Genomic DNA, 144,179 nt, shown 5'->3' on the forward strand with positions numbered 1-144,179 from the left:
GCATCATCAAACAGCGTTGCGTTGGTTATAAAGTAAATGTTTGGAGTAGACTGGGGGCTATATTTCATTAACACACAAAGCTGTTTATGTTGCTGTTCATGTTAGTAAAGGCTGAACATGTTAACGTTTCTGATTACCACAAAATACAATCACATTATAAATACAATTTATGTCATGATGGATATTATTATGGTACTTCACATTAGTTGAGCGGTGTAATCTTGACCCTCCCCCTGAGCTGCGGGTCTGCCCTATATTGAATTCAATAAACGAAAAATAAGCAAGAACAAATGTTATTTCGTGTTCACCACATCACTGCTACTGAAATATTTATTGTAGCAAATAAGTTTTAAAATGGTAGATCAGGAGGAAAGGTTGTCATGCAAACAGATTCCACAACCAGCCTTTCCATGGCCCTGAAAAAACCTTTGCAGATACCAGTAAAATGGCAAACAAAGGATCCTCTTATTCTGTTGTTGCACCATAATGTGTATGGCCAAATTCAACATTTCAACATGCTCTGTTACAAAGTTAGGAAACAGCTCTACCACAAGATCATAATCATCAAGAATATTTCACTTTTGTTTTCAACCACTAGAACACTATAAAACATTGTGGGGGAGACATGCATTTAAGAGATGTAGCTTTTGATGCTCAACGTTTCAAACTGCTCTCCAGAGTAAACAATGTCCCAATCCCTGTCTCATTTTTCTCCCTGTCTCCTCTCTGAGTTTCAGGAATAATAACCAATTAGGCCTACTGCTAGATATTTTTGGAATGACGAACATTATGCTTTGTTTTGAGTTCACCATGGTATTTGAGCTTTGATTGTACATGGTGTAGGAGAATACATTGTAATGACCTCTAAAGAAATTGGTCAAGGTCATATACAGTGCCTTCGGAAAGTATTCAGACCCCTTCACTTTTTCCACATTTTGTTGTGTTATAGACTCAATTTAAAATGGATTAAATTAAAATAATTTGCAATCAATCCACACACAATACCCCAGAATGAAAACAGGTTTTTAGAAATTACAGTAAATGTATTAAAAAAGAAATACAGAAATACCTCATGTACATAAGTATTCAGACCCTTTGCTATGACACTCATGCATTAGTGCTTTTACACTAAAATGCAAAAATGTCATCAACAAATCACTCAATAAGTTGAATTGAGTCCATCTTAATGCAAGGATGTTCATGTAATTTTGGAATTAATATCTTTGTTTTTATAGGGTCTCTGATTTGCATAGGAATCAATTACACACTGTGTGGATCAGGTTGTCATTACAAACTGAGCAAATGGAGAGGAACAAAACTGCTCAGGAATGAGACCCTGAGACCTGGGGAGATTTACAAAAAATTACAAAGTTGAATGGTGGAGAGGAAAAAGCACAGTCGATGGGACAACATCATCTCAGTCACTCTACAAAATTGGGCTACTACCACCAAGTGGCCAAAAAGAATCCCTTAATGGAAAATAATCTATCTCATATCCATAATTGTATTTGCAACAATGAATTCAAGTGATACAGCAAAGAAAGTGGCTGGAAATGTGTTTATTTGGTTTTAGTTTGGTGCAAATCCAGCACATGCAATGCAGTTTTCACACCATCTCTCGTGTGAAGAATAGTGGTAGCTCCATCAAGTTATGGGTATGTTTGTCACTGGCAGGGACTGGGAAGTTTGTCAGGATCAAGAAAATTATGAAATTTGCACAGAGTGTAATTGATTCCTATGCAAATCAGAGATCCTATAAAAACAAAGATATTCATTCCAAAATCACATGAATTATTATCCTTGCATTAAGATGGACTCAATTCAACTTATTGAGTGATTTGTTGATGACATTTTTGCATTTTAGCAAATTTTAAGAGTGTCATAGCAAAGGGTCTAAATACTTATGTACATGAGGTATTTCTGTATTTCTTTTTAAATAAATTTACTGAAATTTCAAAAAATGTGTTTTCGCTTTGTCATTCTAGGGTATTGTGTGTTGATTGATGGCAAATTACTTCAAGTTAATCCATAGTAAATTGAGTCTGTAACACAACAAAATGTGGAAAAAGTGAAGGGTCTGTATACATTTCCAAAGGCACTGTATACCTTCACAGTCCGAATTTGCAATTAGTGGGTTGTTTTTCAGTCCTGTTTTTGTGAGAAATTTCAGTGTTTATAACACAATTATAAATGGGAAATTAATGTCGAAGGCTTGTCATCTTTAATGTAAATAAACTCCAACAAAATAAAAGACGACACGAAACACAGGTTGGGTTTTTGTGTAATTTTACTTTATATTTAGATAATTTGATAAAAATTTACAGTAACAGCAATGACAGTGCTCCTCAGGTCCAATGCAATTTGACTCTACAGTCCATGGCATCATGAATGACAATTACACAAAAGATCTTTAAAACTAAATAAAATAAAATAATAATCAATAAATATAAAAGCTATAGTATCAGCATGAAGGCACGTGTCAGACCAGACCAGACCAGACCAGACCATTGCCGTTTTCAATTCCCCATTCGAGTTCTGTTTCACTCGACCCTGGAATGTATCTGAATCTGAACATCCCGATTCACATCAGTATAAAACCATATCTAAAACCATGTAGTGCGGTACCCCAGAGAGAGAAATGTGAACCAGGTTTATCATCAACACACATTCAGCTGATCCCCCTTCTCATAACAAACCTCGAGGACACCAATGATGCTAACATTGATGCTAAAGCTAACAATGCGTCATCATAAGCCCTGACCTTAGCATGAACCTTAGCCTACAGACAGGGCGTAGGTATGGCTAACTGGTATCCAACCTGGTGTGCATTTGGATGTCTGCTTTCCATACCGCTGTGCCTAAAAGCTAAGCTTCCCATCAAGGTCATAAGGGTTGCGACTCGGCAAACAACCTATTTTACACTCGTTTTGCCAAGCTATGCTCTTAGGTGTCAATCATTCACACTTATCTTAGGAGTCTTTTTTTTACACTGCTATGAATAAGTTCTTCAAATGTGAAAGAACAGTGACTTACTTTGAGTGTTGTACAGCCACAGCTGTACAGGGCCACAGCACTGCAATGGGCTAGAAGCAGAGTGTGCTGGTGAATTCTGGGTCGGTCACACCAGAAAACAAAGCATATAAATACTCACATTGTCGAAATGGTTTTGGCTTCCTTTCAAAACTAACCTAAAAAGCTTTTCTACGATGCCTTTTATAAGCTTAAAATCGGGTTTCGCCCAATTTGTTTGGCTTAATGCTACAATGAGCTTATAAAATAACAACTATACAATTTTAAGAAATATCTTTAAGGTGGAACCAACTTACACTTTCCAATACAAGCTAATGGGAAGAAAATACACAAGAATCATTGAACACAAACTATAGGCATTTCTGTCCAGTTCTTGTCGAGATGTGCAGGTATGCAGGTATGTGTGCTAGTGATGATTTATAATAGCAAAGCCCTTTTTTTCAACTTATGACAGTGAATTCAAGTTCAAATTAATATTGCGCATGGATTGTTCTGCGAACATAAAAATCACAGTAGGTCTTTTGTAATCAAATGTTGCCCATTATAAAGTATACACAGTGTTGTGCTTGAAATCTGCACATATTTGGTCTCAATTTGGGTGCGTGTACAGCCAGACACACTTTTTTTCCAGCAAGTACACAGTATATTAGACGTTAAGCATATAAAAGTGTGAGAATATTCCGGACAATGCTTATCGAGTCTTGTAAGTGTTATCACAGATGGAGATAGAGAAATAGAGGGAGAGAGAGAGTTGAGGAGATCAGGAGAGAGAAAGAAGAAAGAGAGGGGGACGCGATTTGAGAGAGAGAGAGAGGGGGGGAAAAAGAGAGTGTGTAAGTCTACAGTAGAGAGTCCAGGTCTAGTGGTGGTAGGGGTTCTCTCCAATAGGTGAAGTGGCTGTACTCCGGACAGTCGAAGGAAGACGATGTCTGGCCCTTGGAGATGAACGGGAAGAAGTGTTCCACCAGCTCGCTGAGGTGAGCGTACCTGTGACACACAGACGTGAGTTAACACACACTCAGATGTAAAATGAAAAATGCACACACGGACGCAGGCACGCACACACACACACACACGCACACACGCAAGCACCCACACGGGCGAGAGAGAGAGAAAGTATTCTACATTATTGTAATGGTAGTATACAATATAACTCTACCGACACACATACATACATGTGACGAACACGCTCTACTTACGAGGACTTGTTCCCCTTGGTCTTCTCCTGGATGAGCTCTCCTTTGGGGTTGACGGTGAATATCCTGGTTTCAGGGACACCCACCTCCTTATAGGCATAGGCATCCTGCAAGAGACAATAACACTCACATCAACCTGAAGTAACTCAGAATGTAAACTGTATCAGGGATTAAACCTGAACAATAATATACTTGCAGTAACAAATGAACAAGTAACGTCTGCTAAATGCCATAAATGTAAATGTAATTGTTTCAAAAGAAATAGAGAGCAGTCGATTTCTCCTTCTTTTCTTCAAACAGCCGGTTCTAAATAAACTGTAAATAGCAAAAATGCTTTGATAATAATTTGGACTCATACAGTTAGCTTATGGCAGCGCTAATGTCTTGTATATCCTCATACATTGAAAGTGAGTGGTCTTTTAGCTATAGGTACCACTCCGCTAGTCTTTTAGCCTCATGCAGTGATTCATACGCTAATCTCTAAGCCTCACACACTGAAAGTGAGTTAGCAATGTAGCATAGCTTACGTTGGGCCTGTTGCCGAAGGCTGCGTAGAAGGGCTGTATCTGGGGGCTGAAGAGGTCTCTGATGTCAGAGAGACAGGCGATCTTGAACACCTCAGGCTTCTTCTCTACCACCTCTCTGTGGAGAGAGAGAGAGGGAGAGACAGAGAAAAGAGAGAGAGAAGAGAGAGAGACACACACACACATACGGCAAACATTAATAATAAAAAGGGATAGTTCAAGTTTGTCAGGTGCTTTCACACCTCCAAAAGTGGTCTGATTGGATGAATGGATGCCATTAATTTTCCCATTAATTTGGGGGAAATTTAGGGGCAAAACTGATGCAGCTCTAACCATTACAGTACCTACCTGTGCAGGGCAGAGAAGAAACTGCTAGGAGCCAGCAGCACTGGGCCTTTGGGCAGGACAGTGCCCTTGTCATTCACCCACTGTAGGTAGCCCTTGGTGATGTCAGCCATGCCAATGGCCCGCGCTGAACAGTACAGGAACTTATAGCCGTTTCTAGAGGGGAGAGAAAGGCAATTGATATTCAGAATGATGTTTTCTGGTTTCATTTGGTCTAACCCTTCCGATGAATCCAGGTTCAGGTTTTTCATTGACTTGTCTGTTGGTAGGTACTTACTGGTGTATTTTGTGGTAGAGTCGGGCGATGCCGTGGTGTGTCCAGTCTTTCCCCAGCTGAGGTAGGATGTGTCCCAGAGCATCTGACCTGGTAGGGACAAAGGGCAAGGGTTGGTAAAGCACTGAGGGAATCAACACACACACGATTAGGGATGCCCTACCTGGACACTGATCAAGAGTCCATTTTTCATTAAGTTCAACATTTGGGGAACCTGGGACCCTAGACCAAAGTGCACACACACACACACTCACTTTGTGATAGTGCCATCGATGTCTGAGATGATGACACGGTCATCCCAGTTCCACAGGTAGATGGCAGCCTCACAGCGGCAGGTGCCCTGGTACTGAGTGGTCACGCTGAACACAACTTTATTGGCCCCCTCGCGCAGGTTCAACCGCTCCTGACCACAAGACAACCACATGGTTAGGGTGAGATCCAGTGTTCACCACACTGGAGCAGTAGAACCTCCTGAACGTGTGAATAGTTCATGTGTTATTGATATCATGATATCAGTTGAAATAGGACCAGGATATTGGTCACACTAACCAACAGTGAGAATGCTCACCATGAACATAGAAATAGAACACAGAACAGACTTTCCCAACTTTCGAAATGCATGACAGGTGTAGCCTGTGTGTGTGTGTGTGTGTGTGTGTGTGTGTGTGTGTGTGGGGGGGGGGGGGTCAGACGTACAATCTGTTCTGGGGTGAGGCGCAGAGACTTGCGGTACATCTGGCTGAAACATTGGGCAGTGGTCATGTTCTCTGTTGATAGGCTGACCTCTCTCCCTAGACCCGCCTCCTCATCGCTAGTCATGTCATCAAGTGTGGCCCTGCAAATGTCAACACATAGTCAATACATAGACACACACACTCTTTTTTTTGCGTCAAGTCCCATTTTCCACCACAGGAAGATAAGATAAACAATGATGTTTGTATTACTGTGTGAACGGTATGTTATGTGTGTGTCTGTGTGTGTGTGTGTGTGTGTGTGTGTGTGTGTGTGTATAACTAATGTATGGGTATGTGTATGTGTGCTTGGTGACTTACTTCAGTGATGAAGGACCAGCAACAGAGACATCAACTGAAGTTGATGTTTCGGCCTGGGCCTCCTCTGGGTCCTGCTTTCCTGCTTGATCTGCCTGCTAGAGGGACAGTCCAATAATATTAGGATACTCTAGTCTATACACTGGCCTTCTTGCCTTGAAATGATCCTCCAATGTTTGCTTGGTGAGGTTATCATTTGTCCACATGGAAAAAGTTGAATATTCTGTCAAAACAGAAGCTCCTAGGTTAGGTTACTCTACTCTAAGTTACCTGGTTGGTGTCCATTTCTTTGCGTCTCCAGGAGAACCACCAGCGCCCAGACTTCTTTGGCATCTTGACTTTCACCAGCTGCTCTATGGCACTCTGTGGAAGAGATGGTTCACAGCAAGGGTCAAAGGTTAATCATCATTTCCTCATTTCAGGTGAAAGGAGTGCTGCATCCCATTTCTCCACATGGTTTTAGATGGGAATAGATTGGTGTAAGAGCCTGTGTTTAAACCAATCCTATGCATTGTAATCAATGTTGGGGAAGTGCACAAGTGCATACTTCAGGAGAAGCATAGAATACCATTCTAATTCTTCAGGGGAGATGAGATGTTATGGGATGCGTCTCGGAAAGGCTTGCTTTCCTTCATTTGCACTCGTGCAAATACTAGACAGGTGGAAGCAGATTCATAATGATAGGTACTAGGGATCCACCATATTGCTTTCACCTATCCAGTGTTTTCAGATCAGTGCAGATGAAAGAGAAGAGGTGAAAGGAAGCCACGTGACACGATTGAGATGCACGTTAAGATAGGATAGGGAAATGACCTTTGGTAGATTCTTCTGGAAGGCTTGCATTGACAGGACCATAGGGGCAGCCACTGCCCAGTTGTAATACCTGAAAAAAGATCAAACATCTTAATCCATGAATTGAAACACTGTACTTAAAAAACATGTAAGAGAACCAACCACCCAATGAGAGAATTTACTTGATAACATACTGCTTTTTAAACATACCAGTAAGTCAAAATATATACACATACTGTACATATACCCTGTCACTGTCAACCGAGCATAATCACATTATAACAAATGTAATTATTTCTTTTTCAACCAACTGAAATTATATCAGGGATCAAATTAATCCTTATGCAACCAGGATACTGACTTTGAGTTGATGCAGATGACCAAATTTGGATCCTCGATGATTCCAGGGTTATTGACCAAGTCCTGGTAGGTCACAACATGCTCCATGAATTTATCTGGATTAGATTAGATTAGATTAGATTCAACTTTATTGTCATTGCGCAGAGTACAAGTACAGAGACAACAAAATGCAGTTAGCGTCTAACCAGAAGTGCAGAAAAGTGCAGTGTGAACAATATATACAGGTAGTGCAGTATAAGTAGTGCAGTATACGTATAAGTAGTGCAGTGTAGCAGTATATGTATTAGCAGTAACATCAGAGATAAGAGACAATAAGAGTGAGGCCAATGTGGTACATCTATCTCTTTCTCACTTCCATATAAGAGAGCATATTACACCTATAACACCCCTCTCTCACACCATCTCTCTGTCACACACACACACCACACACCCACCTTTGCTGATCTGGCTGGTGTCTCCCACACGCCCGCAGAGGGACATGCTGACGTCCATGTGGTCGGAGGTGGAGTCAGACAGATACTCTGTGCCACTGTCCATGGCCCCGTTGCCCGCCAACTGAGGAGACTGGTTACCAGACTGGGGACCCGGCTCAGCCTCTGCGCCCGGCCGCGACACACCTTCCATCTCACTGTGGCAGGAGAGGAAACCACACCACAAATGGTTAACCAAAAAGATACCAATCTATTATAATTTTTTCCCTAAAACAAATAACATGGATAAGTGGTCAAACAAACATAAGACACCTCTACCGAGGACTATTGACATTGTATTCATGGAGCAGCTCCTCCTAATCTAAAGTAAACATTTTTAGTGACAATCGCAGTGCTAGAATGAAAGAGAATGATGGTTCATATCCACCATCTTGGGCTATGTCCAAATACCCGCAGAAACATTCCTTCCCTCAACTCCTTCCTTCAATATGACCAGTCACAGCTGAAAGGACTGGATCACTGCATAGGTTTCCAGCTTGTTGCTTATTACTGGTCTAATCGAGGTACTGTAGATCAGCGATTCAAATGGAACACAGATAAGTAAAGGATGGAGAAAAAAAAAGGGAAACCGAGGTGGGAAATGCATACTGTAGGTGGGAAACCACTTAGACCTCTCCAAATGTTGACTAATTAGTCGTTACTTATTATGAATGACATCAATCAAACATACACAATGGCGACTGAAATGGGTGACTCCAATCAGGGAAGGAAAGAATAGAGAAAAAATCATAGGATAAATCAAATAAACTAGAGACAGACTCTGATGTCTTATCTCTAGTTGTATGTGACGTGACGGTAGGTGACGTGAGTTCCCCGTCACAGTGACCTGCCTTGTAAGGACAATAATAAAAAAGAAGATAAGCTAACATTCCTCAAGCGCACGCATATCCTGTCATATATCCTGTCATATATCCTGTCATATATCCTGTCTTCACATAGCTAAGCAAGACAGAGTTCATCAATACAGCGTCATCCTGGGCAGATTTAAGAAAGTGCTTTGTTTGCACCAAAACTGCGCTCTTCACTGAACATTTGTTATGGTGTGATCCATTTCCTGGATCGCTACCGATTTATAATGGCCGTTTAAGACTATTTTAAAGCTCAAATCTACATATTGAACCTTTAATCAGTAGAATGTGGTTGAATTCTATTCCCTTTACCTCTTGGGGAAGTAGAGTGCTGCCACCTCTGGGTTCAGGTTAGACAGGTCATCCAGGTAGATGTCTGAGGGTCCCAGATGCTGACTGCGTTTACCTGCTTTCACACAACACATCAGCTTAGAGACTGTGCACAGAGGGTCACAACACAGGTTAAACCAATGGGTTTGAGGAAGCTAGACACAAGTGCTAGTTAAAGGTGTGGTTCAACCAAAAAATCTAATCAAATCTACTTAAGACCACTTTAGAGATTATTGTAAGGGTATCACAAACCATTTGTAAACGTAGGCCTGTTGTATCTCAGTAAAAGAGCAATAGATGAGTATTTGGCCCCCATGTCCTTACCTTTCTTCTTGTCCGAACGCTCAGCTTTGGCCGTCGTGTCTGCAGAGCCAGACTGCTCCTCCCCTCCGGCCTCAGTGGCCCCAACGTCTGTCACTCCAACACTCTCTGCAGTATGATTGGTCAGGGAGCTTTCAACGGCCTGGTCCATCGTGGCGGGTCCATTCTCCTCCTCCACCCCCTCTGTGCAGGGTTCGATCCCACTGTCCCCCTCACTCAAGACAACACCTTCCGCGGGGCCCAGTTCACTGGACTCCGGTGAGGCACTTGACTGTTGGTCAGAGTTGTCTATGCTACCCAGAGACTCAGTGCTAACTGAGCCTGCGTTGTTAGCCAAGCAAGCAGTGTTAGATAAGCTTGCGGTGTTGGCTAAACTAGCTGTGTCAACTACGCTGTTTGCCAAGTGGGCAACGTTGGCTAAGCTAGCTGTGCTGTCGCTAGCTAGCTTGTCTGTTTTGATAGTGCTGGCTTTGCTACCATTTCTGGATGGGGTGTGTGCATTGTCTGCATTGATCATGTCAGCTGTGCTGGCTTTGCTCACTGAGCTCAATGTATTAGCTAGGCTATTTACATGGTCAACATTGACTGTGCTTTCTTCGCTAACTAGACCGTCAACATAGCCTACATTAGCCATGCTAGCTGTGCAAGCTAACGAGTCTACGGGCTCTTCCAGGTTGCATTGGGGCTTCTCAGACAATTCCTCCCCTGCCAGCAGGGTGTCGACCTGGGTCTGTGTTTGTACTGGGGTCTGTGGCAAGTCCACGCTATGGAATGATGCCAGCATTAGAGACTCAGAGTCTTCATTGGGAGTGGAGAAGGCCACATTAGGTGCTTTTCCCAGGGATAAGGGGGTACTCTCCGTGGATTGGTTGTCTGAGTCTAGGGACGGGGTGCTGGGCTGGGGTCTGACCACGGTCACGCTGCCCACTCGGCCGCAGCTGACCACAGGCTCCGGCTCCATGTCGAAGGAGTCCTGCCTGTGGATGGTACGGAAGTGACAGCTCTCTGAGAGGTGGATGGGGGAGACGCGCTGTACCTCGACTGGCGATCTGTCCGTCTGATACATCTGGGAGGTGGGAGAACAGCAGAATGACTTGACATTCTCATAAATGTCATCGCACAAAAGAGCGTAGGATTAAAATCGCAATTGTGGATAGATAAGTGTCCACATGTGCTACTGTATATTCGGCGCCCAGTAGGCTGCGTGAAGACCTCCTGCCTTTACCTTTGGGAAGGCGCCCCAGTTCCACTGAATCTGAGGCCCTGAGGACTCCTGAGGCTTCACCAGCAGCTCAGAGTCACTCTTGGGGGAGGACGGGCGACTATGGAACACACTGAGGAAAAAACATCCATGAAAGAGAGGAAAAGGAGAAAAATCGTCAGGAAAAGGAGAGAAAGAATCCATATTGAGAGAGAGGAGATAAGATAAGAGACAGAGACAGTGTGTGAGACAGACAGAGGCTTATCAAATCAAATCTCAACTCAATCAACTTCAATGAGAGAGCGTTTAGTTCCCTCACCTCTCTGAGGGAGACCACTCCCCGTCTGAGTGAGGGTGGATGACTTCCCTGCTCTGTGTTGCCCCGAGCTCTTCATACGGCTCCTCAGACAGCGAGAAGTACACCGACTTACTGTTCCACACAGACACAAGCACAAGGCCATCACAATTCCATTCAAGTCTGTGCATACAGCATGCTGTGTATACCCATATATTCAACAAATCTCAAAACAGTGATTCCATTTAGGCCGGAAATAATTGACCACAGCATAAGAATTTGAGAGAATTTGAGAGAAATGTCACTTTTCAAGAGGAATGGTCATTGACCTGGCGAGCATGGGAGTGGTAAGCTCTTCTTTGGAGGGGCTCTCCTGTTCCACTTGCTCCCGCTCCCTCTCTCTCTCCCGCTCCCTCTCTCTCTCTCTCTCGTCGGACGAGGAGCTGCCCTCCTCTCTCAGGTGGGTGTCGGAACGCATGCGTTTACGGCGGCGCTTTTTCCTGCGCGTGCCTCCCCCGGCACTGGTCTCCTCGGCCCCCTCCGGGAGCTCCATGGGGATGGGGGAGGTGCAGAGGTGGGGGGGTACTCTGGACTGGTAGGGAGAGGACAGGGGCGGTAGAGGAGATGGGAGAAACATCAGGGTCAAAACACTCAGATCAGACAGGACTGAGGGACACAATAGCTTATTCATAGGGAGAAATTAGCATATTAGCCATTGATGATGACATTTGATGCCAGTCACAGAGAATCCAAGCCTACATTCCTGTTATGCCCATACCTCCAGATCCTCATGTTCCTCCACAAAGAAAGCCTCTCCATTATCCCCCAGCTTCATCTGCAGGTGAACTGGCTCTCCATTGATCTCAATGTCCACCTGAAATACAGTAGCAGTCATCAGTGTGTATGGGAGAATGTGTGTGTGTGTGTGTGTGTATGTAGCTACACATGTGTGTGTGGGCGCTGTTGTGTGGGTGCCTACACCGACTGCACACCCCATCTTGAGAGTGTGCAACTGTCTGAGAGAGTGTGTATGTGTGTGTGTGTGTGTGTGTGTGTGTGTGTGTGTGGTGTGTGTGTGCACTCGCTCAGCCGCTCGCACACTCACCACTTTCTCCTTGGAGCGCAGCACGCCCAGCTTGCCGAAGCGCACGTGGAAGGGGGAGCACTGGAGCGAGCCATCTGGCTGCCGAACCACGATGACGTCGATGCCCCCGGTGAGCGTGGCAGGGTTGAGGCCCCGGTACAGCTCCTTCACCGTCACAAACACCGTCTCCGCCAGCTGGCCCACGTAGTTCATGGTCTGGGACTGGAGAGGACAGAGGGAAAACAGAGGAGAGTTAATGAGTGAACAGAAGAACAACAATGACAAAGACCGCATACTAGCAATGTGAATTCCATCGTCTTCCAACAGGTGGCGTTGCACCTACGTTTCACTCGTCCCTTGACCGACAAAAATGATTTACACTATCTGATGTAAAACAACGGGTATAGGCTAGATATCCTAATAGTTTTAGTTTTTTCAATAGTTTTTAGGGAGCTTCCTCATGTCAACCACCTCTCCTTTATCTGCACCACTGGTATGAACTAGCCCGGGTGGGTGAGAAAAAGCTAGGCCTAGCGGCTAGGCCCCTGAAATTCATCAACTCCTGAAAATGTCATCCTCCATATTTCCTTTACTGGGCATGTTTTCATATCAGATAAAGGATAGGAAAAGAAGCTTCTTGGCTTTAGGTTGAGATACACCCAAGCAGTGAAAAACAAAGGACAAAGCAGCGATGCCTAGCGACCAAGGTTTATTCTAGACACAGGCACAGAACTTCTTAAGTATGGTAAGATCATAAGAACAAATTAAAATTAAGACCTATTATTAATACATACAGTAGGCTAGTAGATTTCCATCCATACAATCAACTTTCCTCAGTTGGATACGATAGCAACATTCAAGCATATTGACAAAGAAGGATGAAGCAGGCCTGGCCTACAGTATTTGCCTTACCTAGTCGTGTCCCTCGAATCTCTATCACACAAATCTGAGAGCTTTGAGCGTTTTTAACAAGCTTTATTGACCTTTGGAGTGACTCATGGTGAATAATAGGATATAAATTAGGCCTAGACCCACAACACGTGTGGTCAAGGTCTAAAAAGCTTATCTCAAGTTACAACAACAATACCAATCTGATGATGTCATTTCCTTAGTCACTGATAATGACGGCTCACAACTGCCTATTTGTGGGATCAATATCAAAATATCACAGGGCCAGTTTTCGAAGTAGCCTTGGTTCATCTGTTTATCAAGGTGTCGGCCTATTCAGGACAGTCATGATAGCCAAATTAGCCATTGGAACCACAAGTAACCACTTTATGAGACCCCTTTCAAGAGGGTCCTGCATATTTGACCCACAACAAACATTCATATGCTAGGCTACAGGCTACAGTAGACTGAGGTCAGTAACACAGTAGGCTGTAGGGAGCAGGGAGAGGCAAATCGACAAAGCATTTTCAGCAGAGATGCTTAAACAAGCCCGAACATGAGCATTAATTGAGGCGATGCCAGAAAATGTAGCCAGCATATGAGGGCCAAACGACAGAAACTTTTGGCGTTCTGTTTGTGTGTGCACAAACTTGGTAGTCTGGTTCCTATGATGACTTGGCTAATTTACAAATGAAACCCAACTGGTCTCGAAATGCTTAGGTCAGCTATAAAATCGCCTTGCCCCCCCCCCCCCCCTTACCACAACAAACAAAAAAGAAAAAAAACAGGAACCCTAGAGCTGAACTCAAGATTCACACACGACAACAGAGAAACGGACAGGATGGAATACATCTAGAACATACAAAGACGTTTAAATCAAGAAAGATTCATCGAATTGTGAATGGAGAGGAAAGATGTAGGCGAGATAAAAAAAAAAAAAAGATGAGCGGGTGAAAGCGAAAGTGGTACGCTGAAGTTTCACATCTCAGGATACCACCACCACCACCGCCGCCGCCGCCGCTGTGTCGGCTCTTACCCACAGAGAGGGGTGCAGGTGTCCCTTCCCCACCAGGCCTTGTTCCCTTGACCCCCCTGCCGCCATCAGTCGCCCAAACTTCCTTCATCCCCCAGAATCCTCAGGTCTCCCCAGGGGTTACTCCATTAGCCCTCCGATTCGCCCGCTGTCCGAGACGCTAGGGCTACATTTTGTAGGCTAGAGAACACTGACGCCACCTTAACGGGCCACTGGACGAGATCAAAATAAAACGCCTTGGCCTCTAATAACTGCCCCCAGTGTTTGTTCTATGGTGCTACTGGCCTAGAGCCTATCTTGATCTGTTCTGAGTTTGGTAGCAGTACAGGAAGATGAGAGACTCCCAGTACATTCACTTTCACTACCGCTCCCCTCTGTCATTCAAACACACTCACATTAAAGCACGTACAGAGTCACTCTCTCACACACACGCACCAAATTCACACTTCCCCTTGCGCTGCACATGACAGCCAGGCCAGCAGATTCTGAAAGGCTCAACAGCTCTATTCACGAACGCTGTGCTCACACTCTCTCTCTCTCTCTCTCTCTCTCACACACACACACACACACACACACACACACACACACACACACACACACACACACACACACACACACACACGTGCATCCTGCGATCAGTCACCAGACACATTCTGGGCTTGACCACAACTCTCTGGACAGGCAAAAATGGAGGACTCTCTGGCAACCATGAGAATCATTAGCAATACTACAAGTTACTCTTAGGGACCTCGAGCCAATTACTTTTGGGAACTTAAAGGGATGTTCTCACAATGGATGAACATCACATAACAAGGTAAGTTGGGGCACTGGCATGGATGAGGGACTAGGGGAGTGTACAGTATGGGTAAAAGGCCTCAGGCTAACTGACAGAATAACCTGGTTCTAGAAGAGAGACAAGTTCGTATCAGGAGTGTGTGATCTAGTGTAAAGGCCACTGGAAAGGTCCTGGGTTACAGCGACTGGTGTGATTGTTTTCTTTCTTTGCTTGGTCAGGCTTTTCTAGTTTCAGTTGATTTTTTTTTTTTTTGGGGGGGGGGGGGGGGGGGAGCAGAGCATAACATTACTTTGTAATAGAATCTGCAAGGGCAGCAGTATTTGTAGGCTGGAAAGAAACAAAGCCTCCGGTTAGTTAGACAATGCCAGCCAATATGCTGAGACAAAATGGAGGGGGTACAGAGAGCGAGAGAGAGAGAGAGAGGGAGAGGCATGTTGATAAGTTACAAGATAGAATCTGCTGGATAGTTTTCTTATCAGTAGAATGGTCCGCTGGCCAGGTCCCAGATGTGTGTCACAGACACTGTCATTGTCATGCCAAACATGACGTTATGCAGATTGATACCGGATTTGATTTCAATTAATTCCACAGTTATTTCTTAAAATATGTGGTGTTATCTGGCCCATAGTGTGTTGGGATTGAATTTGTGAAATTGGAACAGGAAAAAAAAGCCTAGAGGTAGACCACACGGAGTAGAAATTGTGTAGGCCTACACACTAAAATAGATTAGGCTATGTGAAATGTGTCTCAACCGAACCTTGCCGTCATTTAATTGGGAAATAGCCAACCGAAAACTACTAATACTGCCAACTGTGCCATGGGCACTACTTCCTAATGCCTACAATGAAGAATGGACCCAAGAGTCCCTGGTTTTTAAAGCATAGCCTACGATAGCTGCTCCTCCTCGGTTTCTTTTTGATTGTCATGCCATTAAAGAGCCTGTTGTTACCCACTTACTGTACATGACATCACAACAGGGAAAGTAGTTTCCATAAGGAGAGCCATTAAGTCAGATTGTGGGAGTAGGGAGTGGGAGTGAACATTCAAAGGCAGCCACTCCTAGAGGCTAGAACAACACTCATCACATCTGTTTGTTAAAAGCCACGCACTCAGGGCACCTCTGACGCATTCCCAACGTGGACGGTGAAAAGGAAATGGGCATAGTGAAATATATTGGTATGCTAACCCATCTAGAGGCCTAATATCTTTCAGGTAACAAATTATATTTTATTTAAATTAGATTGGCCAGATCTCACGCGTATTGATTGGATACGCATTGAATGAGCGATTCATGAATATTCACAAGCGCAGGCACGTCTATTTGAGCGAAACGTCAACATTACAAATGTTTTGATGAAGAGGCGACAATAACCCTGACAGCTACATATTTCAGTTTATTTAAATAAACCAATGAGCATTGAGCAATAAGCTCCCTGCTGATTGGAAACTGAAATGTCCCAAAAGCTGCTTGTTTAACCATTAGCCAAATACCAGAAACGGCCACACACCCCTTCTGCTTCTACTGCTGACGCAATTCATGTTGGTTTGCGACAACCGATGGACATTTTGTGACATTACCTTGTTTTGAAGCAATTGCAACTTGTTTTGAAGCAAGCAATTACCACTAACAGTAATTTACTCGCTACTAAATCTTACTGACTGACCAGACAGCCTGTTTGTTCAAAACAGCTTATTTCCACCAGCTGGCGTGGCTAATAAGTTGGTGGCTAGCTGGACAGCCATCAGTTGTCAGGGATTCATTTTTGGACATAAATAATGTCTGATGAACATCAACTTATTTCTGTCTCGTTTGCGACGTGGACTCAAGAATTTGGGTACGCATCTCCAAAAAAAATAGTAAACTGGTTAACAATCTCCAAACACGGTTATCTCGCACATCAGTCAGCTATATATATCGTTTTTCAACTTTGAAATAACACTACAGTAACACAATTCTTTATTTCATCTTACCTTCCCGACGGAGTTTCCAAATAATGATTCAATGACGCTTCCTACTTCATGCGCTTGCGCAAACGACCCACTGTATTGAAGAAGAAACAAGTCAATCAGCCGAGTAACCAATGAACACATTGAATAATATAAAGAGCCCGCCTCTTTGATTTGTTTTGTACACAATGCGTGCAGCGAGGCGTAAGAGAATTATTACTTATTTCAACTGATGCAATGAACATGTCGTAGTTTGAAATGCTTCAATTTAAAGAAAGTCAAGAATCAATTCATCAGAGGCATTTCAAAGCCAACGAGTGTGGCGGTGAATTTGAATACAAGAAAATATATTACACATAATACCATTGATAGGTCAGTTTCGCCGTACATCGGATGGATTGTGGAAAACCATGGAAATCAAATAGGATATGATTCAGAAATGTATTAATAGCCCTCTGCAAAAACGTTGCCTGGAAAAGTACATTGACCACCAGAGGGCGGCCTTCGCCTGTTGACAGAGCATGCAAGTCTGAATGAGGTTTCCACTGCAGAACTGTACAGTCATAGAGCATATCAAATGTATTCTAATATCTCTGGTACAGTGTTCCATCATTCTATCCTTGCTATGGAAAAAAAAGTGAGTGTAATGTACGTTACTTGAATAGCTTTCTCTTATTTTTGACGACTAACAAGAAGTGAGAGATAAATAAATTGGGGGCAAAATTACCATCCACTGTTATACCAAGATCTCAAGAATGATTTCCTGATTTCTCAATATCAATACAAATTGATTGATCAGGATAAATGTCCTGGTTTGGGACACAGTAAAAGGTGCAACCTACTTTCTACAAAGAAAAAGATTTAGAAAGATTTAGAAATGCATTCAATGGAAGACTAGAATTGTCCAGCATATTTCCAATCTCTCTCCTTCCACTTGTGTCTTTGAATGTGAATGTACAAAGGGCCCTCTTGATTTTAGGACTGATAGTGATAACACATTTTGCTTTACAAATACAAAATAATTTTCAAATACAAATTATTTTCAATACATTTTATTTACTTTGGTAACCAGAATGTAATTACTCAACTGTGCATGGTAACTGCACATAAGCTAGGCCTAAGAGTACATTACTATTAACATCAGATATTTATTATTAACATGAACAATTACTGAATAATGGGAATTGGCTAACTACTGCGTCAGTTACTGTGTTACAACACCAAGCCAATAAAATGAAAATGGAAACTACATGATAACCCATCAACTTCATATAAAGAGTGACCAAATCTATGTTCTTGGTAGGTCTATGTACAAAATCAATAAGTCACAGATAAAGGGTAAAATTAGATTTCCTCAAAGTAGTTTTGCCTCTGAATATAACATGGCATACAAGACAGTTTAACAAGCACAGAGCTGATTCTACAGCTGTGACGTGACAATAGGTGTTCCCTGGAGAACCAGATGCTGGTGAGGGCCCAGCAAACTGCCTTTTTAAGGAGTCCCACAAGGTTTCACAAACAACTGGGAGCCTTGCTTTTAAAAACATCAGCCACAGCCCCTATCTCCTCCATCCACTCCATCCCCGAATGAAACCACAGCAAAGTTCCTCCGCGCGCTGAGGCCCATTCGTGCTTTCTCTAAATAAGGCAGCCTTATCGGAGTTCCTGTCATTTCAGCCCCGTTCCCAAACATCCCAGGCTGTGCTGTGGCAGTGGCGAGCCACAGCCTGCACATTCTTTTCCCTTGTATGGGTAAATGCCTGAACTGGGCTGGCTCTGTTTGGGACAGACGGTTGAGCCGATTGGCCGCTGGAGAAAGGGGAGGGGAGAGTTCCAGGGTTGATGCTTTAAACAAACTTTTCGGTGGGACTGCCTGCTTCCCTTCCAACTGCAGTGAGAGACCAGACAAAAAGGGGCTTAAAAGGACTCCCAAAAAACAACCCATCACCTGAAGCCAAGGTGAGGTGGATTCACGTTTACCATGTTCTAATATTGAATTGTCCAATGGGAGATTAGGTTAGGCTTAGATACAGGGAACTCAGTCTCAGTCAGGATTATGTGGGGGGAAAATGTCAATAGTGAGTTGGCTGAGGGGTTAGGATAGAGTTTCTGAATACTCCCTCCTTGCATGCTTTGATATGGTCACCAGTCTGCTGGCGTGCCTCCTCATCAGCCACTCAGGTGGACGGGGCTCTGCGTCCCTCTCAACCTGTGTGTGAAATGACAGCTTTACGCCCATCATCACGGCGGATTAGACAGAGGAATTCAGTCTGTGACCCATTTTGTGATCTCTCTCTCTCTCTCTCTGGAGCCTCTCTACTAATCTACAGTCTGTCATGCTTGTCTTTTCTTCAGATGATGAGAGGTTAGGTTCCGTTTCTGTGTTGGGTTTGAAATGCCCTTCTGTTGCCACCTCTTTGCATCACTAGTGAGTAGGATTGGTGAGGTGTGGACAGAGGTTAGGGTTAAGAGTGAGTGATGCACTGTCTGTTGACATAATAGTGTGTGTGTGTGTGTGTGTGTGTGTGTGTGTGTGTGTGTGTGTGTGTGTGTGTGTGTGTGTGTGTGCGTGCGTGCGTATGTGTGTGTGTCTGGATAGTGGGGCCCCCCAAAAGGGAGGGGCATTGGGGATATGCAATAGTTTGTCAATTGAGAGAGTTACAGCAGACAACAGGTCTGTAAAACAAGACAATCAAACAAGCCGAATGATAACGTTGATTTTGAAACATATTTAGACGTTTACTCACTAATGATTCATTCTGCCAGGAATACAGAGGAATTGAGGGGTTTCAATAGCATGAGGTCACTAGCACTTGCATTAGATATCCACTACAGAATGTTTATGCATTGTAGAGTTAAGCTGGGAAATGCTGATTATCATGGTGGTCTTACATGGCAGACCATGAAATCTTGTTTGTAGAAATGAGAAGAGACCTGTTTGTACAGTTGTAGTTTAGTAGCACTACAAGAAGATAGGATCTAGTCCCCCCCCACCCCCCCTCTCGACAGTTAAACAAGAATGTGAGAGATAACAGGAGCTTTCCTGAATTCCAGCACCCCAACTATGACTGTTTACAGTGACTGAGAAAATAACTTCTAATTCACATGTTTTAATAGTAACTTCTAATAGAGTGACACAGTCATTAAAACTTTGTAAAAGAGGGGAGTGTGAGAAACATTTGCCCGTCTGGGTGGGGAGGCTAGAAATCCTAATCAGCTTTGAATTCCTTTATGCTCTGAAATGGAGCTGGACAGTGTTTTGTTTCCAGCTTCCTCGATTACTGCGTCATGTAGCAACTGGGAGAAAGAACAGGCAGCTGGCCAGTGTAAACTCCTCAGATCTCCTTACCTCCTCGACCTGGTCGAGGGACAGGAATAGACAAAAGTAAACAAACTGAAGCTGAAAGGAACGGGCAACTGGTGTGTCAAACTGTTGTGAGAAGTCACTTACTTAGTAGTACCCCATCATGGTACACTTTATGTATGTGTGGGCTTTCTGTCATGCTGTCATGTGGACTGAGACGTCAGGTGAATGTTTCACACTAGACCTTGTCTGTATTCTACAGGGTCATATTCTCATATTGTAAAAGTGCTGATAACACTCAAAGTGCTTTGCATTGGAGATCAGGCCAAGCCTAGGTTGACATACGGTCATCATTATAATTCCTATTATACAGAATGAATTTGAGAGCATTTGTTTGCTAGTGAAGACCGATCCCATTGGTAGAAAGACTGGCTCTTTGTACCATAGAAAGAGATAAAGGACAGTGAAAAGATAGTCAAAGGGGCCTTGATTAGCATAGCCTTCCTCTGAACTGAAGGGAATCAAGTTAACGTCTGAAAGAAACTTTGTGTTGGAGGAATATGCCATCGGGCCTGTTGTTGGTTTCTGAGCTGGAAATAATCACTTAGAAAAACTTTACAAAGCCAAAGCCTTCTATTTACACAGCATAAGTAGAGGGCTCTATAAAAAGCAATTTAGAAAAATACCAACTGAAAATGTACAACAAGCACAACCTGGCCTTGAAATAGTTCCTGTGCTCAGAAAATACACAGCTTGGATAGATCTTGAGCACTAGAGTATTAAACTTAGTGTTTAATACTCACCCCCCCCCCCCCCCCCCCCCATCTCTCTTTCACAACATTTATTCCCATCTACGCTTAATATCCCTCGCTCAATCATGCTTGAAGCAGCTTGCTTTGGATATTTAGTTACCAACAGTCATTTCTACAGTAAAACAGATTTTAACTGAATGTCAATGGAGAGAGATCTCTCACTAACACACAGCTAACATATTCGACTTTATGAGAGAGACAGACGCTTTGTTCACGCTTTGAGTGAATCACTGACTAACATGCATTTGTGTTTGCCTCAGTGACTCTCAATGCATTACATCATACCTCGTCTGTGTTCTGTTCGACCTCCAAATGAGTCAATTCTAATTACCTGTTCCTTCCTGCTCTTAGTCTTCTATGCTTCTGTGTCACCGCCCACTGTGCCCAGCAATATCACTGCCCATACACACTTCCTCAATGACGCACACACAGAGCTGAGTTTATGACAGACATCTCGGCATGGTTGTCAAGGTAATGGCAGGGCTATGTCACGTCCCCATCACTCTTGGCTGTGGAAGGTAACACTTATGTCATGTCACTCCACCTGCGGTGTGACTTCTGTGCATAGAAGGAGAAAGAGAGTGAACGATTTCTATTCTGACCAGGACCAAGTCTGAATGCCTAGACTTGTAAACAAAGGAATGGAAAACTAGTTGCTGGCAGGCTGACTTTTGGAGCGAGATTAATGGCCCTACTAGAAATTCTTTGGCATGAGGCCAAAGCCTTCTGAACCTAACTTGGCACAATATTGTTCAGAAAATGTCTATAACCAGGCTATTACAGAGGGTAATTGTCTACTAAAATGCTTGCCAAATTGTCAATGTGCAATCTTTTAAGTTAATTATCATTTATATTGGAACATCCTGCTTTGATAAATAGTACATTTTATAGCAAGCCTTCTTTTTAGGCCATTCTAAATCTTTATCTTCCATCAAACCTTTATACTCTTCATGTCCTGCTCTCTCACCTTTGACCCAAGGTTCACCCAGACGCCACCATGTCGAGCAAACGCACCAAGGGGAAGACCACCAAGAAGCGCCCGCAGAGGGCCACCTCCAACGTGTTCGCCATGTTCGACCAGTCGCAGATTCAGGAGTTCAAGGAGGCCTTCAACATGATCGACCAGAACCGCGATGGCTTCATTGACAAAGAAGATCTGCACGATATGCTGGCCTCACTGGGTAAGAAAGCCTGAGCAAGAAACTTGACATAATGAATCACGAAAACATAACCTAGAGTTACTACTTACTCAATATTTAATTCACCACCACACCCAGTAGGCTATTGACCATTCATTGACCACCAAACCCAGTCTTGACGATTCATTGACCACCACACCCAATATTTCCTATTCATTGACCACCACACCCAATATTGACCGTCATGTGGGTCCTCCTCCCTCCCTCTCGCCCCAGGTAAGAACCCATCGGATGAGTACCTGGAGGGGATGATGGCAGAGGCGCCAGGGCCCATCAACTTCACCATGTTCCTCACCATGTTTGGAGAACGCCTCAACGGTACCGATCCTGAGGACGTCATCCGCAACGCCTTCGCCTGCTTCGACGAGGAAGGATCTGGTGAGCTACACACATACACATGGCCTATCAACCTTTTTAAAAATATAAACATACAACAAAGCAATGTTTGTCTCTGAAAGCAGTGTTTAATTACTCAAATAAAAAAGAATAAGAAGTTGCTCATCCTGTAGCCCAGTAGTTTGAGCTTGCTAGTTTGGGTAACTGTTTCTGCATTCAGTTTTAGCAAGACAGACACACATTGAGTTAGCTAAGACAAAGACAATGACGGACGTGTCACCTTCTGCAGGTGTGATCCACGAGGACCACCTCCGAGAGCTGCTGACCACCATGGGCGACCGCTTCACAGACGAGGAGGTGGACGAGCTGTTCCGCGAGGCGCCCATCGACAAGAAGGGCAACTTCAACTACTCCGAGTTCACCCGCATCCTCAAACACGGCGCCAAGGACAAGGACGACATGTAGAGAGACAACTGCCTCACCAGACCCCCAAAATACTACATACCGGCCAAGTTTACCTCTCCTTGCCTCTCTTACACCTGCACTGCTAAAAAATTCTCCCTCTGAAAAAAACTGCATCCTCTATCAGCTTTTGTAGGAAGACATTGCTTTAAAAGGACTAAATTTCATAATGTAATTGTAAGGTTTTGACAATCAAAGCAGGAGGTGTCTGTATGTTACCCTTATTGTTGATCATTCCTTTTTGTTCTTGATGTTTTACAAGAAGTTTGAATCGTCGCATTCCCCTTTCAATCGCTGAAGTGTTTTTGTTGTTGAAGGATCGAACATGTTGAATGGAGGGCAATGTTGTCAGCCTTGACATAATGTGTTTTGCAAAGTGAAGACTGTTCATTGCCCTTTCCATCTAGAAAGTGGGAAAAGAAGCCACCGGCTGGAAGGAAATAGTTGAGTTGTAATTATTGCTTAAGCAAATTTACTACAGCTGTGTAGAACCAACAAAGGATTCTTTTTTTCCCCCCAGAGAAGTCAAGTGTTTCACAATGTCCTTTATTCCAGGTGTTAAGTCATTTCAATGTCCAACTGTATAACTTTTATATTCTGTATTGGAGAAAATAAAAAAGGTTTTCCAATATGTAATAGTCTATTTGTTTCATACATAAAATGTTGACACTTTGGACTAGTCCACTATGAAGCATCTCAGCGCCAGCACCAGTCAGGTAGAGCAGGGCATAATGTTTCCACAGCTATCACAGCTAAGGTCACTAACTCCGTGGGCCACCAAATACCCATGTCTTCCCATGGTCTTTGTCTGGAAATGTGCCTTCACCCCTACAGATAACTACTCATTTAAGACTCTTTTTTTTTGCTTTGAAGCAAATTTCAGATATATCAACTTATCAAACTCAAAACTCTTAAAGGAGTACTTTACTAAAATAATTTAAAAATAAAAGATGTCAGTTCACCATAAGTATGGTCCCAAAATATAGTTATGTGCATTCAAGCTGTATAGATATCCTTATGACAAGCTTATATTTACTCTGAGAAAGTGAGATGCTTTTGTGCCAAAGTTTGAGCAAACCTTTAGAAACAGACAATGCATAGACCATGGTGTATGAAAAACTGAACTTTTATTCTCTGAAATGCTTGTACAAAACACAAATTTAAAGTTTAAGGCATATATTGCACAGACTATTCAAAAGTTTTCTATGTAAAAGGGGTATGTTCCCTCGATCCCAGGTTTAAGGCACGATAGCCAGTTATACTGTCCATACGATCAGCCATGATTCATACAGTGAAACGTAAAACATCTTTAGAAATGCATTTGGTCGTACTGAGAAGCTACACGTTTTCATTTCCGGTACAATTCATGCCAGACTAAAACAAAAACATCAACAAAAGACCTGACATTTGACATATTTACATGCATTTTCACATTGGCATCTACGACCCAAGTTTCATTCTGCATCTAAAAAACCTGATACATATATCTATATATAGATATATATATTGTCTTCCATAATAATGTCCAGTATCCAGCCGTTTCCAGTATCGCAACAAGTAACAATGTATAGTCACAGTGGTATGTAGTATATGTGTATGTATGTACTATGATAAAGCTGTGTACCAACTTTATAGTACTGTATATCTATAAAACACAGTAACCATTTTTACTTAGTATTCAGCATAATCCAAGTCTGACCCTGAAATCTTCCTTCCCTCAAACAAGTGAAAACGAGGTAAAAAGCACATCTCTATCTGGAGTACCTGTTAGATTAGACAACCCTGCTGACATGCACAGGGGACAACTCAGGAAATGGTGCTGACAAAAACAGCCCTATGAAAAAGACAAGAGATGGAGTGGAGTGGAGGGGGGGGGGGGAAATCAAATATCAACCATGAGGAAGAGGAAACACTTGGAGATCAGTGCTCGTCAGATATCTAGGTTAATAATAACACAGAATTTCCATCTCCGCTCTCCTCATGCTTCAGGCATTGAAAAAAATATAGACTTAAAAACACTGGAATTATAAGGGCCATCGTCGTCAAATGCATGGCACTGGTAACAATAGAGTTGGACCCATTTGAACTAACCTACAGTAGGGTGAAAAACATCCTTGGCAGCAGCACTAGGAATTCACACCAGACCAAATCCTGACTTGAGACACACTCAACTTCTAAGGGTGTTTCAAGTCAGGATTCAGCCATATAATGTGATATGTGAAAAGGCCGTTTCATGGAAACTACAACAGTATTAGATGAATGAGTAACAGAACTCTATGGAGGATATTAGTTAGCTAAGACCAAGGGAGAAACGGTAAAGTTTCCAGACATTTGAGGTCGCTTCTGAATAGCTTTCTCAGTATCAGGTACTTCAACACAATCTGCGAAATGAATTCATTTTTGTAAAGACAACGTATCCAAGATATCACCTACAGTATATGCATTTCAATTAAGACATGTTTTGGTTTGGAATCCAATGGACCAAATCAAGGCTCCTATGATCGATGCCTGGGTCAAATCATCTGCTCTGCAAACAGGACCCAAAAACTTGAAAGGTTTGGAACAGGCTTCATCCATAAAATACACGATAAACTAGGGGCACTTCATAGAGCAAGTGTTATGTTTTCCTCAAGAATGACAAGGCAACCTGGCCGCCTCATCGGACTAAGCCTTTAGCTTCACAACTAAATTGATTTCTGTAACAGAACAAATGTGACCTTCCCCCTCATCCCTCCCTCTCAAACACAGATTCCACCTCCTTCACGTCCACATTAAAAACACTAAGTTCATGAAAAGGGCACACAATACACAAAGTAACAGAGACAAAAACATTCCTTTTTCATAATATATACAGAGAGAAAAATACTGCTTACCTGCTAAGATACTATTCTGGAAATGGGTTTAAATGAATATTTAAAAACATAACAAAATGTAGAGTCTGTATACTTTGCAGCAGATGTTCATTTTTTGGGGTGTCGTAAATGGTAGAATCCATTCCATGGAGCCACTGAATCACAGTAGCTTTAAGGCAAAGAGAGGGAGGGGGGGGAGAGAGAGGGGGGGGGGGAGAGAGACGCATTGGAGTCATGCAGTCAGGCTTACTGCAGTACAATCAATTTCCCTTCCGCCTGTCTTCCGGCACACTGTGTGGAGAGGAGGCGGTGGGGGGTTGGGTAGGAATGCTGAAGATGAGTGAGGCCCGGACTAAAAATGAAAATCTCTAAAGTGCATAACTGTATGCGCGCTGGCGGGTAAAACACACCAACGCACGTTTTTCACGTGGCTGTCTCAACCTCAGGTCCGCCCTTGTTGAGCGTTGGTGGGAATGATTGACAGGCAGCCTGGCTGAGTCGCCGTCGCGTCCCGTTTACATTCAACCAAGTCTGGTACTGCTACTGATGAGGCTAGCTCTGCTGGTGTGGCTTTTAGACTGATAAAACCGTATACAAAGGGGTCTGGGATACGTCCTCCTCGTCCCCTTTGAAAATAGCTGAGAGAGGGGGGAGGGAATTTAAAAAGACATGGTCGTCTTCGGCAACACAACATTGAACCTGCAATCTGGAATGTTGTTTGAGAAGCTAGTTTGAATTGTTCTGCCCAGCAACAGCTTCGATCGAAAAAGCATCTTAAAAGTCATGATAAAAAGTTGCTTGAAAAGCACTGGTCTTTAAAACACTTTTGTTTTCTCCATCCTTTGTGTTTATCCCAATGTCACGACACGCACATGTCAGTTTGGCCAGACAACTGCAGGCGCGCACAGTGTTCAAAAGGGACTGGTGATAAAGAAACATATTCTCGTATATATATATACACATATTTAGGGGCAACCTTTGGGAGGGTTTGTGGTGCTCCCTTACACATACCAACAGACCAAGGTGTGATCGTTGCCTTTCTGTGACTGGCTCACAAACTGGCTCTAGTTGACAGCTTCGCTGACGGCACGCAGGGTGTGCTGCGGCCCCCACACTGTGGGAATGGGAGTCTGGACCACAGGGGTGGGCTGTCTGGCATCACTGTGGACCACACTCCATACACTGGGCACCGAGGTCCTCTGGACATTGCTGCCACTGCTAGGGAAGGAGCCTAAGGGCTGTAGGGCCGAGGGGAGGTGGTGGGAGGCCAGGCCCAGGAATGGGGTGTGGATTGGGGCCAGGGTTTGACCTAAAGTTGGGAGAGGGGCTGAGGTCACGGTTGGGACAGGGGCTGGGACTAAAGTAGAGACCGAGGTTAAAGTAGGGAATAAGGTTGGTGCTGGGACAGGGTTTGAGATTGGGATTAAGGTTTGTCTTGGAACTGAGCCTAGGCTTGGAACTGGGGCCATGGTTGAGGAGGCAGGGTTTGGGACTGGGGTTACAATTGGGAAAAGGGTTGGTGCTGGGTTTGGGTTTGAGGTTGGGATATGGGCCATGGTTGGTCTTGAAACTGAGGCTGGGAATAGGATTGAGTTTGTAGCTGGGACTAAGGTTGGGGGTGGGACTGGGATGAGAGCAGAGACTGGGGCCAAGGTTAGTGCAGGGACAGAGGTTGGAACTGGAGCATGGGTTTGACCTAAGACAGGGACTGAGGTTGAAACTGGCACAAAGGCTGGCTTTTGGGCTTGGAATGGTGTTGACATGGAGGCCAGAGATGGTGTTGGGAGTAAAGTAGGTGCTGGGGAGACTGGGGCTGGGACTTTCACTGTAACAGACATCGGGATTGAAACGGGGACTACCACAGCCTCTGCCTTTACAATAGGATCCTGCTCTCTGGCCATGTGTACTGTTGGGTTCTCCTCTGTTGGAGGGGTTGGACCGATACTACTATAGCTGTCGCTTCCCTGCACCTCCGCTTCCTGACTTGAGGCACCTGCAGCTTTCTGACTAGTCACCCCTGCAGGTTCTGTAGCCCTGTTCTGGCTTTCATGAAAGCCCTGTTCTGGCCTCTTCTGGTTCTCCTGCTCAGCGGCCCTCTGTAACGCTGCATCCACCAGCAGTCTCAGGTCACTGAAGTCCTGGGAGGGGATGAGCTCCGGAGGCGTTGGGGGTGGCGTGTTGAAAAGCCCTCCTGTCGGACTAGCTGCCGTGCCCAGACTAGTGATGACCGTCGCCCCGTAAGACCCCTGCTCCTCCCCTTCCCTCTTTAGTAAGCCTTGCGTATCCAGCTGCATCAGGGCCTGGAAGCTGCCTTCTCGGCCGGGGTAGCCGGCTCCCGTCAGGATGGCCGTGGCCGTGTTACTAAGAAGGCTCAGGTCCAGTGTGGGGGTGGGGCGGATGACCGAGGGCCGGAGTGGGGGTTGGGCAGAGACAGGGCTTTCAGGAGAGCTGGCTCCGCCTCCTCCCCCGGTGGATAATCGCCCCTCGTTCTTGCCTGCCCGTCGGGAGATGGTGAACTGGGTGGGGTCCTTGCCGTCCTTGCGGAGCAGGTCGGGGAGGAGTCGCCGCCGAGCGTTGATAAACCAGTTGCAAATCTGGAAAAGAGAAAGAGTTCACTAAAACTATATTTCACCTAGTAATTCAGGTGGTCAGAGATTCTTTTAAAACAAACCAATTACATTTGGATTGTCTCACTTTTTGTGTGCAAGTGTGAAAATAAGGAAATGCAATTCATCGAGTTAAAATGTTTTAATACATTCCACATTAATCACACGTTCATGCATTAACATTTTTGGCAGCTCTAGCTCAAATCAATATCATGGCACTAATCCATACCAGTATACTTTCATCCCACTATACTTCACCCATTATTTTTTTTTGCATTTATTTGCAGTTGCATTTAAAAGAGAGACTTTTGCCAAGAAACCCCAGTTACAACAAGCCTTTATCCGCTCTTGCAATGTGGCTTGGCTTATGGACAGAGAGGGCCACACAGGTTCAAAGGCCGAGCATAATAAGACAAGATTCTCGTACACCAGTGGCTGTCACACTGGTCTAAATTGCGAGTTGGCTTTGTATGGAACAGTCCAGAGGTGTCAGGCTCTCGTCTTGGCTGCAGGGCAAAAAAATTTACACCTGCCACCCACCAAATGTGGGTAGATGTTTTCATTGGTGGGTAAATCTGTAAATCTTACTGGCCACTTTGGCAGGTAGCCAACAAAGGTTACTATGCTTCAATTTAAAAACTAAACTGGTGCAATCCGCAATTATGGTCACAGTCGATTCAACATTTGTCACGACACTCACGCTTGCTACTGACTTTCAAACAGTGTCTATGAGCTGTCTTAGTTACATCATCGTCTCTGGTTACAACCTAAAACAAAGCATAACAGTAAAATCCAACTACACGTGACAGCACAAGAAAACAACATACATGCGACCGCGTGAGATAGAAAACATGCAGGGTAAAATATTTGACAGGGATAGACGCAAAACTTAAAGCTAACAGGGTTTTCGTTCTGTACAGGGAGTGTATATATATATATATATATATATATATTTTTTTTTTTTTAAGTGTCCGGTAAAAAAATCGGTTCCACCAAAAACTCAAGAGCCATTTTCTTCTCCTAAACAAATTGGGAGGCCACTGAGGAATTTGTTCCCTTCCATCAGATATAAATCTCAAATCTCTAAAGAAGTATTTTTAGTGGACCAAGTCAACATGAAGACACTGATAATTAGCAAAACCTATAACTCAACAGAGGCTTGACATCAAGAGCTAAAACTGGTCCAAGGCCAGTGCTTAGGGGTGAGATCCACCCACACAATTCTTTCTCTGTCTCCACTAGGCCCTGTTTACCTCCCTCTAGTGGTAAAACCTCCCACACACACACACAGTGAGATGAGAGAGACCTCAGACAGCTGGCATTAATGAAGTCTCAGCTGAAAAATGCTGAGCCACAGACCGAGAGCCCGGCCAAAGGCATTCCACTGCACTGACTACAGGCCTGTCTGCCCTGATCTGTTCTGTTCAGTCAAGAGAAGCTCATGTCTCCACCCCTGGTGTGTGTGTGTGTGTGTGTTTGTGTGTTTGTCCACGCAAAGAGGAAACAGCAACAAATGGTGTAAGGTGAAAAGGGAAGGCTGGGAACATGTCAAATTCAGCAGTACAGTAGTACCTTACATGACACTCGAATAATGTTGTGTTCCTTCCCAAGTTCACTATATTATTGAAAAACAGCCTGGGACAAATAATAGCAAACATCATGAAATCAATATGAATCATTAGGTAATGCACTGGCTGAATTAGTGCAGGAACTGGCAGCAGTCTCAAGTGCCATTTGTCTACAGTGACACATGGAGCTGTCATGAGGCCATTTGGAAGCAAACTACCTACCTCCCATGTTTAACAGGGAACTTATGGCGCCATTCAGGCAAATGTGTCTGCTAGGATCAACTATGTGAGATTGCATTCCTGTTTAGCATCAGTCACTAATCAGCATATCTAGAACCATTTAAAATTGACAACAGTGAGAACCATCTAGCACCACTGCACAAGTCGCATAGAGTGTGAGTAGGCCTTGTTAATTGGGATCTGTTAGCCCTTGTTGATCTTCATTGATTTAAATATTACATTGCATGCTTTAAACCTAAATATTGGGGGGGACATCTGCTCCAGCTATTATGAACATGATTGGGTGCATGAAACAGTCATCTAAATTGCACTAAAAAAAAAATCACTAGAGTCGTAGCCAGTAACTACTCAACACTAGCCCCCTTGTTGTCCGCTCACCTGCAACACGGAGAGACTGGTCTGGCCTGACAGGCTGAGCTTCTCCTGCTCAGAGGGGTAGGCGTTGAAGCGGTGCTCATACAACCAGCCCCGCAGCACCTGCACCGCCTCCTTGGGCAGATTGCCGCGACGACGGCGCTTGGCCGAGCATCCGCCTCCCGACAGGTCAAGGGGGAAGCCGTCGTCCTCAAAGGGGTCACTGTCGGACATGGCCGACGACAGCTCCTGCTCCCGCATCCGCTCCTCTTCCAGAGCTGTGGAGGAGATACAGAGTTGGGTAGGTGTCAGAATTCATTGTTTGGAAGGGACTTCAACAGGCTTTTAGTGTAAATAAACTGAATGTCTATTCAGTCTGGTTTGTTTTGTACAGGTGACATTATGAGGTCAATGAAAGCCAATGTTATGAGGTCATTGGCCATCGCTGTATGGTAGCTACATAAATGTATGGTGCATGGTTCCTTCATTACGTTTGAGATGTGGGTGACTAAACCACAGGAAAACATTAAGTGCGTCTCCCCTATAACTACCCAAATTATTATGTGGAGGAGGAGGGGTGGGGGGAGCAAAGTCAAAGTGGGGAATGCTTTCCCAGGGTATAGAATGCAGTAGTAAATGTCCTTCCGTTCGTGAAATTTGACCCCGCGGGGAACGACTGCCTTCAACAAAGGAGATTGTGTGTGCACATCACCATCTCCAGCGGTGAGAGGTCTATAGTATGTATAAGACCGTGCAATGGGCTATTCTCACCGTGTGTTTACACTGCTCACTCTTTCTTTGCTACTAAATGTTAACATGATTTCAAGGAGCCTAACGGGTGGCTGCTCAAATCAGTGCATTATGTATTCATATTAATGTTCATGACTTTTTTTTAAAAACTTAAACAGGGAAAGGAAAAACGTTTTTTATTGAATAGATAATAAGCGGGTATAAAAGCTAAAAACGGGATATCTGGAATAGCTAAAGGGCTGACAGATGTGTCCTAGATAAATTCAGCTGTCAACCTGTCCTTGTTGTTGTAGCCTGCAAGCTAGCTCACGTCACGGTTTTAAAAAAAAATTTGAGCTAGCTAGCTATACTGGATTTCTAACTTCCCTATTAGCGATCTGTATTATTTGGTGGTTAAATAGACAAAGTTGATTTATCACATTGCTGCATGACTCACTTTAAACTAAAACTGTCGCGAAACAACTGGCTACTTGTTAGTTAGCTAGCTTGTTACACGCTGTTCCTCCCCTGTCAATCACGCGGAGTCAACTTTTTTTGTTTACAAAACGTTCTATTCTGTCGACGCATCAACTCCAATCGTCAATATTAGGGTTGGCAAACGTCAACTGCAAAGTCTGTATATAAAGATTCATGAATTGTGTTTAACGTTGAGATGATCATATTTTGAGGCGAACGACATTGCAGCACACTTAAAAAAAAAAAAAAGCTTGCAAACTAGCCAGCCTGCTAACAAACAATGCAAGTTCGAACCACTTGAGTGGTTGGAATTCCAGTCTTCCATCTCTGGCTTACTGTCTATTGTTCCAATCACTTCAGACTAAATAAATAGACGATTACGCAACGCAATTGTAAAAATGGGGAAGCGTATAAGAAAACACCAAGTAGGAAAAATAGAGCCGAATTCATTGACTAAGTTGGCTAGCCATCTTCAAAATCGCAACCATACAAAGAACCCCCGAACGCACGCCCTCCACATGCAGGAGTTCTCTGTCGCTCCGCCAGATGGACACCATGCTTGCTTCCAAAGATAACTAGCTGGTTAGCTGTCCCTCCAAATTCAAACACAAACACACGCTGCATTTGCTCGCAACAAAAAGCCGCATTCCATTTAAAACCAACAGGCGGACACACAGGGCAAACAGACAGCCATGGCCAAGAGCCATAATGAATGCCTGGCAATTAGAAACACGGCAAATTTTTGCGTACCTCGTTTGAAGGGTTTCATTCTTTGTTGATGGCTTGCTTGAAAACACGCAGCTGTCGAAGTTCCTTGTAAAATGCGTGCCTCGGCCAAACGTTGACACAACGGGATTTTCTTCCAGGCGCTCAAGGTATTGCACGCTTCGCTGTGCTTATCGATGCTTCAGTTCTTCTTTCTAGTAGCGTCAACGTGCTGTTGATGAACGGAACCGTCTATTTCCATCGCGTTTCGTTTTTTTTTTTAGTAGGCCAAATATGTTTTTATAATTTGTGTCGCTCAGTTCCCTTTACCTGCACGCAGCGACGACAGTCGAAGCTGGAATGATCCCTCCCCCTGTGCCCGCGCGATCCAATCACGGCTCGATATTTCCAGTAGACAGGCTTGTGTCATCATTCCTAAATGACTGACAGGCGATGCATTTCATTCAAAATTCAGAACAAGATGATTGAAGAATGTTATTTACCGACATTATTGAAATTCTTTGGTCAGAATTAATCATACACACGCCCTCTTCCTTGACAGCATTCGTAGTGGCCATTTAAACGACGCGATTCCATCCTCGTTTGTCGTGTCGTCGGAATATGTGTTTATGTAACCAACCCAAACGATAATGTTTTGTTACATAAACGGGATCAAAACATCACCAAAAGCGGTGGCGGGCAACATTTAGACTACGATAGGATAATAAGGAAAGATATAGGGGGGAAAAATATAATAGATTGACAGAAGAGATTAGAAATGTTCAAGCCATTGGCGGGAGAAAGTCTCTCACCTCTCTCCTGGCGCATCCTCCTGAATATGCAGGAATTTACACTGGAAAACAGTGCTGCAAGGCTGTCCCTGGAAGCTTATTTTTGTCACTACAATCCATCCTTTTCAAAATGTGTGCGCCAGCATTACATTTTTATCATAACATTCTTTAATGAAATACCATAGGAAAATATTAAAATATTTGTAAATCACAAAGGACAGTTTCAAGATACTGTAAAAATCACTAGGACAGTACAGTCTACATTTCATGTTACCTGACCTGTTGTATCAGATTATGTCAAAGTCACTTGACTGCAAGAATACAAGGAATGCATAGGCTTATGATATCACATCATCACAGGAATAAGTAGGCTATGATATCACACACATTGATCAGTATATAGAGTAAAGGAATACCAGTATGTATTTATTTAGAGCCAATAGAAAACCCAAGGAATATCATATAACACATTGATCTATAGGAGCCTAAACTACTTTGTCACCTTTCAAACAATAATACCCATCAACCCAAAGAGAATGGACAAAATAACCATAATGAACTTTTTGAGAAAGTATTGTGTGCATTTTATTGAATGATACCTCTCTTCATTATACATATTTGAACAAATGAGCTCTTTGAAATAGTATAAATAAATCTACAGCATTGTAAAAGATGAAGCATTTGTCTTCATTCAGGTTTAGTTCCTATTTACAACAGAAGATGATGAGCATGTGGGGAAATAAAATGTTCATCTTAATAACATAGAACCAATTTACTCAATTTAGTATTGCACAATATGCCTTTAATGTTTTAATGTTACCAGAGTAGATATAGTGACAGGAATCATAGTAAATCTCATCATTTTATGAACAAAACACCCACTCATTCACATATTTACCTCAATCTTGTATACTAAACTGAAAACCCTGACACACACAGCCTATAACTTGTATAGCATTATCAAACAAATCCTAGTCAATAAAATGTGTGCTTGTTTTAAGTTGTTTTTTTTGCTACATATCTCTTGTGGTAAGAGCATTGGTTAATCTTCCCCCATCCCCAACCGTTGCTGAGCCAGTGTAGCAGAGCGGACAGACAACAAAAGGGGTTTATTTTGCAAAATTGGCTTTAGGACTAGGGAAGCGTGCTGACTACCTCTAACGCCTGCCCTAATGTCTTTTGTTTTAGCCTAGCCTTGAGCGCCATTTAAAGTAGATCAATCTAAAGTGACATCAAATGGGTTTGTTACAAGTCCAGGTAGCGTGGCAAGTATCCAATGTCTCCTTGCAGAGTTTTGAAGATTCAGTCGTGTCCGAAACAAGGGTACTTATGTAGAAAACCGTATTTGAAAAATTCAAAGTGAATGTATCCAAGAAGACATACATATTTGTACCTTGTCAAACAGCAGGTGTATGTAAGTTAGGTCAAAACAAAGTTGACATTTAGCAACAACTTAACAAAGGGAAAAAAACTGGATTGAGCCTGTTTCATGAGTGTGAAAGATAATGAGTATTACTGAACAGATTAAGGAACCTGACCATGGCCACACTTTAAAACACAGTCCAATTAAAGGCACAATCTGGGATTTGTTCTGCTGTTCAATGGTCATTTCAATTCATGATATAGACCCATTGATTCCCAAAAAATATGACTTATAAATGCCTAATGACCTTATTACAACTGTCTAATCTAATCAAAACCCAAAATATATGTGTGTTTACTAAATTGTTTGTAAACAATGTATTTGTAAACAAACAATGTAAGTCGGTTGGAAATCTGCCACCTCTGATCACCACGGCAAAATACCACTACATCCTCGTTTATAATAATGTAACCGCCCAAAATGGGCTTGCAGTGTCAGACATTAGCTGTTGTGTTTCTGCATGTGCACACAATTAAAAGAGACAGCCACCAGAGAGAAAAAGGCGAAAGTGAGTCCACTCCCCTACAACACCCCGGGCCAGTAACAACATGTTTATATAAAAACCAAGTGTCGCTCCTAGACACACTATTTTAGAAAGCGCTTTTCTGGACCAAAACAGCACTCGTAAATGAAATATTTCGTTTTTAGGAAGTGTTTAGGAAGCTTGAATGCTACATATTGCATGTATTGCTTTAAGCCTTGAACACACATCATGTGACCAAACAATAGGGTTGAATGGTGAGACAGTCTAAAATGTGTTCTCCTATTTGAATTTGCTATATGTGCAGTGTTTGATACACTTCAGAAGAATATCAACTGACCAGTGAAGACTTCACCTGCCCTTTCTCAATCCCCTATCAAAGTAAGATGGTATGTATGATATGTAAGAATAAACTACTCTGATTAAAGCAAATGATTTTCAAGCCAGAGTATTCGGAAACATAAACCAATCCACCTATCCTCCAGGCCTATTCTCCAAAACATTGGGCTAAAAAAACAAACAAATTGGGGTTGTACTGTATGTATGTATATAATTATATTTTACCTCAGGAAATGGGCCTAGGTGTGTCCTGTCCCTCTGGTAGCTTTGTGTATTGGAGCAGAGCCTTGTTTAAATGTATGAGAAGCCTTCTCGTCCTTTGTCTCAGTGACAGTTCCTGTCATTTACATATTCATGTCTTTGCAGATTAGAGGAGTGCACTGTCTGTCATCTGGTGATAGCTCTCTGCCCTTGGTGCACCTTTCAGTCTCCCTCCCTCTCTCTGATTCTCCACATAAGCACATTGGATTATTCAAATTCCAGTCAGGCACTGACTCAAACTAAAATACATCTGGCAGATGCTGACAGATCTTTGCTGTATTCTGTCTGAAGCAAAGCAGGGTTGAGCTTGAGTAGTACATCGCCTGCGAAATCGTTGCTGCTGGAAGTGGTTTCAGAGGGCCCGAAGGGGGTATTGTTCCCTGTGATCCAAGGACACCCCAATGCCCCATGGAAGTGATGTGGACACCATTCAGCTAGTACCAAGGTCCTGACACTCTTATTACTCTCATGAAACCCAGGCTATGACTTGCAAGGGTAGGGGGAGGGGAGGAGGGAGAGGGGAGTTGTTAAATTCCAGTGTCCAGGCTCAATATACTACACTGTTTTAGAAGTGAGGTTCTACCAAAAAGGGTTTCTCTAGAGCAATATAGAGCTTAACTGCCAAGTAGAACTGTTTTTGGTGTCATGTTGAACTGTTTTTGGTGTCATGTGGACCCGTCTGTGGAATGGGTTCTACATGGAACGAAAAAGGGTTTCTCAAAGGGTTCTCCAACAGGGAAAAGCTGAGTAACTTATTTTTAAGTGTATCATGACCACCTACTCATTCCTAAGCCTCAGGTGAAATTGCTTGAATGTAGTTACATACATGGAACACACCTCACTAAAAAGCAAGTAGGCTACTAGGGCATTTGAGGAGAACATCATACACTTTCCCTGGGGATAAAAAAAAATCAACGACAGGCCCCTGTCACACAAAGCCTAAGGCGTTAACTAGGCAAACCCTGGTCAAATGGAGGAGCATTGAGATGACTCACAGAGTGGGGCCATTCACACCCCCACCAACACCATTATTTAGCAGAGCAAAGTGAACAACCACCAGCAGGCAAATAGACAACAGCAAACAATAGCCTGCAATCAAGAGAATCCCATTCCCAGGAGGGGAGGGAATGATGGCCAATGGGCATACAGAACAGGCATTCCTAATGCAAAGTCCCAATGCTAAACTAGCTAACAGGGCTATGTTTGGTATGGTTTAGGTTATCCTTTGACATTTAGAGGTGGGGGTTGTTTGCAGAGTATTTGGTGCAAGGCACCAAATGTCAGGGGATGAATAAAAATGACAAAGCAAACAGCTTGTTCAACCCTGTCCTTATATCAATAGGGGGTTCATTCTCTGTCACTAATGCATGTCCTAACATGTGTGGCAAAGGAGAGCCATGACAGAGAAATTTAACATTAACTTTTTGATGGAAGTTGGGTGGGATTTAATTATTTCAATCAGAAGTGACACCAATTAGGGTGCCATTTAAAAAAATAAAAAAATAAATGTTGTCAAACTAATTAGAAACAGAAGTCAATGGTTGTATCATTGGCACCACCATAAGCTGCCCTGTGCGTCATTGGATAGTATTTGAATAATGTCAATGACAGACAAATTAGGAAATCGTTGACTTCATTCCTGGCCCTGGTGAAGTCTTGTTTACGGGGCTGCTTTTTCCCTTTACACAAACAATGAACAGATGAACATGGGGCACCCTCTAGTGGCCAGTCAAATCATTACAGTGAGGCTCGTCTTCATGCAAGCTATGGAGTAGGGCTGATGTGTGAAATTCTAAACGTACTTGCTGCCATCATTTTATACCTCGCTTGCCGATCGAAGTCATGAGAAAAAACGTGTTGCTGCTTTATCGTATGTCAGAGAAAGAAGAACCATATCGAAAGTTAATGACTGATGCACTCATTGTGTGACAATTACAGATTTTGCTCTGTAAAAGTTGACACTGAATTATGACTAATTCAAAGATATTCTTTAAACTACAGTTTATAGAAATACCAACCAGCATTTTCCAAATTCAATGATAGCAAACACAATAACAAAGAGAAGTAATGTAGTAGAGATTTAATGATTTTTGTCTGAATATTAAAAAAAAATGTACGTAGGTAGTCGGATGATGTTTAACGGAAAGAAAAAAACAACAATGGTACGTAGCGAGATCACAGTGTGCTAGTTACAAAGGACATTTAAAAAAAAAGTGTTTCTTCACTTTTTCAGTGATGGAGTCCTTCAAACAGTATGATGGTGGATAAACGAGATGTAGTGCACATTCGTGCCAGAGGGGGGATATGATGTGAGACTTCTAACGTGGTCCCACAATACTGATAATGATGTAGGACTACCGTCAATAACCAGGTTGACTAAGGAGTCTGGCTGGCCTCATCAGTTCCGTTACATCTCTTGAGAAAGTGGCTATGGGAGTGACAATCAAAAAGAACTCTCAGTATTTATCTGTCACGTAGCCTTAGAAAAGCACCAAATAACAGAACATGTAGACATCATTTGTTATACAGTATCAAACTGTCACTTGATGTTGTATGTAGTCTTACTGCATTTGCTGTGCTATACAATCAGTTCCTAACCGATCACCTCACCCTTTCCATTTATGCGATTACACAGGCTCATTGTTGTTGAATGAATCATACTTATTTGAAGTGAGGGGTTTAGTCAGGATCCATGATGGCCAAAACATTGGGCTGAATTATGCACAGAAATGTAGTGTATCAAGAGCAAAATGCACATTGGTGGCTGTATGGAGAATACCTGTAGCCTTATGAAATTCAAAGCAGCATATTGTTAACACATATTCCATATCGGTGAGTGCAAGCACTGCACCCCAAACAAACGAGCCAATGAAAGACTTCAAATTCACTCTCGTTCTTACTCCTTTGAGAGGTATCAAAACAGCCTGGGGACACTTAGCAAACACTGCCATGTGATACTGTTGCCATAGGGTTGAGTTGCTATGAAGACTGAGTTGCTATGACCACCTACTATAACATGCACTGACAAATGCAACATTCAATCACATAGCCACAATAAATAATGTTGATTGTTATCGTTTCAACCATAAAAATGAAATGAACCCAACCCATTTGTGCCTGGTGTGATCGATCTCAATGTCAGTGCTGGATTATCCCTCAGTGTGCACGTTTCCCTTCCACCCTGAATTCTACTAATCTGATCTGGTATTTGTATCAATGATCAATCAACAGATCAATTGAACATAAACCATCACAGTCCTCCAGGACCCGCTTTGAGAGTCATAATAGGGTGAGTCTCAATATTCTAAACAGGCTTCCTCTGCTTATCTCCTCACCTTCATCTCACCTTACAAAAAATATCTCCACTCATAAACTAGAGTTACAATGCAGTTAACTATAATATTTTGCACACAGGTATGCAGTGAGAGTGTTATATTGCAGTTTAACTGCAGTTAAAATGGCACCCTGTAGTAACACAGCAGTGACTGGTGAGAACTGTAATATTGTGGACACAGTTATGCAGTTCAACTGCATTTATATTTCAGTGAGCTGCAGTGTGACTGAAGTTATATTTTGTAAGGTTTCAGCTTTCCAGATTGTGAATCTCTTAAAGGAGAGGATGATGAGGAGAGGAAGCCGTTTAAGACTATTGGGACACACAAACATTGCAGATTGGTGCAGACATGGGATCAGGTACAAAGTGTGGCCATCGTCATGTAACACTGACTGACAAGTATGTATATTCTAAACCAAAATAGCTAAAACCATATCCTCTATGGAAAATAATGTATCATCTTCAAATACATGCCAGTATATAATTGTATGAGTGTTTTCAGCCAATTAAAAAGGAAGTATATAGCATTCTTCATTAAGTCATATGAATGTCTTACCAATGGACAAAAGCTTGGACAAAAAAACCTTCTAAAAGGAAACATGACTGGTGTTTACAATTGATCTTACAATTGTCACAATCATACTCATAAGTAGTGATATTTGATGATAAATACCACGACCACCTCTTTCTCCACTCTTATTTTAGTACCCCTCTCTAACCACAATCAAGAGTCTATATCTGCTTCGGAACACAGGCAAAGGGCTCCTTCAAAATGAAGAAAAACAAATAAAACGAACAAACAAAAAGCACCGGGAAGACATCGATAGCTGAAGGTCTGAAGCGCATTTGTGTGTGTGTGTGTGTGTGTGTGTGTGTGTGTGTGTGTGTGTTCCTCTGAGTAAGTGTATGTGTTTGCGATGGCCTCAAGGTGGCGTTGTGCAAACTACAAGATGGCCAAGGCAGGGGGAGAGGGAGGGGGGTGTCGGAAAGCAGAAATGCGTACTCTTGTCCGCTTATCAGAAGATCTCTTATCGCCAAGATACAGGAACATCTAAAACAGTCTTGATATAGTTTCTTTAGGAGATAATAATAATAATAATGATAATAATAATAATAATATCATCGTCAATAACAATTTAATTATCGTAATATCAAGAGTAGTAACAATAGTAACAAAGTTCGTCGTTTGAGGTTTTCCATGGAGTGTTCTCCCATAGTATACGCCCAAAAAGTTCTTTCTTTCTTTTTCTCTATTTATTTAATATATTAGTGCTGCTACCAGGACCAGCCTACTACCCCTGTATGTGTATGTGGCAAAAATATCCCCATCCTCCCTCCCAACCTCCCCATCCCTCCCTCTGAGAGCCAGTCCTCTCTCCATCCTTTCCTCTCTCCTTCTCTTCAACCATCTCAGAAGAAAACGGTTCCTTTTCTCGCTTCATACCGCCATCCTCTCTCCTCCTCTCCATTCTCTCTATTTCTCTCTCAGAGGCAGGTCCCCCTCTGTTCCCATCCCCCCCATCCCTCCATCCCTCTCCCTCTCAGAGGCGGGTCTGGGCCTCGGGGACGTAGATCTCAATGCTGTCTGCGCTCTCTGTGGCGGAGTTCTGCCGGACCGAGGCGGCCCTCTTGGCGGCCAGAAGCCGCTTGCGGGCCTCCTGGCGCTGCTTCTCGGCCGAGGCCGACGAGGAGGTGGACGAGGAGTCTGCGCTTTTCTCCCTGCCCAGGGCCGGCCTCCCCTTACCGGGCTTCTTTGGCACTGGAGGGGGCTGCTTCTCGTCCTCCTGCTGCGGGGCCGCAATGGACCACACCAACCACAAGGGGGCAGAGGAGGATGGTGAGAGATGGGTGGAGAAGGGGGAGAGATGAGAGAGTGAAAGGGTGCAACAGTAACACTGAGGTCTTAAAGAGGTATTTAGATCAACATTGGCAGACACAGAACTTTGACGCTGACTTTTTGATTATGGTAATGCTTAGTACAAATGTAGCTTTGTAGAATGTAAAAAGTGGTAGACATAAAGAGACAACAATAAAGGCATTGTAGACAAATTATGTACAATGTAGACACAAAATGTAAGTTAGAGACAATGTATGAGTTTCAAATACACCTGTAAGGACATTAATGTTAACAGATGTTAGAGAAGATAATGAATGAAGGTACAATCATTGGGTTGAAATGGCAACCTGAATCTCAAAGCAGTTTAAAAGGCGCACTTCCACCCTCCCACCAAACTCTCTACAAACACAATTCTCAATCAATCAATCGTCAAACTAATCAGTCACCAATCGTCAAACCAATCGCTCATCATACAGATCAGATGGAGAGAGTCAGAAAACAGTACATTCCACAATGCAATGCGTTCCTTGCCATGCTCCGCCACAAACCAAGCTTATTTTACCGCTACATGCATGCTCAAAGTAGGGGCATTAAGCACACAAACATGACATAAAACTGCCCTCTTTGAGAATATATTTTTTCCCATGCATGTGTAAAGGGCGAGGTGCTTCTCTCTGGCCCCTTTACATTGGGGTGGGAAGCCACTTGACTAGTTCACCCCACACAGGGATGGGTGAATCGGGGGGAGATTTGGAAGGGGGAGGTGGTGGGGGGAGAGAGGCCGGTTTCGGCGGCTTTCCTACCCCAGCCTGGGCACTGGGCAGCAGGGGTGGGCAGTACCTTCCGCTCGGGGGGCGAGTGGGCGGCCGTGGGCTGCCAGTCGTTGGACTTGAGGTGGTAGAGCTCATCGAACTTGAGGCTGATGTCCTCGATGGAGAGCTGCAGCAGGTCCCAGAAGCCCGCCAGGTCCTGGGCCGTGGCCCGCGGGTTGGCGGTCACATTCTAACAGGGGCGAAGAGAGAGAGTGATGGCAAGGGAAGGGTGTGGTGACAGAGAGAGAGAGAGAGAGAGATGGAAGGGAACAATGAGGTAGTGCGTTGGAAGGGAAAGTAAAAGGGGAGAGAAGAAGGAGAACAGGATTGAGAGGGAAAAAGATCTGTTTGAATGCTGTGGAATTCAATAAAGATCACACAGAGAGGGGAACAGAAAGACCAAGCTGTAATATAATCAGGGCCAGGGGTTCTTCCCCAATAACCTGACCAATCATTAAGCTAACATTGTAAAAAAACAATTGCATTGTTATGGTGCAAATATGATTGTACTACTATATTTCCTAAAATTGAAGGCCATTGTAACTGCTCTTGCAGCAAATCATAATGTTGCCCTGTCCACTATTGACACTAGAGGGAGCTGTGATACAGCACTATTTCAGACAAGACCAGTAACGTTGAATAAACAACTAACATCAACATTTTTATGCAAGAATTCTAGTTTGTCACTTGCATGGAAGTGTGCTGCTGTATTGTTTTGAGACAGGTCTTCTCATCAAGGGTTCTACTTGATAAGCTACAGCTAAAATAAAATACACACAGTTCTAATGCAGAGACAGAGCCCCTAAACATGAACATTGGAATAGAACACAGCGTTGCACTTCTCTACTTGTCTCTCTCAGTTATGCAAAGTCAGAGCAGATGGATGGATGCAAAGCTGGTGCCATTTCAAATTATTTTCCCCATCTGACTTCTCGCTCTGTTTCTAATGCACAGCCAGACTGCCCTTTGTTAAGATGGGGTCTGCTCTCTTGTTTGTGTTGCAGACTCAGCATCTTTGCAACTGCTGCAGTAGGACAAGACTTTGTTTTGAGCCCTCTCCAGGTCCTTTTGGCTCAACATGCCGCCGTGTTTTTATCATGCTAATTCCCCTGTCAGGATCATGAGAAGGGGAACAAGAATAGTCTTTGAATTGGATTTGAAAAAGCTTGTAGTGACAACTAAACAGCTGTCGGTTTGCAGCTTAAAATATATGAAGGGGATAAAACAGCCTCCCGGATCGTCCAGAACCTACCATACTATGTCCGTTAAAAAATGTTTCTCCTATTTGGAGGGACTCTAAAGTCAGGCTCCTAGTGAAATGTTAAACTAGTGGTGGCGCTGGCTACCTTTCCTTAGCACAGCTTTAACCTTTTATAACATACTAAAAGGCTCACTCCACTGACCATTACGACAAGACATTCATTTATATGGCGTTAACATGGCGACTCACATCATAACCGACTCGTTGAACACAGTCTGTACCCCTTCAACACAGACGCACGTCTTAAGCTTCATGGTCGGTGATCATTATTCATTAGTCTCATTTGAACGACTGTAATACATTTGGACAATGATGACACTGAATTTCTAATGTGAACAACACATGAGAATGTTAGTGATAACACACAGTCGTTTGCAGAATGTCAGCTTAAGGTCAGTCCCGTCCCATTGATTGGGCTGTCGTTGTCCGGGGTCCCTTGTACTGACATCAGTTGAGTGATGTGACATAGAGAGACGGCTCTTGGAGCTCAACAACTCAGTCCAGGAGAAAGCCAAGTCAATCAATACTCTACCTTACTGATAGCAACTTGCTCCAATTCTCCCTAGTTTAATGTTTGTCTAGTGATGTTATGTGCGTGTAGGGTAAGGAATGTTTTGGCTGCTAGTGTTTTGTCTGCTGAAGTGACACATCAGGGCCGTTGCTTGGGGCAGTATTGTTTTGGCTGGTTAGATGTGTTAAGTGTAATGCATGGATGGGGTACTGTTGTATTGTCTGCTGCTTTAACATGTTTAGGGTTTGGGAAGTCCTGTTGTTGTGGTGGGCTAGTATTGTTTGGTCTAATGATGTGATGAGAGTATGCATGTGTGTTGGGGTGCAGAGAGGTGATACCTACCAAGTTTTGCTCACACAGTCCTCTGAACTGCTGGAATTTCTGCGACATGAGGAGCTGTGCACAGCCCACTGCACTGCGGACCTTCCCCAACACTGCAGAGAAGAGGAGCACACACAGACACACAGGTGTAAGCCACACTGAGAATACACACACTGTCTGTCTATGCAGACTAGCCCACACACAAACTAACACACACTGTCTCTTGTCTGTCTTGTGCAATGGTGGATGCACAACCAATCAATAGAGCGGCTTCAATGTCTCCAGTTGTTCCACTCAGAAATGAAACCCTAACCCGGATTCCAATGAACTTCTCTCGTAGCTACTGATGTGTATCATGTCTTTTAGTGCTTACTGTACTGTCTATGAAACCACGAGACAGTGTTCTGCTGTTATGTATTGAGAGATATGTGCTGGGAATGGTCACACAGCAGCATCATCTAAAAAACGAGGGGGGGACCCTGGGATGTGGAGATGCCAATATGCAATATAGCTTCACAATGATTACTGTTGGGCTGTCACAATCTATTGGCATTGGGTTAAGCAATGGAATAATCTAAGGTATACATGTGGTTGTCTACAATATGCTCTCCCAGTATATCTAATTGGATAACCACACTGCAAAGGAGGACATCTATATAATGATTTGTCACACTTTGAGTGGGCTGAGCTAGAGAGACTGACATGTTCTATTTCCAACCTCATCTGAACATAACATACACCTAGAAAAACCTCCCCAAAACTAGACCAACCAAAAGCTGGGGTGTCTAGACAAAGAGACAGATATTTTGGCTTTTCCAATGTCGAATCGACTCCATGGGTGGCTTGCAAGAGGATTAGAGCGTAATGGACAGTGTTATCCTCTTGGATGGCATCTAAGCCTACATAGATACTTTGGTCTTCAGTCTTTATTACTTTAGTCAGTTGTGCTGCATAAAAAAGGCCAAACATCTGCCTGGGTGAAATAGAAAGAAATCTGATGCATCATGAAGTTATGGCAATGAGATTAGGGTGCAACCCAGGTGTTTATGGTCTCACGTTTATCGGATTCAATGTGTATGAATACACATGGGAATTCCCTCTTGCGAACAGTGCCAAAGACACAGATGCACATGAGTGCATGCACTCACAAGTACACACGTTGTGCTAAAATGACCTTGTTCATGATACATTCCAGATCAGATATGAGCTCAGCATGGTTGACTGAGATTTCATGTTTTAGGCCTGCGCAGTGTGTGTGTGTGTGCGTGCGTATGAGGCCTCCTTTCTGACAGTCACTACACTGCTGTCTGCCATGTCAGCCTGACGTTGAGGCGCTAATCTAATCTGGATGTTTAATCAGGTCCAGAGTAGATTAGTGTAATTCTATGGATTACAGGCCTGCCTGTGTGTTAACCCCAGGTATTACCGCCTCATCCACTCCAGTCTGTGTGTTTGTTAAGTGTGACGCCTAGGGATGAACTCTACATGCAAGCTTTGAACCTTCAGATCAGGTCAGACTGCTTTGCAGATCAGAGATCTCATCCTCATTATGTGTTCACGGGCCAGATTGCATTCTTTTGTTTTTTTTTGTTTAAATGTTGATTTATGACTTGAGTACGGGAGAATAGTGGATTTTCTTTCACTTTCTGATGACATGGGTCATGTTCATTGTGACCGAATGGTAGCAAACTCTTATTAATATTAGGGCAGGTCATATCATAAGGCATATGCTTCAAAAAGCTTGCTCCCGTCTGGAGCCAAATGAAAGTGACGCTTGTTTGACTCTGTATTCCAGGGGGTGCATGACTTAAGTTCTCGAGGATCGCAGTCCTGCTGGATTTCGTTTCGTTTCCCCCCTGGTACTTGGTCAATGGAACAAATTAGCTACATTGCGTGGCTTGAGGACAGAGGTTGCCTATCCTAACAGGTTCCAGTCCAATTCTCTTACCCTCCTCCGAGAGCTGGTTGTCTTTGGTCTCCTGCTCCATCTGCTGGCACCAGCCCTCCATGCGGCCCGTCTCCGCCTGCAGCAGCTTCAGGAACCAGTGGCCATCCCTCCGGCAGGCGCCCCCAGGGCCCTGTGGGGGCACCACGCTGCTGCTCCCGTTCCCGCTCTCCAGCCAGGGGTCTGGAGGTGGCAGGGACGAGGGGTCCAGTGCTGGGTCCAGACTCTCAGAGAAGGAGGAGGAGCTGCTCCGCGTGGTGGAGCGGTTAAGGATCTGCCGCGGAGGCGGCGATGTGGTGTCAGCGGTGGGATCACCGTTGTCCTGAGGGCCCTGGCCCAGGGGCGAGTTTATGGATTGGCTGGCGCTGTTGACCATGATTTTCTTCTCGGTAGGCTTGGCGTTGGAGTTGGCGTGGGAGATGATTGGAAGGTCCTGCGTGTCAGAGTCGGTCTCCTGCTTGGAGGCCATGCTACTGGAGCGACTGAGCCTGTAACATGCCACACAGACACAAAATGGTGGGTCTGAGGAAAAAAGAGGTCAACGGTATACCACTGGTGAAAACTCTAATTCTGTTAGCGATCATAACCAACCCCTACAGCAGCTAGTTTAACTGTCCAACCATCCAAGACCGTTAAAAGAAGAGGAAATATGACCTTTGATGAGCCTTATTCAAGCCAGGAAATGTTCCTAACACTGACACACTTCACCCTCAGTTGATCAATACAGGTATAAAAATAGAAGATGCATATCGATTAGAGTGTAGCATTGCTTCGTCTTCATGATGTGGTGCACTCAGCTTGGAGGCAGCAGACACAAACCCTAGCCTAGCCTTGCCACATATCACATATGCAGGAAAGGGGCTTGGCTGGGGAATGGGCTGTTAGCGAAAACCTTCACCGCTGTCTGACCTTGGCAACATCCTTGTCTCCCCATTAAAACCACAGGAAACATGAAACAAGGGGAGAGACGGTTATGGGTGGAAATACTTCGAATGTTTCATTAAGAATAGAGGATGACAAGAATAGTAAGTGATGGCAATAACTAAATAAGTAGAGTTGGGTGATTGCTTGAATGAATGAGGAGCATCCTTTCATTGATCGTATTGTGTGCAAATAACACTCACCACAAATACCCTTTTTTATTAGAAATATGCAAATATGAGGTGATGTTTTCAAACAGAAATGGACTCGTCATTATCTACTGACCCTGTCTAAGACAACAGCAAACTCAAGACATATTCAGATGCATTCAAATTCTGAGAGGACATCTGACAACCAGCTGGTATAAGCAAACTCATCCGCATGCAAAACTCACAGGGGTCACAGGGAGAGTAGAAAAGGGAGGAAGACTGAGTGTAGAATGCGAGGACTTGCTGGTATTCAAAAACACCATGAAAACGATGTCAATTGCACCTAGTACTGAAGAATGACCTTCATAAATATTACAAATATTGCAAATCCATTGTGCAATAATGTATGCTTCTGTATATGTTACAGACGTTTCCATGTGTGCAGCTATATGTTGACATTATTGTGTGTTCTTGTTCAAATCAAAATGGCCCTATAGGGATGAATACATTTACATGGCATTGTGTGGAACTAAAATATTATTTCCTCACAGGATATGGTTGACATGTCGTAACCAGGACAGGAAGTGCACTTACTGCCAGCCGTCCTCCACCTGCACTCCGATTGACTGGAATCTGGCCAATGGCGGAGGAGTCTCCACTCTCTGGACTTCCTGAATGCAGTCAACCTAACAACCAATCAAAAAGCACCGTCACAAATAATTGTCAAGTTTGATTCTGATGAAAAACCATGAATTATGAAATGGGACCATAAGGTTTTCCTCAGGCAACATGGGAAATATTCTGCTGTTTTTAATTTTCCAGATGGCAAAACAAAGTCAGCTAGTCTCAAACCCGTACGAGCTCTAAGCATAAGGAAAATCCATATGAATGCATTCCAGTGTAGTGCTTGATTGTTCAAAATATGATGAAGCTTACCCCTCTATAAATATTAGCCCAGGGAGAAAGTACATACATGGTTTGGAAAAGTGAGCAATTCAATTAAGCAAATTCAGTAGACACAGAAGAGAGCTACTGAAAGGGGTGAGGAGCATGACACATTTATATCCAATGCCTTGTTGACGGCACACCAACTCTACTCTAACCCTAATGACTCTGCTGGAACCCTAATGACTCTTCTCTAACCCTAATGACTCTTCTCTAACCCTAATGACTCTACTGTAACCCTAATGACTCTTCTTTAACCCTAATGACTCTTCTCTAACCCTAATGACTCTTCTCTAACCCTAATGACTCTTCTCTAACCCTAATGACTCTGCTGGAACCCTAATGACTCTTCTTTAACCCTAATGACTCTTCTCTAACCCTAATGACTCTACTGTAACCCTAATGACTCTTCTTTAACCCTAATGACTCTTCTCTAACCCTAATGACTCTACTGTAACCCTAATGACTCTTCTTTAACCCTAATGACTCTTCTCTAACCCTAATGACTCTACTGTAACCCTAATGACTCTTCTCTAACCCTAATGACTCTACTGTAACCCTAATGACTCTACTGTAACCCTAATGACTCAGTTGTAAAATGAATACTGTTCTCTAACAGTCCTGACACTTCTCTAACAGTGCTCACTCTTATGCTACCCTACTGACTCTCCTGTAACTGCACGAACTACTGCAACTTCACTTGTACTCCCACCTGTATTCCTATAGAGGAGAGCTTCCTCCGGGGCACGAGGTTGGCGTGGGGCTCCTCTGCTGTCAGGTTTCCCTTGTTGGCGCTTGTCTTCAGGGGTTCATACTGGGAGTCGGAGGTGTCAGTGGCAGCATGGGTGGAAGTGCAGGTGGTGGTAGTGATGATGGGGTCCCGGGGGATGGCAATGGGGACAGGGATGATCTGTTGGGGCCGAGGGATACCCCTGGCCAGGCTGTTGGCGCGGGTGCTATCAAGGCTGTCTGAGGAGTTGCTGTGAGCCTGGCTGGACTGGCTATTGACGTCGCTCCGGCGGTCACGGTCACGGTCACGATCACGGTCACGATCACGGTCACGGTCAAGGTCACGGTCCTGATGGTCCAGGTAGTTGTCCTGTGCTGACTCGGTGCTGCTCTGCACCGTCACAGAGATATAGGGCTTGGAGGTGGTACGGGGTGGCACGGGCGGGGGAGCCGCCTTCTTACAGGTGGTTATGCATGTGGAGACTTCAGGAGAGGAAGAGAAAAGAGAAAGAGTTGTAGTCTTTCTTGCACAATGATGATATACAAGAGCTTCAATGTTTGACACAAAGCATGAATTAAACAAATAAGGAGGAGGAGATTGAGTCAGAGACCGAGAGAGAACAGTCACTAGAGAGCACAGTAGAGCATGAGGAGTAATGTCCACCTCCGTTGTACAACATTTTCAAGCAGACATAATGCATCGTTGCATCAACGCACGGTACATTACCACTTGCAAGAGGAAAGACCATCTTGGACAAGAACGTATTCTTTAAAGCGGAAAATCACATTTAGCGGCACACTGAGCGTGCTTACCATTCCATAGGTGGTTCGCATAAGCTTGTATAGACATCAAAGTCCCAATTCAAAATCTGATCATTAACCCACGTAATGCAATTGCATGTGAACAGGAAGAGCAGACTGCTCACCAGCTTGTGTTCTGTACATGGAGGTTTTCCCATAGAGCGGGATAGTGGGTTGAATAAGGCAAGTCATACCAACCCAACCCCAACCCCATGCCAGGTCCTGACTGCCACACTGCTGCTCTTGCCAAAGAGTGGATGATAGATACAGAGAGAGAGAGAGATGGAAGGAGAGAGAGAGAGAGAGGGGGGACGGGGACGGGGGTGACAGAGAGAACAAGAACGCAAGAGAGACGACAGCAGCAAGACAGAGTGAGGGGAGCTGTGGGGATTGAGGAAAGAGACGGCATGCGATAGGGGAGGGGAGGTGAGAGAGAGCTAGAGGTTGTCTCGGGCTGAGCGAGCTTCACTCTCTTCACTGCCTGTTGTGGGAAGAGACGTGGACCTCTCCCAGCTGAATAAGGAGGTTGTTGTGTGCTACCTGCACTGCGACATCAGCACTTTTAAGACCAAAGACCAAATCCACTCATTCCCTCTTAACCAACAGCATAGTGACAAACATACAGCACATGATGACACTGCGTGAGTGAAAGGAGGATGGAAACTAATAAAACCATTTGAGGTCAAGCTTAAGCCGCACCATATAAAGATTCATCTAAAGTCAGTTTGTTGTAAATGTACAATTAAGGGTTCCAAAATTACAGTAAGGTAAAAAATGTAAAGCTCAGTGCTTCACAATGGGAGCCATTATACATACAGTGCTAGTCTGGATATTACAATAGACTGTAGCTCTGATGTGGTGTCCATAAAGCATTCAGTCCTCATACAAAGACTTGATTACCACTATAGCCCATGTGTCGGAGTAATCACTCAGCGATGCCAGAGTGGCAGTTAACAGACAGAACACAAAGTAGTTCAGTCACTTCTCTTCACCCTCTTATCTGGTGTATCTCATACTGTACTGTAGTAGAGAGAACAATGGTTACTCTGTAGCCTGGACTGGTTGAGCAACAACATCAAGATACCGTGGCCTCGAATGAATTCAGTGACAAGGAGCAACATCACATTATGTAAGCTAGGAGGACCTAGCAGTCAGGTAGCTGAGGATGAAACTGATCCAAAGTAGTAGTGATCTTGCTCTTCTACACATTGTACGTTTAATGGTGTGTGCCTTTGAAGCTTGTAGTGAATCAAATAATTCTACTCTTTGCGTTTCAGATGCTAACAAAACACATTACCTACTCAAAAGCACAATTAATGTATCCTGACAGAGCAGAAAATAAAGTGACGTGTCATTCCCTGACCCACATTATCTGACTGTGACCAGATAAGCAGTGACGGTGTGGTGCCCATGACCAACCAATATAGAGTCCTCTTAATGCTGCTATCGACTTCAGTAAAGCCAGGCAGTGACAGAGGCTCTTTCCAGTGTACACAGAGGCAGATTGCAATGTTGTGAGGAGCAGTTGCTATTTGATCTCTATAATGGAAACTTGGTTTCACACCATTGGACAGCTTTTCGAATACCTTATGACACTCTAATGGAACCATGTTGAAACCATAGACTAAATAGGAGAGAGAAAGTGATTCAAGCCTAAGCAGTGACCAGGAATGTCATTCTAAACAATAAGAGTCACCTGACTACAGGCCTGCTTCATAGCCAGCTAGCAAGCATGTCTGCTAATAAGTATCTACAACTCAAATGAGTCCAGAGGGCGGAAGAAATTAACCTCAAACCAATAATATAGGCCTATATCTATATCAAAAATGTTCTAAAGAATGTGAAATGCCATCAAATGATTGTTGGTTGTCACTGAGTGCTATGGAAGCCTCTGAGGGTAATTTGAGAGTTTGAGCAAAATGAGCTTGGCTTCCTTTACATCCTTACAGAGGACTTCTCTCCCTTGCAAAAATGCCAATGTTTACTGTGGACTGCACTCTGGGCTTTGATGCAATTCTGCTTCCTTGCGTTCCACTCCTTATGGAGCTTGAGGAAGAAGAATTCAGAGTGGGGCTAGTGTTAGTGACAGAGCCCAGTTAAATAGCGAAGGGGAGCTAGTTTCCTGGCTAGATAGGCTTCATTCTGGGGGGCTCTTCATGGGGCTTATGCTGTGGGCTTACTGTGCCAGAGGGAGAAAAATGTCCACAAGAATGTAACCACTGGGAGCCACTGACGTCACAACCACACAAGATGGATTTTGTCTGAGGGCGCATTCTTTCCAGTGAGATTTCTCTAGTGTGCCCCGAGAAAGATATGGGCAAGAGCGAGAGTAATGTTTGTATATGAATGGTGCAAGCTTGCGTGACCATATTTGAATAACATTTGAATGTGGATATGAACTTAGTCTAATGGTAGATTACATCTACACACCTTTCTCTTGGAACAGCAATTTTGATTTCAATGAGACAAGCCTGGAAATCTACCTAAACAAGAGTAGGCCTATTATGTCTCTCCAATGCGAGTTGAACTATCCTCAATCACAATCTCACTATTAGGCCAAAAGGCTAGCTGTAACAGCCACTAGACAAAATCTCAATAGACATCAATGTGAAAAAGTAAATCAAAACATCATAAATCATAAACTAAAGCCAATAGCTGTGACTTTCTGGCTCAGTTCTTTAGATGGTTCCCCTTTGGCTGAGGGGTAACGTGTAAGACAGCATTTCAAAACAACCCCAGTCTGACCTTGCGTTACCCTGTGAGCCCAGTCTTTCCTTTGAGATATATTTCAAATCCTAATATTGTTTTATATAATCTAACTCTGGCTGTAAATCTCAGCCAAGAGCTTTAGAAAGGTCCATAGCAGCACGAACATGTGAGCTCTGGGAGCAAACAGTCCTAACAAAGAGCCTGGTGTGTGGCTCGATCCACGTATTTAGCATTAGCCTCTGTGTGTTTTGCCTCACCTAATGACAAGCTCACGTGAGCCCACTCACGTATTCGTGTAAAACTACAAGTCTGCACATACTCTCATCTTGCCTGCAAAGGCTTCTCACTGTGAAACTCTGCATTTGGCCTTCTTTGTGCTACGGTTGGAATCTCACCATCGTCAGTACAAACCAAACAGACTGAAAGCTTGACTTACAGAAAACGTAGACAGTATGACATTTAATTTGCCAATGTTGAATACAATATGGCCACAGTGGTTCTTAATTTCTCACAGTGAAACACCAGATTCTATAAATGTGTCCCACTTTTCACAGTGTTACATGTTGCCAAAGACTGAGAAACCAGGGCAACCCATCGGCCTAGTTTTACACAATTGGTGCATGAACCCCTCTGACAAGACCAGGAGAAGGAATGTACTCGGAATGTGACAACAATAATATGAATGCTCGAAATAGATGATGGTTTCAAGCAGACAAAAGAATGCCAGCATGAACTGTTGAGCCCTGAATGATGCCCAACCAGAGCTCTGGCCTTTAACATCACAATGAAGAACAACACTCTCCAGTTGCTCCAATGTGTCTTTACGATTGGGCATTTTGCTAGTTTCCCCACTTCACATATCCCTTCAAACCACTACCACTGCATCTTTCCCCTCCGCTCTGGCCAGACAAAGTGCTACACATATGAAACAAAGCTCCTTTTGTCTCTATGGATATGCAAAAATATGCGGCATGCATAGATGAACTCCTGTTAGGCTGGCATATATATATATATATATATATATATATATATATATATATATATATAAAATAAAGCTTGTGTGATATGTAGAAGTACACCTTTCCAATGCAGTAGTGGACCGTCATTGACATACCAGTGTAATCAGTAACTATAGGGTAACGTTAGAGTAACTATAGCGCCTCAGGAAAGAGTCCTCATGTTCAGCTTTAAAATCACTCACACTCATTGTAGGCCTGCAGCTGTGAATGAATATTGACCTTGAGGAGTTGTTTGGTAATGTGTTTGTCCTACCGTTGTCAACCATACCTTACATGTATGGCCCAGGTATCACCTTTGTAATTACCCTGTAAAAAGGTAGCACTGTTATGGAATATTTCTCACTTTTAAGCTTACACGTCATTTCTTGAAACACAGAATGGTAGCCTGAGTACTACTGTACGTAATGGCTTGCACACAGCGTTTATTCCTGGTATAATGTCTATGCTATGTGCTGGCACTTTCACCAGCATCTGACCGGTCCCCACGGCTAGAGGAGATTATGCTGAGATAGGAACCTCAGCTTGCCACCTCTAATAACAGAGATGTACAGTGGGCCGAAGGGGCTTGTCGTCGCAATGGCAGCTATGTGACATGCTGGCTCAAGTCCAGCACTCCTGCCTGCAGTGTGTGTGTGTGTGTGTGTGTGTGTGCGTGTGTGTGTGAGTGAGTGAGCGTGTGTGAGAGAGAGAGAGAGAGAGACAGATTTGGATACCTGCCCTGCCCTATGGGGTTCCAAGTGTCACATCACGCATACATCATTCCAAACAGTCCTCACAGAATTTACTTGGGGTGGAAAAAGCACAAACTGCTTTTCCCACCAGAAAACCCAAAACATAAGGAATTTAAATCAGAAATGACCACTTCTCAGATTACCCAGGAGATAAAGTACTATGGTTTGCGGGGTTATTGAGGTCGTATTTACGTTAGCTTGTAACCAATGAGACACAACAAGCTGAACCAAAGAAAGAGTAAGCGCTTAAAGAAGAAGAAGTAAGGGAAGAGTGAGCAGCTGTATTCAGAGTTCATTCCCACCCTTTTCTGGATGTCTGAAAATCTGGTTAGGCCACTCACAGACACTAACACAGACAGCTGTCCAATCACATAATGAATCTTATACACATACCAGTAACGGAATTTCAACGCTGACAACACTTTTTCTGAATACCCATCTGCAAAGCAGTTTGAGGATTTGCAAACAGCCATCTTTGCCGTTCCAACTTAATCAAGCTCAGGCTGTACGAGCTGTTGGCATGCACCACCAAACTAAAATCCTATTAAATAGGAATGAGTAGCTGTTTTTACTTAACCAGAAGGGAACACAAAAACAACAACAGAGCACTTTGTTTCTATATATTTTTTTTTTTACTGGAAGTGGAATGTGAGTGGGCAATGGGCATCATTCTTCTCATGCCATCTGGACACTGGTGGCATTGCTGTCCACCACCCAGTGGTGTTAGCGCACCATACGTTATCTGGGCATTAAAACAACACTACCATGGATATAGAGTAGACCAGAAACAGCATTTTCAGAAACAGCATCCAGGAAACCTGTTGGTCTAAACTGACTCCTGTTCAACTGAACCTTGGCACTGAGGCAAGGCTACTAATGATAATCAATTCCATGTAAAAACAGAACTTGGTCACATCCAGACTACATTCACCACCCAGCGGCATCAAAGACCATGGCAGCAACAGCCCCTTTCTCACTTTCTTACTCTGCATAGTCTATACGAGTCCCTTTACCTCCCTCTCTCTTCATCCCACTCTTGCTCAGCAGGCTCTGGATTCCGACAAGCACTGGAGCAGTGAACAGACGAGATGAAAGGTTACAGGGCTGTGTTGACAGCCTGATGGTTATTACATGAGGGAGGAATGACGCAGCCAAAAGGTGTCGGAATTCAGGCGGCCATGTTTTTTCGGCTGCAGCTGCTGTCACTGGCAACAGGGCACAGATTTAACACCTGCTTGACGCTTCGGGGGTGGGGTGGGGTGGGTGGGTTGCTGGGGGGTTGCTGGGTGTGAGCTTACCAGTGAATTGCATACTGTCATTAAGGGGGATGAACACCCTATGAACACTGCCAGGGGGATGAACACCCTAAGTGGGACAAGGGCTTTTCACTGCTGAGGATGGTGCCAAATAATGCTTACAATGGTAAATAGGGTGGGTGGACAGATACTGCCAGTTGCTGTGGCAACATAGAAGGGTGGAGGCAAAATAAGCCTATATTTATTGCCATTTGTCATTCCCCTCTGAATCAACTGGAGATGTCAGTTTAATTTAGGAGTGACACTGAGTTTAAAATGATGGCCATATGGACCTCAAGACAGGAATGACAGGATTCACTCATTACCAGAGAGCCCAATCTAGACCATTGACGAAAACGTTAACTTAGAAAGTTAGCAAATCAAGAGCTTATTTGTGGGTCTCCCTCAAAATACGAGAACAGAAAAAAGAAACTGGTCAATGTGCCTCAGCAAGCAATGGGATTGGCCATTCCTGGACAAAGGAGAGACGAATCAGCTGCCTGCTCTCCCCACCCTGGCAACCCAGAACCCAACCCCAAACTGTGCTGCTTATCCGCAAGCCTTCCAGTCATCCTACTTAGACACTGGTAATCTCTCCACAAAACATAAAGGATTTAGACTTTCTTTGCCGTGGCTTGGCTAGGGACTGGCTAGGGACCTCAGTCCATTGAATGGCCACTCTAGCCAAGTGAACTCCCCAACCCATTTTTTTCTATTCACTACAACTCACAGCAAAAAGGAACCAAAACAATTGGGACTATGCCATTGTTCTGAATCCACTGTGTAGCCACAAGCTACTGGGCATACTTTCCCAACTCGATGTTTGTGTTTGTCACGACTCAAGCTATCGCAAGGATAGCTTTAAACAAGGCTAGATATTAGCCAACTAAGCCCTAGGCGCAAATTAAACACTGATATGAGATTTTCTGGACTACACATTGAGTTGTGAGTTTCTACTAACTAAACATTACAGTGAGGCTGATCTCCAGAGGGCAGATTGGGAGGAGTTTGAGAGGATGGTAGTTTGGAATGGTATGATCTCATGGGGTCATACCCACACGTACTGCTGATCTCTCTGCTAACACCCAAGTATTACTGTCATATTATGAGCTTATGGGTATGAATGACTCATTCGCTGTCCTTTCACTGCTTGAACCTATCTGTTCGCTAGCTTAGGCAGAAATTGGACTTGGAATGCGTGACACTAAAATGTTTTAGTGGCCCTCTGGTGACTTACCACTCTTTAAATAAATGACAGTAAAAACATTACTGTCGATTCACCACAGTCGAGTTTCCTCCCTTACCCAACTGCATTCTACAGTTACTCATGAAAAGCTTCTGTCAGGGGAATTGTCTAATCACGATCCTTCAATCACATTCCTTCATCACTGTTCATGGTGACACGTAATTTCAGGGCTGACAATACCAAAATACACACTATTTATTTACCCCTCCAAGCAAAGAGTACACATTCACAACCAAGAACGCTGCCCATTTAATTTCCTGATCATTACCGTCTCATATCTCTAAATCTCCTCAACATGGCAGCAGATTTTGCACGGTAGCAGATAGCAGACGCAGCTAATAGAGGGCACAGGGTCCAGATGTGCTGTTTAACCGGCTGGCTAGAAGAGATTATTCTTATTACGCTAATTACAGTAATGAACCATTTCACTGGGAGAGCTACTGAGCTGCTGACCCAATCTGCCGCCCACGACAGAAGGGAGGACATGGGGATAAGTGTGTCTGCCATTTTAGAGGGTGGGTAAGCTGCCTAGCACTCTGTTGACAGGGTGAGACGACCCTACAATTACTTGAAATCGTCCCTAATGACTAAGAGCTGTTCTGGACTTTGAGCGCCTGTGTGAATTGCCGTTTAAACTTCTCTCGGATTTGGTTTGGTTATAAGCTTCACATTCTGACCCCAGCGACATACCAAACTGCATGAAAGGACAGAAGGCACTGCCACCCTGCTATGCTTGAAATACAACCCTGCAGCAGACAGAGATTTCCACTCATGTAATGTTAATCATGCGTCTTGCCGGCATTAATTGGCCCAAGGGGGATGCTAGAGTAAACTACTGAAATTCTGAAATTACACTGATTGGACAACATGTTTACTGTAGAGTTGTTTAACAGGGCTTTCTTTGACTTCGTACAGTACACTGCAAAATACTTGTTTCACTTGTTTAAACAGGCATTCTAACTATAATTTACTACTATAAATGTTGTATTTTATGTAATGCAGCATAAACTTACTGTATATGAAACAGTGTCTGTAGAAATGTCTGTGAAAGGCTTGACTGGAGATGGTGCTGTAAAGAAGACAGAAAGGGAGAGAACAATTCTCCCTATCCTTTCTCTCACCAACGTTTTCCTCCTGGTTGCCAAGTGGCCCACTGCCTTGCCAGCTGACCCGTCTGTGCCGTTTAATCTAATACCAGCCATGAGACGCTGCACGACATAGGTGGACACAAAAGGTTGCCAATCTCTCTCATGCTCCTCTCCAACCGCCAACAACATCACCCCATGTACCCACATACGAAGACAGTAAGTCTGAAACACAAACAAAGGCTCCAACAATACTCTTAAACCACACAGACACTCTTAAAATCTGTCACTATTTGGCTTCAGTTCATTGGGTTGTGTATACAGACCACACTGATGCCAAGTTCTCAGTATAAGGTGAAAGTGGTTTGGAAGGTCAGATGGGCATGGACACTGAAAAGAAAAGCAATTAACTGAAACTACCTCAGAGTTAAGTTCATTATGTTTCGCCTATCAACAGAAATTATATTTACATACCATAACTGTATATTAAACTAAAAGTGCCACGGTGGTTACAGTAGCTTCCAAAAGAAAGTTCAGATGCTCTTTAAAGTTTGTCCTTACATTCTATTTCAGGCATCTAGGTGTTGTCTCAGAGAAGAACAGTGGTTCAATTATAACTCTGTTGCCCTCACTGACTCTATCCCGCGTCTCACAGCTACACAGCACCCCACTTACTCAGCCTCCCTTACTCAAGGGAGGGACAGTCCTTGCATGAGAGCACAAATGGTCAAAACATGTGCTCCTGATGTCAGCAACATCAGAGTACTCTAATCAAGTGCACACTGTGGTAGTAGGGGGATGCTCAATAATTGATCAGGTGGTGGGTGCATTAAACAATCCTCTGGTACTGGAGGCAGGCCCCTGGAAAAGCTCAAAGGCGATAAAAGCACTTGAGGGGGGAGAGAAAGCTGCTGATATATGGCCCTCCAGGCATCAGATAAATATCTATGGATGGAGGAGAGCGAGCAGCAACATTGGTCTGGTGTCTGCCTCAACATGTTAGGGCTAAACCTGAGAAGGGAGTGACCAAGTGTAAATAGCACTAGTTGTTTCTGTCTGTCCTTGTGCTGAATTAAGTGCTCTATGGTAACAATGAGTTGCCATGCTAAACAGACAGAAGTCACGTGGCACACATTATTATAGAGAGAGAACTGCTCCATTGTATATGCTTTCGTCTTACCTGGTGACTCTTCTAAATGCACCTTTGTGTTTTGCACCGTTGTGTACAAGGTCAATTCTGTACATTAATAGCAAGGTTGTTTTATCAGTTCAGCAATGATTTAAGTAGGACATCAACTGTAATGTGCAACTTGAACATTTTCAGAGCAATACTCTTGCACACACATCATTATGAGTGCTGAGGTCGATAAGATACATCATACAAATGTGAAGACTATTACATAACAATTCACTGTTCAATACCCACACCAGTATACTGGCTACAAATGAACACAGAATACCTAAAGTCACACATAATATTACCCTATATGAAACAACCTGACATTGCCAGAGCAAAAGAGTTTGAATATGTCGTGACACCACCCCGGGCTTGCAATGACTACATACTATCTAAAAAAAAAAAAAATACAAATGACTGATATTGAGCGACGAAAGTGCATCACTGTCTGGGTCAAAAGTAGAATCTGGCCTCTATTTGACCAAAATAAGTACAGTCGCATTATTGTTTATAGTATGGAGAGGGTCACGCAGCTTACGATAATGAAATGAGCATGACACGATATTCTCTAGTCAAGAAACGACTTACCTCCGGAATAAATAAACACATACGCACCATTGAAATGGCTCAAATCAAGACAAAAAAAAACCCACTGCCGACACTGGCTTCTGTCAAGGACAAGAAATAGCAGCTTTTGATTCAGCTCTCTTTTGTTTTGCTCAGGAAACGGTCCCTTTGACATGACCGGGAGGGAGGTGTGGCGACGAGGTCAAGAGCGCCGCGATGTGGATACTTTTCACCACGTGCGGTGATTCTCAAGAAATGCATTATTGCGCTGTTACAATATTTTGTGGCATACACATTTGATGTAATGACTCTATGAAAGACAAGTGTGTTTCAGCGAAGGCTAAGAACGGTTGCGTACATGCAGGACTGTGTCAGGCAAGTTGGTGAGAATATGTTTTGTGTGTGCATTACAAGAAAAAAAAAAGATTCCAAGTCAGATTCCGAGGCGTAGCTGTCCCTTCACGCACTCATCAATGTTCCATTCTCGCCTCTTTGCGCAATTTGCACAATCTTGCATGCAAGACAACCGACAACAACCAGGCTATGTTACAAAACACAACACGACATAACAGTTAGACTACCTCCTAGCCTTGCTATCCGGCTACCTACCGGAGAGAACCAGATTCCATGGACCAGCCAGGTTTCTATCAGCGTGGTCACCAGAGACAGTAAAAACTTCAGAGGTGAGAGCGACGAGCGGTCAGGAACTGTAAGAGAACGCTTGCAGACTGGAGAGTACAGGAACCGCTGAATGATTTCATTGCAATCATATCCGAAACGTATACGATTGGTTTAATATCATCTACATCCCGCCCCTTAATCGAGGACCCATTCATGCCTGCCTCTCCTCTCTAACTATTGATACAAAATCAAGGCTTGTTGTTACTATATTTTTTAAATTTATTGTAGGGTTAGTGTTAGGGTAAACCAATGATCTATACCGACATGGCCACATTCAGAGTGAATAGGGATACTATGCTCTATGTACGGGTGCCCTTATATTTTCTAGGATGGCAGGTGACCTCAGATAGAGGTTAATAAGATTGAACACACTGTTAAACTAACTCAGGGTTGGGCAAAATAGCCAAAGAGCCACAAAAATATTCTGGGATTGTGATATGAATACCTATTCATCAATCTATGGAAGAACTGTGAATGAAACAGAAGACTGTTTAATTCAAAGTAAGTCTTTTTGTGGTGCTAGAGATGCATCCATACACTGCAACAACAAACACAAATACATTTTTCAGAGAACAGAAGTACATTTTTCAATGAATTGATAATAGCCTATGCACCTACAGTATTGATGATGACTTGGGGCATGCTAGCTTGGTTTGATGTCATAATGGATGCTGTCATAAAGCGGTTGCCAAGGGGAGAGAGTCTTGGTGGGAGAACATTCTGGGAGACAGGTAGTTGCAGAAAGACAGCACATTGGTAAGTATCTCTCTCATATTGTCAAAAAATGACAGATATACAGTATTTTTCAGCCTTCAAGTATGATATATTTTCTTCTCTATATATACAGTAGTACTGTATACAAACCATATAGATTTCGGAACTATTTCTTTAGTTCAAACAAATATTTCAAGGGTCCAATAAGGTATTTAATCTACTGTAAATACATTTCTCTCATCTGATTTGAAGTACATTTTAATTAGGATTTATGTGGCATAAGGCATAGTTTGAATTATGATTTCAGGTTATCAAAGACAGCTACTATCAAAAAGTGGATAAGCTTAGGTCAAGAGTCCTCTACACTTTTGACTACACCGGTAAGTTGATCACAGATTGTTGAGTTTGGATACTTGTTTGTGTAGGGCTGTCTTACACAATTTGTGAGGCACCAGAAAAAGCATTATTGATTGGAGGGTACTCTGGCATTGGTATATGTACTGTACAGTAGCCAGGCCATAGTGTAGCATTTTACAACAAAAATGTATTCAAGCAAGTTGTGTTCAAATCAGATTATGCCTGGTTGTCATGGTAATCATGGCATGATGTCATGGCATGATGTCACTGTCAGAGGGTTTTAGGCTGTTATTGCTAGGCGATGTGAGGTACAGTACTTTTACAAGGTTGTGCTGTAAATACGTTTGGCATGACAACGACAGTAATAGGCGTTGGCTTGGCGACCAGGTGACTACTGAGTGGTATGGTTGGTCAATACCATAGTAATAGATACAGGTAGATAGGTAGATACCGGTAGAAACTGTTTTCTCCATAGAGATATATACAGTTATATATCTAAGGTTCTATCTATGATCAAAACTGCAAAGCGTGATGTCACAGTAAGACATGATGTCACAGGGTTGTCAATGATATTCTAGAACTATGGGGTTTAGCAGTTACAGGGACACTAAAGAGGTTATGTGAGTTCGATATCTAGCAGGGAGTTTGATAACAATTTGATAATATGAACTTTTCATCAAGCTGTTTATTGGATGATCAAATTGAATAGAATTTGAATTTGTATCTGTTTAAGGTATATGCTGTGAGTGTGTTAGGCTATCCCTCATTGTTATAGAGTTGCATTCCATCAGTAGCAGCAACACACAGACTTACTTATGCTCAAAAACTCTTTCTCACTAAGAACAGTCAATATGGAAGAGTGGAGTAATGTCAGTCAAGACGACTGGTGTTTTGGTGACGAGGTGGGCCTACTACAGCAGAAGGAGAGAGGGCTAGAGAAAGTATGCAGACTGTTGACGAGGAAAGTGCCACTCAAAATCCAGCTCTTCGTAAAATATCTAAAAAGGGATAGAGAGAGAGGAAGAGAGGAGGGATATAAGACACTCGACAAGGAGAGGAAAACGATGGGAGAGAAGAACAGGATGGAAACGGAGGCAGTGAAGAAGAAACTGCGAAGGACGGACAAGGAGCTTCCAAAGAGGGAGATAAAAGAGAGAGAGGAGAGGAAGAGAAGAGACAGAATGAGTGAGGAGGAGGAGAGGGGGGAATGTGAGAAGAGATGGGAGATGGAGAAAGAGGAGTTGGTGATGGAGGAGACGAGTGCGAGCGACCTAAAGCGAGAGCTTGAGGACGAGAAGAAGAGGATGGAGAAACTGATGATGATCCAGAAACAGAGAAAGGAGATGTACGAGATGGAGAGATCGGGAAGGATGACTGTGGAGGGATGGAGAGACTGGACCAGTGAGGAGAAAGAAGTCCTGAAGAAAAAGCTGTGGAGGGAGGTAGAGGAACGAGCGAGGGGGAAAATAAGAGAGAAGGAGGCAAAGAAGATGCAGAGAACGCAACCCAGTCTGCAGGAGAGAATGAATGAGCGAAGAGAGAGGGAAGCGAGGGAGAAGAGAGAGGAAAAAAAAGAAGAAGTGTACATTGAAATGTTAATGGTACAAAAGACTGAGAGAGAAGCAAGGGAAAGGGAAAAGAGAGAGCCACAGAAAATAAAGCAAGAAGGTACACAGAGAAAGACTGAATTAGAGAGAGTGAAATGTCTGGAAAGTAAGACAGAGGAGGAGAAGAGAGAAAGAGGGAAAGAGGGGAGCGCAAGCTTGGAGGAGAAGAAACGGCAGCAGGAGAAGACAATAGTTGAGAAGATAAATACAGAAATTGGATTTATGGAAAACAGAGAGGAAAGAAGGAAAAAGGAGCATAGTAGAAAGAGGAGGTTGGAGGAGGAGAGACAGCAGGAGGAGGACAGAAGAGAGATGAAGTTTGAGGAGGATGAGGAAGAGAATAATAAGAAAAATATAGACGAAGATGAAAATCTAAAATCAAAGGAGGAGAGGACCGTGAGAGGGATGGAAAGAAAGCATGAGACGAGAGTGAGAAAGTTGGAGAAGAGAAAAGAGGAGAAAAACATAGCTAAGAAGGAGGAGGAATACTTAGTGTGTGATGAAGAGTGGTCACAGACTCACTACGGTGAGAGGGGAGAAAGAACTGCCAGTGGTGATGGTACAAGTGTCAAAGGAACCAAACAAGTAGAAAGAAATACCACAGAGAAAAGGAAAGACAGTCTGGAAGAATGCACAGAGAGTCAAGATAGCATGAGTGAGGAAATAAAGCAGCAGGATGAGGAGAGAGAGGGGGGTGAGGAAATAAAACGTAACCATTGGGAGATAGATAAGTATGAAAAAGAATGGACAGGAGAGAGGAACCGGTTAACAAGGAAAATAAAGTTGGTCTCCATCCAGACTGGTAATGAATGGACAGACAGATGGCCTATGGAGAGGAAGGAAGGAAGGAAGAAAGAAAGAAAGAAAGAAAGAAAGAAAGAAAGAAAGAAAGAAAGAAAGAACGAAGGAAGGAACGGAAGGAAGGAACAGAAGGACGAGATGTAGACCATACAGCCAGTCAGCACGAAGCAAAGGTAAGAGAGGGCTATGGTGGTTATGATCTCGACTGCTTATTGGATAGTAGATTTGTGAAATGATTGACTACAATTTATATTAACAAATATAAATCAAATCAAATCGAATTTCTCACTTATCGCATACAGTTGTAATAGACAAAGTGAAATGTTTTGGGATCTTGCTCCACGCTCAACAAAGCAGCAACAACAATTCAATAATAAGTAATAAAAGTGACAAAAAGTGACAATAGTACTAGTGCAGTAATGACAGTGCAATAATGTGTGCGATAATGTCAGATGTCTTCTGATCAAAGGGGGGGGGGTGGTTATTATTTAAATACCATGGTTGGAAGTCGGGTATAAAGACAGAATGTAGAGGTCAGATTCTTTCTCTTTGTCTTGGTCTCTGGTCTCAGCTGATGATATGTGCGTACTGTATAAGCTAACCATGTGGTTTGCTTCTCTCTCTCTCTCTCTCTTCTCTCTTTCTCTCTCTCTATTTCTCTCTTCTCTCTCTATCTCTCTCGCTTCTCTCTCTCTCTCTCTCTCTCTCTCTCTCTCTCTCTCTCTCTCTCTCTCTGATGTTATTTCAATGGCTGGAAAAAGAGCTAAACTAAGGACCTGATGACCGTTGGTAAACAGATGAAAAATGTAAAGGTAAGAGTGGACTTCAGGGACATACAGGGAAACCAGCTGATTGACACACACAATTTCTAACTGCCATGCTCTTGTCTTTTTTTTTTCAGATAATAAAGGATCCATGCATACTAGAAAAATAAAAGTTCTTTGCATCAAATGTGTGCGTATGTGTATGTGTTTTTAGGATAAGACTGTTGTTTTAAGTTAAGTAAGTTGAAGTCAAAGAGGTATTCACATTCACGCACGCACACGCACGCAGACACACACGCACGCACGCACACACACACACACACATTCTAGCGAATGTGCAGAGGGGAATCAGACTCTGTTATTAGTTAGCAAGTTAAACACCATTTTGAATGACCTCCCAGACTTTATCATCTTGTCAGTCTAGTGTATGGAAAAATGCTGAGTTTCCTGGTCAAAATGGTGCATTACACTTTGGGAAAATGGCAGTTAGTAGTCAGGTGAAATGTGAAAGCAAGTTATTTGATGACCTTCAAATCTTTTGAGAAATGTCATTGAATCCCGTAATGGAATTTGTGTACAGATTTTCACTGGCACATCCCTTTGGTGTGTGTGTGTGTGTGTGTGTGTGTGTGTGTGTGTGTGTGTGTGTGTGTGTGTGTGTGTGTGTGTGTGTGTGTGTGTGTGTGTGTGTGTGTGTGTGTGTGTGTGTGTGTGTGTGTGTGTGTGTGTGTGTGTGTGTGTGTGTGTGTGTGTGTGCGTGTGAGCAAGAAAAAGAAAGCTCAACCCCCTATCCCTGCTAAAGTCACAGGTGGCCAAGGCCTGGACCAGAGCCAAGTGTAGTGTCTTTCTCGTCTTGTTAGATGTGAGATAACACAAGACCAATGTCCAGGATGTAATGTTGGCAGCACTCCAGCTCAGTCAGCCACTGCTACAAAATGGCTACTTTTCTGTTATCAAAGTGTACACCGTCTGATAAAGCCACCAGCCCAAAATGAAAAGATGAATACACTGCTCTCATGGAGTTCTTACACAGCTTATTGGATATTGCTTAAGTGTAGGGAAGCATATAGTAGTATTTATGTGTGTTTGTGTATATTTATGTGTGTTTGTTATACTGTGTCTTCACCTTTCCCAGGTGAAGACACAGTATAATAGAACCCATAATGCTTGGGCAAGGCATTGTATCAGGGTTTTTTTCTTTCAGTTCTCATCAATGATGACTAATTGAAAGACACGGTACAGTTGTGGTTGCCCTGTACAAATAAATCTGTACAAAGCTCCATGTTGAAACCATTGTTGACATCATTCAGTTTTCAATCGCAGTTTTAGGCTTCTATGAGGTCACTTCATTGCTATGGGTTGGGTTACACCTCAATCAAACAAACCAGAGGTGGCATGAGAGAAAACTAATATAGAGAATCTTGGCACTTTTGAAACCCACCTTGGATGAAAATGTAATGTAATATTACAAGGTCTCAAAGTCTGCTGCAGCTGCTAGATGACATCAATCCACTAAAAATAAGCAGACCTCTGACAAGAAATATGATATGTGATCGATGAAAGAAAGACCAGACATCTCTCCATAATAGCTGTTACAATCACAGTTTGCTGTTTTTGTCTTACAACATTCAATTGACAGTGTCAAGCCTTCTCAAACAGCTAAGAAAACAACTCTACTTTTTTGAATTCACCTTTTGGGAGCAGAAAAAGTGTGGGACTCTTTTAACATGTCCTTGATTCACTCTTCAAGCACCATGTGTGTTGTGACCTACTCCATTTGGTACAGGTCTGGTACTCACCAGTACTGGTGCTATAGGTACGAACAGTGGTTGCAGTTGGCGGGGGCGAGTCCGAGTCCACGGAAGCAGTGTCGTCGTCCTGGGAACACCCGGCTTGGATGGCCCGCAGGTAGCTATGGCTACGGGATCTGAAGCACGTGGGCATGGGCAGATCTGGAGGCTCTACGATGGCCTGGGACAGGGAGCGGGAGAGGGAATCTCGGAACGCCGACTCGGTGCAGCTATCCTCGTAGCGCTGGCTTATCTCCAGGTCCCGTAGCTGGAGGGAGGAGGAGAAAGGCAGGTGGGCACAGGTGGCATGGGTGGCATAGGGTGGCATGTTGGAGTGGGTGGTGGTAGAGTGAGGGGCACAGCGTTGCATGGTTGCTTCTAGCTAGCTGTCCTGGGTTTGATTAGAAGTGGCATGGTTAGTCCAGGTGTCTGGGGGATCCCTGGGACAGCACAGCTGACTGTGTCTGTTTCAGGGTTGTTTCCACCTGTGGGACACATTTGGTGGGGCTGCAATAAAACCGGCCCAAAAGGACACTACTATAAAACAGGAGAAGGGAAAGTGGCCTTAAGCAGTAAGAGCTACAGGGGTGGTTTTCCTATAAGCAGTACCCTTTTCAAAAATCACCTGGTATACACCTGGAGCTAGTACATACTGTATATCAGTGGAGGCAGAAGGTAGAAATGGGATGATTGGCTCATTGCAATGCATGAGGATGGGCTCATTCTAATGCACGGAATGGGATGAGGAATGATATCAAACATATATTTGATCATGCATTACAATGAGCCCGTCCTCTAATTTCTGCATCAACCAGCCTCACCTACTGTATATAGCCTATACCCATGTCATTGCTCCATATATTGTTTGTCAACAGCTTTGCTGCCTTTGGGGTGAAATTAGGTTACATTAATATATTACAGTATCACATATTATCATAAGACTTGCATTTATAAATCAATTCGCAGCAACTTGTCAAAGTCGAAGGCAATTAAAAAGCTCAAAAGAGTAACAATCATTTGATACACAACCGCCAATTAATCTCAATCTAGTCCATGATTTTCAACCTATCATTGACTGACAAGGAATTCACGATGACAAAGAAAACGAGCAGAATCTTTTAAGACTACAAACTTAAGCAGCAAAAAGAGCTTTTATATTTTACTGAGCGACACAAACAATCTGACTCAGATTGCCAAAACATGGTGTTGGAGTGAAAAGAAATGTGATGAATACTGTGTTCTGAGTTTTCAGTCGCACAGTTGGCACTGTCACACTGTCAGTGGAAACAAATCAAAGGGCAGGGAGTAGAGACAGCTGGGAGAAGAGAGAGAGTGAGGGAGGGAGGGAGAGAAAAGAAAAGGAACAAATGATGTAAGATTTCATGTCCTTGTCTCCTTCCTCACCACTGGTAGGTGGAAGAACCGGATTATTATGTTTCCACAATATTCCACACACTGTTTTGACTCAATCCAGGGAAGTGGTCACTAAGGTAAGGTTGTGTTGGGACACAGCCTTTTAAGGGAATGAGGGAAGGGGGCACTGTGAGAGAAAGAGAATGAGAGGGAATGGGGTGGCAGTTCTTTACTAATTGGCATTAGGGTCAATTGGATAGTAACATTTTATCCCAATAAAATGTATAATGTGAAAAAATAATTTGAAAAGTAAAATGCTATTGCTATTTACTCATTGTGCAGTGTCATTTACATAACACCAGCACAACAATATGCCAGCCCAACGGTGTTTTCGCATGCCACACAATCTCACAGAAAATTGCTTCTGAAAAAAAAATCATGGACCACTATTTGGCTCTGACAGAGAAAAACTCCCAATAATTTACATATAAATTGACATTCATTTTCTGAATTCATATAACGTATAACGAATTTCCAAAGAATAGGGTCATAATGCTAATATGTATACTAATGGACCGTAATGCCTCATTTGACAGGCCCTTTGTAAAAGACCAGAGAGAATTCAGAGCGATTCTTCATAGTCACAGTGACCTTATCATTGGTAGGGTAATTGTGCTCTATAGTGTAAGTGGATTAGTTGGACCTCAAAGTGCCATTGTCACTCATTCAATTTTTGGCGCTCAGAACATTAAAATGAGAGACAACGAGAAAATGGAGACTTTTCACTCAATGAGAGTATTCCATTCATGCCATTCAAGCTGTTATCTGTGTAATTGCTCATTTTACAAGGCAAATGGATGCTCAGTATTTCAGGGTGGAAGAGGGGCCACTTGAAAATGACTGGGTAGCAGGTCGAATGTGCTTTCTGAGCTGTTTAAAAGGTGTATGAATGTGCCCTTCTAATTCATTAGGAGACTATTAGTCTTGTATACATCCAAATCACGTTGTTCTCACGTTGTTCTCACCGATCTGGCTTGGATTGAACTGGACAGAGCGATGGGAGAATGTGCTCGCAATTGCATTGGATGTTACATTCCAAGAACCCTCCCCCACACGCCCCTAGAATGGTTGTTTGTTGTTATGTGCGTTGTCTTTTCCAACCGGGTAGGACTATTTTGCAGAGAGTTGTTGCCTCTGCTAGCTCGCAACATTGTAGAAAATGGAAGAAAACCTGAAGGAAAAACTACTTTTTTTTTTTTTTTGGAGCTCCGGCCAAACAAGGTTTTTGATTGGTTTGACGTGTCGTAAGGCATCACTCATTTCAAACATGTTTCCACCCCTTTGTAGCTACTTTCTGCTAAGGATTTACCCAGACTTTCGAACTAAGAAAGCCTGGTCTCAACGATGTTCGGAGAGCATCAACTCTCAAGTTTAAAAGGAGTCAAGTTAAGAGAGAGACAGACGGTGCATCCCAATAATCTCTCCTCCATTCCTTGTATCCTTTCTCGTCACCTCCTTGAAGGAGATTCATTGGAGGAGATTTCTCTCCTCAGATATTCTTCTACAATGCTTTTTCAGAAGGAATCAAGGAGAGATGAATATATGGGAGACCACTGGGACGCACCCAGAGAGAGTGAGACCCAGAACAGTCCCACTTTATCTCTCTCTCTCTCTTTATTTTAGGTTAAAGATGTAATCAATGTGAAAAAAGCTAGTCTTCTGGTTGGCCAGGTGCATTCACCACCATAAACTCGTAAGATCCTTTCAACTCTTAAAAGAAGTTGACTGTAGAAGACTGTAGAACCATGGGTGCTTCTCAATCATCTAAAACGGCTTATTCTCCTCATCTCCTGCACTAGATAAGGCTGAGTCCCAATAGTCTTTCCTCTATTCCTCTCATCCTCTCTCCTCACTTACTTCTCAAAATGCATTGGAGGAGAACATCTAAGGTTCGTCCCTTTAGATCTTATCCTCCAATGGGTTTCCAGAGGGAAGCGGATTTGGAGACACGGGGCAAGGAATAGAAGAGAGACTATTGGGAATGAGGTACCATTCTTCATTCTGTTGCATCCATTACAATGACCCTGTCCTCTGAAGGTGACCCCCACCATTCTTTCCTGTCCCATCCACCTCATGGTGGATGACCTCTGACCTGTGCCATGCAGCCACTTCTCCCCAGGGTGCTGCAGCCCTGGCTGAAGTCCTCGTCGTCCCAGTTGGGGAATGTGGAGCCCCCCGGGCCCCGGATACAGTCCAGGTTGTCCAGGCTACGGTTGTTGGAGAGCTCTCTCAGAGAGGGAAGACAGCTGGGAACGAGAGAGGGATAGGTGGAGGGAGAGAGAGAGGGAGAGGGAGAGGGAGAGGGAGAAGAGAGGAGAGGAGAGGAGAGGAGAGGAGAGGAGAGGAGAGGAGAGGAGAGGAGAGGAGAGGAAAGGCACGAATGGTTGTGCAAATTAGAGAATGAGGGGAATGGGAAAGATGTATGTAGGAGGAGAGGGATGGCAAAGAAGAGGTGTGGAGCAGCAGGGACAGAGAGAAGGAATGGGGAGGGGAAGGTAAGATGGAAGGAGAATGAAAGAACAAAAGAGTAGCAGAGAGAAAATCAAGGGGATGATAAGGATGAAGAAGAGAGGGAAGAAAAGTGGATGAAAAGAGAGGTCAGGTCATTCCCTCAAACATAATTTCCCTTCAGACATTATCACTTTTATTACCTGTCATCACGACCCCAAAGCCTGAAGATCTCTCTCAAATTTCATTACAATATCCCCCCTCCCCCCTCCCCCCTCCAACCCCCCACCGAAGCATGCAAAGCCAATGATACCAGGTCAAGCATATGCAAAGATGTGAAGCTGTTTTCTACATCATGGTGCCAATATCAAAGAGCATTATGAAAACAAATCGAAATCCAGATCCGTTAATGATATTTCTGATGAGCTGTTTTCTTCCTTAATCCTGTCTTTACTGGCACACAGTGATAGTGACATGACATTGCACTGTCATGTGATGATGATGATCCTTGGGCAGAGACGGGGTACCCCCCTCCCCCGGCGTGGAAATTGCACTGGGGCACCTTTTATGGGGTAGGAGGGCAGGGGGGTGGGGGGTGGTGGTGGAGGTGGTGGTGGTGGTGGGGGCAGATAGCATTAAGAAGCTTGTGGGGTGGTGGTGGTGGGGAGGTTGTTGGGTGGGTGGGCAATTGGTGGTATGATGTTTGCATTTGGCGTTGCATGGGTGAATCAGAAGAGGGGCGGGATCTTGGGCTGGGAGACTGATTGATTGATTGATTGATTGGACAGCATCCAATCCGATGCCAGCGCCCCTCTGGTGGTCTATCCTGGTGACTGACCTGCTGACTGACCTGCCCAGTTGGTGCAGAGAGGACACACTGTGCAGAGGAGACCACAGCGCCTCCAGCTCCCCCTGCAGCATGGCGTAATCCAGGGCTCTGCTGCTCACGCCAACCAGGGTGGAGCGGACCAACAGAGGGAGAGCGGGGGTGGGCATTTTGGTTTTGGCAGGGGGAGTAGGGTTAGAATTATTTAGCAGGTTTTGAATAACTATGGTGTTTCACATGATAAGATGGTGACCACATGATGGTTTCTCTATATGATATTCATCTTAAGTAACTGTCCCTGCTACTTTCACATGGTGTATTGGTGTCTGGTATTAAACAGCTGCCTTTGACAATGACAGGAGAGACATTTTAAACATGTCTGTTGTGTCTGAGACAATAGGTGCATCCCAATAGGCTGTACTCTATTCCTCACATGATCCTCCTTCCTGGCTTCCTTCTCAAAACACATTGGAGGAGAAGATCTAAGGTTTTAGATTGCTCCTCTTAGATATTCTCTTCCAAGATGTTTTAAGAAGGAGGAGAGGAGAGAGGACACAAAGAAGCAAGGAAAGACTTTTGAGATTGACCAATGTGCTGCGCAACATCGCCAGGCCATGTGCTTGTTGGGGATGCTGCCCTCTTGTGTCTGTTTACTGAACTTGTTATTCCATTTCACATCACTCCTTTGAACTTCCTCCATTCCTGGTTGCTTGTAGTCTGGTCCAAATGATGAACATCATCTGCCAAAAAAACATCCCCTGATACAAGAAAGGTACATGGTGACCCGCAAACAAACTTACCAATCATCTTTGTTCCTGGAAGCAAATGAGACATTAGAAAAGACCGTAACAAAAAAACATTAGCTGCTCTTTCTTTGTTGTATTGAATAATGAATTCCTATTGGCGACGCATGAAGAGTCAAAGTTTAGCCCAACTGTTTGTCAGTACAATAGAAAGGATGCCAATGCACTACGTCCCCCTCTATCTACTGCGTGTAGATCAGTGTATCCGCTTCAGAAAGCATGTCATTCAAAGACAATGGGCTAGAATCCTAGTTAGTCAGAGAAGACGAGGCTCGGTTGTGGCTGAGTCACTGTCAGAGCAGAGCGTAAGGGATAAATCAACATTGGGGTGATTGGGGTGAAACTGTAATAGCGCTGTCTGTGTCATTCCAGCCAGGCACTTAGTTACGTTGCAGGAACGTCGTTAAATCACCGCGGAGGAAACGATAACAGAGCTTTGGCATGTGCAGGAGGCGGCGGGAGACTGACAGTGCTTAATCCCACGCGTGAGTGAGCACAGCTTGGCTGACTGTGTATGTGTGTGTGCGTGTGCGTGCATGTGTGTGTGTTTGTGTGTGTGTTTGTGCGTGTGTGTGTGTGTGTTTGTGTTTTTGTGTGGGTGTGTGTGTGTGTGTGTGTTTGTGTGTGTCTCTGTGTGTGTCTCTTTAGTATGCAGGGGCTGCTTACTGGCATGCCAAGAGCTAAAGCCTGGCAGTCTCTTTCCTGTATGTCACACCTCTACTTGAAATGGTGCCATTGGGTGTGTGTATGTGTGTGTGCATGTGTGTGTGTGTGTGTGTGTAGATATATTATGTGTGTGTACATAATATTAATTAAAACATCATTAATATTTCTCCTTACTGTTGTGCCAAATTTGATAATTAAATCGAGAGTACAAATGTGAGTGTTTTTAGTCACAGAGAGAGTGTACTCACAGGCAAATGAATCTAAGTGTATATTCCTGTGACAGGGATCGGTGCATACCAAATCTCTGTGAGACAGTCGACCTACAGTGAGGACTTACTTGCGTGGGGGGAGCTGGTCGCTCAGAGACTGCTGGGTAGCCCTTAAGTAGCTCTGGCGGCGCGCGGCGGTTTTGGGCGAAGGCTTGGGGCTGCCTTCCGAGTCGTCGCTGTCCTCAAGGTCGCCCATGGCCTTCACGTAGCTGCCGCTACGCATCCGTCGGCAGGGGATCTCATTGGCTCCCCCGCTGCGCCCCAGCGTGCCATAGCAGTCCCCCTATAGGGCATCAGTCCAAACATCTCACCCATTGTTTACATTATGATGATGATGATGATGATACGTTATATGATGTACGATTGCATTACATGCTATTAAATGGCATGGCACGTTCTTTCGTGACGTTTCACGATATTCAAAAAAGAACAATATTTGTACAGCATTTTAAAGCATTAGGACACAACGTTTGCTGAGCTCTTGACTGTTTGCTGAGCTGTCCTCTTCCATATCCCTCCTCTGAACTACTTGAAAACAAAGTTGACAGAATTTATATCAAAATATCGTTGCTAATCAAATCTCAAGAAAGCAATAGTAGTATTGGAAATTATTGTATTATTAATACTATTTCGACCTAGGTTTGATACCTCATCATTCAAACAGACTTCTGTCAGACCTGATGGATTGTCTTGAAAGTGCAGTATATTTGTGTGTGTATGTTTTTGAGGCTTTTTTTTGTTTTCCCTTTAACAATCGATGCACTTAAATAGAACAAGAAGCCTTCTCGATGTACTGTACTCACCCTTCCCCGCACTTGCAGGTAGTGGCAGGTCAGATCCTGCTGGACAGACTTGGACTTGGCGAGCATGGACCGGTCCAGGGTGGCCGACCCCTTTTGTACCACTTGTCTGGGCTGACCCAAGGTCAACGCTGACCAGGTGCCCCCCTTCATATAGTCATTGTTATTCATCCCCATATTAACCAGTCCTCCCTCACCCCCTCCTCCCCCCCCAGGTCCCGGCAGCGCCTGGTACTTGAGGTCGTTGGTCGTCTTGGACGAGCTGATGGTGTTGTAGCCGCTGTGTACGACGTACCGGCTCTGCCCTGCCCCCTGGTGGTCATGCCCGGCAGGGCGCCCCAGTGTCATCATGGCCACGGGGTTGCGGTAGTTGCTCAGGTCGCTGCTATCTAGGTCGTCCGAGCTCCAGTATCCCGACATGTTGGAGCGCGGCCGCCGCTTGTTGGCCCCCCCCTCCGTCTTAGCCCCGCCCCGGTCCTTGCTCTTGCTTCGGCGGTTCTGCTTCCCACCGCCGCTGCCGTCCTCGGTCCCGGACGAACCCCCGCCACTGCCTGCTGAACGCCCGTTGACGCCCTTCATGTTGTGTCCCTCCAGGGACTGGGACTTAGCGAAGAGCTTCTGGACCGAGTGCACCAGGTAGCGGATGCGCCCGGGGCTGTCTGTGCGCTGCTTGGCGGCCGCCACGGCCGTGGTGCGGTGGTATTGCAGCGTGCTGAAGCCGTCACGGGGACCCTGCTTCTCCAACTGGTCCAACAGGTTGGGCGGCAGACGGTTCATATTGGCCCTTCCGCCGATGGTGGCCGAGCCACTGGTGATCATCGGTGCATGGCTGCTCAGGCCCCCAAGTCCCATGCTCATGCCCATGCCCATTGACATAGAGGTGCCCATCGTCCCCGTGCTGATGCCCCCGATGCTATCCCCGCCCGGGGGGGAGAAGTCCGACTGGTCATAGTGGGAGTTATAGTGGATGCGAGGGAAGGTGCTGCTGTTGGATAGCTGGTTGTTGAGGGGGAGCATGCACTCGGGGGGCAGGGAGCCCTGGTTGACCGAGGGGTAGTGGTGGGGGTCCAAGGTTCCATAGTGGTCCATGGTGGTGGGGCTGAGCAGGTAGGGGCTCCGGGGGAGGGTGCTGGCCTGGTGGTGGGGGTAGAGGGGCTCCGGGGGACCCTGGGTGGGGTCGCAGGAGTCGGACAGGTGGCGGTTGCGGTTGGCTCCTAACCCTTTCATGGTGGTCAGGAGGGGCCCACCCTCTAGAAGACGCCCCAGCCAGGGAGAGACGACTGCCCTGGAGGATGACTCCTAGGAGAGAGAGAGAGAGAGAGAGAGAGAGAGAGAGAGAGAGAATGAGACAGAGAGAGAGAGAGAGAGAGAAAAGGGTCAGGTTCTGCGTAGACACAACCACACAAATGCATGCAGACACTTTCTCTTTCTCTCTCCCTCTCCCTCTCTCTTTATCTCTCTATCTCTCTCTCTCACACACGCACACACACGCACACACACACACACACACGCGCGCACACACACACACACACACACACACACACACTTGGGAAGGCACACAAACACACCCACTCACGCTTAGAAACAGCCTAAAGTCTTCAGTCAGCCTACAGTCTAGCACTGTGAGGGAAATATTTGGATCTCAATCAGCCAGCTTCCCACCGCTGCTTCCCACGGCGAACATCTGTGTTGAAACACTGGAAGTGGATGGAACAACAACAGTGCACAGAACAATGCAGAGTCGTAGCCAATGGGTCAGAGGGTGCATTTGGTCTTGTGAAAATGAACAATCACTGGCAGACACCCACAGCTACAGACACACCATTGTAGAGTATACTTTACTTGGCTATCTGAGACAACAAGTCTCTCCACATCAAAATATGTTGGCACTGTTAATATTAATCGAAAGCGGATCAGAAGCCTTGTTGTTAACAATGAAAGTGTAGGAAAGTCTTTGTATCTGATTCAAGCAGTGTGTGTGTGTGTGTGTGTGTGTGTGTCTGTGTGTGTGTGTGTGTGTGTGTGTGTGTGTGTGTGTGTGCGTGCGTGTGTGCCTGTGTGTGTATGTGTGTGTGTGTGTGTGTGTGTGTGTGTGTGTGTGTGTGTGTGAGTGCGTGTGAGTAACACTGAGCAAGTCTGTGTGTGTGATCTATTGAAAAGTTGATTTGATCTAAATATGTGTGTTTTATGAAACGGTAAATGCTATTTGTGTCAGTATTGTCGTGTCCTCTATTGTAGGCAATGAAAGTGTGCCGTAGAATGTCAGAATACGGCTGTGGATTTGATATTTGTGCCTTTTATACAGTAAAAAGGTAACTCAGCTACACTGTAGATGGTTTTGGAGAGAGAGGTGGCTGCCATTGTTGTACATACAGCATGAGAAGCCAGCTGAAACTCAGCAGGAATTCCCTCCTGTCATGTCCAACATCAAACCCACCACCCTCCCCATCTTCACAGCCTGCAGGTAAGGTACAGCACCAGTGCCTCTCCAGGAGAACCCTTACCACCAGGTAGCTCCCTCTCCCCTCCCAGCATCCCATCTGTCTCTCTGTCTCTTTTACACTCTCTCTCTCTCTCCCCCTCCCATTCTCTCCCATTCTCCCCCCCTACCCCCTCTCTCTACCTCTCTCCACTTCCAGCAGGCATCCCTGGCACCAGGCACCTTAATCGTGGTGCCAAGACCAGCGAGCAGACTGGCATTGTGAAGGCGGTAAAGAGGATTGGGCCAGTGGGTGGCTTTGGGTCTGGCTGGTCTGGCTGGTCTGGCTGATGCTTCTCCCTGCCCTGGCAGGTGGACTGTGCCAGTGCCATTCTTGGCGAGGTGGCAAGTATAGTATCTACTGTAGTATGCCATTCAAAGGGATGAAGGCTTGGTAGAAGCTGATTCCATGGCAGCCATGTTAGTGCCATTTGCAAAACTGACTAGTGTCAGTCCCAAGAATTTGCTGAATGTTAACAAGAACAAGCCAAGGCCAAGCCACTCTCATTGAGAATAGGAGCAATTGTCAGGTTTCACAGGGATTCACACAAAAACGCACGCACGCACGCGCTCACGCACGTACACACACACACACACACACACACACACACACACACACACACACACACACACACACACACACACACACACGCACACACACACACACGAACAATTGCTTCACAGGCAATCCCCCCAGCAAAACAATCTATTTGTGTCCCTTAAGGTTCACCCAACATTGTCACATTGTACATAAAGACATCATCCCCATTTTACATATCAATACAATACACAACACAATAACAAGTGAGGTATCGCATGGCTTTGCCTTACAGAAAGAACCTCTGAATATAACAGTTGTGCGCCGACACTGCTTTCACTGTGCTGATAGGTAGAGTATGGTAGAGTATGGTAGAGTATGGTAGAGTATAGTAGAGTATGGTAGAGTATGCTAGAGTATTGTAGAGTATGGTAGAATATGGTAGAATATGGTAGAGTATGGTAGAGTATGGTAGAATATGGTAGAGTATGGTAGAGTATGGTAGAGTATTGTAGAGTATGGTAGAATATGGTAGAGTATGGTAGAGTATTGTAGAGTATGGTAGAATATGGTAGAATATGGTAGAGTATTGTAGAGTATGGTAGAGTATGGTAGAGTATGGTAGAGTATGGTAGAATATGGTAGAGTATGGTAGAATATGGTAGAGTATGGTAGAGTATGGTAGAGTATTGTAGAGTATGGTAGAGTATGGTAGAGTATGGTAGAGTATGGTAGAATATGGTAGAGTATGGTAGAGTATGGTAGAGTATGGTAGAGTATGGCTCTGTCAGCATCTCTTCTCTTTCTCATCCTGGAACCCTGCTGCTCTGAGAGAAGAGAGGAAACTACTTTCTTTTTTCCCCCCATTTTCTCAGGGGGGAAACCACTTTCTTCTGGAAGAGAAGAAGACAATCAGAGCACCGCTTAACCCTCGTCTCATCCTACGGAGACTCTGTTTGAAGTTTCATGAAAAGGGCCAGAAGTTTTTTTCTTGACCCCGTGACCGCATTGGTCAAGTAAAACTCTCCTTTCTCCTATACAGATTTGTGACACTTTTCCATGACATGGTAACACCAGTGTTTTTTGGCGGTCAAACCTCTTACTTACCAGTACTTATTTACTAACTTGATTGACTAGAGTGAATGCATACTGTATTTTTACCCTTGTTGTGACTGTGTTTAAGCTGTCAACAGACACCATGTCAGTTACTGTACTAACACAAATCAATTTTTGTGTTATCCTTTATACATACTTCTAATCTACTGCATCCTCAGCAGAGCTCGGGCTTCCTTTACAAAGGCGCAGGCCACTGAGAACACATGCGAAGACCAAAATGGCTGAGCGTAAAAAAGGCTAATTTACCCTACAAAATGGGTTCATTTATTCATTAAAATCTAGATAGGGAGGACACAAAGGCATACATAATGTTACTCTATCCATTATAGTATCAAATGTTAACAACCTTGTACACCTATAATGAGGGGGAAGGAGAAAAAAGGACAATTGGGTGTTGTTCAGCACTACCAGGCTGACTGCAAATGATAGCAAGCAGCAAATGAATCACACATTAAATCGAAATTAATTCAGAGCCAGGAAAGGCACACAAATGAGATTTATAATGCCGTGGGAATAGCAAACACACACACACACACACACATACACATACACATACACATACACACATGCACACACACACACACACACACGCACACACACACACACACAGCGTATTAACACATTAAGCTACTACCATTCTGTTTTTACCACTATTAGCATGCTACCATCTCATTGAATGTCATTAATAGTGTCTCTTTGAATACAATCTCCGTCACAGATAGCCCAAAGGGTCGACTCCTCACAATCAATTCACTGCACATTTCGCTGACTGTCTCATATCGCATCCTGCCATAAGGCTTGGCTTAGTCTTAGCATAGCCTCCTGAATGCTAAACAGTACTGTTCTTGTCCTCTCTGATAAACAATAGTCCCAAGCTAGTGGTGAACAGAGTGTCACAGCCCCAGTCAATGCTAGCAGTATAGCACTAAATTCACAAAGTCTCAAAAATACATGTATGAATCAATTATTGAATGTTCGCACCGAGGCCAAGCACACAGGCAGCCATTGTCCAGCTCAATATCCAGCTGTTCATATTGCCAAATGAACATACACTCACCGAACACTTTAATAGGAACACTATACTAATACTGGGTAGGGCCTCCCTTTGCTCTCAAAATAGCCTCAATTCTTTGTAGCATTGATTCCACAAGATGTTGGAAACATTCCTTTGAGATTCTGGTCCATGATGACATGATTGCATCACGCAATTCCTGCAGATTTTTCAGGTGCACTTTCAAGCTGTGAATCTCCCGTTCTACCACATCCCAAAGGTGTTCTATTGGATTCAGATCCGGTGACTGGGAAGGCCACTGAAGAACACTGAACTCATTGTCATGTTCATGAAACCAGTTTGAGACGACCTTTGCTTTGTGACATGGTGCATTATCATGCTGGAAGTAGCCATTAGAAGATGGGTAAATTGTGGCCATGAAGGGATGCACATGGTCAGCAACAATACTCAAATAGGCTGTGGCATTCAAGCGATGATTGATTGGTATTAACAGGCTCAAAATGCGCCAAGAAAACATTCCCCACACCATTACACCACCTCCACCATGAGAAGGTGTACAGGTGTTCCTAATAAAGTATCCAGTGAGTGTATATAAACTGTTAAATGAGTCCATGTGGTTGAAATGTTTCACAGAAGAAACCAGACAGAGCGGTGGTGGATGGGTGGTTGGAAATTGATTCAAACGTTTCTTTCAGTGAAAATATCCAGAGGGGTGACTGGCATAGCGATGACTCACAGAGCAACGATCTGAATGTACTTTTCATTAGATGGGGGAGATTGAGCAGTTTCAAATATCCCCCAGACCACTACTATCTCTGCCTCCAACACACCCAGGCCAGCTCCACCACATTATAACTATATCATTCAATTCAATTAAAAAAACTGTGTTCATCCTTGAGGGGCAATTACTTCGGGCACATAGTGAGTCATATTAGCACAGGTGCCACGACTAATTATAGCTTATGGAGAAAGAGGAGACTCAGGACAAAAGAAAGAAAATAAGAGAACACGAGTGAAGTATATGCTGTAGACCAGTTTCAGAGACCTGTGTTCGAACAGTGTGTGTGTGTGTGTGTGTGTGTGTGTGTGTGTGTACTCTGCTACGAGCTTAGGGGGGCAGATTCCCCCTTACTTTGTGCGCTGGGGAGCTGCCATCTGCCAGACCAATGGGAAGGGAGAGTTTGGCATGGTCTTTAATCCCTGACCTTACCACACTTCCAACCACAACCACAAACATATTTCCCCCTTATTACCATCAGGGGGCACTATAATCCAATACAACAGCTCTGACCCTTCAACTAAAGTTGGATAAAGTTGCCCTAGACACAGACCTATCTTATGATTTGGACTAAGATTCCAGGCCAGCTGATCCTAGATCTGTACCTATGGGAAACTTTGACCAAATCCCATTCATATGCACGATTTCATTATTAAGTAATGCATTAAAATCAATGTGGTGTTTAATACAATAACACAGGCATAAAACAGATGTTTATTGTTGTATTCGATACACTGAGAGAACCCTGTTAAACTGACCATCTGGACAATGCTGCTTTACTGTTCAGATTTTATTGGTGATTAAAATCCCAAACTATCGCCTCGCTGGGTCCAGCAAATCAAAGTTGTTGGATGTCATCGTTGAGGAAGCCTTGCAAATATTTGTTTATTTGTGCATCTTTGAACAGAACAATATGGAACTCCATATTAACAGAAGTGGTCCCCATATATGTTTGTGATCCACCTTGAAGCCTTTAAATCTTTCTTGAGTTGAAACCTTTATTTTACAGCCCTGTTTCAGTGGGTATTTACTCTGAAGTACTTCCTGGTAGGTTACTAACCTCTGTCAATTCAGCACAATTGATAGCCAACTACCTGGTACTAAATGGCACCACGTGATGCTTGAGTCAGTAAATCTAAAAGAACCAGCGAGCGGAATTAATATGCAATTATCAAGAAAGACCATAACTCACCTGCTTCATACTGGGCTGTTAGATAAAGAGTCACATTTACTTGTGACTCACCATATAATCAAAACTATTTTGTGACCCAATCCGACCCACTATTCCAGAAACACTGCCTTTGAGTCCTTCTCAGACCACTTTTACTACACATCATAGTGAGTGCAACTGAGCAAAGTTCATGATTTTCTTATTTTCTTTGGCTGTGATTATTAAAGTTAAACCAGTCACTCAATTCTTCCCAGTCTCACAGCATTGTGTCCTAGCCTGGCTCGCCAGCCTCCTGGTTGCCAGATTCAGACTAGGAGAGCCTTTTGGGTTGCCAGACCCAGATCAGAGGGGCTGTGTACATGCAGATCTTCCACATTGTCCCCGCAGCAGGGATAGGCCACATCTGAGCAGTGGCTGGCTGGGGGGGAGGTGTATTGGTATTATGAGAGAGAGAGGGAGAGAGTGTGTGTGTGTGTGGGGGGGGGGGGGTGGGGGGGGGGGAGAAAGGAGAAAAGGAAATGCAAGGTGTGGGGTTTGATGCTGGTGAAAATGAAACCGATCTAAAGGGAAATGAGAAAGTGTGAAAAGGTGTAAGCCCAAGCAAGAGAGAGGGAGGGACAGAGGGAGGGACAGAGGGGGGGGGGGGGAGGGAGGGCTTGTGGGCAAAAGAGAGATCTACACCAAAAGGGAGAAAGGAAAGAATATTCTGTAGGGCTTTTGCCATACCATTTCATCAAGGTGGTGCTTTTTGGAACCTCTTTCACCAAAAAAGTGATATTAGGAACCTTCTCATCAAAGAGATGCTATTTGGAACTAATTTCATGCAATCCCCTTGCTTGAAGTTGGGATTTCACATGAACATGAGTACAGATGTAATACAGTTAGAATCAAACAATAACCAACATCAAGGGTACATCGGTTAGTGAGATATTACAACGTAAAGAACCAAAATTCACAATTACTCTCAATTCCCCAGCAAACTAGCTACATTGCTCCCTCTGGTGCAAGGGAATTGTGGGTAATTGTGAATGTCCATTCTTTGTGATGCATTATCTCTCTAACCGATGTACTTGTGATGTTGGTTCTTGTTTGATTCTTACTGGAGTACAACTGTGGTCATGTTCATGCAGGTGTTTTGTTGTGGTGGTTGGTCTGTTGGTCTATGGGTGCGACCCTCCACTTCTTTCAATAAAGATTATTGAGCAATGCCATTCACCTTTGAGGTATCTTGAAGTTCTTAACTTTGAGATATGTTGTGGTCTGCCAATGTGAAATGGCCTGGACTTTTCCTGAAGCTAGGCTAGTATGTCTACTACTTAAAAATAGAACCATTTTAGGTTCCTGAGACTATAAAATTCTGTTCTGTAGACATAAAAAAGGTTCTATACCATGATTCATAAATGCCACCATACATGGTTCTATTTAGAACCATTTAAAGAACCCCATATTGTTATTTCATAACAACCATGGAAAATGGTTCTATATATAACACTTTTAGAGGTGCCTTATATGTATCAAATCATGGAGCCTTTTTTGGTTCCATATAGAACTGTTAGTTCTAAGAGTGTATGAGCGACATTGTTAGGGTTTACTACAATGGGGAATGAGCATCTACAGTAGGTGTTGTCGTATGCTAGTGTGTGTGTGTGTGTGTGTGTGTGTGTGTGTATGTGTGTGTGTGTCTGTGTGTGTGTGTGTGTGTGTGTGTGTGTGTGGAGGGGGAGGCTAGGTGTGTACATGTAAAAGTGTGAGGGTGGGTGTAAATGTGAAAGGCAATACAAGTGTGGTGCAAATGTGTGAGAGAAATGTGTTTGTAGATGAGTAACAGGGAGAATGGGTGTGTGTAGAGGTTATGTGTAAGTGACTGGGTGACTGGGTATGTGAGGTATACCTGAATGGGTTGGGCTGATATCACTGTCAATGCATGTGAAAGAGAGTGTCCATGTGAAAGTGTGTGTGCATTTGTGTGTCTTATACATGGGAGTGTATAAGAAAGAGTGTGTGTTAAGTAGTAAGTGCATGTCTCTGATTGTGTCACACAAGTGTGAAGATACACACAAAGTGTGTGTGTGTGTGTGTGTGTGCGTGTGCATGTGCGTGTGTGTGTGTATGTGTGTGTGTGTGTGTGTGTGTGTGTGTGTGTGTGTGCATGTGCGTGTGTGTGTGTGTGTGTGTGTGCGTGTGTGTGTGCATGTGCGTATGTGTGTGTGTGTGTGAGAGAGAGAGAGAGAGAGAGGCAGAAGGCTCACGTTAACCTTGTCCTAATTACAAGACGCTGTTCCATCAGTGCTGGGCTCTGGCCTATTTTCAGGGCTATAAATTTACGACTTTTTCCTCTGTTGTGATGGATGGCCCACTCATTTTAGCCAATCTCCGAAGACCACGAGTCAGAAAGGAAGTCACTGAAAGACAGAAGCGCTGCTCTTACCAGAGACAGTGAGGGGACAGAGAACTTTCCATGCCCTCGGAAACTATTTATTTCTAAAGTTAAGTACATATACTGTAATCTCATTTTTGTGTTTGTGCACGGTCATAAAGGATCTCCCTGGATTTCCTTTGGGATATATAAGCAGAAAATAGAGTGGGTTTAAAGGCCCATACCAGCCAGTTTTGCTTCCTGGCTTTTCTTAAAAGAAATACTAAAAGAACGGAAATACCGAGTGGTGATGTTCGTCATTCACAGAGTTATTTGGGAAAGTAAAGCCAGGTTGTATGAAGCTGGTGAACGAGGTTCAGAAATGTATATATTGACTCGGCTAACTTTAGACACGTCACACTTCCGAGATCTATGCTGTATGAAATGTAATACGTCAGACATGTAGGAAATCGTTTTAGGAGGAGCTAAGAAAATAGAATGTATCACCCCAAATACTCATACTTTGACCTAAATGGCAATTTTCTGGCTTCAATCATTGTGCAATAACATTGTGCAGCACCAGGTTGTTATATGTATCAGCTAAAACACACACAAAGTACTAATGTGGGCCTTTAAGCAATATCATAGAATAATAACAGTATAGTGCATGAACTGTACAGTACATTGATGCTGGAAAGTGAACTGACCCAAAGCATGGCATGGCTGTTGTCGCAGTGCATATCTCAGCAAATATGGATAAGCACATTTTGCATAGGTATAAAGAAAAAGTGTAACAGTATACTGTATAATATATATTCTGGATCCCTTTAGATTTCCTAGACAGAGACTCAAACTGAACTCTCAGCTTTAAAGAGACCCAATCTGGCTTGAGATCTGCTATCCTTGCAAAAGCAAAAGCCAAGAAAATCTCCAACTGATCAGTGCATGATTTACATTCAAGTTTGATTTATGGAGGTTATGTACCACACGTTAGGGTTCCGTCTTAAAAGGCCTATTTCTGCGTCAAAACACCATCATCATCTCACTTTTCCAGGAAGTAAATATAGGCTTGTCATTAGGATATCAATGAGGACAATACTTACATTAATGTACTATATACATTATGCAACATCACTCACTTCACTGACCACTTTAATTTACCAGTTTCACAGTGAGCCAAAACTCATTATCTGTTCATTGCTGTATTTTTATACCACGTTTGGATGAACCCACATATAATTAATCTCCTTTGACCTTTGTTTACCTCTCATCTGTGACCAGAAACAGATGCCATGGCCTGGTTCCAATATGAACACTCGCTCCATTCCCCTCTGCCCTCGTTGACTTCCCCTTGCGGATCTAAAGTGACTAGATAAGTGTGAAAGCAACAGAGTGGAAACTCCACCTACCAGAAGGCTTGCTAGACAGAACTATAATAACCTGCGTTCACCCATCCAGTCTATTCAACTCTATCATGGGAAGACAACACAAGTTCTGGGTTTGATTCCCAACTTCCCGCACTGGGACTCACCCAAAAACCCAAGTTTCTCAACTACGTTTGAAGGGAGCCCCTTAAAAAATGAGGCTACCCCAATGCAGGTTGCAGTAAGCAATTTGGAGCAACGGTATGAGGTTGTCCCATACCCCAGTCTTGTGCTACTTTACAGCCTCCTCTCCTGGTAATACTGTATGACTCTATCTGTATACGCAGAGGGTATTTATATAGAGTGGGGATAAAAAAGACATGGGCAGCTATCCCAGAGTGCTGTGCGAGGAGAGTGCAGAGTGTTCTGGGCTACAGCTGTGGCCGCTATCTCTAGATCCAGGGCAGATAAGGAAGGCTAATACAAACAGACATAACACACACACACACACACGCACGCACACACGCACGCACGCACACACACACACACACACACACACACACACACACACACACACACACACACACACACACATATTAGCAGCACACGCACACGCACACGCACACACACACACACACACACACACACACACACACACAAAGGATCCACTTCAAAGGCCAACATTTCCCTTGCTTACAGGTAGCTGTGGCAGTATGCTTTGCGGCTATACAGTAACAACCCATCTGTGCATCCATCTATTCCAAAAAGACCAGACTGAAATCCATTCCAAACAAAGACAATTGAAAGCCTATTACACTGTCAACATGGTTGTACAAATCAACATGATCAACATTAAGCACTCCCACAACAGTTTATCTCTGAATCACCAATGGCCCACAATCTCAGTCCCATCTCTAAGCTATCAAAATGCAGCATATCAAAAGCTTTCATCCGCAATGAATTAGCAAATGTACTGTACATTTCCTCCTAACACCCAACTGAATAAGCCTAAAGGAGAGGGTAAGCACTACGGGCTCAGTTTATCACTACATAAACAAACACGTAGAAAAGTAGTTACAGAGTATCTCTTCTTTCAAAGAGAGGGAGAATTGTGATGCAGAGACAGACACAGAATTGTAGATAGACAATGGCTCTGGACCGACAGGTAGAGAGAGACAGTAGGGAGAGTAGAGGTGTTTGTCAGTGGAGCGACTGGAAAGGCATCTGATACCACACAAGTACAGACAGTGTAGATGGGGGCGGCGGGAGCGGCGGGAGCGGCAGCAATAACTGCTAAACCAACACCAGGCCAAGACACAGTCCATCTTTACACCAACACAGTGATATGCTCTCAACCTCCCAATGAGTAGGTCTCAGCAAAGCTTAAAAACCCACAATATAAACCCTACAATGAAATCGACTTCAAAACACGCCGTCTGAGGTCACGGCCACTGCTCTAATATATTCACACGACCTTTGACCCTCGTAGAGGAAGTATAAAGTACAAAGGACCTTTCAGGCAGGGGTCAAAGGGCACGGTTGTCTGTTTCCTGTTTTGGAGTGTCGCTGATGTTATGGGTGACAGTGTGACACCAAGCAGGACAGGGTCCCCTCTCTAAATGGGTCAGCCAGCCTTCTCAATCCCCCCCCCCCCACAGTGAGGTCACGATAATACTCTAATGGCCGTCTGTCAACCTATCAACACGTCAGTGCCAGGGATGAGCTGGTCGCCATGGCAACTGTAAGTTGGCAGGGACGTGGTGCAACTTATATATATATATATACATGCTCTGCTGCTGTAGAGTATATCATATAATGATTCCATTTAGTATAGTGCAGTGCTATCTGGCATTAGCTAGCATGTTAGCATTGTAGGCTATTGTATCAAGGAAAGCTAACTGCCCAACATCATATGTAAGGTTTGTCACATGTAGGTCCACTTGAAATGTTGTTTGTTTTTATACAGATAACATTTTGTATGTTATGGGGCTGCCATAATTATACCATAATATTATAATGTGACTTAGTAGTGGCTTATATCTGGCATTGATACAGTAGTCACTATTGTACATTGGTTACTGCATGCAGTTATTGTTGTATTGTACGTTCCGATGTAAGACAGGCAAAATATTGTTTTGTTTTTGTTTCATTATTTTGTTTGTTTGTTCATTGTTTGTGTATTAGAGGCTTTGCATTGGCAGAGGACAAGGACATAATGATGAAGAAGGAGAGAGAGAGAGAGAGAGAGAGAGAGAGAGAGAGAGAGAGGAGGGAGAGTTTGGAAAGCTGGAGAAGGAGAGAAACAGTAGTTCTGCTCTCTGATTCAAGGAAATTGCCAATCAGTCTATTCCCCAGGCTGAGACAGCCTAGAGAGACGAGCGCATCAATCACATCCCTCCGTCTCTACTTCTCCTCCCTCCATCTTCACCCCTAGACATAAGGGCTCAGGGTGCGTTCAACTAGCCTGTCCTCTATTCCTCGCATGATCTTCCTTGGAATTATCATTGATCTGACATGAATGGGATGGTTGAAGGTAGTCGGAAAGTCTGGGGAAATCCTTTGTAGAAAGTAGCTACAAAGGGGTGGAAAAGCGTTTGAAAAGAGTGACACCTCGCGACATGTTTTTAATGTAATATAAATATAATATATATATTTTTTTTGCCCAGCCTCCACCCCTTCTCACCTTGCGACATGTTAAACCAATGAAATACTTTGCTCCAAAAAAAAAAAAAAAGCAGTTTTTCCTTCAGGTTTTCTTCCAACTCTAAATAGTCCTACCGGTCGTAAAAGACAACACACATAGCAACAAGCAAACATTCTATGGGCATATCGGGGGAGGTTTTCTTGGAATGTACAGTAACATCCAATGAAGCTGCCAATACATTCTCCCATCGCTCTGTCCAGTTCAATCCAACCCAGAACGGCTAACGTAAAATTCTCCAGATCTCCAAAAGAAGCGTGAGAACAATGTGATTTGGAGGTATGGCTACGAGAGACGAGGTTGAAGGTAACCTCATGGTAACCTCATGATAACCTCATGGTAACGTCATGGTAACGTCATGGTAACCTCATGGTAACCTCATGTTAGATCAGTGATCACTTGAGATGGGTGGAGGGAAGGCATTGAACCCTGTAGAAGATGGACAAACAGACAAACAGACAAACAGACAAACAGACTAAACGGACGTCATACAGCCCTGCTTGAATTGGCAGACAGACAGTTGAACACATACTACATAGAGAAACAAGAAGAAGAAGGAAATAGAACCAATCATGTAATCAAGTCATCATCCCAGGCTGAGTCTCACTACTGAACTATGAAATCATTTGTGCCATTCTTCCACCTCCCCCACCCCCCCACCCCCCCTCCCCATAGGAGTTGGGATGGTAGTGGACAGGCCTCAGAGGAAAGGCCTAAATGGAGCATCCTCTTATCTTATGACTGCAGCTACATGGCTGGCAAGGCCTGGACACATAGTGAGACAGCCATGACTGTGTGTGTGTGTGTGTGTGTGTATGTGTGTGTGTGTGTGTGTGTGTATATGTGTGTTTTAGGGTGTTATGTGTGTGTGTGTGTGTGTGTGTGTTTCTTGGGTGCGCGCGTGTGTGTGTGTGTGTGTTTGTGGAGCACCGATCTACTCAGATATGAAAAATATCCGTCTGTGTGAGAGAGACATGAGGGAAGAGGAGCATGACCCTTGTGAATAGCGTGTGAAAAGTAGTCAAGTGTAACTTCAATGCATAATCATCCACAGAAATATATACTGGGAGGGGGATTGATACATCCAATGTTCATGTCATCAGCACTGTACACATACTATGAAGTCAAATGTCTTGGTAAATTACAGCAAAGTATGGTGGATAGATATGCAGCATGACTCAGTACAGTACATCCACTGGCAGGAAGACAAAGGTTTCAAGCATAACTTACACACATACTGTACACCACATACACCAGAACATAAGTATAAACAAACACAAACACAAACACACACAAACACACACACACTCACACTCACACTCACACTCACACTCACACTCACACACACACACACACACACACACACACACACACAGACCCTATAGGTCAACATGATAATAACTTCATTCAATTATTATGTCATAACAATTAGGATCATTGCATACAAAGTGAACAGGGCAAGGCTTGATCAAAATCTAAATGTTCTGATGATGACACAGACAGAAATTTCATGGGAACTTGACAACAGGAGGATTCACCCCACAGGCGGCAGCCTAGCATGGGGATCAATATTCCTCTTAACACTGCCGGCGCGAGCGAGTTCCCTTTACAGGGTTCAGGGAGAAAGGTTACGCGACTCGGCATCTTGAAAGAAACGTAGCTCGCTAGCTCATCCATTTTAATACAGCGGCGTAGCTTACTAACTCATCCATTTTAATACAGCGGCGTAGCTTACTAACTCATCCATTTTAATACTGGCATTTTGCTCTCTTTGTATGTCGAGTGATAAGCTCAAAGGAAAATGCTCATCAAAAGAGAATTATAGAGAGGGCCGCATTTGAACTGTGTCAGTGCTTTTAAGACAGCTCCTCTTTGATCTTCAATGACAGCTGTCTTGATTGTGTTTTAGGGAATACTAATTCAAAGAGATAAGTGTTTCCATATGTCTCATGATGAGTATTGTGAGGTCAGTAAGAACACACCAGAGATGATCTCAATGAGACTAACTTGGATAAATGATAGTTAAATAAATACAAGTTGGGGACACCAGGCTAGGCAACAGAATGACTGCCATACCTTTAATCAACTGTAGAGCACATTCAAATACTTTAACACCAGACTTTATTGTACTGTGTTGTAAGACAATGGTATTATCCAAACTGATCATTCTCAGGTCTCTTTTTATTCCACTATTTAATCTTCCAGCACCTCATGAGGAATTATATGCTTTTGACTTGAAACATTTTTCGTGACCTAAAATCAATCCAAAACATAATGCCGCTATAAAATGACCAAAACATGCAAGCATCTGGCAAATTATGATCACAATAATAATAATAATAATAATAATAATTTATATCCTAGAGACTTACATTGGTAGCTCATTCTTCAGGAGCCAAGATCTCGATAGGAAGAGTTACCTGTCAAAATAGTGGGAAAATATGATTAGAGACCATCAGCAAAAACCAAACAAGAGTCAAAACCTCACAGGACAGGTTTACGAACACATACTGGAATGTGTTCTAAGGTGATCTCACACACATAGTCCTGACAGTCTTTGTAAAGGTCTCAATTCAGGTCTCACAACACGCACGCACACACACACACACACACACACACACACACACACACACACACACACACACACACACACACACACACACACACACACACACACACACACACACACACACTCAATGCTTGGATCCTTGCTTGGATTGATTGTCATTACTCATTTTCCTGAATCCTCAGGCTAGCTTATATATATTCACTGGTGTCATGGTGACAATATATCGTTATTTTATGTTTGTTTTTATTTCTTACCATTACACCCCCCAGCAAACCATTCCACACACACGCACACACACACACACACACACACACACACACACACACACACACACACACACACACACCGCACCCTCTCTCTCATAGGTCCACACACACACACACACACACACACACACACACACACACACACACACACACACACACACACACACACACCACGCGCAAGACAAGTGCTGATGTAAGGCTTTGCTTGGATTGGGTTCAAGTATCTGATTCAAGATCTGTGCTTTAGGGCAATTTCTGAGCAGAACCAAGCCGCAGAACCAACATGCTAGCTGCTCTCTCTCTCTCTCTCTCTCTCTCTCTCTCTCTCTCTCTCTCTCTCTCTCCACCTGACAGAACAGAACAAAGGCACCGACACGCCTCAGAACATTTCAATAACAATCTCACCATATCTCATCCATATTCTAGACTGTTTCATAACACCCTCAACCTTTTTATCAGAGGTTGTCAAAGCATTGTGTTAAGGTTCGTGATTGCTCAGATCCAGCTGACCAATCACAACCCACTGTGTGTCCCAAAACGACAACAGTAGGGTGCTTTCACACCTTGGTTTGACCGGTGTGCTCTAATGCATTATGCAAAAGTATTTGAGTGTGTGTGTGTGTGTGGCCATCCATGCAGGGCATACTGCCAGAGGGAGATAGTAGTGGAGGAGATAGCACTGCAGGCTAAGTGAGAGTGGGGGTCCAGTATCTATCTCTGAACACCATACACTGTCCACTGACCCTGAACTGAGCAGTGAGTGTATTCACATCAACCTGTCATGTTCATCGGGCAAACAGTGTAAAAAACACCCTGGCACAAAGGGATATACAAAATGATAACACCTTTGCGGAGGTTATGCATTAATGCTAGATTGAAATCCTTCAAATACTTATATGTGCTTGATTGTGGTTGCCTGGTGCAATTGCAGCAATGTAATAGTCCCACAAGTGTAAACCGCACCCGTGTGGCATTCCAGGCAGGCTCAAGCAAAGGCATTTGCACCAGTGGAGGCTGGTGGAGTGTTACGGAGTGTCTCCCTCCGGCAGCCCACAGTGCTGTCTCACTCTCTCACTCACTCACTCACTCATTATGGACTTATTACCTGCACCTGTGTTTGATTGTCACGTATGCTTTATATATGCCTTCACTCCCCGCTCAGTCTTCACAGTGTCTGCAACGTTTGTTCGATCACTTGAGAAAAGTAAACCTTTGATATTTACGAGTTCGAGTAATGAGACGTAGTTCCCTTTCTTTATTTTTCGACTTAAGTCCGTTGCCTTTTGTTATCTACTAGTTCTGTTTTGAAGACTTAGCTTTCTCCCACTTTATTTTCGTGTAAGTTCGTGATTGTATTCTGTGTTTTCAAGAACCTATTTTTTCAAGTAAAGAAGCTTTTGTTTTGTGTCGCTGCCTTTCGTCTGCCTCTTTATATGCACCACACATGGATCCACTCATCCAACACAAAACCTTACAGAAGACTGAGCCAAAAATGGACCCAGCGGTTGCAGAACAATATCGCCTCACAGTAGCAGCGCAGGACGCCGTTCTCGCGCGTCACGAGCAAAGCCTGCAGACGATCGCCGATACCCTACGCCAGCTGACCGTCACAGTCTAACACCTGTCGATCACACAGCAAACCCCAGCCCAGGCAGGTAGCGCGGCAGAGGGTCCCGCAGAGGCTTCTTCATCTCCTCCGGCGGTGTCTCGGCGGTGTCTCGATTACTACCTCCCGAGCGATACGATGGACGACCAGAGGGCTGCCGGGAGTTCCTCACCCAGTGCTTCCTGGTGTTCAGCCTTCAACCTTCCTCCTTCCCCACCGAACAAGCCCGGGTGGCGTATATCATCATGCTGCTGACGGGTCGAGCCCTGACCTGGGCCACCATGGAGTGAGAAAAGCAGACCCCAGCCTGTTCCAACTCTCTCCAGTTCACGCAGGAGCTGCGGAATGTGTTTGACACGTCCTGGGTGGTGTCAGGACACGAGGCGGGGAGACGACTCATAGCGTACGGTAGCGGACTACTCGGTTGGGTTCCGGACGAAGGAGGTTGGATGGGAGGAGAATGCGCTGGTCATCTTATATGCTCAGGGACTCTCTGAGAGCTTGCCCTCAGGGAGTTACCTGAGTCATTGGACGCTCTCGTCGACCTGACTGTCCGGGTGGACAACCGACGACGTGAGAGGATGCACAAGAGGAGGTCGACTCATCCCGTATCCTATCCAGCCCGGAACCTACTTGTAGTCCCATGGAGGAACTACCCACAGGAGAGCCCATGCAGTTGGGAAGGATGCGTCTCTCCAGAGAGGAGAGGCAATGTCGCTTATGCGAGGGACGCTGCCTATACTGCGGGCGGTCTGGACACGTCTGTGCCGCATGCCCGGAGGGGTCGGGAAATGACCGGTCTTGCTAGCCACAGAAGGGGTGATAGCGAGTTGACGGTTATCCTTCGGCCCAGGAAATACCAGGACCATTTTCCCTACGGTGGTGCAGTGGGCCCAATACACCCAGCAGGTTAGAGCGCTCATTGACTCGGGAGCAACGGGGAATCTACTTGATGTGAGTCTGGCCCAAGAGTTGAGGGTCCCACTGATCACTCTCCCCGAACCTATTCCCGTCATGGCTTTGGACAGCCGGCCCTTGGGGTCGGGCATGATATCTCGGCGCACGATCCGGGTGCATCTTCAGGTGGGAGAGGGTCATAAGGAATGGATCCAACTCCTCATTGTCGACTCCCCTGACTGCCTCCTAGTTTTTGGTCGTCCCTGGCTAGCTGTCCACAATTCTCACATTGACTGGTCTTCGGGCCAGCTCATCCTTTGGGGGAATCCCGTTAACAACCAGCTGGATCTACGCAACGCATATAATCTGGTGAGAATCAGAGAGGGTGATGAATGGAAAACAGCCTTTAATACTCCCAGTGGCCACTACGGCTACTTGTTCGTGAGCGCACCTGCGGTGTTCCAGGCGCTGGTGAACGGCGTGCTCCGGGACCTGCTCAACCACTGTGTTTTTGTATACTTGGATGACATCCTCATCATCCAAGGACATCGCCTAACACGAGCAGCACATTTGACTGGTCCCCCAGCGTCTCTTGGAACATCAGCTCTTTGTAAAGGCAGAGAAATGTGAATTTCATTCCTCTTCATCCTCACACACATCCAGCTCTGACAGAAGGACTCTGAGGCAGCCTCTCCCTGTACAGCTGAGACATTAGCCTCTGCCCTCCAGCTAGCTGTTAGCTCTGCTCACTGCTCAGCCTAACCCCCCAACACACCGCACAGCTACTTCCACTGGGACAAAGTGTTCCCCAGTCAGCACTCTTCAAATCCCAATCTTAACTCCCTGGTCAAACCCTGGGTCCTGACCAACATATTACTGTAACCCAGCCCCAGGCTGACCGTCCATCCATAACGCAGCCCAAAGTCCCAGAACTCGGTCTCCATCCCTCCTTTCCTAGCCTGAGTTCCTAGACAACTGACATCTGCATGTTTGTGTGTGTGTGTGTGTGTGTGTGTGTGTGTGTGTGTGTGTCTGTTGAGGTTTGAGTCAACAAAGGATAGACTATATTTGTGTCATTCATATCATGTCATGTCTATCAGTGGGCAGGGATAATGTTTTAACGTTTACAGTGCAGATAACATATCGACATCATCAAATTATGGAGGCCTACCTGTTCTACCTTTTAGAAAAACAGTGATTATTCAACTTTATTGTTTAAAGTTAACAGTGTGAAAATGTATTACACCCCATACAAATGCTAAATGCAGTATTTTAAATTTCCATTGGATTATGTCGCATGTCCAAATAATATGGCTATTATGGGTATCTGTGCTTACTTCTTTGGGACTGCTGAAGTAACTACCACTCATATCTGTATAATGAATAGAACAACAGGTGATAGCATTGTGGGGCCAGCTCTTCAGGGATCTACCATATATACTACTTATCAAAAGAACAATAACAAGACCATTTGACCATAATACAATAATTCCTACTAGACGGCATTAGCATTATTCAAACCAATTTAGAAAATGTGTTCAATGAGCATAGACACATAACATGAACTAATATGATTTTAAAAAACCATCAGGGCCAGAATGGATTCATATAATCATATAATGATGGTTAATGATAATGGCTTAAGATGACGTCGATTCTCATCATCTGTGTGCATCTTTAGATTGTTAGTGTCTTGAACCCACATGGTTACCCATATCACAATGGCATACAGATTATTCATTTTACATGTCGGCAGAATAGAAATCCATTGAGTGTTATACACGACACATTAGTAAAGATTAAATGAACATGAATGAGTTGAGGAAGTTGACAAATGAATGGCAGTTTATGGAGTAAGGAATTGAATTAGGAGGGACTAATGCTCAACTGAATTTCTCTCCCTTCACTTGGCCCACTGTGCATTTGAAGGGGTAATAACAAACTGCAATTCAAGCTGGGTTTGTAGGGAAAAGTAAGACAAACGATAGATGAGATTGGTAAAAAAAATCAAGCATCTGGGTGAAGAGCTTTTTGATTACCCTCTTAATTTCAGAAATACATAATAAATGTTGACTCACATCCTGTGGAACATTTCTCTCCAAGAGTGAGTGTGTGGGGTAGGATTTGTCACTTATGGTAAATAGATTTTTTCTGAGGAGGCAAAAACAATTGATTTGTGTAAAGATTCTGTATGGGTGAATCAAATGGTTGATGACTGTGAATGTTCTTTGCATCTTTACATGTAGTAGTGCAAGGACATTGTATAATAACTATTACTTATACTGTAGGCTTGTACATCAATCCACAAGTCTCTCACGACACCAAAGCCCAATAGGTAGAATTCTACAGTATCACTGACTGATATTACCCATCACTGATATCACCATCTAACTGCTTTGACCCTCTCATTTCATCTGAGTGTGTCTCTGTGATAAGCTTTTTGCCACATCTGTTTCATGTCATAAACTAGATGTGTTTGTTTGACTCAGGGCTATTACAATGTCCTCAAGCTTATCTCAGAGGGGGAATATAGCTGAAAAACTGCCTGTCTGTTCACCCTTAACTCTCCATGCTTCACACACACACACACACACACACACACACACACACACACACACACACACACACACACACACACACACACACACACACACACTCATCCATTACAGTCTCATCCTAGTATTATCAGGAGTGGTAAAACTATTTTTCTCAGAACTGACAGCTAAACAACTTGAACAGGAATAGATGTCACAATAATAACAATCTCCATGGTTACGGGATCAAAAGAACATCATTAAGGATCACTGTTGCATTGTACACTCCATATTAAGTGCTCTTGAAGTTCATTATAGGCTGGACCACTATATTTGGTGACCAGGGGATGGGGTTTGCAAGCTACAGTAGCACAGATACAGCACACAACACTCAATTCAGCTCTGCTATTGAATGGGTGCTCATTGCATTGGTGGTTTGAATGGTAATGTTATTTTCTAGTTTGATACTTTAGTGGAACTAGATATAGAAGTAACTGATGAGTGCTAGATCATATAATAATAATAATAATAATAATAATAATAATAATAATAATAATCATAATAATAATAATAATCATAATAATAATAATACACTACATTTCATGGAGAGAACAATAATAGATAGATAAATCAAAAGTAAAATAAAAGCAGTCAGTAAAAACAACAATAAAAATAGTTAAAGATTAAACGTTTAAAAAGATCGGTTTTGAGGGATCTTTTGAAGGAGGAGAATATGCTGGATTCTTTGATGTGGTTTGGGAAAGTGTTCCAAAGAGTGGGAGCTGCAGTGGGGAAAAATATAGAATATATAAAATATAGTATATTCTCCTTCCATGTTTGTCTTAGGATCATCTTGATCACTGTGCTAATTAGAAAATCAGCTATGCTTTTGAGAATCAGCTGGTCTTGCAATAATCTGTCCCAAGTTTGCCAAACTGCCAAATGGTTTTCAAGCAAGTCATTTAATCACTAATGACCCTGCAGGTGAGCAGTGCACACATCTGCAGATGAATCAAGAATGGGTATGGTAATGTAAGTGGCTATTATCAGGAAATGCACACAAGCTCTTGAACACTGATGGAGTCTGAGAGGGAAAACGGTGGTAAACTGTAATGGGGTGGAGCTTGGGGGTATATTACAAAGGAAAGAGAGTTAAACACAATTATATTTCTCTACAAAGCAACAGTAGACCCAACTCTCAATCCACTGAAATAGATCCCACTGCTGACACCAGTGAAACAAAGCTACTGGAAAACAAAGCAGCTCCAAGACCAGCATTATAGAATTATGCTAATAGTTCTTGAATGTTGGCAGGAAACCAGTCATTTTCAATGAGAAACAGTGACTTGGGGCGATACAGCGCCACTCAGCCCCCTGGCGACGCAACACAGGTTAGCAATGTGGCAAAACCAAATTAAAAACTTTTCTATTCTGGGCGGCAGAGCAGACGACAACTCTGCCGAAAACAGTTGTTAGCCAAGCTAGGTACAGTATGACATTACAATTGTTTAATTACATATTATACAGTTATACTTATTATTAAACCTTTATTTAGGCTGGGGATCCTACTGAGACCGAGGTCTCTATTTCAGAGGAGCCCTGCTTACAACAATCAAATGCACATTCAACATTACAAACATAGTACAGTTCATTAATTACAAATCAATTACAACAACAATTTATAAAATGTATTCAATTAAAACACGTACATTCCTCTGATAATAGATCCTTCATCAAGGACTTAAATTGACCGAGTACAATGGACAATCCTCCTCCTATTATCAAAAGTGAAACAGGACTTATTTCTGTACAAAAAATCAAGTTCAACTCTCAAACTCTTGATTAGCTTTTTCAACATGTGTTTTAAAAGACCAGGTGCTTATAATGTGGGACTTGTTCAACTTTCAGGGTAAAAATATGCAGATCAGTAGTTTTGTCCTCATTCAGCATCAGCTTAAGATCAATAAATGAATTTTGAATAGAATCAAAACTTGTTGAAGGTTAAGAATAGCCTACTGAACTGAGGGGGCACAGGAGTACACAATAGTTTCATCAGCATAAAGATGCAATTTACAATTGTTCAAGGACAAACCAGCATTATTTATGGAAATAATGCAGTGTACCAAGAATCGAACCCTGCAGAACACCTTATTAACATTCATTAAACTAGACTGAACTCTAGTTAACATCTACTAAAATACATTACCAGGCTTTCCACAGTGGGGCTTATGCTGCGCGTGCCAGTGTATATCAAGGCCAATTGCTTTTCCACAGTCACTCCTGGGATTCAACAGGTCTTACTCCAGGCCTATTCAGTGTTTAAAACTCTGGCTGTTAGCCTTCTCTACCCCCCTGGTCCTTTTGAGGTTGATAGTGAATAGCAATTTTTACAAATACAATTTACAATTACAAGTTATCAGAAGCTGTTTGTAAAAAAGAGGATTTGATGTGTTGCGAGTGTCTCCATAGCGGGACTAAAAAGCCCAACTGTGGAAATTCAAACAAGCTTGTCCACTAGGCTCGAAGAAACAGGCTTTGAGCACTAGCTGGCCGCTAGTAAGCCTTGGCATGTGCTGGCACCGCTGTTGAAAGGCAGCTATTGAGTCCTATCCTGCAGGTAATTTTGAAACCAATTACAGGCCCACTGATCCAAACCAATGGCAGATAACCTCTGTAATATGATCAACCATATCAACAGCCTTAGAGCGGTAAATATAGAGGGCTGCACAATGCTGTTTCTTATCCAGAGAGATCACAATGTCATTTATAGATAGGGAAGCAGCAGAGATGGTGCTATGTACACACTTAAAACCTGACTGGTGCAATTTATTGATAAAAAGGACCGCATCTGAGAATTGATCAGGGACTCCATTATTCTACTCGGTGTATTTATTCAAGCCGCTGAGATCATCCCCCTTATGAAGAGGAAGTATATTGGCTGCCTTCCACACTTTGGGAATGGTACCAGAGAGAATTGTCATGTTAAAAATATGAGCCAGAGGTTCCGCTATTAAAAGGGCAGAGAGCTGCACGACTTTTTAACATCAATCTTACACAAAACATCAAACACTTCCCTGGTAGAAACAGAACGGATGGAGAATTTAGGGCCATTGTTAGCCAGTGGAGAAACTATCTGTATCAGGCTATACGTCTGATTGGGGATCAACCTAGCCAGGTTATCTGTCTGATCGAGGATATTTAAATAATTGTTTCTTTCATATAGTAGGTAGCCTGTAGAGATAAAATGTTGGTTAAAGGCGTTACTTTTTCTTTTTTTTATCTGTAATGAAGTTATGGATAAAAAATGGGATAAAACATATTATAACACAATAATTATTATTATTGACAAATGATAATTCATAGATTAATCATACATGCTGCACATCCAGGCAATTTTGCAGCTCCTGGTGTGCATGGCATGACAAGAAAAGAGACAAGTGAGACAGCAGGTGATTTTGTAGCTCTTGGTGTGCACCTCCAGTAACAATTTCTGATTGAATGAAGCCATACGTCTGCCACTCAAACTGAACAAGGAAGCTACCATAAATAGTTATTTATAAAAAGGCAGTAAACAGGCAGGATTAAATGGAGGTTCTAACAACCCACTGGCAGTTAGTAAGAGTGGTGAATAAAGGAATAAAGGCACCAGACCCTTTAAAAGCATAAAGGGGACTGTGACCATGAAATACGTATGTCCTTCATCTCTCAGCTCGGTTAGTATTACTTGTTACAGTAAAACATATCATGATGTGAGTTGGGTGTTGTTTTTGTGCATCTCTTGGCAGATTTTCATGTTCACTTTTCGTTATGTCTTCTCTTCTTCGCTTTCAGACATGAGTCCAGAGAGTGAAAACTAAAAGGCCTATAACATGTTGAATAGTGTATGCTCATTCATAGAGTTAGAAGGAGATGGTGAAACACCAGATGGCAAATGTGAACACAAGAGCATTGCTCCAGTCCAAATGCTGAACTAGTTCTCTCTCTCTCTCTTTATGTCTGTCTTTCTCTCTCTCTTATCCCTGACGTTTTTAGGACAGCATGTCCTACACCCACCTCCCAGAATAGATTTGTTCTAAGAAACAAATAGTACATTCACGCCTCACACCGAAATCCCTCCGTAGACTAACTTGATGTCAAGATGGGAGAGATTAATATATTTTATGAGGGAGATATTAAACAGGAAAGGTTGTGGTTGTGAAGGAATCAAGGAAGCACTCAGAAAAGAGGGATTAAGGACTTTATTATTGACAGTTTAGCTTAATGAGTTCGCGAGTTCCCAAAAACATTAGCTATACTAGCAACAACAGACTTAGTTTTCTGTCTTTCTAAGTCTTGAATTTCACAAAAACAACATATTTTCCAGGCCTTCTTCTGAGTGCTGTACAACCCGGAATGCATAACTCGATTACTCTGGAGCAGTGTGTGCAGAAGCCTCCACGAGCCTAAGCTGTTTGAGCTCTCAGCCTCCCCATTGGTCCTTTGAACTTCCTCCATGCTACTTTGTCTGAGTGAGGAGGCGGAGTTGTTGAGATTTGTGCTGGAAAATACAAAAGAAGGCATCTCAAGCAACTCCACTCAGGCTCCTTTGGGCTCAAAAGTTAAGCTGCGAAAACAGTCTGTGCTAGAGACCTCTAACCATGTTTGGCAAGCCGCCATACCCGCCTCAGAAGTTTAATGAGTTTGCTCTAAGTAAAGAAAAAAAATATGTGCTGTAGCTACACAGGGTTCAACAGGGTTCAATTGGCCTATCTAATTGCAAGGCCAGCCCATCCAGCCCACCACTTCCGGTATCATCAACGTATTCAGACTAGATTAGACACACCTCTAGTGTCCACCTGTCGTTGATTTACTGTAGGAGTTGGGTGGATACTTCTAAAGATACCGATTGAAAAAATATAGCCTTTCTGTGTGATTCTTAATGGGAGCTATCAAGTTTCAAGGGCCAGCCACTCAAGGTTCTATTCAACCCCAAGGAACGTATTCTGATTGATTAATAATGTGTGTGTGTGTGTGTATGTGTGTGTGTGTGTGTGTTTGTGTGTGTTTGTGTGTGTGCGCGCGCAGCTTATACGTCAGGCGTTTTCCCTCTACATCCCTTTTTAATGCTGTGTCATTTGTTATTGAAAGACAAGAAAAACACATTAACCAATCATAACTTACTGCAGCATAGGAAGGCAGAAAGTCAAATTAAATCATGTGGTGCTCCCACAACAACTCATTACGAACCTGGAAGAACATACATATTCTAGTGCTGCGCGGTAGCTAGCAATACAGTGTAAATGGCAGATAACTCAAATAGAAACTGACTGCGGGCTCAGCATGCTCTCTCTGCAGGACCTGGGCGATGCCCTGTCACTGCCTGAGGCTGACTAAATCTACATTACCATATACTGTAGCACTTACTGTTTATGGTTATAAGAAGGGTCTGATGACAATTCCTTTCCCTTCTACTCTGTATACTGTAAAACAAATTGTAGTGTGTGTGTGTGTGTGTGTGTGTGTGTGTGTGTGTGTGTGTGTTTGTGTGTGTGTGTGTGTGTGTGTGTGTGTGTGTGTGTGTGTGTGTGTGTGTGTGTGTGTGTATGTGTGTGTGTGTGTGAGTGTGTGTGGAATGGTTTGCTGGGGGGTGTAATGGTAAGAAATAAAAACAAACATAAAATAACGATATATTGTCACCATGACACCAGTGAATATATATAAGCAGGCAAATGAGTAATGACAATCAATCCAAGCAAGGATCCAAGCATTGAGCTGTCTGACCTGACAGGTGCCAGGTGTGCATGGCTGAAGCTGGTGTTGTGAATTTTAGGAATTATGGGAGGTCTTCTGGGGTTAGGGATTCCCCTCAAGTCACCGGCTGTGACCAGAAACTCATACTGCAACTTGTTGAGTAGGTATTTTCAGTATGCAAGATTAGAACGTTTTGCAATATGGGAAATGTACCGAAATATAGCATGTATAAAATGCCAGGATGTAATACAGTACATATGAACCCACTGCACATTATTCAGGAAGTCCTTTACGATTTTAGTCCCACAATTCAATGGAGCATGTAAGGGAGGTGGGCCAGTAGCCAATTACCGTGAACAATATGATTGAGCTTCAGATGACGTTTCTCAGGATGAATGAGGTGGAGTACGTTCACATTTTTCTCTTACTGCATACAGTCAACTCTAAATAGTATGTAGTATGGTTAGTATGTACTGTAGTCGATACTTTTAATAAACAGTGAGCAGTATGAGCTTCTCTGTTCTGGTTTGCGTTGTTGTTTCTGCATTTAAATATGGAATAGTGCTGACATTTTCCAGACTTCATTTTCACATCAGGAGAATGCTTAGGTATGATTGCATGTACTCAATGCTTTTGCTCGATCAAAACGTTGATCAACGAGGAGAAATTTGTGTCTAAGCATAACACGTGGGAAGAACTATAGTACAACAATGTGATTGGTTGCAATATTCCATTCAGGTCAGTGTTTGCTCGACAGCAAAAGAACTACACAGAACTATAAGCAGTCCACAAATATAAAGCGGATAATATGCTGAAACATTGAACTTTCCCAGTGTATACACTCATTCTGCTTTGGTCTTTTATTGAATATTGTATACAGTACTATTGCGTATGGCACACAATGAGGCAAGTATCGAAAATGATTTAACAATGCCAGGTGGAACAAGTGAGAGACAGACTGAAGGGAAAACAGAAAGTCATCCAGACTCTTTTGTTGCTAACTAGTGACACCATACCGTATGGTACTGTACTGTACATAGCCAGAGGCCTGTTCTTGGCTTATGTAACTTTGGCAGTGGCTAAAAGTGCAACAACAGGTTAAAGCTCCCAGTCATGCTCTGAAGCCACTTGGGAGACATTCGAGACAATCAAGCGCAAAGTCACCACCACACTGGGACCCATTTCCCCCTTTGCCCGGGAGCAAGGTTGTTTACTGTGAATGGTGTTGCGTCAGAAAGTGACCCCCAGTAAATTGTGCATCCCCCCAGACCAACTATAAGGCCTTTCAGTGTAGCATGTCAAGTCAGTGCCCACTACAGCTATCACGAATGCCCTACAACTGGCCCTACAACTGGCTCATCTTATTTGACACACAAGGGGACTGCGTGATCGTTTCCTACAGTGACGGCCTCTGTCCTAGAAGCATCACTGCAGTGGCGCCAAGCCAGGGGCTTCCGTTGGTGCACCCACCATTCTGAACACCGCTGCGGGGTGTTTCAGAAACCAAATTATCTCCCTGAGCTTTGATAATAAAAAATACACATCAGCGTGTCACCTCTAATTTTTAATTATCCTAGCAGGTTGCCGCCATTATGCGAGCTAAACTACAGTCGTGATTATTATGGGCTCTGTTTCCTTAATGGCAGTCATGCACTTAAGGCCCTTCCTAGACCTGCGGGAGACATAAATATCTCTAACCAAATAAGTCACTTTCAATTACAGTGTGTTGCAACACTTACCGTTAGCAACACCACAATTATTGCATGTGGGCCTACTGTCTAAATATAGCCAACAGTCCCAACAACGTGGTTATAGCCATGAATCTCAATAGAACATCCTGTTTATTGATCTGAGGCAGCTGGCGCTCCCAGCAAAAGTCATACCTCACTTCCTCTTACCGGAATGATATCGTTAGCATTGAATATAGTGTCAACCGAGTTACAAGACTGCGGTCTGTGACTTATAAGGGGGGGGGGGGGAAATAGACCTCAAGACTATTGAGGGAGGAAAACAAACGATGCGAATCGTGCTGAGCTGCAGACCAGACGGCCCAGATTCATAGGTGTCGCAAGATGGATGGGTGTCAGTGTGGCTACAAGCAGGGGGGATTGGATTTTATCGAGGAAAAGAAGATGGATGAATGCAATCCGAACCTCGCTATCTCTGAGGCGAGTATTGTTATGCTGTCTGATACCTTGGGGAATCTGCTAAGAGGAGGGGCAGTTCCTCATGTTCACTAGACAACATGCAGTGGGGGTGGGCATGCAACAAAGTGGAACAAGAACAGACAGGTCTACTGTAAGATCCTATGGGACCATCAACTATGAAGGTAGACCACTCACTATGAAAGCATACTTGAGTATCGGCTGAGACCATAATAGACATTTCTGTTGAGATTGTCAAACTACTGAGGCATCTGTGAATGTCAGCCATATTGTGCCACTTCTGATTCTGTCAAGCCTAAGATTATGCTAATCGAAAGTGGAAGCTTCTGGATTGCATTACTGTACGTACAATAGCAATTTACAACTTATTATCTTGCCTAGACTTGATGAAAGTTTACCACCACTGAGACGATTGGTGCACCGCCACTGAGATGGGAAGTGGGATCCTCTGACATTTGGTTGCACCATATTTAGCATCATAAGAAGAAAAGGAAATGCCCTTTTGTATTAACCTAAAGATCACCACAAGGTACTAAACGGCCATACCATTTAAGATAATCCTCCTGCCTTTGAAGAAACAGCTTAAAATAATCACGTAGAATGCATGAACTTGCAAAGCAGGATGACATAACAGGGGGCTATAGAGCCAGAGAGGGGTAAAGCACAGTACAGTACAGTCTGGATGTGATTTTCCTTGGCACAATGGGATCCTAATGATCCAAACACACCATGGCAATCTGCTCTCATTTCTTCCTGGGAAACAACAGGCTGAAGAAGACATCTGGACACTCCTTGAGTACGAGCACTCACATCTGCTCCAGCATTATTGCAACAAGGTTGTTTGCATGTGGCATGAGGCAAAGTCAATGTGCAGGTGTTCCTCGAGAACACGCAATTACAGCATCCCGGCAGTTGATATAATCACTTAATTTGCCTCTACTGTTCCCCCTCTACACTGGAAAAAACATGAGCAGCATTTGCACAGGCCTCTGTATTGATGCTAGTGTAGTGCCTCTCTTTTGGGGTAGTACTGGATCATGTCTCTATGGTGTTGATGAGGTGATACACAGTATATGCTGTTTGTAGCTGTTTGTAATTGTTGAGTTGTTGGGACGTGTAGCGATACAGAAAAGGGCAGAGCTGAAAGGAGAGGTATACATCCCTGGAGTTGGTGCTAGAATCTGAAAGGGTATTTCATTCAGGTACTAAATCTGTGTAACTAATAGAGAGAGGAGACAGGAGATCTTTAGCTATTTATTCAGCTCACCTCAGGCATTCAACTTGGCATTGATGACTATTACATCTGGGTAAAATCTGTATTCTAGGCATATACAATACAGTATATACACCTTTGGGGGTAAGTTGCCACTATTTGATTTGGCATATTACAGTATTTTTGGATAGGCACATAAGTATGTTTGCGTCGAATACACATTCATGTGTGGAGCGTTTCATTTAGTCTGATTCAAGTAAGTCATTATTTGTAAATTCTGAATTTCTCCAAAACACATTTTTCATTCATGTCTCACCAGCTAAATTCTGCACAGGCCACATTAGCCATAAGGAATATAATGGAATAACACAATGAGCAAAACTCCTGCAGAAACAGCGATTAAGATGATATGAGAGCTACGCCCTTTCGGTTTAAATTAGTTTCTGAGCCATTTTCTTGAAATTACCGGAAATATTGCAGATTGCGGCTTTAATCAGCTAATCATGGACCCGTACAAGCCTTTTGCAGCTACAATTGGACAGAAGTAGTGCGTAACATAAACAACTGTTGCTGCCCAAGCGAAACTATATAACAACTATAGTTAAGTGTATTGAAAATAGATTAAAGGAGTCATTAATATACTTAAAATATATTCATGTTTTTCTATACTTACTTAAAGTACACTAAAGTTGTACTGAGTTTGTACTTTTCTGTACTTACAAAAAGTGTACTTTATTGTCATGGAATTTAACATGTCATGTCCTTAAATGTGTACTTGGGTATATCTATAAAAAGTATATTTTATTGTCAGTGTTGTGTTAGGTAACCTGGACCTTCAACTTTAATGCAGTTGCACCTCTAATGGGATCAATTAGAAACTCAGTTCTGGCAAGTAAATGTCTTGGTTGTCTTGGGCCATGAGTAAACCATCTCAGCAACAGCTTTGAACAAAAACATTTGTAGAATATCCTGAAAAAACCCCAATAAAGAAATATGAAATTAAGTATGTTTAAAATATAATTTAAATATACTTTTAGTATATTTCATGTCATTTAGGTATTACCCAGCATTCCTGTCTCAATATACGTTTTTGTTAACAATAACAGTTACAGTTTGGTTATTTATTGGATTCAATGCTCAATATAAGGTGTGCCATTCAGCTCTATGTACAAATCAGAAGCCTATGGGCCTCTTTGCTTGGTAGTTGACCTACAGCAAGAATTACAGAGTTGCATGGTTACATATCATGTCCCCCTCAACCTCAATGGGACTTCATGCACTAATAAAGGCTTGATATTAAAATTAGAACATAAAAACCAATGCATAGATGCATGCAATGCATCTAATTGAAGTGTACTTTTAGTATACACAGAAATATGCTAGTGACACATTATTTAAACACTTCTAATATACTTCATACTATTTGACAGTCGCTTTGAATATGACTAGGATTATGTGTGTTGCCAGTACATTTCAGATAATATTATTATAAATATACTTAAATATGGATTAAGAGGGGACAATTTAACATATTTCAAGTATACTTAGTATGATAAAAACCCACATAATTTACAATTTTAGTATATTATATACAACTTAAATACAATTTATGTCATTTTAATATCCTTTAATATACTTAAGTATATTTAAACTCAAGTATACTAGAAATATAATACTTAAGTATACTTTTTTCTCTTGGGCATGGACACTATGTAGATTATATATGATTTTGAATGATGTAATAATGGTGTAAGAGTGGAATAAACCTGCGCCTGTCTATGATACTTTTTGATGGCCCATTTCCCATTAACATTCACATATGCATGTGCTACATATTTCCTAGAAATAATCTGCAATGTTTAGTTTCAGATCAGGTCAGGAAAACTGGGAAAGGGTAAAACCACAGATGGAGAGTTGAAGGTCAAAGCTACGGAGAGTGATGTATACAATACAGACAACACACATGGATCAAATATTAATGCATATGAGTGTATGCCCTGTTCAACTGGAGTGTGGTTCAGAATGGCTGATATTTGATTCAAGTCAAGATAATCCCTGAACCTGTTGCTCTCCTGTGGCTTCATTAAGGAGTCAATTACGTTTAACTTCAAAACATAACCCTAACAGTTTTTTTTACAATGGAATGTTGATACACGTTATGTCTTCCGAACGAAAATAAGTGCAACCGCACTGTCTCCAGGGGGAGTTATGTGGCTTTCCGTGAGACAGGTTTTCCTATGAGATAATGAGAATATTTTTGCCTTGTAGACAGGCATATACAGTAGCTAGAGGTATTTCTTTATGACAGATCTCTCTCCATGAAAGATTGATAGGTTTAGAGACTCAACAGAGCTCTGCTGAAGTGGCTCTTCATCTCCCTCTTTTCTATAAGAACTAGGCCTTTGTCGTGATGCACTGTGGGTAAAAGAGTCCATCAGGGCTTGTTCATGTTCCAGAATGTTCTGTTCTTCTCAGTATCACAGTGTTAATAAGTCATCATATCAGCTCTGACATTATATCCTGAACCAGGTGTGTGAGTTGAAATGACACACTCGTTTTCTCAGCAGCAGGTGTCATAGTGCCAGGTTTGATAGACTGCAGTGGTGACAGGATTATTCACTCATTGCAACATTTTGGAAGTGTAATGCTTTTGCTTTTTTATCTTGGAATACACACTGCTGCTACAAAAATATGTGTTTTATGTATAAATATTTCTTGAATAATATTCTTAAATAATCATAGTGAATCAAACACACATCATCACATAACAAAACCTTCAGATTAGTTTAGTATCTGCAGTAGGCAAACTCTGATTCAGTGATTGCCCCAGATCCCTCATGTCACAGCTGTGCCACTCTCCCCTGGGGCGTTTCAAAATGGTGACTGCAACACAGTCTGCAGCAGTGGAATTTGCATTTTCTTTTCAACTCCCAGTCTCTACACTGGTGTGGTGTGAAATTCTTACAAAAATACCCAAAACCAGATACAGGAAACACTTGACGCTATTGAGTACCAAAAAAGGATATTGGTGCTTTGTAGAACGCCTTTATAATGGTTCTGTGTAGAACCCTCTACAAACAGTTCTACCTAGAACCCATTATAGAGCGTTCTTCATGAGAGGTTTCTATGTAGCACCAAATCAAATAACCCTTACATGGTTCTTCTTGACGGGTTTTTTGTAGTTACAGAAAGTAGGCAAATCAAAACTGTTGGGATTAATGTCGGGACCTTCTCTGAATGGTCCGGATAGTCTATTTTGTGATGGAAGTTAGCTAGTACCAATGGCAAGTGTAAACAAAGCTCATTATAATTGCAATATCAACTTGTGGGCACAGGTGAGCCAGATTTTTTTGTAGCTCAATTGTCTGTGTTCTGTCCAAACCAAAGACAGCTTGATTGATTGACTGAAGCAACGCTTTTGCTGAATGCAAACAATATCATCCAATTTCTCCATGTACATGTGTGTCCTGAGTCTAGTCGGTAAGCACTGAGAACAAATTACACTAGCGCCAAAACTGGAAGCACTGCTGGTCCCGAGCTGCAGAATCCTTTGCAAGAGGTGATCATCATTTTTCGAAAACAGGATATATGCCATGGTGAAAGGAACAGATGGAGAGAGGGGATAGAGAGAGAGAGAGTGAGAGAAGGAAGCAGAGAGACAGCCAGGACAGAGTGAGTGAGAGGGAAGTGAGAGAGACTGACCGACGAAGTCATCACCATTGTCCCATCTGGGTGCCGGCGAGAAATGAGTGAATGAGAGAGAGAGAGAGAAAGAGAAAGAGAGAGAGAGAGAGAGAGGGGGGGGGGGGAGGGTTTGACATCATTCATATTCCTCCCCATGTTAGCCAGAGGCACTTTTTGCATGCATTGTAAATCTCTCGCAAAAGGAGCTAGTCGACAAACAGTGTATGTTTTCATTCACGGGACAATTATTCACAAACCAATAGCACCAAACCATGGGAAAAACACAGACCTGGTTAACACCCACCACATCACAATAATGTCAGGTGGTCCCTTGCTAAATCATACTTCCTGCCGCTTAAAGGAAGTGGGCAAGTGTTTAAAATAGGACCCTCTCCAGAGCGCTCCTTTCATTCACGGCCTCCCCGAAAGGCCGCTCGGCGCATTAACATGACAAAGTATCACGCCGCCTGTCACACTGATAAGCCGTGCCACAGAGAAAGGAGAAGAAAACGAAAAACCTGATGTTTTAGGCTGCAGAACATCACTCAAACGTTTGCAAGGAGTGAGTCTCCTCTCTGTCTTGGCCGAGATAGAGGGCTTGAGTTTATTGCATAGAGTCGAAGAGAGAAAATAGTTCCGCTCCACCCTCCTCTCTGGGTTGGATTTAGAATGCGAGGCAGACAGTAGTATGTCATCTGCATAATGTAGAAACCTGGTGATTCGTCAACAGCTGCAGCGGACATTCTGCCGGGTCTGTTCCACCCAGGGAGGCCTCGGCAGCCGTCGGCTTTATGGATGATCAAACCAACCGAAGGAGAGAGGGGGAGAGAATGAGTCTGCATATTCCCCCGACCTTGACGTCTGATGAGCGGTCTGCGCTGTTTGCAAGTGAAGGTTCATCTACGGCTGCATTCACAACAACAAAAATGTGCAATGAAGTATCGTGTAAATCCTTCAACGTGTAGTGTAGGATCCATGGTGTACACATGACAAGCAATTTTTGTGAGGGTCAGTCCACTGTACTATTGAATAGATGCTTATAAAGCAAATGGGATTGCTTTGAATGTGAAATACAATATTGGTCCATGTGATTTTTGTGAGGGTCAGACCACTGTACTTTACAAAATACGTTTATAAAGCTAATAGGTCGAAAGCCACCTCATTGCTTTGAATGTGAAATACAATAATCAGTTTATGTGAGCAATCAAACTTGTCATTGAGCATTCATTAGCATTAATTTGTTGACCACTGAACTACGGAGAGAGAAAATCAATACAATATAAAGCTTTGGTAGAGAAATAACTGTTTGTTAACCATTTGTTTGCCAAAGGAGATGGATTGGGGGTAAGGCCCTCTGACAGACTAGTGTCCTGTCCAGGGGTGTACTTTTAAGCTGACTCACGCTACAGTAACAGGATAGTCTCCTGCCCTGTGGGCTGTTCTGGCTTGTGTGTTCCGGCACGCAAGGCCACTTACTTCCACATAAGATAGACCATTTCAACACACTTACATGCAAGATAGACCATTTAAACACAAATATATTCATAGTATATCTAATGTCAATAAACTAGGGTGACTCAAGTGTTCTCAGTCTGCCTTAAAGGCAACGGAAATTACATTTATGTTTTGACTCACAGAGGAATGAGGTTTCACTTGCACTGTCCACCCAGGCTTTTTGTGTCACATTAAAGAAGCTAAGAAGAATTGGAACTGTCATCCATACTACTGACACTTTTTGCCCTCTTTAATGGTAATCACACAGGCGTTAGAAATTATATGTGACATGATATGTGACAATCCATAGGTTTTTAGATTCTAGGACTAATAGTGTTTATCCTCAGACAAGCAGCTTTGTCACTTTTGATTTATAGAGCTCCATCTTGGCGACCCGATGAACTCCAGCCCTCTTCCGTTTTTCTCTCATTCTCTTCCATTTCTCTGTCTCTTCCTCATCTCAGCCTTGTGGTCCCATTTCTGTCATTCTCTCTCTCTCTCTCTCTCGCTCATTCTCTCTCTCTCTCTCTCTCTCTCGCTCATTCTCTCTCTCTCTCTCTCTCTCTCTCTCTCTCCCCCTCTTTGTCATCTCAGCCACATAACCCCCTCTCCATTGCTCTCTCGTGGACCCATTTCTCTCCCTCTCTCTCTCTTCCCCCCCCACTTCCTCTCTCTCCTCTCCCTCCCTTTCTCCCTGGCCAGCTTTTCAAAGAGCTTTAAAGATGCCCGAGGGCTTAACCACTTTAACATTATTACACAAGCCTGTCTCACTCAAACCAATCCAAAGCCAAAGAGCAGCTTACGTCATTGTCACAGAGGCTTTTCTCCATCGCTTTTGCTCCATCGCTTCACACCAGTAACACTACAAAACCCTCAGGCTTCAAAAGCGGTGTATATGGTGAAATTCCCCCTAGACACTGATCTTGGGTCAGTTTGGTGTTTTTCCTCATAATGGTTAAGGTTAGGATTTGGGGCGGGGAAGCTGATCCTATATCTGTGACTGGGGGCAACTTCACTGTATTCATGATACGAACAGGGGAACTCAAATGGGAGATGCATCTCGTTCCATTATTTGTTTCATTATGGGCTATGTATGCAGCATATTATCAATGTATGTCCCCATTTCTAACAATAAAAGATGCATTCATAATAGTAAACAACAGGTAATATTGTGTAATTGCTCGCATGTCCTTGATAAGTGCTCTATGCTATGTTACCAAACATGAGTAAAGTATGCAGAAACATTCTAATCAGCTTAGTAATGTTATGTTGCCGAACTACATCTTATATTATGTACATGTTTCACAATCCTGCGTGGACAGATGTCAGTTAATGTTTGAAGTGTTTTAAAAGAGTACCAGTATCATTAAACAGCAAATACATACAATCCAAAAATGTGTTGCATTCCAGCAAAAAAATACAGAACACATGACAGAACACTAAATGAAAAAGTACACACTTCCCAAACAAGACAAGTGAACTGCACCACACATGCTCAATAGTACGGACTGAAACTGGGTAAGAAAGGGTAAAAAATAAAACTAAAGCTGACATCAATTATAACCACTTTTACATTGATCTGACATGTGATTCATTGGGAACCTAAAAACCTAATAGTTTGTTTTTGGTTGATGCACTTGTGTGGACATACCCAAATAGACTAACTGATCCATCAGAACCTTTGAAGCTGCTATAAAAATCAATACCTTTGGCCCCCAAGTGAATGGAGGGATACAGAGGGCTCTGTCCATAGCAAAAAAGGTCACTGCATTGGATTTAATGCTTATTTGGATCTACATTTGACTGATGTTGCCATACAGGTGGGAAGGCCTTGTTATATAGACAGTGTTTCACTTGGAGAAGGTTAGATAATGGAGGTAGTGCACACAAGGTAGTGTCCTTGTTGAGATCTTTGACATGATTTGATCTGGCCACACTGATACGCTCTGACACTACAAGGTAAAGGTCAGAGGGAGGGGTGTGTGTGGGGGAAGAGGTGTGTGTGTGTGTGTGTGTACAATATGTTTTGTGTATCCAAATACACAAAGTCTCAGGGGGTGCTTCTACTACACACACCAAATCACAGGCTTTAATGTAATTGCCTGTTGCCTCTGAGTGAGTGTGTGTTCTTGGAAATCTCAGATTTTACATGGTAGGAGCTGTTCTGTGTACTGAGGACTGGATGAGTCATGTCTGGGGAGGAACAACAGCTCAGCCCCCTGGGAAATGCATGCACACGCACACGCACACACACACGCACACACACACACACACACACACACACACACACACACACACACACACACAAACACCCCGCAGCGCAGAGGCAGACATTCGCATTCACACATACTTATACACCTGCACAGCATGCACTTGCAACCAACACACCTATGTACACACATACACCCTGGATCAAGCCAATGACAATGTACTCAATGAAAACACACACACACACACACACACACACACACACACACACACAGACACACACACACACACACACACACACACACACACACACACACACACACACACACACACACACACACACACACACACACACACACACAGGTTGCCTGAGAGAATGATTGCATTCAAGATTGCATTTCAACAAGAAAGGCTTAGAAACTTTCTGACTTTGGTGACATTCAATGGTCTTTGGTGACTTTGGTGACATTCAATGAATATTTTCATTCAGTTGTATTTCTGGTACCTTAGTCGAATTAATCGACAACAGCAAAATCCCCAAAACCAAGATTATCATGCTATTTGTTGATTTCTTGGACTGCTGTCAAAAATATGCCAGGAGAAATTTCATGCCAGAGATGATTAACTATGGATGATGCTTTTTAATTAAGATTATTTCTAATCAATGAAGAACCTTAATTTAGGATTAAAAATGTTAAATGAATCAAATTCACTGATCAGGCCAAGTATTGAAGTACTTTTGGCATCTGCAATAACTTTGTTAGTGCAGCTACTCAGCTACTAGAGCAGAATACGAGAGCATGAGAACACCATCAGAGTTAAGACATATAAATGCAATATGATAATGTATAAATGATGACCATAATATACTGCACATACAGTATTACTATACAAATCATAGTGTTTCTGGTGATGTGATTGGGCTGACACATCCACACTATGGATGGAGTTAAACAATGCTAACAGGTGCTATGACAAACCACCTGACCTATACATCAGACTAGGGCTCCACATAGAATACTACACACACATGTCGAGCTATGAGATACAGTACTACTGTAAAACACCAATACCAATGGTTGGACCATGGTTGGACCATGATAATGACTTAATAACCCACACTACAGGGGTTTAAAAACTTAAAGATAGAAAAACAAAACACAAAAGAAAATCCCAAATCATCCAAAGGTCAAATGATAAATATCTCAACAACTGTCATGAAGTTGTCGTCCATGTCTAGCAGGTCTCCAAAGAAATCTCAGACAGAGAGAGAGATCACAAAGTAAATACATAACATGTATTTTTACTACTACCTCTCCAACCCACTCTCCACATCTCCACACTATTAGCCCTCCCTGTTTCTTTGGATTTTGAATTAAGTGAATCAGGTTAGCTATCACTCAAAACCGCAGTGACGCTCAATGAAAAGTTTGGGGAGAGTAAACTTTCTCCTTGAGGAGGCGTCCATATTTTGAACACAGGGTTGAGTTGGCACGTCAACTTGATTTCACTCCCCCCTTGAAAGACCAAACGAGAGTCACTAGGCCGAGGGTTCTCCTGGAATGGAACAAAGGATCTTCAAAGACAAGGAGAGAGAGAATGAGTGGCAGGAAGGAAGGAAAAAAAGAGAGAAAAGATGGAGCCATACTCTTGCATGCAGAGAGCTGTTGACATTTCAAAACAGATACATCCAAAGGAACGACCAGTAGACGGCTTGTTGTGGGGGGGTTTTCGCTCAAAGTGCCAACAGTTACAGCTAAGTGCAACTTTCAGAGAACAATTAGGCTAGCTCAAGAGGATGTAGCTATTGTTGTCTCCAACCTGGCACCAAAATACAGCACAACTTTAAGTAGCAGCAGTTACCTAGCCAATATCAAAATGGCATCCTTATCCCATGAAAAGTGAGGCCAGAAAAACATGTAAAAGAGCTGTAACTCACCCTTGGAGAACTTTACAAAGTGTGTTACATCACAATCAAACTACTACTTCCCTTGTTCTTTCTCCTCTCAGTTTCAGTGCCACAGTGTTGCTGTGACACAGGACGTGATCGCTAGCGCCACTTCCTGTGCCAAGTACAGAGTGTTTGGGGGAAAGGACTGTGGAATACAGGAAACAGTCTCATCCTGGCAACCACTCGGATGTCGATGCTCTTTGTGAGACGACTTCATTGCCATACATGCAATCAAATGTTATCACTGTTCAGCGTTTCTTCTGTTGTTTGGTTTTCATGGGAATGTTTGGCCTTTCCTATCATACCTATGAATGAGAGAATCTGACACACTTCAAACGACAGTACTGTAGCACAATAACTAAACTATGCAGGCTGAATATTACAAAGCGATTTGACATCAGTAGTGTTCTTCGCTAAGGTTTCCCAGGGGAGAGAGAGAGAGAGAGCATTAGACTGAGAGAAAGAAAGAGAAAGAGAGAGAGAAAGAGAGAGAGAGAGAGAGAGAAAGAGAGAGAGAGAGAAAGAGAGAGAGAAAGAGAGAGAGAGAGAGTGTTTTGAGTTTTAAGAGCAAGCGTTCATCAGAGACAGAGGGACTGCGAGAGAGCGGAGACCATCCAAAAGGACTTGTGTACCTGTCAATCATTTGGAACAGAGACTGAGCCTGCAGAGAGGGAGAGTGAAGGAGAGTGAGCGAGTGCTTAGTCAGTCATGACACTGGAGACCTACTGTAGGTCAGATAAGGAGAGCACTGAGGCACCGGTCCTGTCACACAGTTATCACACTGACCACAGCCTAGGGGGACAACCCTAACTCCTTAAACAAGCAACATTTCACCCAGCAAAGACTTGTAAAGGCAACAGAAATATTACAACCCAGGGCGTATGAAAAGCTATGAATGCAACTTTTGTGGCGGTTAAGGCATTAGGCATTAACTTTGAGTGGTTAAGGTTAGGGTAAGTTGTCAGGGAGAGGCATTAGCAAACATAAGCATCAGCAACAAGAATTAGCGCAAACTTAAGCATCAGCAACAGGAATTAGCAGACACAAAAAAACTGTAAACAAGAATGAGGAAAAAAAAAGGATTTGAAATCAGCGACGTTGAGATTGCAAGTTGGGTGCATTCAAATGTAGTGTGAGATCTGTTGTTAAAGGATGTTTAGACTGGCAACCTAACATGGTAGAACTCTTGTGATGTGATTCAATGGTTATGTGGCCCAATAGTTCAATGTGAATATACCATTGATTACATTATTGACAGTATTACTAAATTGGAGTCAATACTTTTAAAATTGATTCTAGCTAGTCTTCTGTGGCAATTTCTCTCACTGTCATTAAGGACGATTGACTAAACAAATACATAGAAATTAACAGAAGAGTCCCACACAGTCATGACTACGCAACAAACACAGCCATGTCAGGGCACAGTGAAATATAAAAAAAAACAAATGTCATTCACAAATAGAAGTCACATTCGCTCTGTAATCTGCCCCAGTCGCCAATGATAATTATAGAGGATTATTCTCCTAAAGCTGTTTGACCCACTGTCTAAATTGACTTATGATCTAGACATCTAAAGCTCTCATTGACATGATTATGTTTGCAGTGTGCATGGATGCACAAGGTGCTCGCGGTCAATGACCACTTATTTTTCGAATACAAACAAAAACAAGATACGTCAGGGCTTATCAAAGAAGAGCGCCAATCTATTTTCAGTGGTACAAGGTTATGAAAATGCCATCATGGTTACCTATCAATTCCACCCCCACTTTCTGTAATTCCTTTTTGGTGAAATGAAGGCTTAGAATACCTGACAGGATGAGCTACTGTGGTTGAATTGCCCCAAGGTGCTCTGTGAGTGTATGTCTGTATTGATATGTATGGGCATAATGTATGTGAAGTATCTGTGCGTGTGTGTGTGTGCGTGTGTGTGTGTGTGTGTGTGTGTGTGTGTGTGCGCATGTGAGTGAATGTATGTGTGTGTGTGTGTGTGTGTGTGTGTGAGTGAGTGTGTGTGCGTGTGTGTGTGCGTGCGTGCGTGCATGTGTGTGTACATGTGTGCGAGTGTGTGTGAGAAAAACAGCATGTATCCATGTATGCGTTCCTCCACTATGCCTCCGGGCCCCTGTGCTGTCCAATGCTGGGGCCAGATGGGATGCTGAGCACACACCAGATGTGATCTTCTCAGAGTAGACCAAAGGGGTCAGGGTCAGCTGTGGCTAAGCAAAAAAAAATAAACACACCAAAAACAACAACTTTGCCCATCCATTCCATTCCTCCATCAAAACCTCCCTCCACCAAAAACATCCCTCCATCCATCCCAGATTGGCAACAGCAAACACCAGGTGGTCAAAGTCCTCAGCCAGACAGGAGTCACAGGTCATGAATCCGGAAAGGCTCAACCGTTGCATTCTAACGGGCATAGCACAGCTTCAGGAGCACCGGGGACGGAGAGTAAATCGCCATTTCGGTTTAGCAGGATGTTTAGCAGAGTTGGAGATGGGTTGGGGGTCAGAGAAGGACAGCAAGAGAGAATGGGAGGTGCATGAGGAAAGATATTGTATGTAGATAAAAGGAAGGAAAGATGCTTGGTTATTTGACTGCCGTTTGTGTGTGTGTGTGTGTGTGTGTGTGTGTGAGAGTGTGTGTACCAGGATGAGGGAGATCTGGGCAGGCATGCTTTAATATGGCTTTGTGTGTCGACCGCTTGACGTGTTGACATCCCGTGATGCGTTGATGATGTTAAAGGTAGCACCAACCATGGCCTTAATCTTCTACCAGCCATCATCGGTTTACTGGAACACAGCATGTGGCCTGCAGACAAAATGGCGTTAGCAGGCCGTTGCTAGTCATAGTCTCTGACTGTGTACTACTCTCCAATACCCTGTAAACACAAATATGCAGTAGCAAGTAGCCTTTCGCTACTAACTGTGTAGCTTCTGACTACTCACTATTCACCTATTTCCCAATTTCCCAAAGGTTTATAAAGGAAAGTTAGCATGTGACACAGGGGTTAGCAGCCAACTGCTAATTGCAGGTTTTGCATACTGCTAAAACTTTCATTACCCTTAAGGCTAAGGAGAGAAAGTTGCTTAAGGACACACTGAGGTTAGCCTCCCGCTGCTAACTGACTGTTAACCGCCGTAATCTCCATTCCCCTTGGGCGTACTAATGAGGTACACCTAGTAACATCTGGAGCCTGCCACTTTCCAATGCTAATCACAGATTTCTACAAACTCATTAAAACAGGAGAGAAGCCTTAATGTACAATATTCCCTTCCTCCCCATTAAGAACAGTGGACAAAGACAATTACCTGCCAATCCCTAGCCCCTTGTTAAAGCTGCCACACATTCCAAAGGCCTATAGAGGCATCTAGCTATATGATGCTATTTTGGTGACTTGTTCTCTTGCAGAGCTGCATTTGGTTCCCACTGACAATTCCTAAGGGACGTTGGAAGTGAACAAGGACACACAGGTGTGAGAGAATATTAATGAAACATTAACTTTTCATATAGAATCATGATGGTCTTCTATAGGGTAGTACATTTTAGGGTGAAGTATTTCTGATACATTTGGGTAGAAGAAAATAATTGTTGTGGGTGGGTGTCAAATTGGGGGGAAGGGGTTGGTCAAAATGCTCCAAATCCCAAATATAACCCCTGATTGTAGGACGTCTCGTCTCAACTCATTTGATGGCGATCCATGTCTTAATACATAAGCTTCATGTGACATTGGCCTAATGCAAGTGCTTATGTTTATGTAGAAAAATAGGCAGAGCAAATGGGCTTAAAAGGGATTTAAAATCTTACAGATATCCTTTTATGGGCCATAATCCATCATTCAGCTGTTATTGGACAAACAGAAAAAAAGAGAGAAGGAGAGAGAAGTGACATGCACTGAACCACTTATGGGACACAGTGGCCTTGATGAATATAGATGAATACGGTTTATAAATAGTAAAATGTCACAGGGAAAAGTTATTACAAACACAATTTATTAGCGTATCTTCTGGCGTTAGAGATACCTGCAACAAGGTTGTTTCTCATTTAGAAGACCCACACCTGAGGACAAGCCCCTTTGAAACAAGTTAATAGGAATTCTGAGGTGAATTTAGTTCAACATTTAGCTCAATATTTCTTCTTTGAGGTACTGTATGTTTGGTCCTGTTTGGTGGTCACAAAACTCAATGCTGTAACAGTCTCCATTTTCATCTGGTCATTCAAAACAGATCCGTTGCTGTTGATTTAAATGTTTTCAACTGCTGCAATGGCAAGCAATTTTGTTGGTAACTAGCAAATATTTCCAGTTAATAGGCCTAGTTTTCCAACGTCTCCAATTAAGTGAGAGTGTTTATGGAGTCTTTTTTCAGATGGAGTTGTATTAATCAAGACATTATATTGTTTACAATTGAATTGCTGCCAATTGTTGGATAGTGTGCCAGGGCCCAGTGGACTTACAGTCGACCACTTCTCCTTCTTGAGTGGATTACTTCATGATGGATTTTTCTATGGTGACATCACAACTTCACACAGCCTGAACTGGTGAGACCTAATGTTGTTTATTATTGTGCTTTTGTAATTGGATTGTGTATCCTCTGGGATCCCTTCTGGATTTTCAATAGTTTTTTTGCTTATTCACTGAAGGATAGATACATTATACTTTATTGAACATGGGATTTTCATTGTCAATGGAGTGACTGGTCAAAGCAATATTGTGCTCTGTCATTTGTTGATTCTGTTTGCATTTATACTCTAATGGTGAAGTGAATACAATTATCCACTTATGACATGTTCCCCCTCTTTCTTTTCTATTGGTGGCATTTCTAGTGATAATTAGCTGTTATAGTCCAAAAACCCAAAGAGTACAAATAAATTAATTGAATTCAAAGATGGCAAAACATAGGTCGGCATCCACTGTAGCAAATTAGCATTCTTCAATGAAACACTCTGATGCTCAGTGTACATGTACAGTGTACTGAACTCAAATTAGATTAATGTTAGGGGATGAGGCCTAGTCTGAGTACATACAGTGCATCAAATCCAAAGGGGATGCTAACAGGACCAGAAGTCCATTCTGTCTCATCCACTCCATTCTCTCTCTGCCTGTCTGCTAGGCTGTGTGCTACCAGTCCATCAGGGGGGAACCAAATGTCACATCCAATCGTATTTCCATCATAACACCACTGTGCTTTCAACTGCCTGGATGCAACAAGCACAGCTGTCTCAGGAAGAAGCTGTGGCCCAGTAGGCAATCGTTCCGTGCCACATTAATTGAATCTCAAGATCTTTGATGAGCAATATTTGCATGATTACTAATCCAAGTACCACAGCACATTTTCCAATTTCCAAGAGAGTAACTAATCTCTTGCATGACAACGGCAACAACAACAACAACAACAACAACGACAACAACAACAGAAATAGGAGTTGGCTATACTGTAGCACAGATCCGGGGCACAGTAATAATGTTTTGTTTGTCTTAGGAGCAGTTACATGTTCCGTCCAAAGTCTGGTTCTTTGATCACTACAAAACAAAGCTTGGCTTCCCACAATGAGCCGAAATACAAAAGTTGGCAGTGAAACATTGTGTCTGTCTGTGATGTGTCCCAGTCCCAGTCTGGGTTTTCCAATCGTAGCGGTGCAATTATTGTTTTAATTGAGGTCAACCTTGTTAATTAGCACACAAATGAAATTAGCTTGCTGGAAAGTGATAACGCAGGGAGATGATGAGAAGATATTAGGAGACGGAAGGGCGGGGGGGGGGGGGGGGGGGGGGGGGGGTGTCTGGCAAGGCGTGAGTTAGAAATGGGGGGAGTAAATAGAAAAAGCTGTTTAATGTGGACAGATTGAATAAATCATTGCTCTGTTCTTGCATATGTTTTCTACCTGGTCACTGGGTTAAGCTTTAGGGAGTTTGCTGAATAATGTAGACTAATGGGCATAATAATTATTCAGCATTTGCACTGGGGTCTTGCATGCAAGTTTGCATCTGTTATTTTCCAATACAACATACAAATGATAGAAACTTAATAATAGTAATAATAAAAAAGAAAAATACATCTAGACAGCTATAGTAGTATAGTACAGTATATACAGTATATATAGCCTATACTGAAGGTCTACTGTACCTCAAACATAACTTGGGTAAACTTTGAAACACACACTGGACCATGGACCACGATAAAGTATCGTACCATGAACTGTCGTTACCAATTTTGCTCAGTGACGACTACCGGAACACTACCAACAGAATGTAATGTCAATATCATATGTACTGTCATCTTTTCTCTGAGTTCCCTTGTGCACTCCAGAATATCTCCAGAATATTCCAGAATAGCTCCGGAGTGAGAGGAGACAAGTGCAAGGTTCGTCTGTGTTACTTCAGTGGGTGGGCTGACACGAGCAGCCATTTGACTGACAGGAGGTGTGATGAGAGTCGTGAGTGAGCTGCAGACAGTGACATCCTCACACAGAGCAGCCCTAGTCACAGCAGGAGGGGTGGACACATCTATCTATCCTCTCATTTATCTGTCCACTCAATCATCAACTATCTACTCATCCATCTAGCTACCCATCCAGCTTTGTACTGTACTAGTTTCTCATATCAAGCTCCACAATGGTACTATTCTGTCCTTAGATGCCCTCTTGCCCTAACTGCAAACATTCTCTATACTCCCCCCTTCTCCTGTGCTAGTGGTATGTCCCAGTGTTTGTTGGTTTGTCCCTCTGTGGCAGGCAGTGCCTGTTCCCAACATCTCTCCTTCTCTTTCATCGTCCGTTCCGTCTCACACCCCCTTCTCCAAAAGCCCTGAGTCGAGTGCTTGAATAACAACAACACACTATTCCTAGCTCTCTTGTTCTCTCTCAACCAGCACTGAGTGAATCAGCAATATCCAGCATCTCTGATGTCACAGCCTCAGTAGTTTGGGCAGATGAGTTTTATTTATCCCTCATCACTGCAGAATGCTTTTTTGAAGAGCATCACATATACTGGAGGAGCAAATTAATAACATTAAATTAGCATTTGAGAATCATTACCCTTTGAATTCAATCTTGATTCTCTGAGGTAAAATTGGTTATGGGCCAAAGCAATCAGAACAGAGGGATCAGGATCTCCAGGTGATTGAACACCATATTGCAAACTACACCTTTACTAGCCATAACTAGCCACTAGCCAGCCTCTGTAGTGAGAATGAACCCGTTACATGTTACCTAATGTCCACAGGCACCATTCACTGTGTGACCCAAACCGGCTTCAGCTAACACAAGGGTCATAGTTTGCATAATGCCTATTTATCATATTCTCTTCTGGTCAATGCGTTTTGCCCTTTAAAACAAACTGCCTCACCAGAGCCGTCTAAACAAAAACATGTGCCTTAAAATAGGTCAAAATACAGTGTCTACCCACAATCCTCTCTAATTCAGCAGGTGAACCGGCGTCAAAGGTTAAAGAATAAAAAAATACTCCTGTCCAGCACTGGCTGAGTTTATCTCCTCAGAGCGAGTCTTAAATCCCTGTCAAAATGAGCAGCTTATTTCTGTCTGAGATTCACTTTATTAATCTTGTCAAATGGATTCCGAGTGCAGATACTACAAACAGACGTGGGCAGAGGACTCGAGACCAGATGGCTTCGCAGATTTGAAGAGAAAACACTGACCGTTCACTGGAGTGAGGGAGGGAGGGGGGGGAGGGAAAGAGAGAGAGAAACAGGTCCACGAGGTTGAGATGTGGGAGATAGAGGGGCAGAGAGAGAGAAAGTAAGAGGAAATGTGTGAGTGAAAATCAATGGAAATAAGTACTGCTGTCACTGCAGAGCAAGATGCAGTGCAGCTCACAACACTGTGCTCGAAAAAAAGCTTACCATCATTACAGTATGTATCCCGATAAAACTCAGGAGGGCGCACTGAAATATGCATGGGGCAAAACAGGGTGTCGACACAACAACAACAACAGCAACAGTCTATGAGAAAAATACCCTGAAAACTAAAAGGGCATCCTCGATGCCCTTTTTTTTTTTTTAAAGGTTCTAGAACCTAAAAGGGCTTTAGACATGTCCCTCTCTAGGACCCTCTCTGTTCTACATGGAACCAAAAAGGGTTCTTCAAATAGTTCTCCAACCGGAAACCATTTTTTTTCTAAGAATGTAATGTTGCTAACACTGACATCTTCATAAAAAAACCACCTAAGATAACTAGGCTAGTACCCAAAAAGAGCTCTTCTTTCAGCAACACTCATAAACTAGGACAAAGTAGCACTTTGGCTTAAAAGCAAGTATAACTCACAAGGCTAGAATATCAATGTGAAATACGACTGAAGAGTTGTATGTATATTTAATGACCTCACCGTTCAATAAAGCTAAAAAAGAAAATATGTGAGCTTGTGGAGCTCGATTCCAGGAACATCCGCAGCCTACGTCTGAACAGAGACTTGACTTTCCAGCCATTTTGTACTGCAGCTGTCGACTGTTGACGTTTGGCTGTGGCCTGACCCCCATTATGTCAAGATGGTTGCCCCCTTGTCTGTTATTCCCACAGGTCAGTGACTGTGTTCTGAGAGCAATGTGCACTGTACAACAGGCATGAGGCAGGAGGTCACACTAAATAGGGAAGCCATTTTTTACCTCACTGAACAGGATGTTACTGTACAATACATCCTTTCCAATGTTTTCAATATCATATTGCAATCATTTCTATCAATTGGCATTATTGCTCTGGTTCTGTATCGCCTATTAATCTGAGAATCCAATTTTGAAATGTCTTATGCCCATTTCAAATCCATGTCCAAATTGACAAAATTATACTGAGTGGTGCCTATAACTTAAACACATTATTAGAAATTATACAGTACTAAGCATCCATTGGTACTATGTATTTAATGCAGAGTTCATGGTAGTGAATAGTTCTTTGTACATTATACAATGGGTGGTTTGGAATTCCCATTGTTAGAGCCTATCCTGCCCCTGATATATTGGAGAACATACATATGGCCACATCCATTCCTAAAAAATGCAATTGTTTACCTCATTACCTAGCAACGCACACTACTACTACTACTACACCAACATGTAGATTAGCTGGCTAGCTAGCTATCAAACCAGCTACATGAGCTGTACAAATAATGTAAATCTTGCCTCGCAACACATTCAATGGATTTTTGGGGAATGAACCTTGCTTTTTAATGCTAGTAACCCGTTGTATGAGAGGCCATGTGTTATGATATTTTATCATGACTAAATTCTGGGAACATTGTGTTGTAAGCTCTCTGCTTCCTGTTTGCCGCTGTTCCTCACTCTCATTCTTTGCTTCGCCTTGTGGCTACGACCACGTCAGAACCATGATAAAAATATCACAACACATGGCCTCTCATGTATTATTGCTTAAGCAACTGCTACTGTACCTACTGACATTTAGACATGCTATTTTTCTTCAGATGAAGCACCCTTTCTCTCTGTCAGTTCTCCTGTCAATCAAATAAAACCGATGTGACATTTTTCTTTTCAATACAATATCACTGCACCAAAAGAAATCACAGAACCATTACAAGTTCAGTCCATACCAAAGAGTAGGGGAGAACCGTGACGAAAGTAACACTTATCGTTTTTCCTATTTACTCAGAGATCGATAGAGCTCGCGCCACCACATTTGATGAAAATTAATAACACGGCCTTGGGACAAACGTAATAGCTGGCGAGAAGTGCACAACATCTGTCTCATTCCTTACTTATATGTTTCTGGTTTGTAATGCCCCAGACGTTATCCGGGTCATGGCAGTCATTGTCTGTGGGCGGGGGTGCCATGCGCCAGTGGGCGGGTCTAGGCTGGTTTGTCTGGGTGTTTGGTGTTGGCACCACTGATGCAGGTGTGCCTGCATACCGAGTTGGTACAGGTTGGGGGGGCGGCATCTGCTGCCTGGGCCATTCAGTAGTGGGTGGGCTCTTGCCATGCACAGGTTGGCTGGGGCCTCAGCTGTAGGACCTCTCAGTACAGGTGTAGGGCCCAGTACTGTGTGGGTTAGGATGGTCATGGTGCTAGCTCTGGGCGTTTCAGGCTCTTGCTGCTGCCCCCTCTACCCCCCTGATGTCCCTCCGGCGGGCCGCCCTGTGACAGAGTGGACCCGGTGTAAGCGGGAGCTGGCCTTGTCTTTTAGATGTGCCGGGGGCCTCAGGCTACGTGCTTTATGCTGATTCTCTCCTACTGTTTAATGTATCAGTTTTTCAGTTTGCAACAGCCTCTAATCTTGTGTTGTCCTCTTTCTGCATACCTGTCCGAGGCACTCTGAGCCCCTCAAAACTAGACTCCAGTTCCTGAATTCTTCCAGGCTGAGTCTACAGTACTCCACCCTATATCCTGGTCCTTGTGATTGGTTGCTTTTAAACAAATGTACTGTCAGACATAATGTTCTGTTACTTTCGCCCCACCTCTCTCTCCTGTATCTTCTCCCTGGCTAGCATCCAAGACTAGCTAGCAAAAAATGTCAAACCTTTGCTGTCATTAAGTCACTACATGGGTTAAGAAAATAACATATGTTTGGAACCTTAAAAAAAAACACAACTCTACAGTACAACCAAAAAACACTTCAAGATATTATTTTTTTTGCTTTGCCTCACTCAAAACAGCTTTTGCTGACAACCCATTCAAACGTTATCGCAATGTACAATGCAGGGAGGTAATCTTCAGCATTAGGCACGTCCATGTGTAATTAAATCATATTATCCTTCCGTGTAATTTGAGAAAATCTGAGTTACTTTCGTCCCGTGCTCTCCCCTACTGTATCTGTATTATCTTGATTACAAGTTTGAGGACCAAATTGGAAGACAGCCAGGTATTAAAAATAGGAACTACAAGGTTATAATAGGAACATTTTATGATTAGTTTTTCTTGAGTGAGAGAGATTCCAACAAAGCCAGACATTTGGAATAATGAGAAAGAAAGAAAGAAGAACATCGCAGAGTTCAATTTTCTCTGTCTGAAGGCTGATGCAATTGAACAAATGTATTCTAACATTGTCAAACGTATTCTATCTTATGGTTCAAGCCTTACTAAAATAAGCCTTTAATAAATTGTAATATGAGAAGGGACTTTTTCACAGTCCATTATTAACAATCAAAATGTCACAACATAGATAGATATTGTAGCCAAAATACAGTAACATCCTCCATTATTTTCCCTCCTGTTTTTTATGCACAGCAGTTCGCTCCATTACATTTCTACAAAGTAGTCTGATTTGACTATATCTACGTTAGTCTTCCAAAATATGAGAGAGAGAGAGAGAGAGAGAGAGAGAGAGAGAGGGCAGATGGAGACAGCCTATAGCACACAGAGGCTAGAAATAAAAAGGCCTGCGTCTCTCTGTGTCTGATAGTACAACACACACACAAGGACAACTGAGCTGAGCTAAGCTTGGGGAACATGGGGTGATGGGAGAAGCTTGGCTTGGATGGGGTGGGGGCTGCCAAGGAGGGTCGGGGGTCACAGGTTGGGGGATGGCATGTGTAATTACACTTCATGTAATTACAGTTCTTCCTTTTTGTTTATTTCGTTTTTTAATTTTATTTATTCAGTTTCTTTGATCAATGACAAATTATGAATCATAAGTTTGTGTATTATGTTGATGTTGGTGAAGTGAACAATAGTGCAAACAAATTAACGTATTGCACTGTACCTGCAACGTTTTTAAAATGCTAATGACATTTTAAAAAAAGGACAACTGGGCTGAACGATATTGATATGCCCTCACATGAACTCCCAGGTCGACACCCAGACATGCATATTACGCTGTGGTCCAAACAACCACACACAACCACACTGTCAACAATGACTCACACATACACTCCACAGACCTCGCTAGGCATCCAAGCGTTTCATTGTAGAATAGAAAGAAAACGAAGAGGAATAGCATAGAGAAAGGGATCAAGGTCTTCAATTATCTGCCGTATCAAGGAAATAATGCTAACATATTTAATACAGGAGTCTGTGGCCTCTAGTGTGATCTATAGGGTTTTAAGTGTCAGTCTGAGCGGATATACTATAGCATAGAGGTCTGAATTGACAGTGACAAGAAAGCCATGTTGAAGGGAGAAAGGAATTGTCAGTGACATTTGGGCGTTTTGAAATGTTTAAAGGCCGTTTTCTGCCCTAGTGGGCCGTTGTCTGCAGTAGTAGCTGGCAGTCCATTATGCATGATGTGTATCACTATGGGGCTGTGCTCACTACAGGGCTCACCAGAACCATGGATGGACAACCAGGCCAGCACAGTACAGCTCAGCTTGGTTCGGCGCTATAATGTGAAAAGGCGATTTGTGTCCCCCCCATCCCATTTTGTAAGGTTTTGTCCTTACAAGTCACAAATGGCTTCCTTTTTTACCTTCACTGGTAGAGTATGGTACCCACATCCATCTAATGATATGAAAGGCATACAGTAGAAAATAAATGGTTTTCTGTTGGAATGCGGAGTACTTCAGAATAATCACATGATTATGTTAGTCATCATACTGCCATCCGTTTACAGAAACGCCATATCATAAACATCCACAACAATTTTCCTTCATGACCGCATATCAATCCTCGAGGAGCAGTGGCCAAAAAGAAAAGTGAAGAAAGCAACTTTGGCAGATGGAAATGTGTTGAAATATCCTGAATTGATTACCATGGACTAATTCACCAGATGCCCAAATTCTACCCCTGAGCACTTGTGTGTTGAACTGAAAGAATTGGACAGGAGTATGTGTAACATGGTCCAATCCTTGTCTGTCCGAGGCTTGATTCGAACCCATGTTCCACGACACAATGTACTCTAGAAGCTAGCATAGTACTAATACCCTACCAAAACCACTGGTTGGGCGAGGGCAAGGTCTCAGGAAGCTGACGTTACTGTGAGATGCTAACTTAGCCATTGGCTACATAAGCAATATACAAAACCTGGCTTATTAGAAAGCAAGATGGTGCTAGTATCATATTGCTTATACAGCATTAATCCAGTCCTTTCAGAGCCAAGAGGATAAGGGGCAGTGGGAAGAGGCTAGGGGTTGATTTAAAATTGAGCCAGACATGGCCAGTGTGGCTATACTGTAGAGGAGAGGAGGGTGAGAGAGAGTGGGTAGAAATGAAAAGGCAGGAGCTTTAAAAGCTTTAGGAGGGATTTATATCCAATAAGCCACGCAGAAGATTAGAGCATGTTAATGTAATGCCTACACAAACTGGACACACTGTTAACACAGTTTTGGTCATCGGCACACACACACACACACACACACACACACACACACACACACACACACACACACACACATAAACACACACAGACACACAGACACACACACACCCACCCACACCCACACCCACACCGACACACACACACACACACACACACACACACACACACACACACACACACACACACACACACACACACACACACCCACACCCACACACACACACAAATGTCTAACGGACACACTGCTAACACATGTCAACCATTAGTCACATCAAACCGCATATTCTGAAGACTTGCAATAATGAGAACTGTGACAAATGGATCACTGAATTGCCCCTGTCAACGAAATTTGCTCTGATGCAGTCAACTTTTAAAAATGGCAGCTGAAAATAATCTTTCCACAAACACTGTAGATGCCAAATCGAAATGCTCCCATTTGGAACACTAAGGCTAAGTATAGGTCAAAGTATAGGTCAAAGTCAGTCAAACACCTAAGCTTACTGGCCTACATGTACATACGCTGACGTGACAAAAGGACTCCCACGAGAGACGGGATCCCTAAGGAACAGCAGTGACAGTGCTTGCTACAGCTGTGCTTGATACACATCACTAACTTCCAACCACAGACTCAAACGTCCTCTCGTTAGAACAAGAAGGGAAGTACACTAGGGAGAAATCGGCTAGCAAAACTGTGTGTACAGTAGTGAGCCTGTCTCACTCGGTTCAATGGAGAGCACATAACTTGACTGTAAGTGGAAAACCAGGATGGAGAGAGCTTGAGAGTGGATGACATGGGTGTACTGTATGTGCCACGGATGAGCAAAGCATCCATGCATAGCGTATGAGCATGACTTTGGTCTAGGCTTGAGGGTACATACTGTAGTGCTGTGGTATTGAAGATGACTGGTGGTGCCGATACGGTTCAGGCTCCCCATAAGCTTGTGAAGTCAACGTACAGTATGCCTGTGTAGCATACAGTAACTCTGTCATTTCAGAGAGTTGAAATCATATCAACAGTTTTCCTCTGAAATATTGAACATGTGCAAAGCATTCTGGAATAATTTCTCAAAAACTCCCAATCACTGTTCTCTTGATAAATGACCCAAGCGGATTGTGGGGTGTGTACCGGAGATGCAATTGGAAAACAGCCTGGCTAGATAGATGAAATCAAAACAGAATCATATCATAAACAATTCATGAACTGTATAAAATGCAATAAGCGAGCTCCCAGGGAAAATAATAGAAAAGTAAGTGGGCTGATTGAAGCAAATGCAATAAGACTCCTGGGTGTTATATATTGAATATTTCTCACACTCAGTAGTATTATTGTGAGCGATGAATCACAAATTATTTCCCTAATGCGTCCCCCAAAAGCATTATCTCAATGGTGTAATTGTTCGACAATGTCTGAAGTCAGCCTTGTACAGTAGCACACAGTGAATGGTGTGTTTACAACTAAAGTCGGTTGCAATGAGGGAGTTTTTCCATATTCAGCACTGTTCTATTATTATTTTCAATGCTATTTAAATATGTTTCTTTTTATGCCCCTGTCTTAAAAGGTACACCATTCAACCACAATGGTATGATGGGTCCTCCTGTTTTGCCCCTAATACAGCATACTGTTTATATTGTTTATACTGTTTATACTGTTCATACTGTTTATATTTTTTAGTACTTCTATTTTATTTTATTTTATTCTATTTTAAAACTTATTGTTGCACTACTCTGTGGCACTGTCACTTTTGCATTTCACTGTATACTTGTATGCACGTGACAAATAAAGAATCTTGAATCTTGAATCATACGTGTTGGCCCACTTTCTTGTCTAAAAAATATGCTCGATGGACATTGGGGATGTGAGGTAAGCATTCATATCTGTATACTGTATCTGCAAAGACACTTCGATCCAAAGTGACACAAAAGCACACATAGCAAACACAGCTTTCTCATTTGTACGTGACTTCTATTTCCAGAAATTTGCTAGACAGGTTAAATACTTTAATGATAGCCACTACAGGCACTATATTAATACATTAAATGTAGCAAACACTTGCTCACTTGCGCATTCCCTCAACCACAAGGACATATTACCACCTTCACTGGTAAGGCACCTGCATCCATCTAATGATACAAAAGGAATACAGTAGAAAATAAATTGTTTTCTGTTGGAATGCGGAGTACTTCAGAATAATCACATGATTATGTTAGTCATCATACTGCCATCCGTTTACAGAAACCCATATCATAAACATCCACAACAATCAACAATATGGCCTGGTATGCGAATGTACTTGATTGACAACCTGCATTGCCGGATCAAAGACCATGAGGGCAGTGCTCAAGGAATTGCACTATAGGTGTCAAGCTGTGTAAATGAAAAACGGTCATGCCCATGTAAATTACTTTGACTAAAAGCATTTGCCAAGTAAAGAGACTGTAATTTGATTGTATTATACAGTGCATTCGGAAAGTATTCAGACCCCTTCATTTTTTCCACATTTTGTTATGTTACAGCCTTATTCTAAAATGGATTCAATTCATTTTTCCCGCATCAATCTACATACAATACCCCATAATGACAAAGCCAAAACAGGTTTTTAGAAATGTTTGCCTATTTATTAAAAATAAAAGAACAGAAATATCACATTTACATAAGTATTCAGACCCTTTACTCAGTACTTTGTTGAAGCACCTTTGGCAGGGATTACAGCCTCAAGTCTTCTTGGATATGACGCTACAAGGTTGGCACACCTGTATTTGGGGAGTTTCTCCCATTCTTCTCTGCAGATCCTCTCAAGCTCTGTCAGATTGGATGGGGAGCGTGAGTGCACAGCTATTTTCAGGTCTCTCCAGAGATGTTCAATCGGGTTCAAGTCTGGGCTCTGACGGGGCCACTCAAGGACATTCAGAGTCTGTGTGCTTAGGGTCGTTGTCCTGTTGGAAGGTGAACCTTCGTTCCAGTCTGAGGTCCTGAGCGCTCTGGAGCAGGTTTTCATCAATGATCTTTCTGTACTTTGCTCCGTTCATCTTTCCTTCGATCCTGACTAATCTCCCAGTCCCTGCCGCTGAAAAACATCCCCACAGCATGATGCCGCCACCATCATGCTTCACCGTAGGGATGGTATTGGCCAGGTGATGAGTGGTGCCTGGTTTCCTTCAGACGTGACACTTGGCATTCAGGCCAAAGAGTTCAATCTTGGTTTCATCAGACCAGAGAATCTTGTTTCTCATGGTCTGAGAGTCCTTTAGGTGCCTTTTGGCAAACTCCAAGCGGGCTGTCATGTGCTTTATACTGAGGAGTGGCTTCCGTCTGGCCACTCTACCATAAAGGCCTGATTGGTGGAGTGCTGCAGAGATGGTTGTCCTTCTGGACGGTTCTCCCATCTCCACAGAGGAACTCTGGAGCTCTGTCAGAGTGACCATTGCGTTCTTGGTTCCAAACTTCTTCCATTTAACAATGATGGAGGCTACTGTGTTCTTGGGGAAATTCAATACTGCAGAAATGTTTTTGCACCCTTCCCCAGATCTGGGGGTGACTGACACTCTCAATTCCCTCGACCTCATGGCCTGGTTTTTGCTCTGACATGCACTGTCAACTGAGGGACCTTATATAAACAGGTGTGTGCCGTTCCAAATCATGTCCAATCAATTGAATTTACCACAGGTGGACTCCAATCAAGTCATAGAAAAATCTCAAGGATGATCAATGGAAACAGGATGCACTTGAGCTCAACTTCGAGTGTCATAGCAAAGGGTCTGAATATTTATGTAAATGTGATATTTCAGTTTTTTATTTTTAATAAATTAGCAAACATTTCTAAAAATCTGTTTTGGCTTTGTCATTATGGGGTATTGTGTGTAGATTGATGAGGGAAAAATGAATTTAATCCATTTTAGAATAAGAAAAAATGAAGGGGTCTGAACACTTTCCGAATGCACTGTATTGTCTATGTACAACAAGATAAGGTCGCCTCAAAGTAATCATGTCTGCATGCGTAGCTCTTAATAATTTCCTATTCTTGTAGCTGAGTGGAAGCTCAAGCAAGAGTAAAGGACACTTGAGCTTGAAAAGAAAGGTTGGGACTGATCAGACGAACATCAACATTTGTGCGTTTTCTATTAGTGAGAAGTCCTAGTAGAAACATGTGCTCAGATGATTGTTTTCAGCAAAATTAGGTAAGACTTCTAGAGCCAGAATCCCTGTAATTTAAGGAACAGTGACTACATTTCCATGCACATTTTTTTGCTATTGAGAATTAATTCATTCCGAACGACCATTCTGAATTAACTGTTTATATGAACGCAAATTCAAGAGGCATTTTGGCATTTACACCTAAGCTAAGCTTAGGCATTTACATGTCCTAACATATCATCTGAAAAAAGTAGTTTCTGACTTGTGCAGTGGCCTTGTCTTTGTATGTCCCATGGCACAACACGGCCAACATGTTTTTCTGCAGTATTTGTTGTTAGCTCTTGAATTGACAACTTGAATAAGAGGCCTTCCATCATGGACAGAATTGTGCTTCTGAATTTATAGAGGAGGAACGGACGCAGAACTTTTGATTGACACACTCCTCCTTTACGAAATTGTGCACTCTTATGGAAAGTTTTGGCTCATGATGAGTATGTGACTTTGCGAGCACCTATCACATTGACGATGCATCTGGCAATTGTTTTATATGCCCTTCTAATGCATGTGCATTAGAAACGTGTTATTCTGATCAGGCAAGTAAGCCTAATGACTGTTACATGCCTAATATTTTATAATATTCTCCTATCAAACGGTTTATCAAACGTGTAACCCAGCCCCTCCATTCAGAATTAAATTTAATTCGGAACAGTCACTCTATTCTGATCGAAGTGTTTATATGTTGTGTTATATCAGTTTATTTGCTTATTTAGACTATTAACAGAATATTAGGCTGCATGTAAACATCATCAGTGAAGGAAATATAAATCATGGGTAATTTCCTCCTTAGCATGTTTACATGTTACAAAACGATGTTGAGTGTCTATAATGGCTGTTCCTGAGGCTGTGGGTCACATGTTCATTGACAGGCAACAATGTGTTCTCTCAAGGCTGCTTTAGCTCAGTGTGCTACTGGCCTTGAGGCCAAAAGTGACAAGCTCATATACAGTACTAGCTTGCCCCTAAATCATCCCTTTATAAATAGCTTTGACCCAGGAGTTAGGTTTTGTGTGTGTGTGTGTGTGTGTGTGTGTGTGTGTGCGTTTGTGCGTGTCAGCGTAGAAAAAAAGCTGATATTGTATAACTCCCAACTTATGATGTTGTTTCAATGAGCTCTGACCAAACAGGTCATTGTTTCCTGGCCAATTATGTTCACTGGAGGAAATGATCACAAATGCAACAGCTGCAGAAAAACTGTACTTCTCTGAAGTGTAAAAACCAAGTAGTCACTCTCAATGTCCTTGAAAGATTTAACAACCACAGTTACAAAGACACACTTACCACTGTCATGGTCTAAGCACATCCTGCCAATGTCCACATTCTTGTTTTCATTCCAAACCAAAGTGTTGCATCAATATTGCATTGAAATCACTCTTTGCTTGAGCTCATCTATCAAGTACAGTAGACAGAAGAATGGAAAAAAAATTCAAATGAAAGATCTACATCAGAATTTGAGTGTACTCAAAAGTAGCAGTGCTGTATCAACATGGCAGATTATTTTAAAAGGAAACTGTTCATTGCACACAGGGACATTATCTCAAATGGAAATGGCATTTGTTGCTCAGAGCGAAATCATAATCCACCATAGAATCTCTAGTCCAGTGGTGTCCCTCAGGGCACTCTCCAAAGACCGCTCACAATGGTGAGCATTGGGCTTATGCCGTCAGTGTTAAGTGCTCTGCAGGCAACAGTGTGCATGCGTTTGTCAAAAGATGCCCTATCATTCATGCAAAAAGAATAAACTACTGCACATGCACAACATATATTCAATCCATTTAACATCATGCACACTGACATTTCTATTCTAATAAATCAGGAAACAGTCCTTAAGTTGTGCCTTCCACAGACCCAACCTTTTCTAAGCCTGGCAGCGACGCCTCATCTAAATGCCTCGTATCCATCAAAGTTCAACCTGAGTAAGGACAAGGCTTATTGCCCCCAACAGTGGCCTATAAGCTAATTCCCCTGGTGATGCAGCTTTTTCAATAAATCCAGCATCAACCACAAGCAGGTCACTGTCTCCTTAGCACTCAACCACAGGCGCCCTTCACAATGTCAGGAAGAAAGGAGGCTAGCAGTGGAACAAAAAGAGGAAGGCAAAGTCACTTTGACCTTTTGAAGACCAGGAACCATGCGATGGAAACATCAGATATCACCCCACATACCTTGTCAGATGGACTGGATAATCCGTCTTCAAAGGGAGTGAAGAAGTGTCCAAGAGATATAGAGATCCTGCAACACAAAATGGAGGGAAACATTAGCATTATTAGTATTAAGAACATTCAATTTATGGAGTCAATTTACACATAGATTTTCTATTTGACCCTTAAACAATACTGTATGTTGGTAACTTCTCCTGGCTTGAAACCACAAACCAGAGTATATGCTTGCACGTTAATTAAGTTCTACAAAGACATTGCTTGCAAGACAATGAATCGGCAAAAAGAAGACACTCACATACAGTAGTACTCCATTTTAATCTACTGCCTTCAAAAACCATTCTTATCTTCTTGCTTCTTGCGTTATCAATAGAAGAAAAGTGGAATTACCCAGCAATTTCTTTGTTATGAAAATCAATTAACTCTCAGTGGCATGTGAATTGGGGAAACTTTAGAGATAAGGCAACTTGATTAAGGTTGAAAAAAATTAAGATAATTGTTCAGGAAGCAATTTGGCTCCAGGGATCTTTCCCTTTTAAAGTCAACAATCTTAAGTCAGTCAAGAACATTTCCCCAATTAAAATATATGGTAATGCAGAGTATATCATACTGCATTGATAAAAAGCATTGTATTGGCTATGATAACCATTAAACATCAGAAACTTCAGTACATGGTAACTTTCTGAGAAACACATCCTTGAGATAAAACATGTAGCTTTGCTCTTTAAAACACTGCTGGAGGCCTTCATTGAGACACAGATCCACATACAGTATGACCTAAAGTACTGTAACTAGTACACTACTTATATTAAGTCATCAACCTGACTTCATAAACGTAGTTTACCGACTTACACGAAAATGTGTGTTTGTCCCTTTGTGAGCAAGAGAACAGTTCAGCATGACACATCTTCATTGTGGGAGAGGGTGCTGTGAGGTGATCCATAAGTGGAGCTTTGGACAATCATGTCAGTTGTGTTACATCAATATCAATGAAGCCAAGCCGAGTACTCTATTTTCTAAGAGTGTGCACATGTTGAGACCTGACTAACGGCGGGTGTGGGTGCTAAGCCTGAAACTTACTGGGCCATATGAAAAGAAAGGCTACATGCTTTGTTGACTGAGCAGTGATCAGAGATCAGCAGGAAAGCTTGACTGGAGGGTGTGTTTGCTCATGTATGAGCTGACCTGCCATTGGGGCTCATGTGGTTTCAGTTTCCTAGGGCATGGCTAATGCTAATGCTAACCACAGGGCCTGAAAGCAGCTCAGTGTGGCACATTAGCCTGGTGCATTAGCCTAGCTCTCCACTGACATACATTCTGCTACAGCGGTGGGGCCATCTGAGCCAACCACTCAGAGCCCGCTTTGACAACTGCAGGGCTCTCTTTCATTCCTTCTTTCTCTCTTTCAATAGTCTTCTCTCTTTCATTCGTTCGTTCGTTCTCTCTCTCTCTCTCTCTCTCTCACACACACACACACACACACACACACACACACACACACACAAAATATTGACCAAACCCTCCCTGAGATTAAAAATCCAATCTCTTCCCCCCCCTTTCTCCTCTCTTTTCTACTCCTCCTCTTGTCATCTCACTCTCAAATCACAGAGGGCGCATCGCATAGCAAACGGCTGCTATTCCGCCGGGAGATCAGTGTGAAGAAATCTATTTCCAGATAAACAAATAGTACTCAGTATCTCACCCTTCCTTTCTCTCTGTCTCTCACCCTCTCTTTCTCTGTCTCTCTCTCTCTCGCTCTGTCTCCCCCTCTTTCTGATACATCACCCCTGGCCATTACAAAGGTGCTCAGGCACAAGCAATGCACTATGGGAGATCTACCACTTATAATCCATTTTGGATGGAGGAATTTGGTTATTCCTCCCTCTCTCTGATCATAAACAGGCCTATAGCCTTGGAAGGGTTGTCAGGGGTAACGATGGAGAGCCACATGCAGTTAAAGGCTCGGTTAAGGCCCACACAAAAACATGAATGCAAACGACAGTCATCCAAAACACAGGCTCTGTGGACTATGGGAAGTTTGAGAAAGGGTCTTTCAGATAGATAATAGAATAATTAAGCTCCCTTGTGACTGCATTCATTTGAATTAAGTGTCCATCTTCTTCCATCTTGGTTTGATGGCTTATTGGTATGTGACAAAGCCATCTTTCCCCTCTGGATCTTTCGAGTGCATTTTTCAGTACATCATACAGACACAGTTTTGAAGAGAGATGAAATGGATGGCTGAGAGGTGCTTCAAGAGCACCAGCAAAACATGTTTTCTTGTAAACCCCATTTACTGCTAATACTAAAGAGTATGTCTTTGTTTACAGCCTGGGGAAATCCTTAGCAGAAAGTACCTACAAAGGGGTGGAAACGTGTTTGAAATGAGTGATGCCTTGCGACACTTCAAACCAACCAAATACCTTGCTTGAGCAGAGCTCCAAAAAAACAGAATTCAGTTTTTCCTTCAGATTTTCTTTCATTTTCTTTAATGTTGCAAGCCAGCATAGAAAAGTCTCTGCAAAATAGTCCTACCCGGCCAGCAAAGACAACGCACATAACAAAAAGCAACCATTCTACGGGCATATGGTGGGAGGGTTCTTGGAATGGAATGAATGCAACCACATTTTCCCATCGCTCCGTCCAGTTCAATCCAAGCCAAACGTGAGACTAAGTATGACCTTATTCATATTCCAGTCATTCATAATCATGCTGCTGTACAGGTCTATGGCACCTCATTGTTGTATCACATACAGTAATACATGTTACATCCTCAGTTAAAGGTCATGACCTCGGGGTAAAATTTCATAGTCATTGTTTTTCCTCTTCCTGCTGTGACGAGAAATGATGAGTCATCTCATGACATCCTGGCCAATAATGTACAGTGTAACTATATCTGTGTCCAGGGGAGTGATGTGCTTGGCTTTGCTGTACCGTAGTTCTACTTCTTGCCCCACTTATTGCTCTAGTTCTTAATTCTTTTAAGTTCTTTGCTCTTGTTTATAGATTCTTAACTAGTCCAGTTCACGCCATGGTAGCTCTTCACCAAGACAATTTAGGATTATATTTAAAGGAGCAGGGCGTACGTTTGCTGGAAATCTGCCAACTCTGGCCACTGCAGTCAAATTCAGTTCAACATCCTCCCTAATAATAATAGAACCCCCTGAAATGGACCTGTGTCAGACATTAGCTGTTATGTTTCTGCATGTGCACACGATTCGAAGAGGTAGCCACCAGAGACAGAAAGACGAAAATTGGTGAATCCACTCCCCTAGAACACCCCTGGCAGTAAAAACATGTTTACAGGTAAATGCAAACCGAGTGTCTGGTAGGATACTCCATTTTAAAAAGGCCTTTTTCAGGACCAAAACAACATTCGTAAATGAAATATTTCTTTCAAGGGATCTAATTTCCTGATCACTACTGATTAAACATAGTCATTACAACCATTAGGAAGGTTTTAGAAAGCTTGAATGTTACATACTAGCCATTTAAGTAGCGATATGAGGAGTGAATACTTCTTCTCTCTATCTCTCTCAGCACCTTAGTGAATAATCCTCATCAAAGTCATCACATGTCCATAATTAGTCGTTACAAAGAAAACTGAATGGTTTGCTTTGATGCATTCATTCCACAGTCACAAAATATGTGAGAAGTTGATATACCCATTTTACATTGCTTATGTGTAGCAATCCAATGCAGCTACTCCTCCAGTATTTCAAGGGGCAATAAAGGTTCAAATTATAGTATCACAGTTTGATGATTGAAACATTAGAAAAAAACACCCTAAAATGACATCAACATCAGTTGTGGACGCTCTCTGAATTGCCCCCGAGATGGCCTTGCGTGGTAACAACCTTAACAACCACCGTTGTGGCAACAACAGCCGTATTGGCAGTAACAGTTGGCCACTGAAGCTCTCTCCCTACACAGAGGAGAGTAGAGGAGAGGGAGAGAGACTGCACATAGCTCTCAATCATCAGCCATACTGGATATCCTGCAGGGTCTGGCACACATTCGCCTCCTTTCCCTCCCCCCATCACACCCCTCCTCTAAAGGCGGGTCTCTCTTTCTCTCATTAATATCATTCCTACATATTAATTAATAGACATGCCCATACTATATGTATTAACAATTACATATCAGTCCCTTTCTCTCACTCTCGCTTTAAATTCAGTTTCCATTTTATCATGCTTTGGGGTGCAAACAGAAGTGCAACAATTCAACCGGATATGACATGGTTTTCAGAATATGATTATATTTCTATCTCTTCTATCTATTCTCTCTCCCCTGTAGCGTGGCTGTTTTCTCTCTCCCTTCCTCCCTCTCCTTCTCTCTATCTCTCTCAGCACCTTCGGCCGTCCCCTGGGTTGAAGTGGTGGATCCCCTAGAGAGAGGGGACAGGCTGAAATATTTATGCTTTGAGGCAGAGGGCACCTCCAGCACACTCAGTGGGGGGTGGTGGCCAGGCCACAGAGAGAGGGAGCGAGGGAGGGAGGGAGGGAGGGAGAGAGGGATGAACCTGAGTAAGAGGGATGAGAGAACTGTGTCAGAGAGAGAGGGATGAACCTATGGATATGTGTGTGTGTGTTGGTGGGAGCGTGTGTGTGTGTGTGTGTGTGTGTGTGTGTGTGTGTGTTGGTGGGAGGGGGGGGGGTATTGCTGAAGCTGCACAGTACAGTATGTGTGTGATTATGTGCTGTATATCAAGAATGTGCCTGGCAGATAAATGCATGAGAAACACTAAGAGACAAGTCAATCCAAGTCATAAATATTGAATATAGACCCTTGAGACCTTGCTGGTATACTAACACAAGCCAAAAGGGGTTTACTACTGTATATGTCAATTCAACGCTGCCTAGTAGCAAACATTTTCAGTATACAGTATTCAGCCCATAACCATGGCCGTGCTTCTGGAGAATGTATGCTAAGTTGCTAACCTTGTTAGCATCTAAATGGCAAGCCTAACCACTATGCCAGCTGGCGAAAGAAGCCCCACTCTCTGGTGTATGGTGCCTATTTAAAGCTTTGTCCAAGTGGTCTTATTCGCTATACTGTATGTGCTGAGTTGTACATTATCTCCCTCGCAAGCCCCGGCTTTGTAGAACGTTGCTTTATTTTTGTTTACACATCCCTCCCCCCCGTCTCTCTCTCTTCCTCTCTCCTCCCTCTCACTATCTTCTCGGATATGTTCTCTCACTCACTCATGATCTCTCTCTCTGTCTCTCTCTTTCTCTCCCCCTCCTTCTCTTTCAGCTGTTGGGCTGGGTGACACTCGCAGAGGTGACCTTGTCAAGAGCAGCGGAGCCTTCAGCGATCGCCATGGAGACAGCATCTAGCACAAGCTACAGTAGGTCGCGTTCAGGGTTAGAGGATGGGAGAGAGAGAGAGAGAGAGAAAGAGAGAGAGAGAGAGAGAGAGAAAGTGTAAAAGACAAAGATAGGAAAAACTAAGTGAGAGAATAAGGAGTGACAGAGGAGAGAAAAACAAGGGGGAGAGAAAGTAGGGAGGGGGAGGATGAAGAGGAACAGAGAGAGAGGGAGAGAGACAAAAAAAGGGATGGAGCGATGAAGGTGGGAGGGAAGGATGAGAGCGGATATATGGAGGTGAAAAGACAGCAGGATAGGAAAATAATGAGAGGGGGGGGGGGAGAGAGAGGGGGAGAGAGAGAGAGAGAAAGAGGGGGAGAGAGAGTAGTGACTGATGAGGCCAAAGAAGGTTGGCATAGGCAGCTCTGCCACCGAGCTTCCGCTCTATAGAATCATGTACCCGTCAATCTGTTGACTAGTAGATTACTATAATACTGCCTTGGCTTCTCTCTCTCTCTCTCTCTCTCTCTCTCTCTTACTCACTCCCTCCCTCTCTCTCATCAGCCAAACACTAACCCATGGCATGGGGGTCTTGAAGCAAATATAAAAAGCCGGCCCCGTTTTAAATCCCTCCCTCTTCAAAAGGGGAAGCAATCACATTTAATCAGGCATGAAGCCATACGTTGCGCTCTTATTTCTATTTTATTTATAAACCTTGTTTGTTTAAAGGGATTTTTAAAAGTCCCATTTGAGTATTGAGTAGTGAAATGTTGCACGTCCTAATCTAAGGGAGAGCGTGGCCTCATTTAAAGAGACAATCTGTTTTTTTCAATGATATAAGCTGTTTTTGGGACACATTATGTATTATATTGTTCTGGTGTAGTTGCCGATGTTATTACAATGCCATAAGGTAGTTGGGACACAAACAAATGGAAACCCTACGGTACCACTTTGGAGTTGACCGATTTGTATTTTGATGGAAAACAGCAACAGTAAAGATGACTGTCTGTATTCAGTTACTCCTATATGCAGTATGTAACCACAAATAATATAATGTAGTGTTGCTTCCTTTCATATTTCTTGCTCCATTTTTCCTGAGGCATTCAGGAAAGATTGCAGCAGTATCAATTATGGATGAACTCAAGAGAAGGCAAAAACTGAAGATAATATCCAAAGCATAAATTGGGTTTATGCAATTATTATCACTAGTGGAGACTACATAGATATATTTAATATAGAAATAGATGTTATCACTGATTACATGACTCATTTCAAGTGGAGGCTTATTGTACACATAACCGGTGTCGTCTGTTCAATTCGCAAATTGAAAAATCCTCATAGGAAACAATGGCCGATTTTTTTCAGACAAAGAATAGAATGACCGAACTAAAATGGAATTGACCCCAACTCTACGAAAAAGCAATGACAGGATGATTGGATGTAGTGTTTGTGTGTTTGATGAATGCTTGCTGTGGTATTTATGTTGGTTTTATCAATAGCTCCCGCCCCCTCCCCATCTCTCTCTCTCTCTCTCTCTGTTTCATCCAGACATGCAGTACTCTGTCCATGGTGATGATATGAAACACCCTGCCTCTTTCTCTCTCTCCCTCTCTCTCTCTCTCTCTCTCTCTCACACATTGGTTTGTCCTGTGGTATTTGATGAATGCTTGCTCCAGTGTCTCTCCCTGGTTTCTCATAATTTTATCCTTTCATTCAGAGAGTGTGTCCCAATTGTCTGAAGTGGCTTCCTCTCCTTGTCTCCGTTTCCCCTCTGTACTGACAGGAAAGCAAGCGAGTTTGCAATGAGCATCAACTGCTGTACTGCTTTCATATTTCTCTATAGCTAAAAAAACCCACCTTCGATTTAGAATGATCTCTCTCTCTATCTCTCTCTCTAGTGTGTTGAGAGAGATAAAAATCGGTCCTGCCACACTACGTCATTCAACCCCCAAGGGACAAGACGGTCACAGCTGCTTGTAAAAATTAAGGACGACCCACTCTTTCCTGTCTTAGCATACTTCTCTAGAACTCCTCACACACTTACACACTTACAGCAGTATTAGTGCTCACACTCCTCACACACTTACACACTTACAGTAGTATTAGTGCTCACACTCCTCACACACTTACAGTAGTATTAGTGCTCACACTCCTCACACACTTACACACTTACAGTAGTATTAGCATGTTATCTTGAGGACGGGGAAATGATGCAACCTGCTTAACAGTCATACAGACAGACGGGTGAGTGTTCTAGAGACAGTCTAGCGTGTGAGCATATTACACACGTAATATTACACTTATATACAGGACGTACACTACAAACCTTTAGTCAGATTCAGAAACATAAACACACGCACGCACACAGACGCGCATGCATACATGCACACACACTCAAACACGTACACACACTCAAACAAACAGATTGAGCATGAATATATGCATGAATCTATGCATCTATAGATGTATTCAGTAAGCTCACCACTTGCTCACTGTATATACCTGTCTGCTGGCAAGCAGTCCATCAGGGAACTTGTGTGGGTGTAGTGTGGGACGTATAGCTCTGAGGAAACCATGCTGTAAAGAGAAAAATGCTAAAACACTGAAAAATGTGAAGGTCAAAAGTGAAGGTCAGGGGCGCTTGGTGGTGTAGCACACTAAGGCGCATGCCACGTAATCGCAAGGTTCCTGGTTCGATTCCGACCCTCGGCATATCTTGCATGTCATCCCTCCTCTCTCTCACCCATCCTTCCTGTCCATCTCTACTGTCTCTATCCCAATAAAGCAGAAATGCCCTAAAAACATAATTATAAAAGATAAAAAAAAAAAGTGAAGGTCAAATGTAAAGTCAAAGTTGAAGAGGTCTTACTTCTACAGAATTTCTTGGAGTGTTGACAATTATTTCAATCGGCCTTTTCAATGTCAACTTTTTTACGTCCTTCAGATTACTGTTCCATGAACATCATGGGCAAGTGAGTCTCGAATACACGTGTTTTCTGTGCTAGGAAGAGGTGGATGTTTTCCCCAACATTTGAACCTATAGATGTCAGTCGATATGCTATGAAAGCAGGCAGGCCATATCTCTGGCCATCACATTATTAATTGAGACCAATGATATCAGGAATTTTAATAATATAATATACGCCATTTAGCAGACGCCTAAATGTATATATGGTTACAGAAGGAATCAAAGCCCTAACCTATGGTTGCTAGTGCCATGCTCTACCGATTAAACAATACAGGCCCACGTTGCTCGGCAAAAAGACAGGTTCATTTTGCTAATCTGTTATGCAAGACTCCAAAGGACTTTGTTGCTGGTGAATGACCAGTCCCTTTCACAGTGTACATGTATAGAACAAAACATTGTCACCCTAAGGGAGCTTTGCAGAAACAGCACGCGTGAGGGGAGGGGTAATCACAGTCTCGGCTCGCCAGAAGGTCACTTCCTCCAGGCAACGCTTGGTTGTATCAACGTAGTTTCCTGGTTACGTCCACTTCCTGTACCAATATTATCATACATCATTATTATGAGTCAATGTGGATATTTGGTTGAATTTTCAAGAAGTCATCCACAGTTTTGTCACATTTGAAACTAGCTGTTAACCACAAATCAACGGCAGGTTTTCAAGGCTGGATTTATTTCAAGTGGAATTCATGTCTGTTGACGGCGAAATGAAATATCAACCACAATTTGATGTTGAATCAATGTTTGCATCTGGTGTTTTTCAGCATGGGTAATGTTGCTATGTCTGTTGTTATCTTATGACCTGACCCTTTTATGACGTAAAGCGAGATTACCACACCCTTATCACTACCACTACCATTTCCACAGTACTGAGCTGAACACAGCCGAGCCAAGCCCTGCTGTACCGTGCTGGCCTGGTTACACATCCACCAGAGTTGCTGTAGCAGAACTGGAACATACAATGTGAAAAGAAAATACCCCAGCCAGAATACATGTACATGTAGTACTGTACGGTTGAGGCCTGCCCTGTAGTGTGTAAAGAACCCTAGCAGATATTCTTCCCTCACTTCTCTGATCCTGCAGTCTTGGCTCACCATAAGGTCAGTTCCCTGCATGGTGATAGACCAAGCCATCTGTGAAATACTCACCCCCCAGGGCTCTGTGAGTAACTTTATAGGTGCTACTGCAGTTGACCTTTCTAAATGACCTACAGGGTCTCTGTGTGTGTGTGTGTGTGTGTGTGTGTGTGTGTGTGTGTGTGTGTGTGTGTGTGTGTGTAGGAACTGACCAGGAGCTTGGTTCACTGCAGCTTGAGGTAAAAGTTACCCTGCTGTATGTAAAAAAATAATAAAAAAAAAGGATGAAAAAAAACACAATATCTTATTTGATATAAATCGTATAAATGATACAGTTTTCCTGTAAAAAACATCGTATTGCATTGGTATATGAAATGTTTGAATTGATTGATCACCTGTTTATTGCAGATTGATCACCTGTTTATTGCTGTTGCCGGGAGAGAAAGAGCATAAATAAAGGAAGTGGTATGAGCTGACACCTGTCATAGTGAACAAGTGATGAGGTGCAACATTCAATCTAGTGAGATTGACCTTTGGGTTAATGTAAAACTCACAATATGTCTGTGGTCTCAATTGGCTGCTTCTATGGAGCCACAATTGGCCTTGTTTGCTTCAAATATTTAGTGAAATAGATGCAGACCGAAAGAAACTGCACAGACAGAAAGAACAGCCCCTATGGCAGACCGTTTTTGGTGCCTAATATGGCCATTCATTAGGCATTATCTGCCATTGGGAATCTTTTCTGCTAAGTAAGACCTGCAGGTTGGCAGGTCTTATTGTATTGGATTGTTTGTGTGTGTCTTTGCGTGTGTGTGTGTGTGTGTGTGTCTGTGTCTGTGTCTGTGTGTCTGTGTGTGTGTGTGTGTGTGTGTATTTAATCAGTACCTACACCCAGTCTGAATGAGACCAGCAGGGTTGAATGAGGATGTAATTTATAACTGTAGGGCCACACTGCTCAGGCTAGGGGGCTGTGCACGGGAGACGGACGGGCCACTCCACCTCCGCTCCACCACTAATGAAGAGCACTAGACAACACCTGCGTTCCGCAAGGGGAAGAGAGATAGAGAGATAAAGGAGAGGGAGAGAGAGAGAGAGAGAGAGAGAGAGAGAGAGAGAGAGAGAGCAAGAGAGAGAGAGAGAGAGAGAGAGAGAGAGAGAGAGAGCGAGCAAGAGGGAGAGAGAGAGAGAGAGAGAGCAAGAGAGAGTGAGAGGGAGAGATAACGGAGAGAGAGAGAGCGAGAGAGAGAGAGAGAGAGAGAGCGAGAGGGAGAGATAAAGGAGAGAGAGAGGTAGAGAAAGAGAGGGGGGGAGATACAGTAAAGGAGAGAGGCACAGACGTACTGTAGAGAGTCTTCGGGGAGGTAGTACCTAGTCTGGCATCAATGTTGCATTTTTGCTTTCATGACTGCCTCAAATGCTAAATAATAGTTTGATGTCTGAAATGGTGTTGGAGCATTCAAAACATACAGTCAATTGTCCTGATACAGTGGTTGTAGAATTTTGGAAGACTTTTGATATGATATTAATGGGGGAAGTAATAAAAAAACACACACAAGCAAGACATTGAATGAGTGTTTACACTACAATACAGAGATAAATTACTGCCAATATTATTTTAAATAAATACAGTCCAACTCACAAATGTGAACCATGATCCGTTAACAAAAAATACAAAGCACAAATATAATTTGTTATCCAACACCTCTGATGGATCCAACACCTCTGATTTGTATTTGTATTATTTTAAGTATTCTATAAGCGTGGTCCGAAAAATATGCGCGTTGCCATGGTTTACAGTATCCTAGATTTCTATTGGTCGACTTTCTTATATCGCCCTGTAACACATCTCACACTGCATGAGTAGAAAGGACCCAAAAATTCAGTCAGAAGTTAAATTCAGACATGATATTGATTTCTCTTCATGTCCTTGATCAACTCGCACTGTGTGAATAGAGGCGTCGTGGTCACCACAGATGACATTTACGGCCGATACTGTATGTAAAATCGGTTGTGAGAACTTGGCTCATGGTGAATTTGTGGCTGAAATTGCATAGTGTCTGTCTGGCTTTAGGCAACAGAGGACATAAGAAAAGCTTGAGAGACAGTAAAGCCCAGGAACCCATGGCATTGTGTAATTGTGGTGTTCTGTTCTCTTGTCCAGGTCAAATGAGGCAATGGGTTACACAGGACAGCTGTGCTCCAGTACTGCCAGTTAGAACACACACACACACACACACACACACACACACACACACACACACACACACACACACACACACACACACACACACACACGGATGCATGTACACAGTAGCACAAATGAATGAGTAAACTGCATAGACGCACACAGCGTTTGACGTTA

At 43.2% G+C, this 144,179-nt stretch overlaps 4 protein-coding genes across 5 annotated transcripts; 1 reads left to right on the forward strand and 3 right to left on the reverse strand.

Moving 5' to 3' along the window:
* Positions 1–2,275: 2,275 nt before the first annotated feature.
* On the reverse strand, positions 2,276–16,896 carry LOC310803258 (phosphatidate phosphatase LPIN2). Of its 2 annotated transcripts, none has more exons than XM_083667964.1 (20): positions 16,829–16,896; positions 12,162–12,362; positions 11,835–11,930; positions 11,386–11,648; positions 11,081–11,191; positions 10,786–10,894; positions 9,564–10,626; positions 9,222–9,315; positions 8,005–8,198; positions 7,572–7,665; positions 7,232–7,301; positions 6,689–6,781; positions 6,422–6,516; positions 6,066–6,204; positions 5,624–5,772; positions 5,373–5,459; positions 5,099–5,251; positions 4,754–4,868; positions 4,230–4,333; positions 2,276–4,017 (listed from the first exon to the last, which is right to left on the reverse strand). In XM_083667964.1, the coding sequence occupies exons 2-20, from the start codon at positions 12,351–12,353 to the stop codon at positions 3,870–3,872; spliced, it is 3,369 nt and encodes a 1,122-aa protein (XP_083524090.1). In that variant the 5' UTR covers positions 12,354–12,362; positions 16,829–16,896; the 3' UTR covers positions 2,276–3,869. The 2 variants fall into 2 exon arrangements, with proteins under 2 accessions (XP_083524090.1, XP_083524089.1); XM_083667963.1 differs by having other exon boundaries at positions 9,222–9,318.
* Positions 16,897–18,643: 1,747 nt separating this feature from the next.
* myl9b (myosin, light chain 9b, regulatory) lies at positions 18,644–23,548 on the forward strand. The gene is made up of 4 exons (XM_083667972.1): positions 18,644–18,763; positions 21,900–22,101; positions 22,336–22,497; positions 22,745–23,548. Exons 2-4 carry the CDS (start codon positions 21,918–21,920, stop codon positions 22,918–22,920), a joined length of 522 nt encoding a protein of 173 aa, XP_083524098.1. The 5' UTR covers positions 18,644–18,763; positions 21,900–21,917; the 3' UTR covers positions 22,921–23,548.
* Positions 23,549–26,833: 3,285 nt separating this feature from the next.
* Positions 26,834–32,789, reverse strand: tgif2 (TGFB-induced factor homeobox 2; the record flags this gene model as incomplete). The annotated part of the gene is made up of 5 exons (XM_083667605.1): positions 32,494–32,789; positions 30,562–30,815; positions 27,606–28,363; positions 27,272–27,393; positions 26,834–27,078 (listed from the first exon to the last, which is right to left on the reverse strand). The coding sequence occupies exons 1-5, from the start codon at positions 32,510–32,512 to the stop codon at positions 26,834–26,836; spliced, it is 1,398 nt and encodes a 465-aa protein (XP_083523731.1). The 5' UTR covers positions 32,513–32,789.
* A 5,032-nt stretch (positions 32,790–37,821) lies between these two features.
* dlgap4b (discs, large homolog-associated protein 4b) lies at positions 37,822–74,304 on the reverse strand (the record flags this gene model as incomplete). Its single annotated transcript, XM_083667962.1, has 11 exons — positions 37,822–40,864; positions 41,755–41,916; positions 43,841–43,932; positions 45,768–46,252; positions 47,429–47,520; positions 48,492–48,991; positions 65,862–66,120; positions 69,358–69,511; positions 70,564–70,653; positions 72,346–72,560; positions 73,081–74,304. The coding sequence occupies 11 exons, from the start codon at positions 74,302–74,304 to the stop codon at positions 40,619–40,621; spliced, it is 3,519 nt and encodes a 1,172-aa protein (XP_083524088.1). The 3' UTR covers positions 37,822–40,618.
* Positions 74,305–144,179: the final 69,875 nt, after the last annotated feature.

The sequence above is a fragment of the Argentina silus genome (assembly GCF_951799395.1).
Source record: "Argentina silus genome assembly, chromosome: 4".
Lineage (NCBI taxonomy): Eukaryota > Metazoa > Chordata > Actinopteri > Argentiniformes > Argentinidae > Argentina > Argentina silus.

Coding starts and splice junctions, on each gene's coding strand:
- LOC310803258 (XM_083667963.1), bottom strand. CDS start 12,353: ATGAACTACGTGGGCCAGCTGGCGGAGACGGTGTTTGTGACGGTGAAG. Junction 4,869..5,098: donor TTCTTCTCTGCCCTGCACAG/GTAGGTACTGTA, acceptor CTCTCTCCACAG/AGAGGTGGTAGAGAAGAAGC. Junction 4,334..4,753: donor CCTTCGGCAACAGGCCCAAC/GTAAGCTATGCT, acceptor TGTCTCTTGCAG/GATGCCTATGCCTATAAGGA.
- myl9b (XM_083667972.1), top strand. CDS start 21,918: ATGTCGAGCAAACGCACCAAGGGGAAGACCACCAAGAAGCGCCCGCAG. Junction 22,102..22,335: donor CGATATGCTGGCCTCACTGG/GTAAGAAAGCCT, acceptor CTCTCGCCCCAG/GTAAGAACCCATCGGATGAG. Junction 22,498..22,744: donor CTTCGACGAGGAAGGATCTG/GTGAGCTACACA, acceptor CACCTTCTGCAG/GTGTGATCCACGAGGACCAC.